Genomic DNA, 121,896 nt, shown 5'->3' with positions numbered 1-121,896 from the left:
GAGGAGAAGTGGAAGACCAAACTGGAGGTGGAAGGATGGAGTGAAAAAGATTTTGAGTTATATAGGAGGGTGAAACGCATGCAAGGAATAGAGTGAATTGGAACGATGTGGTATACTGGGGTCGATGTGCTGTCAATGAACTGAACCAGGGCATGTGAAGCGTCTGGGATAAACCATGGAAAGTTTTGTGGGGCCTAGATGTGGAAAGGGAGCTGTGGTTTCAGTGCATTACACATGACAGGTAAAGACTGAGTGTGAATGAATGTGGCCCTTTTTGTCTTTTCCTAGCATCACCTTACATGGGGGGGGGGAGCTATTTCATGTGTGGCGGGGTGGCAACGGGAATAGATGAAGGCAGCAAGTATGAATGTGTACATGTGTATATATGTACATGTCTCTGTATATGTATGTATACATTGAAATGTATAGGCATGTATATATGCATGTGTGGGCGTTTATGTGCATACATGTGTACGTGTATGGGTTGGGCCATTCTTTCGTATGTTTTATTGCGCTACCTCGCTAATGTGGGAGACGGTGATTAAGTATAATGAAAAAAAATATATATATATATATACACATGACTGCTAGAGACTGAGAGTGAACAAATGTGGCCTTTTTTGTCTTCTCCCAGAGCTACCTTGGGTGTGTGTGCTGTTTCGTGTGGTAGGGTGGCGACGGGAATGGAGAAGGCAGCAAGTATGAATACATACATGTGTATATATGTATTCGTTGAAATGGATAGGTATGTATATGTTCGTGTGTGGGCGTTTATGTATATACATGTGTATATGGGTGGGTTGGGCCATTCTTTCGTGTTTCCTTACGCTACCTCGCTAACGCGGGAGACAGCGATTAAGCATAATATAATAATATTGTATACCTAAATCCTACACATTTGTATTTTTTTGTATCACACAATAGAAATCTTGAAACCATTTGTGCTTTTTAAGGGTTTAAGAAACTTTTATTCAGAAAATCATTTTACTTACATGGGATATGCAATACAATGTGTTCAATAAATTTCACAAATGAAAAATGGTGATCACACAAAACATACCAACCTCTACTGTCGTGTACTTTTTAAATTTCCTTATCAACTGCATCCAGGGGGGCTTGTAGCACCACATTCTAAATCCAGAAGTTAGAATTACAAAGAACACTGCTTGTGGACTGCACTGTTTCTTAAACAATTGAGAGTATTTTTTGGAATTCCAATAGCCTATAATTCATAATGAAGTCTGTTTGCTTTTCGAGAACAGTAATTTTACATGCATGGTTTCACAACACTGAAATGAACTTTGTTTTCTAGTTACCAGATGCATTGTTATATTTGAGAATACCTTTCATATTATTGAAAAAATAAAATAACTGCAAATCCTGTTTGGATACAGACAGTCCTACAGTTAGCTTTTAAACAAAACTCACAGGCCAAATTTTGCAAATGAGAGGGTATAAACCTGGTGTACAATACTAATCTAATTTCAGGAAATTATCAGTTCTGCAAATTAGCTTATAAATTTTGATGAGAAAATAGCAATAAGAAAAGCTAAAGCAATCATATTTTCTATCAATCATCACTGGATTTTACTGTACATAATTTTGGATGAATCAAATAACTCATTATTACGTGCATAGATATACATTTAAAAATATGAAAATATCGCCAATATCTTCATGTTTTTAAGTAACTCAGAGCAGAGGTAAATGAGAAACATCTACATAATAGTATTTAGATTCATAACACTGAAAAAGAAAAGGCAAGTAAGATTTGAAACTGCAGTGAAATAATATGACTAATTTCCAGTACCTGAGAACAGTACTACATTTAACAAAACAAAAACTTTTATTAGAAAAAAAAAAAAGCGAAAACTTTGTTTGTTAGTATTTACATGGTTCACTAAATACATGTATAAGCTGGCTTATCACAGGTTATGCATGAATTTTCACCTCCAGTATAACATCTGAACCATTGATTTCACAAACTGTGTGATAATGATGTACAACTGAAGCCTACAGAAATAGGCTATGATCATTTTATAAAAAAGATGCAAACTGCAAAAAACTAACTTGCTACAAACACATACTTGCAAAAATCCACGCTTTTATATATAATAGTCACTGCATGTGTTTTACTCTTAAAAAATCCAGTTTTAGTTTACATTATTAATGGATATTTATGCAGACTATATCTTCTGAAACGTGAATTAATCAAGTTAACACTATAAAAAGTATGTCTTCCAAAAAGTATAAATAAATTAATTCTATTTTGACCATTACAGGACTATAGCTTCTTCATGAACAGTGAACAAAACACTATACCTGAGGTACATGAAGATCCTGCCTTACAGTTGGATATCACAAAACCTTTAACTAGTTTAGAAAATGTAATACAATTCCTTATCTTGATGATCCCACTTTGCATTTTACTTTTAAGTTCGCATAGATTTTATTCCATGTTCCTGCGAGAACCCAAAAATGGATAGACAGAGGCCATTTAGCATTATATCTTAAATTAATATCTAAGACTGTATCATCAAGGAAGATGACATATGAAATTAGCAAAGTTAAGAAAAAAGATTTTTCAACCAAGCGTGTGTCCCTGCCCCCGAAAGATGCCCCTTCCACCAGTCCCACCATCGTCATTACTTCTTCGAGCAGTGGGGGCTTGGCCAAAGCCGTAAACATTTTCACGATAGTTAGGAAAGTAGTCATACCTGTAAAAAAAGAAAAAGTTGTAATAAAATTTTTCGTATATTTTGACAGTAATAGGCTCCAAGAGAAGCAAAAGGAGATAATGCAAAACTTTTAAGGCAGTACAATGGGTAGCCTTGGTCATTTAAGAAAGCACTCTCTGGAAGCATTAATGGTCTGCCTCTCCCAAAAAAAATGGTTATTCTCTTTGGCCCTATATATGATGCAGCTCAAATAACAGCTTACTACACATTCCATAACATCATGCAGTATCTTACCTCAACCACTGGTGATTCTCAGTTTCTAAATACCATTCCTCATTCTGTCTCTCTTTTATGCCTCCCAACTTGAGCTTTCCTCATGGCAAATTTGCTAAGGCAACTCTTACTCTTTTCAAACTTCAAGTTAAACATGCTTATTTGTGTCATGGCCAAATTAGCATGCAGATTCCGTTTTCAGAAAAAAAATATAGAAGACTTCTTTGGATCACTGACATTTACAATTGAACATATGGGAAACATCAACACTGAAAAGTTTGGGGAGGCATCTGAGAGAGAGAGTACGTACCTATGATGATATGATTGGTCACTCAGGCTGAATATCATAAACCCACACCATAACCACTCTTCCTTTCCAACCCATATCATCACCACTCGCTTCCTCCTATCCATAACATTACCATGTCTTCATTGCTCTCTCTCGCCCCCATCCACACTCGCATCATTCTCTTCACTGATCATTCACAGCATAACTTCTCCCTCTGTCATCCACACTACCACAGCTCCATCCCTCTCCCAGCCTAACCACCACTGCTACTGTTATCCTCCCACACTTTCACTATCTCCCACACCCATACCACCACAGCTTCCTACCTAACACTTCCTCTATCACCTCCACTGTGACTGCTCCCTCCCTTACTCTCGTCACCACTGCTTCAATACTCACTTATAATGGCCATTCAGGAACATTTACAATATATTATTACACCAGTTATACTTTATACTTTAGTATAGCATGAATGAAAATAAAGTACCAAATTTTTGCCAAAAGCAGGGCTCTAGCACTAGCAAGGAATGGAACTCCCTTCTTAATACATAAATGCATTGTTTATACCACCCTTTTCTAGGAATATGATACTCAGCATAAGTGGGATCAGTGTCCGAAAAACATGTTTTTTACTTCTATCTGAGAGACAGTCTCAATCAGCTGGTAGGCAGCCAACGACTAGGGAGGTGTACTACCCGCCTGAGTACCAGGAGGGTTATTGATGGCTACGTAGTGAGCCAGCACTTCACTAGTTGTCAAGTTGTACTTCTCTGGCCCAGGTAGCTAACCTTTCATTTTGCATCACTCACACATACAATCTTTCCTTGTCTCACATAACTGACAGCACTTAACTCACACAACTCCTTTTCTGAAACTAGATTCACCTGAATTGAGCACTATATGATAGCATTGCATTTTGGCAAAAAGGTAGGAGCAATATATAGAAGTAGCAGGTAGGAATATTTAGACTGGAACATTAGGTTGAAGCGATAGGTAGGAATATTAAGCAGGGGCATTTAGTTGACACAGCAAATAGGATAAGGTAAGAGCCTCTGCAAACACTGAGCTAGAGTTGCCCTCTGCCAGTGGCCTGTTAAGGGTGAGGCACTAAATGCTCAGAAGTGTCACTGGAATTCACAATTTATGGAGACTCTATTGTCGTGGCTACCCCCTTGAGGGAGTTCCAGGTGGGAACAGGTATCAGAGAAACAGATAGATACATAGCAGTCTTGACACAAAAGTTTCCAGATCAACAATGTACAACTGAAATTGACGATGTATATCTTGTATCTCCATTATGTAACCTCACACTTAAGAAACTTACAAGATCTGTGGAGTCCGGAGTAGAGTTGCTCCACCGAAGTCTTGAGGATACTTGAACATTAGGAAGAAGTAGAGGTGTCCAACAAGAATTCCAATAAAAACCAACATACCCCTATTGTGGAAGAAAAACATCATGATATACTTTGTCTCTTATGTGGGATGAATAAACAGTATGGCACATAAAAATGGTAAAGCTTAAAATGTATATCACATGTGTAGGCTAAATTTTTTATTGAAAAATTATAAAATAATGCATAAAGCAGAGTAAAGCCAACATTCACATTACTAAACCAAATATTTCATTAAGATACCATCTGAACATTATTAATGTAAAGAGGGCAAATCAGAGGTCATTCCCAAAACATAGGTAATCTCCAAACCTATGCAAAATAAAGGTTAGAGCAACATACTTATGATGGGATGCCAGAGCACTCTTAAATATTTGCTTTGCTTTGTTGCATGTACATAATCATACATGTACATAATCATACTGTCTGCCTTTATTCATTCCCATCACCACCTCGCCACAAATGAAATAACAACCCCCTCCCCCTCATGTGTGCGAGGTAGTGCTAGGAAAAGACAACAAAGGCCACATTCGTTCACACTCAGTCTCTAGCTGTCATGTAATAATGCACTGAAACCACAGCTCCCTTTCCACATCCAGGCCCCACAGAACTTTCCATGGTTTACCCCAGATGCTTCACATGCCATGGTTCAATCCATTGACAGCACGTCGACCCCGGTATACCACATCGTTCCAATTCACTCTATTCCTTGCACTCCTTTCCCCCTCCTGCATATTCAGGCCCCGATCACTCAAAATCTTTTTCACTTCATCTTTCCACCTCCAATTTGGTCTCCCACTTCTCCTCGTTCCCTCCACCTCTGATAAATATATCCTCTTGGTCAATCTCTCCTCACTCATTCTCTATGTGACCAAACTATTTCAAAACACCCTCTTCTGCTCTCTCAACCACACTCTTTTTATTTCCACACATCTCTTGTACCCTATTATTACTTACTCGATCAAACCACCTCACACCCCATATTGTCCTCAAACATCTCATTTCCAGCACATCCACCCTCCTCCGCACAACTCTATCCACAGCCCACAACCATATAACATTGTTGGAACCACTATTCCTTCAAACATACCCATTTTTGCTTTCCGAGATAATTTCCTCGACTTTCACACATTCTTCAACGCTCCCAGAATTTTTGCCCCCTCCCCCACTTGATCCACTTCCGCTTCCATGGTTCCATCCGCTGCCAAATCCACTCCCAGATATCTAAAACACTTCACTTCCTCCAGTTTTTCTCCATTCAAACTTACCTCCTAACTGACTTGACCCTCAACCCTACTGTACCAAATAACCTAGCTCTTATTCACATTTACTCTCAACTTTCTTCTTTCACACACTTTACCAAACTCAGTCACCAGATTCTGCAGTTTCTCACATGAATCAGCCACCAGCGCTGTATCATCAGCGAACAACAGCTGACTCACCTCCCAAGCTCTCTCATTCACAACAGACTTCATACTTGCCCCTCTTTCCAAAACTCTTGCATTCACCTCCCTAACAACCCCATCCATAAACAAATTAAACAACCATGGAGACGTCACACACCCCTGCGCAAACCTACATTCACTGGGAACCAATCACTTTCCTCTCTTCCTACACGTACACATGCCTTACATCCTCGATAAAAACTTTTCACTGCTTCTAAACTTGCCTCCCACACTATATATTCTTAGTACCTTCCACAGAGCATCTCTATCAACTCTATCATATGCCTTCTCCAGATCCATAAATGCTACATACGAATCCATTTTCTTTTCTAAGTATTTCTCACATACATTCTTCAAAGCAAACACCTGATCCACACATCCTCTACCACTTCTGAAACGACACTGCTCTTCCCCAATCTGATGCTCTGTACATGCCTTCACCCTGTCAATCAATTCCCTCCCATATAATTTCCCAGGAATACTCAACAAACTTATACCTCTGTAATTTGAGCACTTACTCTTGTCCCCTTTGCCTTTGTACAATGGCACTATGCAACCATTCTGCCAATCCTCAGGCACCTCACCATGAATCATACATACATTAAATAACCTTACCAACCAGTCAACAATACAGTCTCCCCCTTTTTTATTAAATTCCACTGCAATACCATCCAAACCCGCTGCCTTGCTGGCTTTCATCTTCCACAAAGTTTTTACTACCTCTTCTCTGTTTACCAAATCATTTTCCCTAACCCTCTCACTTTGCACACCACCTCGACCAAAACACCCTATATCTGCCACTCTATCATCAAACATATTCAACAAACCTTCAAAATACTCACTCCATCTCCTTCTCCCATCACCACTACTGAAGTTCCCATTTGTTCCCTTGTCTTATGCACTTTATTTACCTCCTTCCAAAACATCTTTTAAATATACATCTGCATAAATAGGTAGATGAGAAATGAAATCAGGTGAAAAGCTTAACCAAGGTGGGGATGCACACATTTACACAGACATGGAATGGACCCTTATGGTAAAAAAAAATAGTTCTACCTCTACTTCTTAGAATGAAACTACAAATGAAATAAAAAAGTTGGCATGGAAGGAACATAATGATAAATCAAGTTCTGATGAATGAAAAACTGTTTCTCTTCAAGACAGTGTCCCATGGGCTTAGAGAGAATCTAACAATCCTTATGGGTTAGAAACCCTTTACCTCTTGCCTTCTGGTAAGGTGAATGTGTATCACTCCTCACTCACCACCTACTGAGTAGTTGCAGAACACAGTTTGGTCGGGGCCTGCCCTTCTTCCACTCAACTGCCTTCATTCAATGATGCCATCATCATCCTACAGGCTGTCACACTGGTTACCTCAAAATTCTCAAAACATGGACATCACCCTGATGGTGGTTACTATCAGTTACTGGAAAAGTTTTTCAAAAGAGAGGAAAAAGTAAGTTAAGAGACAAACACACAGATTTGTTCAAGGAACACCCCCTCCAAACTGAGAATTTTTTCGTTCTTCAAACTCACCTTTCTCTCTAGGGTCAGTTTGTTCTGTGAGTTTTGAAAGTATAGTAACATAGAAGAGAAGCATTAGAGAAAAGCTTTTCAGCTGAGGGAACAATACAGTAATATTTTCCTTAAAAGGTTATCTTGCAGCACATCAGTGATTCTCTGCCTCAAAGATGAGAAGCCTAATGACACTTGAAGGCTGATCCTCAATATCTAAAATGAAGTACCGTTTAACAAAAGTCTGAGGAATGCCAATGCTCTCTTTGGTTACTCTCCTTAGAAGACTAGAAAGGAAGCTTCCTTTCAGGCATCAAGGGCTCTAATTTATGGGCCAGATTGGGCCAAGAAAAAATATCTTTAATCCAAGATGTGATGTTTCTTGTAGAGAGAAGTTTCAAGCTTCTTGGAGAAAAAAATGTTACCCTTGATAATTTCACATGATCTCAATGAATTCTCCAAAGATTAAAACTGGCATGAGGCATGATGTTTTCCAGCAGAAGTCCTACAACAAGCAACTGAACTACAAGTATTTTGAAACCTGCCTGCTTCTTTCTTTGCCAAAAGTGAGGATTTTCTTACTATGGCTCAATCCTCTGTTCTTGATGCTACCTCACTAATGTGGGATATGGTGAACGTGTATGAAAAAAAAATATATATATTAGGAACATGCAGGAGGGTGAAAGGCGGGCAAGGAATAGAGTGAATTGGATCGATGTGATATACTGGGGTCGACGTGCTGTCAATGGATTGAATCAGGGCATGTGAAGCGTCTGGGGTAAAAGTTCTGTGGGGCCTGGATGTGGAAAGGGAGCTGTGGTTTCGGGCATTATTACATGACAGCTAGAGAGTGAGTGTGAACGAATGGGGCCTTTGTTGTCTTTTCCTAGCACTACCTTGCACACATGAGGGGGAGGGGGATGTTATTCCATGTGTGGCAAGGTGGCGATGGGAATGAATGAAGGCAGACTATGAATTATGTTTTTTTTTGCTTTGTCGCTGTCTCCCGCGTTTGCGAGGTAGCGCAAGGAAACAGACGAAAGAAATGGCCCAACCCACCCCCATACACATGTATATACATACGTCCACACACGCAAATATACATACCTACACAGCTTTCCATGGTTGTGTAGGTATGTATATTTGCGTGTGTGGACGTATGTACATGTGTATATATATGTCCATGTGTGTATATATATGCGTACATTGAGATGTATAGGTATATATATTTGCATGTGTGGACGTGTGTGTATATACGTGTGTATGGGGGTGGGTGGGGCCATTTCTTTCATCTGTTTCCTTGCGCTACCTCGCAGACGCGGGAGACAGCGACAAAGCAAAATAAATAATTTTTTTTTTTTGCTTTGTCGCTGTCTCCCTGGGGATAGGGGAGAAAGAATACTTCCCACGTATTCCCTGCGTGTTGTAGAAGGCAACTAAAAGGGGAGGGAGCAGGTGGCTGGAAATCCTCCCCTCTCTTTTTTTTTTAATTTTCCAAAAGAAGGAATAGAGAAGGGGGCCACATGAGGATATTCCCTCAAAGGCCCAGTCCACTGTTCTTAACGCTACCTCGCTGATGTGGGAAATGGCGAATAGTATGAAAGAAAAAAGAAAGATATATATATATATATATATATATATATATATATATATATATATATATATATTTTCTTTCTTTCATACAATACGCCATTTCCCGCGTTAGCAAGGTAGCGTTAAGAACAGAGGACTGGGCCTTTGAGGGAATATCCTCATCTGGCCCTCTTCTCTGTTCCTTCTTTGGGAAAATTAAAAAAAAAAAAAAGAGGGGAGGATTTCCAGCCCCCCGCTCCCTTCCCTTTTAGTCGCCTTCTACGACACGCAGGGAATACGTGGGAAGTATTCTTTCTCCCCTATCCCCAGGAATATATATATATTTACTTATTTTATATTTTATTTTGCTTTGTCGCTGTCTCCCGTGTTTGCGAGGTAGCGCAAGGAAACAGACGAAAGAAATGGCCCAACCCACCCCCATACACATGTACATACATATACGTCCCCACACGCAAATATGCATACCCATACATCTCAAGGTACACATATATATACACACACAGACATATACATATATACACATGCACACAATTCACACTGTCTGCCTTTATTCATTCCCATTGCCACCTCATCACACATGGAATAACATCCCCCTCCCCCCTCGTGTGTGAGGTAGCGCCAGGAAAAGACAACAAAGGCCCCATTCATTCACACTCAGTCTCTAGCTGTCATGCAATAATGCCCAAAACCACAGCTCCCTTTCCACATCCAGGCTCCACACAACTTTCCATGGTTTACCCCAGACACTTCACATGCCCTGATTCAATCCAGTGACAGCATGTCGACCCCAGTATACCACATCGATCCAATTCACTCTATTCCTTGCCCGCCTTTCACCCTCCTGCATGTTCAGGCCCCGATCACTCAAAATCTTTTTCACTCCATCTTTCCAACTCCAATTTGGTCTCCAACTTCTCCTCGTTCCCTCCACCTCCGACACATATATCCTCTTGGTCAATCTTTCCTCACTCATTCTCTCCATGTGCCCAAACCATTTCAAAACACCCTCTTCTGCTCTCTCAACCACGCTCTTCTTATTTCCACATCTCTCTTACCCTTACATTACTTACTTGATCAAACCACCTCACACCACATATTGTCCTCAAACATCTCATTTCCAGCACATCCACCCTCCTGCGCACAACTCTATCCATAGTCCACGCCTCGCAACCATACAACATTGTTGGAACCACTATTCCTTCAAATATACCCATTTTTGCTTTCCGAGATAATGTTCTCGACTTCCACACATTCTTCAAGGCTCCCAGGATTTTCGCCCCCTCCCCCACCCTATGATTCACTTCCGCTTCCATGGTTCCATCTGCTGCCAGATCCACTCCCAGATATCTAAAACACTTTACTTCCTCCAGTTTTTCTCCATTCAAACTTACCTCCCAACTGACTTTATCCTCAACCCTACTGTACCTAATAACCTTGCTCTTATTCACATTTACTCTTAACTTTCTTCTTTCACACACTTTACCAAACTCAGTCACCAGCTTCTGCAGTTTCTCACATGAATCAGCCACCAGCGCTGTATCATCAGCAAACAACAACTGACTCACTTCCCAAGCTCTCTCATCCCCAACAGACTGCATACTTGCCCCTCTTTCCAAAACTCTTGCATTCACCTCCCTAACAACCCCATCCATAAACAAATTAAACAACCATGGAGACATCACACACCCCTGCCGCAAACCTACATTCACTGAGAACCAATCACTTTCCTCTCTTCCTACACGTACACATGCCTTACATCCTCGATAAAAACTTTTCACTGCTTTTAACAACTTGCCTCCCACACCATATATTCTTAGTACCTTCCAGAGAGCATCTCTATCAACTCTCTCATATGCCTTCTCCAGATCCATAAATGCTACATATATATACATATATATATATATATATATATATATATATATATATATATATATATATATCATAAAGATATTAATCTTTTACTCTTGAAACATCAAAGCAGCACATAAGAAAGAACATATCTGTCACATAACCCACTTTCTAATATCAAAATGTTTAATGTCCAAGCATAAAAATTCCTTTTCCTTACTGTAGCAGCATAACAACATCCAGCATATATGAAATATGAATTATCACACCTAGCTTAACACCGCAAAATGATTCTATCTAAACTTCACATAAACTTAATACGTCAAGATATATGAAATTATAATAGCCATTGTACAAAGGCAAAGGGGATAAGAGTGAGTGCTCAAATTACAGAGGTATAAGTTTGTTGAGTATTCCTGGTAAATTATATGGGAGGGTATTGATTGAGAAGGTGAAGGCATGTACAGAGCATCAGATTGGGGAAGAGCAGTGTGGTTTCAGAAGTGGTAGAGGATGTGTGGATCAGGTGTTTGCTTTGAAGAATGTATGTGAGAAATACTTAGAAAAGCAAATGGATTTGTATGTAGCATTTATGGATCTGGAGAAGGCATATGATAGAGTTGATAGAGATGCTCTGTGGAAGGTATTAAGAATATATGGTGTGGGAGGCAAGTTGTTAGAAGTAGTGAAAAGTTTTTATCAAGGATGTAAGGCATGTGTACGTGTAGGAAGAGAGGAAAGTGATTGGTTCTCATTGAATGTAGGTTTGCGGCAGGGGTGTGTGATGTCTCCATGGTTATTTAATTTGTTTATGGATGGGGTTGTTAGGGAGGTGAATGCAAGAGTTTTGGAAAGAGGGGCAAGAATGAAGTCTGTTGTGGATGAGAGAGCTTGGGAAGTGAGTCAGTTGTTGTTCGCTAATGATACAGCGCTTGTGGCTGATTCATGTGAGAAACTGCAGAAGCTGGTGACTGAGTTTGGTAAAGTGTGTGAAAGAAGAAAGTTAAGAGTAAATGTGAATAAGAGCAAGGTTATTAGGTACAGTAGGGTTGAGGATCAAGTCAATTGGGAGGTAAGTTTGAATGGAGAAAAACTGGAGGAAGTAAAGTGTTTTAGATATCTGGGAGTGGATCTGGCAGAGGATGGAACCATGGAAGTGGAAGTGTATCATAGGGTGGCGGAGGGGGCGAAAATCCTGGGAGCCTTGAAGAATGTGTGGAAGTCGAGAACATTATCTCAGAAAGCAAAAATGGGTATGTTTGAAGGAATAGTGGTTCCAACAATGTTGTATGGTTGCGAGGCGTGGGCTATGGATAGAGTTGTGCGCAGGAGGGTGGATGTGCTGGAAATGAGATGTTTGAGGACAATGTGTGGTGTGAGGTGGTTTGATTGAGTAAGTAATGTAAGGGTAAGAGAGATGTGTGGAAATAAAAAGAGCGTGGTTGAGGGAGCGGAAGAGGGTGTTTTGAAATGGTTTGGGCACATGGAGAGAATGAGTGAGGAAAGATTGACCAGAGGATATATGTGTCAGAGGTTGAGGGAACGAGAAGTGGGAGACCAAATTGGAGGTGGAAAGATGGAGTGAAAAAGATTTTGAGTGATCGGGGCCTGAACATGCAAGAGGGTGAAAGACGGGCAAGGAATAGAGTGAACTGGATCGATGTGGTATACTGGGGTTGACGTGCTGTCAGTGGATTGAATCAGGGCATGTGAAGCGTCTGGGGTAAACCATGGAAAGCTGTGTGGGTCCTGGATGTGGAAGGGGAGCTGTGGTTTCGGGCATTATTGCATGACAGCTAGAGACAGAGTGTATACGAATGAGGCCTTTGTTGTCTTTTCCTAGCGCTACCCCGCACACATGAGGGGGGAGGGGGATGGTATTCCATGTGTGGCGAGGTGGCGATGGGAATGAATAAAGGCAGACAGTGTGAATTGTGTGCATGGGTATATATGTATGTGTCTGTGTGTGTATATATATATGTGTACACTGAGATGTATAGGTATGTATATTTGCGTGTGTGGACGTGTGTGTATATACATGTGTATAGGGGTGGGTTGGGCCATTTCTTTCGTCTGTTTCCTTGCGCTACCTCGCAAACGCGGGAGACAGCGACAAAGCAAAATAAATAAATAAATAAATAGCTGTATTCTACATATTCATAAAACCACACAATAGGCTGTAGGAACTCATTTACGTATCATCAAGCAGTGTCACCCCTGCAACTTGCTGCTGGTCCTGCCGTAAATTAATATTGACCATCTCCAAGGGTGTGACTATGAAGTGGTTAATCCAAAGGTCATTGTGGTTAATTGTGATGATTCCATTAGAGTGTCCTGAGGCGTGTCAAGTGTGTTTTAAATGTAATTGGAGAAGTTGGAGAAAGCTGAGGAGTGACCGAGGAATATTTCAAGTCTGTTAAGGCTAGAATTAGTACAATATTAGTGGAAAGATATGTAAAAAGATTATATGATTGAGCAATGAATTTATTTAGTAGACTATCGCTATCAGTACGAGGTACGGGAATCAGAGCGAAAATGGGCCTACCTAACCCTGTATGATTAAATCCGCATAACGCACATATAATACCTAACATGTATGGTCCTGATATGATAAGTCTGTGGTTTTTGTCATTTTGTCGCTGAGCGATTGTAGAATGAGCTTTGATAGACAAAGAATGCCCCACCACCCCCCAACACAGTATAGGGTAGCGTACTACCGCAAATTCATACTACACGCTTTCCATGGTTTCGATGGATGCAATCCTCTGATCAATCCCTGACAGCACGTAACGGTATAGTTCATGCTGTCATTATCATTTTTCCTCATTATATCATGCATTTCAGTGTGAATACTGATAATTATACATCTTTACTCAATTGGTTGGCCTTCTCTCGTTTTCCTTGCCTACCCGCAAACGCGGAACAGCGACAATGCTTAAATAATCATAATCATCAAATCATCTCCATTCCCAAATCATTCAAAACCACCCATTGCTGTCAGGAACCCTTCTTTTATCATCAAGCATCTTCCCCTAACTTACTGCAGTCTCAAACCACTAATACTGACCATTCGCGTCAATGACATCCAATTAACCTGGCACATCCCATCAGGCATCAAGCTTCTCTTTTATTATCATTCCTCCATGTAATCATCTGTACCCTACAAGTTGCCTTCAAATCTACATTATTGTTACGAGTATGTCTAACTTCACATGCTTCAAGGCCCAGATTTTCCCTACCCCTGCTAATGACCTTGCATTCATGTTCCACCCTTTCATATCCACTCATGATATCTATAAAATAACTTCATTCTCTTTTTTTTTTTTTCAATACTACGCCTTTGCCTGCCCTACGAGTGTGCCCTATAACTTAGCGATCTTATAATGCCACCCTCACATCTCTCTTCACAATTAAAAGCTCAGCACACTTCTGCATTTCATAACCTACATCAACATATACATCAGAATATACATATTTTTCATCTTCCCAAGTCTTCTTCCCACGACGTTCTGCCCTTTTCGCAAAACATAATATAGAAATGCCATATATATAATATATAATAAATGTATATACATATTTTTCTTTAACACCAATTATACATATCCTACACGTTCAGGTTTTACGCCAGTCGCATGAAACCTGATTCAAAATCCACCCCCCCCATACCAGTTAACAGTATCCACACGCTCATACCTCATCCTTCCATTTTCCCCACCTCACTTGCTTGTTCAACCACTGACAGCAGTCAACCGGTATACAAAATCGTCATTATCTATCTCCCTCCTTTCACCCTCTCAAATCCCGCACAAAATCTTTTTCACTCCATCTTTCCACCTCCAATTTGGTCTCCCTCTTCTCCTCGTTCCCTCCACCTCCGACACATATATCCTCTTGGTCAATCTTTCCTCACTCATTCTCTCCATGTGCCCAAACCACTTCAAAACACCCTCTTCTGCTCTCTCAACCACGCTCTTTTTATTTCCACACATCTCTCTTACCCTTATGTTACTCACTCGATCAAACCACCTCACACCACACATTGTCCTCAAACATCTCATTTCCAGCACATCCATCCTCCTGCGCACAACTCTATCCATAGCCCACGCCTCGCAACCATACAACATTGTTGGAACCACTATTCCTTTAAACATACCCATTTTTGCTTTCCGAGATAATGTTCTCGACTTCCACACATTCTTCAGGGCCCCCAGAATTTTCGCCCCCTCCCCCACCCTATGATCCACTTCCGCTTCCATGGTTCCATCCGCTGCCAGATCCACTCCCAGATATCTAAAACACTTCACTTCCTCCAGTTTTTCTCCATTCAAACTCACCTCCCAATTGACTTGACCCTCAACCCTACTGTACCTAATAACCTTGCTCTTATTCACATTTACTCTTAACTTTCTTCTTCCACACACTTTACCAAACTCACTCACCAGCTTCTGCAGTTTCTCACATGAATCAGCCACCAGCGCTGTATCATCAGCGAACAACAACTGACTCACTTCCCAAGCTCTCTCATCCCCAACAGACTTCATACTTGCCCCTCTTTCCAAAACTCTTGCATTTACCTCCCTAACAACCCCATCCATAAACAAATTAAACAAACATGGAGACATCACACACCCCTGCCGCAAACCTACATTCACTGAGAACCAATCACTTTCCTCTCTTCCTACACGTACACATGCCTTACATCCTCGATAAAAACTTTTCACTGCTTCTAACAACTTTCCTCCCACACCATATATTCTTAATACCTTCCACAGAGCATCTCTATCAACTCTATCATATGCCTTCTCCAGATCCATAAATGCTACATACAAATCCATTTGCTTTTCTAAGTATTTCTCACATACATTCTTCAAAGCAAACACCTGATCCACACATCCTCTACCACTTCTGAAACCACACTGCTCTTCCCCAATCTGATGCTCTGTACATGCCTTCACCCTCTCAATCAATACCCTCCCATATAATTTACCAGGAATACTCAACAAACTTATACCTCTGTAATTTGAGCATTCACTCTTATCCCCTTTGCCTTTGTACAATGGCACTATGCACGCATTCCGCCAATCCTCAGGCACCTCACCATGAGTCATACATACATTAAATAACCTTACCAACCAGTCAACAATACAGTCACCCCCTTTTTTAATAAATTCCACTGCAATACCATCCAAACCTGCTGCCTTGCCGGCTTTCATCTTCCGCAAAGCTTTCACTACCTCTTCTCTGTTTACCAAATCATTTTCCCTAACCCTCTCACTTTGCACACCACCTCGACCAAAACACCCTATATCTGCCACTCTATCATCAAACACATTCAACAAACCTTCAAAATACTCACTCCATCTCCTTCTCACATCACCACTACTTGTTATCACCTCCCCATTTGCGCCCTTCACTGAAGTTCCCATTTGCTCCCTGGGAACTTCAGTGAAGGGCGCAAATTTAATGATACTCTCTCACCCCAACTCTCATTTGCCCTTTTTTTCACCTCTTGCACCTTTCTCTTGACCTCCTGTCTCTTTCTTTTATACATCTCCCACTCAATTGCATTTTTTCCCTGCAAAAATCATCCAAATGCCTCTCTCTTATCTTTCACTAATACTCTTACGTCTTCATCCCACCACTCACTACCCTTTCTAATCAACCCACTTCCCACTCTTCTCATGCCACAAGCATCTTTTGCACAATCCATCACTGATTCCCTAAATACATCCCATTCCTCCCCCATATATATATATATATATATATATATATATATATATATATATATATATGATGGATTGCGCAAAAGATGCTTGTGGCATGAGAAGAGTGGGAGGTGGGTTGATTAGAAAGGGTAGTGAGTGGTGGGATGAAGACGTAAGAGTATTAGTGAAAGATAAGAGAGAGGCATTTGGACGATTTTTGCAGGGAAAAAATGCAATTGAGTGGGAGATGTATAAAAGAAAGAGACAGGAGGTCAAGAGAAAGGTGCAAGAGGTGAAAAAAAGGGCAAATGAGAGTTGGGGTGAGAGAGTATCATTAAATTTTAGGGAGAATAAAAAGATGTTCTGGAAGGAGGTAAATAAAGTGCGTAAGACAAGGGAGCAAATGGGAACTGCAGTGAAGGGCGCAAATGGGGAGGTGATAACAAGTAGTGGTGATGTGAGAAGGAGATGGAGTGAGTATTTTGAAGGTTTGTTGAATGTGTTTGATGATAGAGTGGCAGATATAGGGTGTTTTGGTCGAGGTGGTGTGCAAAGTGAGAGGGTTAGGGAAAATGATTTGGTAAACAGAGAAGAGGTAGAGAAAGCTTTGCGGAAGATGAAAGCCGGCAAGGCAGCAGGTTTGGATGGTATTGCAGTGGAATTTATTAAAAAAAGGGGGTGACTGTATTGTTGACTGGTTGGTAAGGCTATTTAATGTATGTATGACTCATGGTGAGGTGCCTGAGGATTGGCGGAATGCGTGCATAGTGCCATTGTACAAAGGCAAAGGGGATAAGAGTGCTCAAATTACAGAGGTATAAGTTTGTTGAGTATTCCTGGTAAATTATATGGGAGGGTATTGATTGAGAGGGTGAAGGCATGTACAGAGCATCAGATTGGGGAAGATCAGTGTGGTTTCAGAAGTGGTAGAGGATGTGTGGATCAGGTGTTTGCTTTGAAGAATGTATGTGAGAAATACTTAGAAAAGCAAATGGATTTGTATGTAGCATTTATGGATCTGGAGAAGGCATATGATAGAGTTGATAGAGATGCTCTGTGGAAAGTATTAAGAATATATGGTGTGGGAGGAAAGTTGTTAGAAGCAGTGAAAAGTTTTTATCGAGGATGTAAGGCATGTGTACGTGTAGGAAGAGAGGAAAGTGATTGGTTCTCAGTGAATGTAGGTTTGCGGCAGGGGTGTGTGATGTCTCCATGGTTGTTTAATTTGTTTATGGATGGGGTTGTTAGGGAGGTAAATGCAAGAGTTTTGGAAAGAGGGGCAAGTATGAAGTCTGTTGGGGATGAGAGAGCTTGGGAAGTGAGTCAGTTGTTGTTCGCTGATGATACAGCGCTGGTGGCTGATTCATGTGAGAAACTGCAGAAGCTGGTGACTGAGTTTGGTAAAGTGTGTGGAAGAAGAAAGTTAAGAGTAAATGTGAATAAGAGCAAGGTTATTAGGTACGGTAGGGTTGAGGGTCAAGTCAATTGGGAGGTGAGTTTGAATGGAGAAAAACTGGAGGAAGTGAAGTGTTTTAGATATCTGGGAGTGGATCTGGCAGCGGATGGAACCATGGAAGCGGAAGTGGATCATAGGGTGGGGGAGGGGGCGAAAATTCTGGGGGCCTTGAAGAATGTGTGGAAGTCGAGAACATTATCTCGGAAAGCAAAAATGGGTATGTTTGAAGGAATAGTGGTTCCAACAATGTTGTATGGTTGCGAGGCGTGGGCTATGGATGGAGTTGTGCGCAGGAGGATGGATGTGCTGGAAATGAGATGTTTGAGGACAATGTGTGGTGTGAGGTGGTTTGATCGAGTGAGTAACGTAAGGGTAAGAGACATGTGTGGAAATAAAAAGAGCGTGGTTGAGAGAGTAGAAGAGGGTGTTTTGAAGTGGTTTGGGCACATGGAGAGGATGAGTGAGGAAAGATTGACCAAGAGGATATATGTGTCAGAGGTGGAGGGAGCAAGGAGAAGAGGGAGACCAAATTGGAGGTGGAAAGATGGAGTGAAAAAGATTTTGTGTGATCGGGGCCTGAACATGCAGGAGGGTGAAAGGAGGGCAAGGAATAGAGTGAATTGGAGCGATGTGGTATACCGGGGTTGACGTGCTGTCAGTGGATTGAATCAAGGCATGTGAAGCGTCTGGGGTAAACCATGGAAAGCTGTGTAGGTATGTATATTTGCGTGTGTGGACGTATGTATATACATGTGTATGGGGGGGTTGGGCCATTTCTTTCGTCTGTTTCCTTGCGCTACCTCGCAAACGCGGGAGACAGCGACAAAGTATAAAAAAAATATATATATATATATATATATATATATATATATATATATATATATATATATATATATATATATATATATGATATTATTATCATTATTATTATACTTAATTGCTGTTTCCTGTGTCAGCAAGGTTAAACCAGGAAACAGATGAAGAATGGCCCATCCACTCATATGCACATGTGCATACATAAACCCCCACACACACACATATACATATAGATATCAACATATTCACATATACACATATATATGTTTATACTTGTTTGCCTTCATCCATTCCTGGTGCTACCCCGCCCCTAAGGAAACAGCATCACTACCCCCTGGAGCCTAAATGGTTAATGACAGAAATGATAGTAAGGTATCTTGCTAATGTATGTATGAATATATGACTGAACATGCAGGAGGGTGAGAGGCATGCAAGAAATAGAGTGAATTGGAATGATGTGGTATACCGGGATCGACATGCTATCAGTGGACTGAACTATGGCACGTGAAATATTTGGAGTAAACTATAGAAAGGTCTGTGGGGCCTGGATGTGGACAGGAAGCTGTTCAGTGCATTACAAATAACAGCTAGAGACACAGTGTGAACAAATGTGGCTTTATTTGTCTGTGTCCTGGTGCAACCTCGCTGAAGCAGGGGGAAGCGATGCTGTTTCCTGTGGGGCAGGTTAGCACCAGGAATGGATGAAGGCAAGCAAGAATAAATATGTGCGTGTGTATGTATGTAAATGTCTGTGTATGTGTATGTTTTTTTTTTCCAAAGGAAGAAACAGAGAAGGGGGCCAGGTGAGGATATTCTCTCAAAGGCCCAGTCCTCTGTTCTTAATGCTACCTCGCTAATGCAGGAAATAGCGACTACCATGAAAGAAAAGAAAATATATATATTTTGTTTATTTATTTTGCTTTGTCGCTATCTCCCGGGTTTACGAGGTAGCGCAAGGAAACAGACGAAAGAAATGGCCCAACCCATCCCCATACACATGTATATACATACAAGTCCACACACGCAAATATACATACCTATACATCTCAATGTACACATATATATACACACACAGACATACATATATACCCATGCACACAATTCACACTGTCTGCCTTTATTCATTCCCATCGCCACCTCGCCACACATGGAATACCATCCCCCTCCCCCTCATGTGTGCGAGGTAGCGCTAGTAAAAGACAACAAAGGCCCCATTCGTTCACACTCAGTCTCTAGCTGTCATGCAATAATGCCCGAAACCACAGCTCCCTTTCCACATCCAGGCCCCACACAACTTTCCATGGTTTACTCCAGACGCTTAAAATGCCCTGATTCAATCCATTGACAGCACGTCAACCCCGGTATACCACATCGATCCAATTCACTCTATTCCTTGCCCGCCTTTCACCCTCCTGCATGTTCAGGCCCCGATCACTCAAAATCTTTTTCACTCCATCTTTCCACCTCCAATTTGGTCTCCCACTTCTCCTCGTTCCCTCCACCTCCGACACATATATCCTCTTGGTCAATCTTTCCTCACTCATTCTCTCCATGTGCCCAAACCATTTCAAAACACCCTCTTCTGCTCTCTCAACCACGCTCTTTTTATTTCCACACATCTCTCTTACCCTTACATTACTTACTCGATCAAACCACCTCACACCACACATTGTCCTCAAACATCTCATTTCCAGCACATCCACCCTCCTGCGCACAACTCTATCCATAGCCCACGCCTCGCAACCATACAACATTGTTGGAACCACTATTCCTTCAAACATACCCATTTTTGCTTTCCAAGATAATGTTCTCGACTTCCACACATTCTTCAAGGCTCCCAGGATTTTCGCCCCCTCCCCCACCCTATGATTCACTTCCGCTTCCATGGTTCCATCCACTGCCAGATCCACTCCCAGATATCTAAAACACTTTACTTCCTCCAGTTTTTCTCCATTCAAACTTACCTCCCAATTGACTTGACCCTCAACCCTACCTACTGTACCTAATAACCTTGCTCTTATTCACATTTACTCTTAACTTTCTTCTTTCACACATTTTACCAAACTCAGTCACCAGCTTCTGCAGTTTCTCACATGAATCAGCCACCAGCGCTGTATCATCAGCGAACAACAACTGACTCACTTCCCAAGCTCTCTCATCCACAACAGACTTCATACTTGCCCATCTTTCCAAAGCTCTTGCATTCACCTCCCTAACAACCCCATCCATAAACAAATTAACCATGGAGACATCACAAACCCCTTCCGCAAACCTACATTCACTGAGAACCAATCACTTTCCTCTCTTCCTACACGTACACATGCCTTACATCCTCGATAAAAACTTTTCACTGCTTCTAACAACTTGCCTCCCACACCATATATTCTTAATACCTTCCACAGAGCATCTCTATCAACTCTATCATATGCCTTCTCCAGTTCCATAAATGCTACTTACAAATCCACTTGCTTTTCTAAGTATTTCTCACATACATTCTTCAAAGCAAACACCTGATCCACACATCCTCTACCACTTCTGAAACCACACTGCTCTTCCCCAATCTGATGCTCTGTACATGCCTTCACCCTCTCAATCAATACCCTCCCATATAATATATATATATATATATATATATATATATATATATATATATATATATATATATATACAAAGAGCATCAGATTGGGGAAGAGCAGTGTGGTTTCAGAAGTGGTAGAGGATGTGTGGATCAGGTGTTTGCTTTGAAGAATGTATGTGAGAAATACTTAGAAAAGCAAGTGGATTTGTATGTAGCATTTATGGATCTGGAGAAGGCATATGATAGAGTTGATAGAGATGCTCTGTGGAAGGTATTAAGAATATATGGTGTGGGAGGCAAGATGTTAGAAGCAGTGAAAAGTTTTTATCGAGGATGTAAGGCATGTGTACGTGTAGGAAGAGAGGAAAGTGATTGGTTCTCAGTGAATGTAGGTTTGCGGCAGGGGTGTGTGATGTCTCCATGGTTGTTTAATTTGTTTATGGATGGGGTTGTTAAGGAGGTGAATGCAAGAGTTTTGGAAAGAGGGGCAAGTTGGGGAAGAGAGAGCTTGGGAAGTTCGCTGATGATACAGCGCTGGTGGCTGATTCATGTGAGAAACTGCAGAAGCTGGTGACTGAGTTTGGTAAAGTGTGTGAAAGAAGAAAGTTAAGAGTAAATGTGAATAAGAGCAAGGTTATTAGGTACAGTAGGGTTGAGGGTTAAGTCAATTGGGAGGTAAGTTTGAATGGAGAAAAACTGGAGGAAGTAAAGTGTTTTAGATATCTGGGAGTGGATCTGGCAGCAGATGGAACCATGGAAGCGGAAGTGGATCATAGGGTGGGGGAGGGGGCGAAAATTCTGGGAGCCTTGAAGAATGTGTGGAAGTCGAGAACATTATCTCGGAAAGCAAAAATGGGTATGTTTGAAGGAATAGTGGTTCCAACAATGTTGTATGGTTGCGAGGCGTGGGCTATGGATAGAGTTGTGCGCAGGAGGATGGATGTGCTGGAAATGAGATGTTTGAGGACAATGTGTGGTGTGAGGTGGTTTGATCGAGTAAGTAACGTAAGGGTAAGAGAGATGTGTGGAAATAAAAAGAGCGTGGTTGAGAGAGCAGAAGAGGGTGTTTTGAAATGGTTTGGGCACGTGGAGAGAATGAGTGAGGAAAGATTGACCAAGAGGATATATGTGTCGGAGGTGGAGGGAACGAGGAGAAGTGAGAGACCAAAATGGAGGTGGAAAGATGGAGTGAAAAAGATTTTGAGTGATCGGGGCCTGAACATGCAGGAGGGTGAAAGGAGGGCAAGGAATAAAGTGAATTGGATCGATGTGGTGTACCGGGGTTGACGTGCTGTTAGTGGATTGAATCAGGGCATGTGAAGCGTCTGGGGTAAGCCATGTAAAGCTGTGTAGGTATGTATATTTGCGTGTGTGGACGTATATACATACATGTGTATGGGGGTGGGTTGGGCCATTTCTTTCGTCTGTTTCCTTGCGCTACCTCGCAAACGCGGGAGACAGCTACAAAGCAGAAAAAAAAAAATATATATATATATTTATATTTATATATTTATTTTGCTTTGTCGCTGTCTCCTGCGTTAGCAAGGTAGCGCAAGGAAACAGACGAAAGAATGGCCCAACCTGCCCACATATACATGTATATACATACATGTCCACCCATGCACAATATACATACCTATACATCTAAATGTACACATATATATACACACACAGACATATACATATATACACATGTACATAATTCATAGTCTGCCTTTATTTGTTCCAATCGCAACCTCATCACACATGGAATAACAACCCCCTCCCCCCTCATGTGTGCGAGGTAGCGCTAGGAAAAACACCAAAGGCCCCATTCGTTCACACTCAGTCTCTAGCTGTCATCTAATAATGCACCGAAACCACAGCTCCCTTTCCACATCCAGGCCCCACACACTTTGCATGGTTTACCCCAGACGCTTCACATGCCCTGGTTCAATCCATTGACAGCACGTCGACCCTGGTATACCACATCGTTCCAATTCACTCTATTCCTTGCACGCCTTTCACCCTCCTGCATGTTTAGGCCCCGATCACTCAAAATCTTTTTCACTCCATCTTTCCACCTCCACCTCCAATATATATATATATATATATATATATATATATATATATATATATATATATTTCTAAGTATTTCTCACATACATTCTTCAAAGCAAACACTTGATCCACACATCCTCTACCACTTCTGAAACCACACTGCTCTTCCCCAATCTGATGCTCTGTACATGCCTTCACCCTCTCAATCAATACCCTCCCATATAATTTACCAGGAATACTCAACAAACTTATACCTCTGTAATTTGAGCACTCACTCTTATCCCCTTTGCCTTTGTACAATGGCACTATGCACGCATTCCGCCAATCCTCAGGCACCTCACCATGAGTCATACATACATTAAATAACCTTACCAACCAGTCAACAATACAGTCACCCCCTTTTTTAATAAATTCCACTGCAACATCCATCCTCCTGCGCACAACTCTATCCATAGCCCACGCCTCGCAACCATACAACATTGTTGGAACTACTATTCCTTCAAACATACCCATTTTTGCTTTCCGAGATAATGTTCTCGACTTCCACACATTCTTCAAGGCTCCCAGAATTTTTGCCCCCTCCCCCACCCTATGATCCACCTCCGCTTCCATGGTTCCATCCGCTGCCAGATCCACTCCCAGATATCTAAAACACTTCACTTCCTCCAGTTTTTCTCCATTCAAACTCTCCTCCCAATTGACTTGACCCTTAACCCTACTGTACCTAATAACCTTGCTCTTATTCACATTTACTCTTAACTTTCTTCTTTCACACACTTTACTAAACTCAGTCACCAGCTTCTGCAGTTTCTCACATGAATCAGCCACCAGCGCTGTATCATCAGCGAACAACAACTGACTCACTTCCCAAGCTCTCTCATCCCCAACAGACTTCATACTTGCCCCTCTTTCCAAAACTCTTGCATTCACCTCCCTAACAACCCCATCCATAAACAAATTAAACAACCATGGAGACATCACACACCCCCGCCGCAAACCTACATTCACTGAGAACCAATCACTTTCCTCTCTTCCTACACGTACACATGCCTTACATCCTCGATAAAAACTTTTCACTGCTTCAAACAACTTGCCTCCCACACCATATATTCTTAATACCTTCCACAGAGCATCTCTATCAACTCTATCATATGCCTTCTCCAGATCCATAAATGCTACATACAAATCCATTTGCTTTTCTAAGTATTTCTCACATACATTCTTCAAAGCAAACACCTGATCCACACATCCTCTACCACTTCTGAAACCACACTGCTCTTCCCCAATCTGATGCTCTGTACATGCCTTCACCCTCTCAATCAATATCCTCCCATATAATTTCCCAGGAATACTCAACAAACTTATACCTCTGTAATTTGAGCACTCACTCTTATCCCCTTTGCCTTTGTACAATGGCACTATGCACGCATTCCGCCAATCCTCAGGTACCTCACCATGAGTCATACATACATTAAATAACCTTACCAACCAGTCAACAATACAGTCACCCCCTTTTTTAATAAAATCCACTGCAATACCATCCAAACCTGCTGCCTTGCCGGCTTTCATCTTCCGCAAAGCTTTTACTACCTCTTCTCTGTTTACCAAATCATTTTCCCTAACCCTCTCACTTTGCACACCACCTCGACCAAAACACCCTATATCTGCCACTCTATCATCAAACACATTCAACAAACCTTCAAAATACTCACTCCATCTCCTTCTCACATCACCACTACTTGTTATCACCTCCCCATTTGCGCCCTTCACCGAAGTTCCCATTTGCTCCCTTGTCTTACGCACTTTATTTACCTCCTTCCAGAACATCTTTTTATTCTCCCTAAAATTTAATGATACTCTCTCACCCCAACTCTCATTTGCCCTCTTTTTCACCTCTTGCACCTTTCTCTTGACCTCCTGTCTCTTTCTTTTATACATCTCCCACTCAATATATATATATATATATTTTTTTTTTTTTTTTTATACTTTGTCGCTGTCTCCCGCGTTTGCGAGGTAGCGCAAGGAAACAGACGAAAGAAATGGCCCAACCCCCCCCATACACACGCATATACATACGTCCACACACGCAAACACACACACCTACACAGCCTTCCATGGTTCACCCCAGACGCTTCACATGCCCTGATTCAATCCACCGACAGCACGTCAACCCCGGCACACCACATCGCTCCAATTCACTCTATTCCCCGCCCTCCCTTCACCCTCCTGCATGTTCAGGCCCCGATCACACAAAATCTCCTTCAGTCCATCCCTCCACCTCCAATTTGGTCTCCCTCCTCTCCTCGTTCCCTCCACCTCCGACACACACATCCTCTTGGTCAATCTTTCCTCACTCATTCTCTCCATGTGCCCAAACCACTTCAAAACACCCTCCCCCGCTCCCCCAACCACGCTCCCTTTACTTCCACACATCTCTCCCACCCCCACGTTACTCACTCGACCAAACCACCTCACACCACACATTGTCCTCAAACATCTCATTTCCAGCACATCCATCCTCCTGCGCACAACTCTATCCATAGCCCACGCCTCGCAACCATACAACATTGTTGGAACCACTATTCCTTCAAACATACCCATTTTTGCTTTCCGAGATAATGTTCTCGACTTCCACACATTCTTCAAGGCCCCCAGAATTTTCGCCCCCTCCCCCACCCTATGATCCACTTCCGCTTCCATGGTTCCATCCGCTGCCAGATCCACTCCCAGATATCTAAAACACTTCACTTCCTCCAGTTTTTCTCCATTCAAACTCACCTCCCAATTGACTTGACCCTCAACCCTACTGTACCTAATAACCTTGCTCTTATTCACATTTACTCTTAACTTTCTTCTTCCACACACTTTACCAAACTCACTCACCAGCTTCTGCAGTTTCTCACATGAATCAGCCACCAGCGCTGTATCATCAGCGAACAACAACTGACTCACTTCCCAAGCTCTCTCATCCCCAACAGACTTCATACTTGTCCCTCTTTCCAAAACTCTTGCATTTACCTCCTTAACAACCCCATCCATAAACAAATTAAACAACCATGGAGACATCACACACCCCTGCCGCAAACCTACATTCACTGAGAACCAATCACTTTCCTCTCTTCCTACACGTACACATGCCTCACATCCTCGATAAAAACTTTTCACTGCTTCTAACAACTTTCCTCCCACACCATATATTCTTAATACCTTCCACAGAGCATCTCTATCAACTCTATCATATGCCTTCTCCAGATCCATAAATGCTACATACAAATCCATTTGCTTTTCTAAGTATTTCTCACATACATTCTTCAAAGCAAACACCTGATCCACACATCTTCTACCACTTCTGAAACCACACTGCTCTTCCCCTATATATATATTTAATATATTTAATGTATGTATGACTCACGGTGAGGTGCCTGAGGATTGGCGGAATGCGTGCATAGTGCCATTGTACAAAGGCAAAGGGGATAAGAGTGAGTGCTCAAATTACAGAGGTATAATTTTGTTGAGTATTCCTGGTAAATTATATGGGAGGGTATTGATTGAGAGGGTGAAGGAATGTACAGAGCATCAGATTGGGGAAGAGCAGTGTGGTTTCAGAAGTGGTAGAGGATGTGTGGATCAGGTGTTTGCTTTGAAGAATGTATGTGAGAAATACTTAGAAAAGCAAATGGATTTGTATGTAGCATTTATGGATCTGGAGAAGGCATATGATAGAGTTGATAGAGATGCTCTGTGGAAAGTATTAAGAATATATGGTGTGGGAGGCAAGTTGTTAGAAGCAGTGAAAAGTTTTTATCAAGGATGTAAGGCATGTGTACGTGTAGGAAGAGAGGAAAGTGATTGGTTCTCAGTGAATGTAGGTTTGCGGCAGGGGTGTGTGATGTCTCCATGGTTGTTTAATTTGTTTATGGATGGGGTTGTTAAGGAGGTGAATGCAAGAGTTTTGGAAAGAGGGGCAAGTATGAAGTCTGTTGGGGATGAGAGAGCTTGGGAAGTGAGTCAGTTGTTCGCTGATGATACAGAGCTGGTGGCTGATTCATGTGAGAAACTGCAGAAGCTGGTGACTGAGTTTGGTAAAATGTGTGAAAGAAGAAAGTTAAGAGTAAATGTGTATAAGAGCAAGGTTATTAGGTACAGTAGGGTTGAGGGTCAAGTCAGTTGGGAGGTAAGTTTGAATGGAGAAAAACTGGAGGAAGTAAAGTGTTTTATATATCTGGGAGTGGATCTGGCAGCGGATGGAACCATGGAAGCGGAAGTGGATCATAGGGTGGGGGAGGGGGCGAAAATTCTAGGAGCCTTGAAGAATGTGTGGAAGTCGAGAACATTATCTCGGAAAGCAAAAATGGGTATGTTTGAAGGAATAGTGGTTCCAACAATGTTGTGTGGTTGCGAGGCGTGGGCTATGGATAGAGTTGTGCGCAGGAGGATGGATGTGCTGGAAATGAGATGTTTGAGGACAATGTGTGGTGTGAGGTGGTTTGATCGAGTAAGTAACGTAAGGGTAAGAGAGATGTGTGGAAATAAAAAGAGCGTGGTTGAGAGAGCAGAAGAGGGTGTTTTGAAGTGGTTTGGGCACATGGAGAGAATGAGTGAGGAAAGATTGACCAAGAGGATATATGTGTCGGAGGTGGAGGGAACGAGGAGAAGAGGGAGACCAAATTGGAGGTGGAAAGATGAAGTGAAAAAGATTTTGTGTGATCGGGGCCTGAACATGCAGGAGGGTGAAAGGAGGGCAAGGAATAGAGTGAATTGGAGAGATGTGGTATACCGGGGTTGATGTGCTGTCAGTGGATTGAATCAAGGCATGTGAAGCGTCTGGGGTAAACCATGGAAAGCTGTGTAGGTATGTATATTTGCGTGTGTGGACGTATGTATATACATGTGTATGGGGGGGGGGTTGGGCCATTTCTTTATTTATTTATTTATTTATTTATTTTGCTTTGTCGCTGTCTCCTGAGTTTGCGAGGTAGTGCAAGGAAACAGACGAAAGAAATGGCCCAACCCACCCCCATACACAATGTATATACATACACGTCCACACACGCAAATATACATATCTATACATCTCAATGTACACATATATATATACACACACAGACACATACATATATACCCATGCACACAATTCACACTGTCTGCCATTATTCGTTCCCATCCCCACCTCGCCACACATGGAACACCATCCCCCTCCCCCCTTATGTGTGCGAGGTAGCACTAGGAAAAGACAACAAAGGCCCCACTCGTTCACACTCAGTCTCTAGCTGTCATGCAATAATGCCCGAAACCACAGCTCCCTTTCCACATCCAGGCCCCACATAACTTTCCATGGTTTACCCCAGACGCTTCACATGCCCTGATTCAATCCACTGACAGCACATCAACCCCGGTATACCACATCGATCCAATTTACTCTATTCCTTCCCGGCCTGATTGGTTCTCAGTAAATGTAGGTTTGCGGCAGGGGTGTGTGATGTCTCCATGGTTGTTTAATTTGTTTATGGATGGGGTTGTTAGGGAGGTGAATGCAATAGTTTTGGAAAGAGGGGCAAGTATGAAGTCTGTTGTGGATGAGAGAGCTTGGGAAGTGAGTCAGTTGTTGTTCGCTGATGATACAGCGCTGGTGGCTGATTCATGTGAGAAACTGCAGAAGCTGGTGACTGAGTTTGGTAAAGTGTGAGAAAGAAGAAAGTTAAGAGTAAATGTGAATAAGAGCAAGGTTATTAGGTACAGTAGGGTTGAGGGTCAAGTCAATTTGGAGGTAAGTTTGAATGGAGAAAAACTGGAGGAAGTAAAGTTTTTTAGATATCTGGGAGTGGATCTGGCAGCAGATGGAACCATGGAAGCGCAAGTGGGTCATAGGGTGGGGGAGGGGGCGAAAATCCTGGGAGCCTTGAAGAATGTGTGGAAGTCGAGAACATTATCTCGGAAACTAAAAATGGGTATGTTTGAAGGAATAGTGGTTCCAACAATGTTGTATGGTTGCGAGGCGTGGGCTATGGATAGAGTTGTGCGCAGGAGGGTGGATGTGCTGGAAATGAGATGTTTGAGGACAATGTGTGGTGTGAGGTGGTTTGATCGAGTAAGTAACGTAAGGGTAAGAGAGATGTGTGGAAATAAAAGGAGCATGGTTGAGAGAGCTGAAGAGGGTGTTTTGAAATGGTTTGGGCACATGGAGAGAATGAGTGAGGAAAGATTGACCAAGAGGATATATGTGTCGGAGGTGGAGGGAACGAGGAGAAGTGGGAGACCAAATTGGAGGTGGAAAGATGGAGTAAAAATGATTTTGAGTGATCAGGGCCTGAACATGCAGGAGGGTGAAAGGCATGCAAGGAATAGAGTGAATTGGAACGATGTGGTATACCGGGGTCGCCGTGCCGTCAATGGATTGAACCAGGGCATGTGAAGCATCTGGGGTAAACCATGGAAAGTTCTGTGAGGCCTGGATGTGGAAAGGGTGCTGTGGTTTCGGTGCATTATTACATGACAGCTAGAGACTGAGTGTGAATGAATGGGGCCTTTGGTGTCTTTTCCTAGCGCTACCTCGCACACATGAGGGGGGAGGGGGTTGTTATTCCATGTGTGGCGGGGTGGCAATGGGAACAAATAAAGGCAGACAGTATGAATTATGTACATGTGCATATATGTATATGTCTGTGTGTGTATATATATGTGTACATTGAGATGTATATTTATGTATATTTGCGTGTGTGGACGTGTATGTATATACATGTGTATGTGGGCGGGTTGGGCCATTCTTTCGTCTGTTTCCTTGCGCTACCTCGCTAACGCGGGAAACAGCGACAAAGCAAAATAATGAAAAGATAATATTATTATTTTTTTTATTTTGCTTTGTTGCTGTCTCCCGCGTCAACGACGTAGCGCAGGGAGACAGACGAAAGAAATGGCCCAACCCACCCACATACACATGTATATAAATACATGTCCACCCATGCAAATACACATACCTGTACATCTCAATGTACACATATATATACACACACAGACCTACATATATATACACATGTACGTAATTCATAGTCTGCCTTTATTCATTCCCATCGCCACCCTGCCACACATGGAATAACAACCCCCCTCCCCCCTCATGTGTGCGAGGTAGCGCTAGGAAAGGACAACAAATGCCCCATTTGTTCACACTCAGTCTCTAGCTGTCATGTAATAATGCACCGAAACCACAGCACCCTTTCCACATCCAGGCCTCACAGAACTTTCCATGGTTTACCCCAGATGCTTCACATGCCCTGGTTCAATCCATTGACGGCACGGCGACCCCGGTATACCACATCGTTCCAATTCACTCTATTCCTTGCATGCCTTTCACCCTCCTGCATGTTCAGGCCCTGATCACTCAAAATCATTTTTACTCCATCTTTCCACCTCCAATTTGGTCTCCCACTTCTCCTCGTTCCCTCCACCTCTGACATATATATCCTCTTGGTCAATCTTTCCTCACTCATTCTCTCCATGTGACCAAACCATTTCAAAACACCCTCTTCTGCTCTCTCAACCATACTCTTTTTATTTCACACATCTCTCTTACCCTTACAGTACTTACTATATCAAACCACCTCACACCACATATTGTCCTCAAACATCTCATTTCCAGCACATCCACCCTCCTGCGCACAACTCTATCCATAGCCCACGCCTTGCAACCATACAACATTGTTGGAACCACTATTCCTTCAAACATACCTATTTTTGCTTTCCGAGATAATGTTATCGAGTTCCAAACATTCTTCAAGGCTCCCAGGATTTTCGCCCCCTCCCCCACCCTATGATTCACTTCCACTTCCATGGTTCCATCCGCTGCCAGATCCACTCCCAGATATCTAAAACACTTTACTTCCTCCAGTTTTTCTCCATTCAAACTTACCTCCCAATTGATTTAACCCTCAACCCTACTGTACCTAATAACCTTGCTCTTATTCACATTTACTCTTAACTTTCTTCTTTCACACACTTTGCCAAACTCAGTCACCAACTTCTGCAGTTTCTCACATGAATCAGCCACCAGCGCTGTATCATCAGCGAACAACAACTAACTCACTTCCCAAGCTCTCACATCCACAACAGACTATATACTTGCCCCTCTTTCCAAAACTCTTGCATTCACCTCCCTAACAACCCCATCCATAAACAAATTAAACAACCATGGAGACATCACACACCACTGCCGCAAACCTACATTCACTGAGAACCAATCACTTTCCTCTCTTCCTACACGTACACATGCCTTACATCCTCGATAAAAACTTTTCACTGCTTCTAACGACTTGCCTCCCACACCATATATTCTTAATACCTTCCACAGAGCATCTCTATCAACTCTGTCATATGCCTTCTCCAGATCCATAAATGCTACATACAAATCCATTTTCTTTTCTAAGTATTTCTCACATACATTCTTCAAAGCAAACACCTGATCCACACATCCTCTACCACTTCTGAAACCACACTGCTCTTCCCCAATCTGATGCTCTGTACATGCCTTCACCCTCTCAATCAATACCCTCCCATATAATTTACCAGGAATACTCAACAAACTTATACCTCTGTAATTTGAGCACTCACTCTTATCCCCTTTGCCTTTGAACAATGGCACTATGCAAGCATTCCGTCAATCCTCAGGCACCTCACCATGAATCATACATACATTGAATAACCTCACCAACCAGTCAACAATACAGTCACCCCGTTTTTTAATAAATTCCACTACAATACCATCCAAACCTGCTGCCTTGCCGGCTTTCATCTTCCGCAAAGCTTTTACTACCTCTTCTCTGTTTACCAAATCATTTTCCCTAATCCTCTCACTTTGCACACCACCTCGACCAAAACACCCTATATCTGCCACTCTATCATCAAACACATTCAACAAACCTTCAAAATACTCACTCCATCTTCTTACATCACCACTATTTGTTATTACCTCCCCATTAGCCCTCTTCACTGAAATTCCCATTTGCTCCCTTGTCTTATGCACTTTATTTACCTCCTTCCAAAACATCTTTTTATTCTCCCTAAAATTTAATGATACTCTCTCACCCCAACTCTCCTTTGCCCTCTTTTTCACCTCTTGCACCTTTGTCTTGACCTCTTGCCTCTTTCTTTAATACATCTACCGCTCATTTGCATTTTTTCCCTGCAAAAATCATCCAAATGCCTCTCTCTTCTCTTTCACTAATAATCTTACTTCTTCATCCCACCACTCACTACCCTTTCTAATCAACCTACCTCCCACGCTTCTCATGCCACAAGCATCTTTTGTGGAAGCCATCACTGCTTCCCTAAATACATCCCAATCCTCCCCCACTCCCCTTACCTCCTTTGTTCTCACCTTTTTCCATTCTGTACTCAATCTCTCCTGGTACTTCCTCACACAAGACTCCTTCCCAAGCTCACTTATTCTCACCACTCTCTTCATCCCAACATTCTCTCTTCTTTTCTGAAAACCCCTACAAATCTTCACCTTTGCCTCCACAAGATAATGATCAGACATCCCTCCAGTTGCACCTTTCAGCACATTAACATCCGAAAGTCTCTCTTTTGCGCGCCTATCAATTAACAAGCAATCCAATAACGTTCTCTGGCCATCTCTCCTACTAACATACGTATACTTATGTATATCTCGCTTTTTAAACCAGGTTTTGCCAATCACCAGTCCTTTCTCAGCACACAAATCCACAAGCTCTTCACCATTTCCATTTACAACACTGAACACCCCATGTATACCAATTATTCCCTCAACTGCCACATTACTCACCTTTGCATTCATATCACCCATCACTATAACCCGGTCTTGTGCATCAAAACCACTAACACATTCAGCTGTTCCCAAAACACTTGCCTCTCATGATCTTTATTCTCACGCCCAAGTGCATATAAACCAATAATCATCCATCTCTCTCCATCAACTTTCAGTTTTACCCATATCAATCTAGAATTTACTTTCTTACACTCTATCACATACTCCCACAACTCCTGTTTCAGGAGTAGTGCTACTTCTTCCCTTGCTCTTGTCTTCTCACTAACCCCTGACTTTACTCCCAAGACATTCCCAAACCACTCTTCCCCTTTACCCTTGAGCTTCGTTTCACTCAGAGCCAAAACATCCAGGTTCCTTTCCTCATACATACTACCTATCTCTCCTTTTTTCTCATCTTGGTTACATCCACACACATAACGTAACGTAAGGGTAAGAGAGATGTGTGGAAATAAAAAGAGCGTGGTTGAGAGAGCAGAAGAGGGTGTTTTGAAATGGTTTGGGCACATGGAGAGAATGAGTGAGGACAGATTGACCAAGAGGATATATGTGTCGGAGGTGGAGGGAACGAGGAGAAGTGGGAGACCAAATTGGAGGTGGAAAGATGGAGTGAAAAAGATTTTGTGTGATTGGGGCCTGAACATGCAGGAGGGTGAAAGGAGGGCAAGGAATAGAGTGAATTGGATCGACGTGGTATACCAGGGTTGACGTGCTGTCAGTGGATTGAATCAGGGCATGTGAAGCGTCTGGGATAAACCATGGAAAGCTGTGTAGGTATGTATATTTGCGTGTGTGGACGTGTATGCATATACATGTGTATGGGGGTGGGTTGGGCCATTTCTTTCGTCTGTTTCCTTGCGCTACCTCGCAAACGTGGGAGACAGCGAGAAAGCAAAAATATATATATATATATATATATATATATATATATATATATTATTATACTTTGTCGCTGTCTCCCGCGTTTGCGAGGTAGCACAAGGAAACAGACGAAAGAAATGGCCCAACCCCCCCCCCCATACACATGTATATACATACGTCCACACACGCAAATATACATACCTACACAGCTTTCCATGGTTTACCCCAGACGCTTCACATGCCTTGCTTCAATCCACTGACAGCACGTCAACCCCGGTATACCACATCGCTCCAATTCACTCTATTCCTTGCCCTCCTTTCACCCTCCTCCATGTTCAGGCCCCGATCACACAAAATCTTTTTCACTCCATCTATCCACCTCCAATTTGGTCTCCCTCTTCTCCTTGTTCCCTCCACCTCCGACACATATATCCTCTTGGTCAATCTTTCCTCACTCATCCTCTCCATGTGCCCAAACCACTTCAAAACACCCTCTTCTGCTCTCTCAACCACGCTCTTTTTATTTCCACACATCTCTCTTACCCTTACGTTACTCACTCGATCAAACCACCTCACACCACACATTGTCCTCAAACATCTCATTTCCAGCACATCCATCCTCCTGCGCACAACTCTATCCATAGCCCACGCCTCGCAACCATACAACATTGCTGGAACCACTATTCGAATACTTCAAACATACCCATTTTTGCTTTCCGAGATAATGTTCTCGACTTCCACACATTCTTCAAGGCCCCCAGGATTTTCGCCCCCTCCCCCACCTTATGATCCACTTCCGCTTCCATGGTTCCATCCGCTGCCAGATCCACTCCCAGATATCTAAAACACTTCACTTCCTCCAGTTTTTCTCCATTCAAACTCCCCTCCCAATTGACTTGACCCTCAACCCTACTGTACCTAATAACCTTGCTTTTATTCACATTTACTCTTAACTTTCTTCTTCCACACACTTTTCCAAACTCAGTCACCAGCTTCTGCAGTTTCGACATGAATCAGCCACCAGCGCTGTATCATCAGCGAACAACAACTGACTCACTTCCCAAGCTCTCTCATCCCCAACAGACTTCATACTTGCCCCTCTTTCCAAAACTCTTGCATTTACCTCCCTAACAACCCCATCCATAAACAAATTAAACAACCATGGAGACATCACACACCCCTGCCGCAAACCTACATTCACTGAGAACCAATCACTTTCCTCTCTTCCTACACGTACACATGCCTTACATCCTCGATAAAAACTTTTCACTGCTTCTAACAACTTTCCTCCCACACCATATATTCTTAATACCTTCCACAGAGCATCTCTATCAACTCTATCATATGCCTTCTCCAGATCCATAAATGCTACATACAAATCCATTTGCTTTTCTAAGTATTTCTCACATACATTCTTCAAAGCAAACACCTGATCCATATATATATATATATATATATATATATATTTTTTTTTTTTTTATACTTTGTCGCTGTCTCCCGCGTTTGCGAGGTAGCGCAAGGAAACAGACGAAAGAAATGGCCCAACCCCCCCCCCATACACATGTACATACACACGTCCACACACGCAAATATACATACCTACACAGCTTTCCATGGTTTACCCCAGACGCTTCACATGCCTTGATTCAATCCACTGACAGCACGTCAACCCCTGTATACCACATCGCTCCAATTCACTCTATTCCTTGCCCTCCTTTCACCCTCCTCCATGTTCAGGCCCCGATCACACAAAATCTTTTTCACTCCATCTATCCACCTCCAATTTGGTCTCCCTCTTCTCCTTGTTCCCTCCACCTCCGACACATATATCCTCTTGGTCAATCTTTCCTCACTCATCCTCTCCATGTGCCCAAACCACTTCAAAACACCCTCTTCTGCTCTCTCAACCACGCTCTTTTTATTTCCACACATCTCTCTTACCCTTACGTTACTCACTCGATCAAACCACCTCACACCACACATTGTCCTCAAACATCTCATTTCCAGCACATCCATCCTCCTGCGCACAACTCTATCCATAGCCCACGCCTCGCAACCATACAACATTGCTGGAACCACTATTCCTTCAAACATACCCATTTTTGCTTTCCGAGATAATGTTCTCGACTTCCACACATTCTTCAAGGCCCCCAGGATTTTCGCCCCCTCCCCCACCTTATGATCCACTTCCGCTTCCATGGTTCCATCCGCTGCCAGATCCACTCCCAGATATCTAAAACACTTCACTTCCTCCAGTTTTTCTCCATTCAAACTCCCCTCCCAATTGACTTGACCCTCAACCCTACTGTACCTAATAACCTTGCTTTTATTCACATTTACTCTTAACTTTCTTCTTCCACACACTTTTCCAAACTCAGTCACCAGCTTCTGCAGTTTCCACATGAATCAGCCACCAGCGCTGTATCATCAGCGAACAACAACTGACTCACTTCCCAAGCTCTCTCATCCCCAACAGACTTCATACTTGCCCCTCTTTCCAAAACTCTTGCATTTACCTCCCTAACAACCCCATCCATAAACAAATTAAACAACCATGGAGACATCACACACCCCTGCCGCAAACCTACATTCACTGAGAACCAATCACTTTCCTCTCTTCCTACACGTACACATGCCTTACATCCTCGATAAAAACTTTTCACTGCTTCTAACAACTTTCCTCCCACACCATATATTCTTAATACCTTCCACAGAGCATCTCTATCAACTCTATCATATGCCTTCTCCAGATCCATAAATGCTACATACAAATCCATTTGCTTTTCTAAGTATTTCTCACATACATTCTTCAAAGCAAACACCTGATCCATATATATATATATATATATATATTTTTTTTTTTTTATACTTTGTCGCTGTCTCCCGCGTTTGCGAGGTAGCGCAAGGAAACAGACGAAAGAAATGGCCCAACCCCCCCCCCCATACACATGTACATACACACGTCCACACACGCAAATATACATACCTACACAGCTTTCCATGGTTTACCCCAGACGCTTCACATGCCTTGATTCAATCCACTGACAGCACGTCAACCCCTGTATACCACATCGCTCCAATTCACTCTATTCCTTGCCCTCCTTTCACCCTCCTGCATGTTCAGGCCCCGATCACACAAAATCTTTTTCACTCCATCTTTCCACCTCCAATTTGGTCTCCCTCTTCTCCTCGTTCCCTCCACCTCCGACACATATATCCTCTTGGTCAATCTTTCCTCACTCATTCTCTCCATGTGCCCAAACCATTTCAAAACACCCTCTTCTGCTCTCTCAACCACGCTCTTTTTATTTCCACACATCTCTCTTACCCTTACGTTACTTACTCGATCAAACCACCTCACACCACACATTTTCCTCAAACATCTCATTTCCAGCACGTCCATCCTCCTGCGCACAACTCTATCCACAGCCCACGCCTCGCAACCATACAACATTGTTGGAACCACTATTCCTTCAAACATACCCATTTTTGCTTTCCGAGATAATGTTCTCGACTTCCACACATTTTTCAAGGCTCCCAAAATTTTCGCCCCCTCCCCCACCCTATGATCCACTTCCGCTTCCATGGTTCCATCCGCTGACAGATCCACTCCCAGATCTCTAAAACACTTCACTTCCTCCAGTTTTTCTCCATTCAAACTCACCTCCCAATTGACTTGACCCTCAACCCTACTGTACCTAATAACCTTGCTCTTATTCACATTTACTCTTAACTTTCTTCTTCCACACACTTTACCAAACTCAGTCACCAGCTTCTGCAGTTTCTCACATGAATCAGCCACCAGCGCTGTATCATCAGCGAACAACAACTGACTCACTTCCCAAGCTCTCTCATCCCCAACAGACTTCATACTTGCCCCTCTTTCCAGGACTCTTGCATTTACCTCCCTAACAACCCCATCCATAAACAAATTAAACAACCATGGAGACATCACACACCCCTGCCGCAAACCTACATTCACTGAGAACCAATCACTTTCCTCTCTTCCTACACGCACACATGCCTTACATCCTCGATAAAAACTTTTCACTGCTTCTAACAACTTGCCTCCCACACCATATATTCTTAATACCTTCCACAGAGCATCTCTATCAACTCTATCATATGCCTTCTCCAGATCCATAAATGCTACATACAAATCCATTTGCTTTTCTAAGTATTTCTCACATACATTCTTCAAAGCAAACACCTGATCCACACATCCTCTACCACTTCTGAAACCGCACTGCTCTTCCCCAATCTGATGCTCTGTACATTCCTTCACCCTCTCAATCAATACCCTCCCATATAATTTACCAGGAATACTCAACAAACTTATACCTCTGTAATTTGAGCACTCACTCTTATCCCCTTTGCCTTTGTACAATGGCACTATGCACGCATTCCGCCAATCCTCAGGCACCTCACCATGAGTCATACATACATTAAATAACCTTACCAACCAGTCAACAATACAGTCACCCCCTTTTTTAATAAATTCCACTGCAATACCATCCAAACCTGCTGCCTTGCCGGCTTTCATCTTCCGCAAAGCTTTTACTACCTCTTCTCTGTTTACCAAATCATTTTCCCTAACCCTCTCACTTTGCACACCACCTCGACCAAAACACCCTATATCTGCCACTCTGTCATCAGACACATTCAACAAACCTTCAAAATACTCATTCCATCTCCTTCTCACATCACCACTACTTGTTATCACCTCCCCATTTACGCCCTTCACTGAAGTTCCCATTTGCTCCCTTGTCTTACGCACCCTATTTACCTCCTTCCAGAACATCTTTTTATTCTCCCTATATATATATATATATATAATGTGGCCATTGATGGCATAATTGCAAGAGTGAGTAATGTGGCCATTGATGTCATAATTGCAAGAGTAAGTAATGTGGCCATTGATGGCAGAATTAGGAGACATTGGGTATTACGGAGGTGAAATATGAATAGTCAACAGCTTGTGGAGTTGTGTGCAGAAAATGGTATGGTGATTAGGAATACCTTTTTTTTTTTTTTTTTTTTTTTTTAAAGGGACATGCATAAATATACATCAGTGAGTAGGGAACCTGGTCAGAGAGAAGTGTTGGACTCTGTACAAATTTATAGGTGTGCAAAAGATAGACTCCTAGATGTTAATGTGTTGGGAGGGGAAACTAATATGAATGAGAAGAGGGTGAGAAAGAAATGAGCTTGGAAAAAAGAGGTGTGTGTGTGTGTGTGTGAAATACTAGAAGAGATTGGGTATAGAATAGCTAAAGTTGTAAGCAAATGAAGCAAGGGGAATGGGAGATATTTAGTGAAGCAGTGATAGCATGTGCAAGAGATATGGGATATGGGCAGTTGAGAAATTGGTATTAATTGGCGGGGTGATTGTTCCCTCCACTTCTGATGCATATATCCTCTTTGTCCTCTATCCTCATGTTCTTAACACTACCTCACTAATATGGGAAATGACAAATATATATGAAATAAAATATATGTGGTTTGATTGACTAAGTAATGAAAGGGTAAAAGATATGTGTGGTAATAAAAAGAGTGGTTGAGAGAGCAGAAGTGGCTTTGTTGAAATAATTTGGACTCGTGAGGATGAGTAAGGAGGATTAACAAAGAGGATGTACGTGTCAAAGATGGAGGGAACGAGGAGAAGTGGGAGACCAGATTGGAGGGGGAAAGATGGAGTGAAAAAGATTTTGAGTTATCGGGGCCTGAACATGCAGGAGGGTGAAAGGCGTGCAAGGAATAGAGTGAATTGGAGCGATGTGGTATACTGGGGTCGACATGGTGTCAATGGATTGAACCAGGGCATGTGAAGCGTTTGGGGTGGGCCATGGAAAGTTCTGTGGGGCCTGGATGTGGAAAGGGAGCTGTGGTTTCGGTGCATTATTACATGACAGCTGGAGACTGAGTGTGAACGAATAGGGCCTTTGTTGTCTTTTCCTAGCACTACCTCGCACACATGGGGGGGAAGGATGTTGTTATTCCATGTGTGGCGGGGTGGCGATGGGAATGAATAAAGGCAGACAGTATGAATTGTGTACATGGGTATATATGTGTATGTCTGTGTGTGTATATATATGTGTGCGTTGAGATGTATAGGTGTGTATATGTGGTGTGTGTGGACGTGTATGTGTATGCATGTGTGTGTGGGTGGGTTGGGCCATTCTTTCGCCTGTTTCCTTGCACTACCTCGCTGGCGCGGGGGACGGCGACGGAGCAAAGTGAATAAATAGATAAATATATATAGGGGAGAAAGAATACTTCTCACGTATTCCCTGCATGTCGTAGAAGGCGACTAAAAGGGAAGGGAGCGGGGGGGGCTGGAAATCCTCCCCTCTCATTTTTTTTTAAATTTTCCAAAAGAAGGAACAGAGAAGGGGGCCATATGAGGATATTCCCTCAAAGGCCCAGTCCTCTGTTCTTAACGCTACCTCGCTAATGCGGGAAATGGCGAATAGTATGAAATATATATATATATATATATATATATATATATATATATATATATATATATATATATATACGTATGTATATACATGTGTATGGGGGGGTTGGGCCATTTCTTTCGTCTGTTTCCTTGCGCTACCTCGCAAACGCGGGAGACAGCGACAAAGTATAATAAAAAAATAAAATATATATATATATATATATATATATATATATATATATATATATTGATTGAGTGGGTGAAGGCATGTACAGAGCATCAGATTGGGGAAGAGCAGTGTGGTTTCAGAAGTGGTAGAGGATGTGTGGATCAGGTGTTTGCTTTGAAGAATTTTTTTTTTTTTTTTTTTTTTTTTTATACTTTGTCGCTGTCTCCCGCGTTTGCGAGGTAGCGCAAGGAAACAGACGAAAGAAATGGCCCAACCCCCCCCCCCATACACATGTACATACACACGTCCACACACGCAAATATACATACCTACACAGCTTTCCATGGTTTACCCCAGACGCTTCACATGCCTTGATTCAATCCACTGACAGCACGTCAACCCCTGTATACCACATCGCTCCAATTCACTCTATTCCTTGCCCTCCTTTCACCCTCCTGCATGTTCAGGCCCCGATCACACAAAATCTTTTTCACTCCATCTTTCCACCTCCAATTTGGTCTCCCTCTTCTCCTCGTTCCCTCCACCTCCGACACATATATCCTCTTGGTCAATCTTTCCTCACTCATTCTCTCCATGTGCCCAAACCATTTCAAAACACCCTCTTCTGCTCTCTCAACCACGCTCTTTTTATTTCCACACATCTCTCTTACCCTTACGTTACTTACTCGATCAAACCACCTCACACCACACATTGTCCTCAAACATCTCATTTCCAGCACATCCATCCTCCTGCGCACAACTCTATCCATAGCCCACGCCTCGCAACCATACAACATTGTTGGAACCACTATTCCTTCAAACATACCCATTTTTGCTTTCCGAGATAATGTTCTCGACTTCCACACATTTTTCAAGGCTCCCAAAATTTTCGCCCCCTCCCCCACCCTATGATCCACTTCCGCTTCCATGGTTCCATCCGCTGACAGATCCACTCCCAGATATCTAAAACACTTCACTTCCTCCAGTTTTTCTCCATTCAAACTCACCTCCCAATTGACTTGACCCTCAACCCTACTGTACCTAATAACCTTGCTCTTATTCACATTTACTCTTAACTTTCTTCTTCCACACACTTTACCAAACTCAGTCACCAGCTTCTGCAGTTTCTCACATGAATCAGCCACCAGCGCTGTATCATCAGCGAACAACAACTGACTCACTTCCCAAGCTCTCTCATCCCCAACAGACTTCATACTTGCCCCTCTTTCCAGGACTCTTGCATTTACCTCCCTAACAACCCCATCCATAAACAAATTAAACAACCATGGAGACATCACACACCCCTGCCGCAAACCTACATTCACTGAGAACCAATCACTTTCCTCTCTTCCTACACGTACACATGCCTTACATCCTCGATAAAAACTTTTCACTGCTTCTAACAACTTGCCTCCCACACCATATATTCTTAATACCTTCCACAGAGCATCTCTATCAACTCTATCATATGCCTTCTCCAGATCCATAAATGCTACATACAAATGCTTTGAAGAATGTATGTGAGAAATACTTAGAAAAGAAAATGGATTTGTATGTAGTATTTATGGATCTGGAGAAGGCATATGATAGAGTTGATAGAGATGCCCTGTGGAAGGTATTAAGAATATATGGTGTGGGAGGCAAGTTGTTAGAAGCAGTGAAAAGTTTTTATCGAGGATGTAAGGCATGTGTACGTGTAGGAAGAGAGGAAAGTGATCGGTTCTCAGTGAATGTAGGTTTGCAGCAGGGGTGTGTGATGTCTCCATGGTTGTTTAATTTGTTTATGGATGGGGTTGTTAGGGAGGTGAATGCAAGAGCTTTAGAAAGAGGGGCAAGTATGAAGTCTGTTGGGATGAGAGAGCTTGGGAAGCGAGTCAATTGTTGTTCGCTGATGATACAGCGCTGGTGGCTGATTCATGTGAGAAACTGCAGAAGCTGGTGACTGAGTTTGGTAAAGTGTGTGAAAGAAGAAAGTTAAGAGTAAATGTGAATAAGAGCAAGGTTATTAGGTACAGTAGGGTTGAGGGTCAAGTCAATTGGGAGGTAAGTTTGAAGGGAGAAAAACTGGAGGAAGTAAAGTGTTTTAGATATCTGGGAGTGGATCTGACAGTGGATGGAACCATGAAAGAGGGAGTGAATCATAGGGTGGGGGAGGGGGCAAAAATTCTGGGAGCCTTGAAGAATGTGTGGAAGTCGAGAACATTGTCTCGGAAAGCAAAAATGGGTATGTTTGAAGGAATAGTGGTTCCAACAATGTTGTATGGTTGTGAGGCGTGGGCTATGGATAGAGTTGTGCGCAGGAGGGTAGATGTGCTGGAAATGAGATGTTTGAGGACAATATGTGGTGTGAGGTGGTTTGATCGAGTAAGTAATAATAGGGTAAGAGAGATGTGTGGAAATAAAGAGTGTGGTTGAGAGAGGAGAAGAGGGTGTTTTAAAATGGTTTGGTCACATGGAGAGAATGAGTGAGGAAAGATTGACCAAGAGGATATATGTGTCACAGGTGGAGGGAACGAGGAGAAGTGGGAGACCAATTTGGAGGTGGAAAGATGGAGTGAAAAAGATTTTGAGTGATTGAGGCCTGAACATGCAGGAGGGTGAAAGGCGTGCAAGGAATAGAGTGAATTGGAACGATGTGGTATACCAGGGTCGACGTGCTGTCAATGGATTGAACCAGGGCATGTGAAGCGTCTGGGGTAAACCATGAAAAGTTCTGTGGGGCCTGGATGTGGAAAGGGAGCTGTGGTTTCGGAGCATTATCACATGACAGCTAGAGACTGAATGTGAACGAATGGGGTCTTTGTTGTCTTTTCCTAGCGCTACCCCGTACACATGAGAGGGGAGGGGGTTGTTATTCCATGTGTGGTGGGGTGGCGATGGGAATAAATAAAGGCAGACAGTATGAATTATGTACATGTGTATATATGTATATGTCTGTGTGTGTATATATATATGTGTACATTTAGATGTATAGGTATGTATATTTGCGTGTGTGGACATGTATGTATATAAATGTGTATGTGGTTGGGTTAGGCCATTCTTTCGTCTGTTTCCTTGTGCTACCTCGCTAACACGGGAGACAGCAACAAAGCAAAATAAAAAAAAAAAATAAATATTATGAACATGTATTTATTTTATCTATTTTGCTTTGTCGCTGTCTCCCGCGTTAGCGAGGTAGCGCAAGGAAACAGACGAAAGAATGGCCCAACCCACCCACATACACATGTATATACATACACGTCCACACACGCAAATATACATACCTATACATCTCAACGTATACATATATATACACACACACAGACATATACATATATACACATGTACATAATTCATACTGTCTGCCCTTATTAATTCCCATCGCCACCCCGCCACACATGAAATAACAACCCCCTCCCCCCTCATGTGTGCGAGGTAGCACTAGGAAAAGACAATAAAGGCCACATTCGTTCACACTCAGTCTCTAGCTGTCATGTAATAATGCATCGAAACCACAGCTCCCTTTCCACATCCGGGCCCCATAGAACTTTCCATGCTTTACCTCAGACGCTTCACATGCCCTGATTCAATCCTTTGACAGCAAGTCGACCCTGGTATACCACATCGTTCCAACTCACTCTATTTCTTGCAAGCCTTTTACCCTCCTGCATGTTCAGGCCCCAATCACTCAAAATCTTTTTCACTCCATCCTTCCACCTCCAATATGGTCTCCCACTTCTCCTCGTTCCCTCCACCTCTAACACATATATCCTTTTTGTCAATCTCTTCTGACTCATTCTCTCCATGTGACCAAACCATCTCAAAACACCCTCTTTTGCTCTCTCAACCACACTCTTTTTATTACTGCACATCTCTCTTACCCTATTATTACTTACTCGATCAAACCACCTCACACCACATATTGTTCTCAAACATCTCATTTCCAGCACATCCACCCTCCTGCGCACAACTCTATCGATAGCCCATGCCTCGCAACCATACAACATTGTTGGAACCACTATTCCTTCAAACGAACCCATTTTTGCTTTCTGAGATAATGTTCTGGACTTCCACAAATTCTTGAACACTCCCAGAATTTTTGCCCCCTCCCCCACCCTATGACTCACTTCTGCTTCCATGGTTCCATCTGCTGCCAAATCCACTCCCAGATATCTATAACACTTCACTTCCTCCATTTTTTCTCCATTCAAACTTACCTCCCAATTGACTTAACCCTCAACCCTACAGTACCTAATAACCTTGCTCTTATTCACTTTTACTCTCATCTTTCTTCTTTCACACACTTTACCAAACTCAGTCACCAGCTTCTGCAGTTTCTCACATGAATCAGCCACCAGCGCTGTATCATCAGCGAACAACATCTGACTCACTTCCCAAGCTCTCTCATCCATAACAGACTGCATACTTGCCCCCCTTTCCAAAACTCTTGCATTCACCTCCCTAAGAACCCCATCCATAAACAAATTAAACAACCATGGAGACATCACACACCACTGCCGCAAACCTACATTCACTGAGAACCAATCACTTTCCTCTCTTACTACACGTACACATGCCTTACATCCTCGATAAAAACTTTTCACTGCTTCTAACAACTTGCCTCCCACACCATATATTCTTAATACCTTCCACAGAGCATCTCTATCAACTCTATCATATGCCTTCTCCAGATCCATAAATGCTACATACGAATCCATTTGCTTTTCTAAGTATTTCTCACATACATTCTTCAAAGCAAACACCTGATCCACACATCCTCTACCACACTTTAAACCACACTGCTCTTCCCCAATCTGATGCTCTGTACATGCCTTCACCCTCTCAATCAATACCCTCCCATATAATTTACCAGGAATACTCAACAAACTTATACCTCTGTAATTTGAGCACTCACTTTTATCCCCTTTGCCTTTGTACAATGGCACTATGCAAGCATTCTGCCAATCCTTAGGCACCTCACCATGAATCACACATACATTAAATAACCTTACCATCCAGTCAACAATACAGTCACCCCCTTTTTTAATAAATTCCACTGCAATACCATCCAAACCCGTTGCCTTGCCGGCTTTCATCTTCCGCAAATTTTTACTATCTCTTCTCTGTTTACCAAATCATTTTCCCTAACCCTCTCACTTTGTACACCACCTCGACCAAAACACCCTATATCTGCCACTCTATCATCAAACACATTCAACAAACCTTCAAAATACTCACTCCATCTTCTCACATCACTACTACTTATTATCACCTCCCCATTAGCCCCCTTCACTGAAGTTCCCATTTGTTCCCTTTTATATATTACATGTAATTTATGAAAAATATGTTCCATATATATGGGGATAGGGGAGAAAGAATACTTCCCATGTACTCCCTGCATGTCATAACAGGCGACTAAAAGGGGTGGGAGCAGGGGGCTGGAAATCCTCCCCTCCTGTTTTAACTTTTCCAAGAGAAGGACCAGAAAAGGGGCCAAAAGAGGATTTTTATCTCTAAGGCTCAGTAATGAGGTAAACGTTTTTCATATAATTTTTCTTCACAATTTTCTTCAATATGTTGCTAATTATTGCATAAAATACTCGTCTACATATCCAGAGATAAAAAGTGAAAATAATGGATATTTTACCTAGTATTATCATTTAGTAAATCCACCTGACTAGCACATTTTCGCAAAATAATAGGGGTAATTTAGGTAAGCATGAAATAGTAACTTAATAAAAAATATGCAAAAAACACATCAGCAGAGTATGTTATGCTTACTTTATATGCTACTTGTGTGAGCAGGTAAACTGGGTACAAGTTTGCCCTTTATCAACACCACAAATGAAGGATAAAAATGGGTCTAGTGGTGGGTGGCCCTTCATTCAGGAAAGTTTTCCCATCTCTTGCATTTCACAAAGCAGAGTTTATTACTTGATCGCCATTTCCCGCGTCAGTGAGGTAGCGACAAAGCAGAATTACATACATAGTATACTTCAGTACAATATTATGGGCTTTTTCCTCTGTTTAGATACCTGGATTAATAATGAACTGAATTGTGTGTTTCCTGACATATTCCCATTTGTGTGAAAATTAGATTAAGGAATCTCCCCAGGTATGTAACCCCATTTTATCTCACGGACTCCTTTGGTTAGATAAGATCCACAAAAAAATGATTCTGCTGTCTTTTCTAAGAACAGTTTCCAACACAAAGTGGTGAATATGGACAGAGTAGGGGGCTAGCGAGTAGTGAGAGGCATCCATCCCATCCAAAGGCAAAGATTTTGAAGTTTCTAACTCCTTGCGATCTTGGTGATTCTCTCAGAGCTCATGAGTAAAACCAAATCTGGAGAGAAGGTAAGATTTAAAGAGAAAGATGAAACAAGAAAATGTGTCAGTACAACACATGATCCCAGCATACAGTTTTGTAATCCCAGTGAATTTCACCCTCTGGCCTTATCTTTGACCCCAATCTCAAAATCCTGCAATAAGTAGAACTCTGTACATAGTGTCTGCAGATAGAGTTTGGTCCTCATCCAATCAGCAAGTCATGAGATGTGTAAACAGAATTTTAGTAAACATATCTTGTGATTTGAGGTTAGTCCTCAGACCTCGAACGCTTATATAAAACTTTGTATGCAGTATGTGTGGTCATGAAATGTCACATACACAAAGTTGAGACATGCATATATGCACCAAAATAGGTAAAACAATAAGCCCCTCTCCTTTGCTGCACAAGGGCATAGGAAGGAGATATAAAATACAGAAAGCATGTAAATGTCCACTAACAGAGTGACTTACCTTCCAGAAGTGATCATGGTAAATCCTAAGAAAACCCATGGCAGGTACATGGCTTTGAATGTTGTACCAAACCAGAAAGTGACAATTAAATCCTTATTGAGCTGGCACCACACATACAGAACGACCGCCACCATGGAGTCCATTAGAAACATTATCCCTCCTAGTAGGGATGCAATAACACAGTTCACCCAGCAGAACAGCAACATAAAGAGGTAGTCAGCTGGTCTTTGTACAAAAAAGCCTGTCGTGGGGAAACCAAAATGCATTAACTGTTATATGAAAGAAAATGTTACTGAATAAAAACTGGAAATCTACATAAGTCTGAAAGTATACTGTAATATACTACAATGACAGAAATAAATATATCATAAATATGGGAGGAAGCAAGTGCATGCCAATTACCCTGGCACCTACTGAAGGTGTAATACATTATGTTCTCCAAAGACAAGTATACTCAGCTGAAGGCAGAGCAGACTCACAAAATACAAAATATACCTGTGATGTTTCCACCAAACTTACCTGTTTCTAATCTGAGAGAGTAACTGTACAGGAAGTAAAGGAGAATGAGGAAGTGAAAACCCGTACTTGGGTTTATGGGGTAGCAAAACAATGATGTCACAGGTCGCCACAACTGTAAAAAGAAAATCATAGAGCATAAATTTTTATTTAAAAATGACCAACATGGCATGGGCAAAATATGCCCCAGTCAGTGTCTATCAATGGTGAAAGCAAGTAGAGTATGGAAAAGACAGTGAAGAAATGATCTAGAGTTCCTCAGGTGTTTGTAGGCCTGGCTTTCAAAGTAGGTGACAAAGGTTACAGGAAGGGAAAAATGGAAAAAGGAATGCATAGAATAAGAAAGCATAAAGTGTATTTGTCTTCCCTGCATAGAATAAGAAAGCATAAAGTGTATTTGTCTTCCCAAGTTTTTCTTGGGAAGCGGGGGGCTGGAAATCCTCCCCTCTCGTTTTTAATTTTCCAAAAGAAGGAACAAAGAAGGGGGCCAAGTGAGGATTTCCCTCAAAGGCTCAGTCCTCTGTTCTTAATGCTACCTTGCTAATAGTATGAATAGTATGAAAAAATAGCAAAATGAAACTATATCTACATTAAACTAACTTCATTCTCTCTACTATCAGGAATTAGTTCAAATTTATCACTCTTCATACGTAAGCCTTGGTTCACTCAATTTCTTTTTGTTTAACAAGATGCCTTCTTGTTTAGTGGGGAAAAGGCAAACCAATAACAGCACATCTTTGCTGTGAGCAAAATTTTTTAGTGAACTTGGATGGTGACTTTACAAGCTAATCTTGTAAAATCAGTTAAAGGATCCTATGACAACCGTAAATCTTGATTATCAGTGTTGGCATTAAGGATTCAACTCCTTCAGTGCCACTAGCAATGACTAATGCCTATATATCTAATAAGGGATTGGCCTGAATGACAGGGCTACTGTGAAGTGCTCACTACATTTTGCACATTGAGATTCATTCACTGTGAAGTGCTCACTACATTTTGCACATTGAGGTTCATTCTCTCTGCTATAACACCCATCAAGTGATTATGATTGAGGCTTGCTGGGTTTTGCCTTAAGCCATGAGTTTAGCCTTCTGTATGCCTCTGTAGTCAATCCATGTATGTCTCTAACATCTCCTGGTGTAGCATTAAACAGACACTCATATCTATTTGTAGGACATTCATAGCTCTTCATCTGATATCACTTGGGTATGTTTCTAAGTGTAGTTCCAGATGTGAAAATTCTGTATCTCCCTTGATATGTTAATATTTAGGTTGTTGTTCTGTAAGCCTTCAATTATGATTGTTCTCTCATATCTATTCTAATCTGGCTGATTTATCTCTGCATCTCTTGAAGGATCAACCCTTTCCCTATCTACAGAGGCATCCCTTTGGGTTTTTCTCTCTCAATCTATCTTTTCTTTCTTGGAAGCTCCAGTCATGGACAAAAGTCCATGTCAAGGCCGGGTCTTAATTGACGACCCAGGTCCATTCCATCCTCTCATGCTTGATCTGTTTCATTGCATCAAAACTTCCTCTATTAACTTATACTGGATCTCCAAGGGGCCATATACAACATGGTTACTTTTAATGCTTCTAAAACCCAATCTGCCCACCTCCCTCTCTAAAATCTTATACAACTTTCCCATCTCTTTTGATGGATCTCTGATTCCATCAATCAACACAATAAACATATATATCTTACCTACCTGGAAGCAACACATTATACAAACTTGGAGCTCTGTTCAGATCCTGTTAATTCTTCTCTTTTGAAATGTTGCCCCACTTATACTTGGGATTGACCCATCATTGTATGGATTAATGCTCTCTCACCTGAGGAGGTTACAGCTCTACATACTTATCAGACCAACATATGGGGAGGCTTCAGCTTTACATACTTCTTATCAGAGAACATCTGGGAATGTTTCAGCTCTACATACCCATTAGACAACATCTACGGAGGTTTCAGCTCAACAACTCCCCCAAGGCTGTCCATGAAACTTCACCCACTTGCCCTGCATTACTGTGTTGGTTCACTTTCCATCTTCTGTACATATTACTTTGCTTTGTCACCCAAAGAGCTGGCCACTTGTGTGCCCCTGCTATTAGCTACACTACATACTACTTGGCTAGCCATTGTGTCATATGACTGCTGTGTGGCTGTTAACCCATGCAGTAATTAAGAGCTCTATTACATCCATTTGTGTCTTCCGTAACAGCTTCTAAGTTTTAAAATTCTTTTTTTTAATAGGTACATTTTCTTTCTCAAAAACTCAAAATATTACAATAATTTTCTTTTCTTATTTCTCCCTACCTTCACCCTAGCCTTAGTGTGGATTTTTTGTCTGTGGTCGGAATTATTATTTACAGCTATGTAAACAAGTTGTACAGAGAACACTTTGATAATGCAGTTAAAAAATATGGAAGATGAAGCCTGAAACCATTAAAAAATTAAGCAACTCACTTGAAAACTGCGAAAGAGAGGTTCATGATGTAAGGCCAATGAATATGGACTTATAAGTCCTAACCATGAAATCAGTGATAAGCCAACTGTGCTCCCAAACCAGACCCTGGTCATTGTTGGCAAGTTTCTAAACCAATGGCCCACATCATCCATTTTGTTGCTAAAAATCAGCAAAAATCTGTAAATAAAAGTTAATTAAGTTTCTGAAGTTTAATAACAATGTCTCAGTTATCATACCACAAGATAATATACAAACCCAGGCTAGAATCATAATCATCACAGAAACAAGATGTTTAATATATTTGAAACACTAAAAATGAGCTTCCACCTACCAAATAATATTTTCTAATTCATATTCACAAGAACTATACATTACGACAGTACAGACTCATTATCCAAAATAATTTGGGGGAAAACATACCTATATTCTTATAACAGAAAAACCATACTTTTTTCTCATAAAGGTACACACCATTGCCATAAATAACAATACTATGAAAGTATGCAAAAAAGCATACAATTTGCATAGCATATTTTGGATATAGCATTGCAATGTGATATCTGCATGTGAATTAACATCATTTTGCAGTCTTTCTTATTAAATAAAATATCCAGCAACTGTTCCTTTCAAAACAATACCTTGATAAGTTCATTTTCAGTTATGCTGAATATCTTGCACAAACATCCTATACGTGTTCAATGTATTCTGTTTTATCATTTACAGAAGGACGGAGCTGCAATTAGTTATGGAATGAGAACATTATTAGAGAGGGCAAAAACGTGTGTATGTTTGAAGGAATAGTAGTCCTAACAATATTATACAGTTGCAAGATATGGGCTATTGATAGCTTGTGCAGAGGAGGGTGGATATGTTGGAAATGAAATTTTTGAGGACAATTTGTGGTGTGAAGTGGTTTGATTAAGTAAGGAAAGATTAAGAAAGCAGTGTGGAAGTAAAAAGAATGTGGTTGAAAGGGTAAAAGAGGGTGTGCTGAAATGAGTGAGGAAAGGTTGACATAGAGGATATATAAATCAGAAGTGAAGGGAACAAGGAGACTTAATTAGAGATGGAAGGATGGAGTGAAAAAGATATTGAGCAACTGGGGCCTGAACATGCAGACGGATGAATGGTGTGCATGTAATAGAGTGAATTGGAATGATGTAGTATACTGGGGTCAATATATTGTCAGTGGACTGAACCACGGAAATGGAAACCTTCAGGATAAACCATGGAAAGATCTGTGGGGCCAGGATGTGGAAAGGAAGCTGTGGTTCCACATAACACAAGACAGCTTGTGTATGGATATGAGTGGATGTAGCCTTTCTACCTCCCTGATGCAGGGGGCGGCAAACAGGTGTCCAGAAGAGGAAAATGTATGTCATCATAATTTTTCTTTTTTTCATGCATTTATGCTGTCTCCTGTGGAGCTGGGTGGCATTAGGAATGGATGAAGGTGAACAAGTATGAATATACACATGCATACACATGATTGCACATGTGTGTGTATGGGTATGAATAAATGTATGCATTTGCTGATAACCATGAGGAATATGAAACATACGTTGCCAATGATCACATGGTTTGGGGAGATACAAGAAAGAGATAGGAGACGTAGAACAGTCAGCTGATATAATAGTAAGAGACGTAGCAAAGACGCTATTGGTAAACAAGAGTTACTGGAAGGTGGTACTTGGGTCTGGCATCATGCCTGTCATAAAATATTACCATGTGAACAGGAAAGGGAACTGTTTACAAATTTTGCCCATGACAAAGCTATCCAGTTTGTTGAGTACTCAGTTATAAAAGATTCAATGTTATTTCTCATGGTAAAGGAGTTACAGCTACACCTCCAATGATTAAACAAAGCATTTGATTCTTGACCTGTTTTTATATATTTATGTTCTTTAAGTCTAACATAAAGATCCTTACCAGTCTACCCAACATAAAACATACTACAGCTTTTGCAAGGGATTCTTACTGTAAACACAGCTCCCAGAATTTTCTGCTTTTTCCAAAAGATGGAACAGAGAAGGGGGCCAAGTGAGGATGTTGTCATCTAAGGCTTAGTCATCTGTTCTTGATGCTACCTCGCTAACGTGGGAAATGGCGAATATGTATAAAAATGTGTGTTTATATATGCATGAAACAACTAAGAATAGGAAACACGAGTTCCCAAGTGCACGTTCGTGTAATGATCACATCGTCAGGGGAGATACAAGAATGGGATAGAAGACCTAGAACAGTCACTTGATATTCAAGGAAGAGATGTAGCTAAGACACCATTGGTAAACAAGCTTTATTGAGTAAGTAATGTACGGGTATGAGAGTTGTGTGGCAATAAAAAGTGTGTGTTTGAGAGAGAACAGGGTGTATTGAAATGGTTGGGACATATGGAGAGAATGAGTGAGGAAAGGTTGATAAAGAGGGTATATATGTCAGAGGTGGAGGGAACAAGGACAAGTGGGAGACCAAACTGGAGATGGAAGGATGGAGTGAAAATGAGTTTGAGCAAGCGGGGCCTGAATATGCAGGAGAGTTAAAGGCATGTGCAGAATAGAGTGAACTGGAATGATATAATATACTGGGGTTGATGTGCTGTCACTGGACTGAACTAGGGCATGTGAAACTTCTGGGTTAAGTCATGGGAAGGTCTGTGGGGTCTGGATAGGGATCTGTGATTTCGGTGCTTTACATATCCTTCCAATAACCTCTATCCCATGCATGCCTTTGATCCTCCTTCATATTCAGGCTCCAACTGCTCAAAAGGCTGGAGTCAGCTCTTTGTTTCTATTTGGGAATGGGTGGTGAGGCTGAGCGGGATTGCTATTGCATAAAATTAAGTACCAACTATGTTAAACTGAGACTGTCTTGGGTAGATCTTCATTTCATTGTGAAGGTGTTGCATTTTTATGGTATGTTTTATTGCCATTTTGGATAGGTATTTCAGCAGCAACCAGCATGTGTCACAACTGTAGACATCATACCATTATAACTCGCAAGATATCTTTTTGGCCAGAAAAGCAATCATAGAGCTACTGAACTGTGCAATTAGGCATGGTCTTGATATAAAGCCGCAAATTCTGATTTTTCTTAACTGAACTAGAAAGTATGATGTCATCATCAGAATGAAGACTGCAAAACAAAATCATAATAATGCACAAAAATATCTAAACTGCTAATATAAAAAAAAAAAATTCATTAGTCAACTAAGTTTCTTGTAGTATTACAAGTGTACTTCACCAACTGTTCAGCTGTCCTTCTGTAGCTTTAGCAATGTATTATTGGAAGTAAACAGTAAAACAAGTATCATAAAAATACAAAGATAAACAACTAATACAGACTTTAAAATTCAATAGCTGACAGGGTCTCCTACTGTATTACAATAGTCTTTTGCTGGGTCTATTGACCTTTGGTTGGATTTGGATCCTTTGTAGACCTAAAGGTCTGGTTATTTTTTTAATGGTGCATGCGAAATGTTGTATATCTTAAAATTTGAACACTGTGTTATTTTATTTATTTTGCTTTGTCGCTGTCTCCCGTGTTAGCGAGGTAGCGGAAGGAAACAGATGAAAGAAATGGCCCAACCCACCCACATACACATGTATATACATATACGTTTTTTTTTTTTTGCTTTGTTGCTGTCTCCCGCGTTTGCGAGGTAGCGCAAGGAAACAGACGAAAGAAATGGCCCAACCCACCCCCATACACATGTATATACATACGTCCACACACGCAAATATACATACCTACAGAGCTTTCCATGGTTTACCCCAGACGCTTCACATGCCCTGATTTAATCCACTGACAGCACGTGAACCCCGGTATACCACATCGATCCAATTCACTCTATTCCTTGCCCTCCTTTCACCCTCCTGCATGTTCAGGCCCCGATCACACAAAATCTTTTTCACTCCATCTTTCCACCTCCAATTTGGTCTCCCACTTCTCCTCGTTCCCTCCACCTCTGACACATATATCATCTTGGTCAATCTTTCCTCAACCATTCTCTCCATGTGACCAAACCATTTCAAAACACTCTCTTCTGCTCTCTCAACCACATTCTTTTCATTACCACACATTTCTCTTACCCTATTATTACTTACTTGATCAAACCATCTCACACCACATATTGTCCTCAAACATCTCATTTCCAGCACATCCACCCTCCTCCGCACAACTCTATCCATAGCACAAGCCTCGCAAGCATCTAACATTGTTGGAACCACTATACCTTCAAACATACCCATTTTTGCTTTCCGAGATAATGTTCTTGGCTTCCACACATTTTTCAATGCTTCCCACCCTATGATTCACTTCCGCTTCCATGGTTCCATCCGTTGCCAAATCCACTCCCAGATATCTAAAACACTTCACTTCCTCCAGTTATTCTCCATGCAAACTTACCTCCCAACTGACTTGTCCCTCAACCCGACTGTACCTAATAACCTTGCTCTTATTCACATTTACTCTCAGCTTTCTTCTTTCACACACTACCAAACTCAGTCACCAGCTTCTGCAGTTTCTTACATGAATCAGCCAGTGCTGTATCATCAGCGAACAACAACTGACTCACTTCCCAAGCTCTCTCATCCACAACAGACTGCATACTTGCCCCTCTTTCTAAAACTCTTGAATTCACCTCCCTAACAACCCCATCCATAAACTAATTAAACAACCATGGAGACATCACACACCCCTGCCACAAACCTAAATTCACTGAGAACCAATCACTTTCCTCTCTTCCTACACGTACACATGCCTTACATCCTCGATAAAAACCTTTCTCTGTTTCTAACAACTTACCTCCCACACCATATATTCTTAATACCTTCCACAGAGCATCTCTATCAACTCTTATCATATGCCTTCTCCAGATCCATAAATGCCATATACAAATTCGCTTGCTTTTCTAAGTATTTCTCACATACATTTTTCAAAGCAAACACCTGATCCACACATCCTCTACCACTTCTGAAACCACACTGCTCTTCCCCAATCTGATGCTCTGTACATGCCTTCACCCTCTCAATCAATACCCTCCCATATAATTTCCCAGGAATACTCAACAAACTTATACCTCTGTAATTTGAGCACTCATTTTCATCCCCTTTGCCTTTGTACAATGGCACTATGCAAGCATTCTGCCAATCCTCAGGCACCTCACCATGAATCGTACATACATCAAATAACCTGACCAACCAGTCAACAATACAGTCACCCCCTTTTTTTAATAAATTCTACTGCACTATCATCCAAACCCGCTGCCTTGCAGGCTTTCATCTTCCGCAAAGCATTTACTACCTCTTCTCTGTTTACCAAATCATTTTCCCTAACCCTCTCACTTTGCACACCACCTCAACCAAAACACCCTATATCTGCCACTCTATCATCAAACACATTCAACAAACCTTCAAAATACTCACTCCATCTCCTTCTCACATCACCACTACTTTATCACCTCCCCTTCACTGAAGTTCCCATTTGCTCCCTTGTCTTACGCACTTTGTTTACCTCCTTCCAAAACACCTTTTTATTCTCCCTAAAATTTAATGATACTCTCTCACCCCAACTCTCATTTGCCTTCTTTTTCTACTCTTGCACCTTTCTCCTGACCTCCTGCCTCTTTCTTTTATAAATCTCCCACTCATTTGCATTATTTCCCTGCAAAAATCATCCAAATGCCTCTCTTCTCTTTCACTAATAATCTTACTTCTTCATCCCACCACTCACTACCCTTTCTAATCTGCCCACCTCCCACACTTCTCATGCCACAAGCATCTTTTGCGCAAGCCATCACTGCTTCCCTAAATACATCCCATTCCTCCCCCACTCCTCTTACGTCCTTAGTTCTCACCTTTTTCCATTCTGTACTCAGTCTCTCCTGGTACTTCCTCACACAAGTGTCCTTCCCAAGCTCACTTACTCTCACCACTATTTTCACCCCAACATTCTCTCCTCTCTTCTGAAAACCCTACAAATCTTCACCTTCACCTCCACAAGATAATGATCAGACATCCCTCCAGTTGCACCTCTCTGCACATTAACATCCAAAAGTCTCTCTTTCGCGTGCCTATCAATTAACACATAATCCAATAACGCTCTCTGGCCATCTCTCCTACTTACAAACGTATACGTATGTATATCTCTCTTCTTAAACCAGGTATTCCCAATCAACAGTCCTTTTTCAGCACATAAATCTACAAGCTCTTCACCATTTCCATTTACAGCAATGAACACCCCTATGTACACCAATTATTCCCTCAACTGCCACATTACTCACCTTTGCATTCAAATCACCCATCACTATAACCTGGTCTCTTGCATCAAAACTACTAACACACTCACTCAGCTGCTCCCAAAACACTTGCCTCTCGTGATCTTTCTTCCCATGCCCAGGTGCATATGCACCAATAATCACCCATCTCTCTCTATCAACTTTCAGTTTTACCCATATCAATCTAGAGTTTACTTTCTTACACTCTTATCACATACTCCCACCACTCCTGTTTCAGGAGTAGTGCTACTTCTTCCCTTACTCTTGTCCTCTCACTAACCCCTGACTTTACTCCCAAGACATTTCCAAACCACTCTTCCTCTTTACCCTTGAGGTTCGTTTCACTCAAAGCCAAAACATCCAGGTCCTTTCCTCAAACGTACTACCTATCTCTCCTTTTATCTCATCTTGGTTACACCCACACACATTTAGACACCCTAATCTGAGCCTTCGAGGAGGATGAGCATTCCCTACGTGACTCCTCCTTCTGTTTCCCCTTTTAGAAAGTTAAAATATTGTGTATTGTATATAATTTGATACGCCTCCCCATTACAATATAACAGCTTAAATGCTGCACTACAAAGAAATGTAAGCAGAATGCAGTAGAGGAAATACATCAATAATGGTACTGCATGGTTTACACAATAAACTAATGGAAATAATATTTGTGTTAACTAATCATGGCAGCATTACACTTTTCTATGGGTATTTTAAGAATTTAGTGATTGTTCCGAATGCGTGTCACGCAGCCATATTGTATAGCTGATTTAGCAGCAACAACCATGTGTTGTAATGATAGTCAGTGTACCATTATAATTCTTCTAATGTCTTAAAGTGATCATAAAGCTTAACTGAACCGTGCATATTAAGCATGGTGTCAAATATAGAGCTGCAAATTTTAGTACTTCTGAAATAAACTAAAAAGCCTGACATCATCTTTGAAAGGGAGACCGCAAAACAGTAATAATAATAAAGAAAAGATATAAATGGCTGATATAAATAGAAACTTCATGTTACTTAAGTTTCTAATAGTATTACAAGTGTATTTCAATGACTGTATAACTGTCCTCTTGCATCTTTGGTGTTGCATTATAAGAAAGGAAATAGCAATACAAATATCATAAAAATAGAGAAAAGGGATTAACTATTTCTATGAACATAAAACTCACAAGTCGACTGTGTCTGCTACTGTATTACAAGTGTATTTTGCTAACCCCACTGCAATTCTCATATATTTTGCTGTAATTCAATATTTCACCATTTAAGGATATTATAGGGATATTTCATTCATCGTCACTACACATCATACTAAGGTGTATTAAAGAGTTAAAACAGTAACTGCAGTGAGAAGCAGTAAAAGCGTGTTCCATTTATACGAAACACAATCTAAAACTTCACTGCGCTGAAACAATTAAGATGAAAAGGTCATAAAGTTTGCCGTTTGCTAGCAAGATGCTTCTTCCATTTATGGTTATAGAGAACAATATTTGGTCAACTGTCATGCAAAAAAAAAGCCAGTTCAGGAGGCAATCTGCTAAAGATTTTGACGGATTGCATCATTTTCTAATTCTGGCAGTTTCACAGTCTTTCAGCTATAGCTAATGCAAAGTAGTTACATTTCTCTATCTTAAGGTTTAAGTGGGGTTAGCTTTTGTAAGCATATGTGGATCTAATGTGATTTTATAATTCTTTTTTCCCCACATTTTAACACATGCTTCTAAGCCCTGCCCACTTTGTGTGTCCTTAATGAATGAAAAACGTTTTACGCCATCTTCTCCCTTATCAAAACCTGTAGCATTATAATGTCGTTCATATAATTACTTTACTCATTCCTAATACTTCCCAACAATGTGATACAAGAAAACTATGTATTTGCCTTAATCACAACAGCAGCCATAACTTTTCCTCTACAGGAAAAGTCTATACATTCAGGCACAAGTGAAAAATAAGCTTTATCGGCAGTATAGCCTCAGTCCCACTAATGTCGATCTATCGGCAAAATAACCTATGCTCTCTTCAAAAGGTCGAACCAAATTTAACTAAGAAATGTACTGATGTGATTTTCATCGATATAATGACATAATATCATCCAGTCCCAGAACTAGTTATTTACCCCATTAACGTTCCACCTCCAGAAGGCGTAATATTCTCAATTTCCTGAACATAACATTTCCCTTTCATATATCCCTAAGGTTAGCCAGGATGCACCATTTACTCACTTTAAGACACTACAGTTTCTTAATGATCTCCTCGCTGAGGGTGTTTACCAGTGTCACCCTGTTGAAATGAAGAACCAGTGACCAGTAGTCGCCCAATGCTGAAAAAAAAAAACTCTGTTATCTGGAGTTGTCAACGTGTAGTCTGACGTGCCTCTACCTCACTGCTCCTCCTGGCTGGTGGTGGTGGGAGCATTTGCTACATAAATATATATTTACGTTGCTCTCTCGTTGTAACTCATTTCTGCTTATTTCACTTACGGAAAAATATGAATTTTAAAAATATATAATGTTAACTTAAATATATGAATAAGTGTATTTGGACAATATATGTACTGGTTATCATAGACATAGTTTTGTTTGCTTTGGTGTTTCGGAGTCCAGATGTGAAGCACAGCGACTCGGCGCCGATTTCAAAATTATATTTGGCCATTTCAATGTCATGGGATGATTTTGATGCTATATATATATATATGTTTTGCCCTTGGAGTACACATACACACAAACACACACATGTATGGATCTCCGTGGTGTAGTGGCCTGGGTCGCCGGACATGACTCATTCCCAGGGCCGTTCGGGCTTGAATCCTGGGCGTGGCAGTCGACCCATAGTCAACACAGCTGTTCATCCCTCCACTCGGAGGATGGAAATGCAGCAGAAATATGACCAGTAGAAAGAAGGAGCATTTACTGAAGAAAAAGAAAATAAAGAAATGGTCTTAACTGGGTGTCACAGAGACTGCCTAATCAAAGGAAATGCTGATATCACAGAGCAGAGTTATGATAGACATTTGTGGGAAAGGAATGGTAGCAGGAACAGTTTTTATTTTTGAGACAGTGGAACTGATCCTGAAGATAGAGAAAGGGAGAATGGTGTAGCGAAAATGGGGCCTGGCACACTAAAGCAGAGAGACGCAGGGAATCAAGTGAAGTCGCAGAGATTGTAGTATGTTAGTTCAGAGATAGAACAAATAGGGATACTCTTGGTCCAATGGATGCAAGGATTGATAAAATACAGAATATACAGGATGGAAACTTGTTGGCAAAAAAGGTTTTCAAGATGAAAAGGAGCTTGATGAATGGGTTTAGAAAAAGTGAATGGATCGAATCTGGGTTGATAGACGGTAAATCACTGATGATTTTTGGGCTAAAAGAAAACCATATTCCAGATCAAGAGAATAAGGTTGATAAAAGAAGAAATGTTGACCACCGAAAAAAAGCTGCAGAGTTAAAAATAAACTAGAGACGATATGCAAAGCTTTTAAGCACAAAACTGAATGATAATTTTTTTTGGGGAGGATAGAGATAAGGAAAACGAAGTCCACAGTCAGATAATGGAACACTGTTATGACAGATTCTGTGTAGTCTATAATGAGGGAGTCTATGGACGAGTTCCTTTACTGATATCAGAAGATATTGAGCTGTGGTTCTATAGAAACAGAAATAAATTATGTAGATATAAAACAATGATTAGGCAAATTTTGAGAAGTATAACTTAGTAAGAAATTAGTGAAAGGGAATGCTGAGAAAGGAATGAAGATTAGTTTGAAAAGGATATTTTTGAAATAGACCAAACCCGTTCCATGACATTAGTAGAATCATACTTTATTACTGAAAGAGATACCCGAATGAGGAACTTTAAGGGAAAGTAACAAAATCAGGAGAGGAAATATGTAAGAAACTAAATGTAAAACTTCAAAGTTCCCTGATGGTAGATAACACAGTGTTCCCCAAAACGCAGAGAACGTAAAGGCGATTAACTATAGAAAATTAAAACTATTTTAGGGAAAACTTAAGCAGAATATTAAAAGCTCTTGACCTATATAAAGTACATAACCCTAACAAAATTAGTCTTTATTTACTTAAATAAGAATATGTTCAGAATATTAGTGGAAGAAATTTCATCCATAAAAGACAGAAGAGAGCAAAGCTTGACCCATTTCTAGTAAAGTTTACTGAAGTTGCATTAAACTGCAAGCTGGTATCTTTGACGATAATAAAAAAAAAATATGAAAAAGACGAGAGGGTCCATGTACAGCGCAGCATTTAGCAGGGAAGCAGTAACCTTATAAAATTCAATAGTGCTAAGATGTAATATTTTCCCCATATCTCTATGTAAGAATGATTCGTTTTCCTCACTTCGTTTTCAGAGCACAATGATCAGCCTTGTAATACCACAAACATGTTGGACATAACCACAGCCTCCACTCCGTCCTGGAGACACCACGTTAACAATGGCTCAAAATCTGTTTTATCAAAACCTGATAGTTTGTTTTATAGATGCCATAAACATGTAATTTGTAGTTCATATCTTTAGGGGTCTGATTCAAGCAAAAATGGATTACTGCTCACCCGTGTATCAGGGTGTCTTATCCTCCAAGTCTTTATTAACTACAGTGGAATCAAAGGCTTTACGTCTCATTAATTCTAACATTATCTCTTTTCAGCCTTCCCTGTTTCTTTTCTCTCTACTCTTTAGGCATAATTTTGGCCAATGTTTTCATTAGGTGTCTGCTTGTGTCTTCATCCACAAGGCTGGACCCGCTACACGTATTTGGCTGCTACTTTCCACAGCTTCTGTGTGGTGACCAGCCACTCGAGCATTGGTTATTATGATGCCTCCTCCTTCCCTCAGACAGCTAAGCTGTGACATTTTCTTCCTACTGTTGCCTTTCTTTCTCTCCGTATGACTTTTCTTTCTTGAAGGTTAAGGTTTACAAAGATCTGCGGAGCTCTGATTACACTTATCTTTTCTCTCCTTTCTTTCTACCAAAATGGCCTTGACTGGGGGCATGTTTTGTCTGTGCCATGTCGGTTACTATATATGTTTATACAATAGAAAGCATATGGACCCGAGTGCTCAACTATTTCGTCTCTGTCTGAAAACTTTAAAAAAAATCTCCCTCCTCAACTATTACGTCTCTGTCTGAAAACTTAAAAAAAAAAAATTTCCCCTTCTTGGAAGCTTCTTTTGGCTCAGACCAACCATACGAAGGGACACTGCTCCAGCTCCTCTACCCTCACGCTCTACATTGGACCTTAACGTGATGGTGGGGTTTGTGTGGAGTATTGATGGCTTGAGCTGTGGCAGAGGGGATTTTCCTTTCCCTGGTAGGTTTAACCAGGCTGCAAAGGTCAAGCTTGAGTTCTCTTACCAACACATGTAGGCTATTTTCTCCTCCTGTACTTTTCATTCTTCATTTCTTTTTCTATCACAACTGAAATTGGCCATTTTTTTTCTTGAGTTAAGATGAATTTCTAAGATAGAATATTCTAAACTGTATTAACAGCGCTGAATAGCCTGAGATGTTCCAGTGCTCGGCTTATATGCCTAAATTTCATGATCCATTTCAGCTCCTGTGACTTAGTGTTCCATCACTCTCACTTCTTCTACATTCAAGGCTTTCGCAAACTTCCCTTAACCTTCGCTTTCTTGATCACCATTACGGTTTTGGAGTTACGAGGTCGTCTGCTGGCGATTTCTCGTATTTGCGTGCCCACTTTTGGTCTTCATGATAAAGGAACTTCTATTGTTCTTTTGGTCGTGAACCTCGACTTCTCCAAAGCATTTGACAGGTTGCAGCGTCAGTCTTTGCTTCAGTAAACTCCAAAAGTTTGGCTTTTCTGATTCTCTCTCACGTAAAGTTCACTTCTTTAGTGTTTCATTGTGGTCAGCGTTATGGAGCAACAGTGTGTCTTTCCCTATTTGACAAGTAATTCCCCTGAGCATGCTTTCTTATCTCCTGCTGACTTTCCTTTTTCTTTATAGATGATGTTTCTTCAGTGTCACACCCATTTTACTCCTGTGACTCCACTCGACATATTTTAAACCGACTTTTCTTCCCCTTATTTTGGGGGTTGTTGTTTTAACCTGCACTCTAAACATATTTCTTCTCGTAATTCGAAGCTGTGTAACATCACAAGATGGGGGAAGCTGTAACCTGGTTAGATATAAGATTTCCAAAACTCGTTATCTTCCCACATATCACTTTCGAAATCTCATTCGCCACCGTCTGTCTATTCAGTTTCAAAGTAGTTCAACTTACCCTCCATGTTGAGCATAACTTTATATAATGATCATTGCAAAATCTGCTTCCCAAATGCTTGGTTTTTTTTTTGTATTGATGTCGTAATTATGATTCTTACAAGCAGGTATTGGACCGTCTTCAGGGGTGTCTGCAAGGGGGCCTCACTATGGAGAACCACTCCTCAAGTCTTGGGTGTGGCTAGACACATATATTTTTTCCGCAAAAAGCAGTCAGTTACATACTCTGTCCACCCTGTGGGCGGTGGGGCAAAAAAGAAGTTGTTTAGAGCAGTACAGGCTCGGAAACTGGGCCACATTGAATTATATAACAATATAGCCCGATTAATGAACAATTTGCAGTGACTAGGTGCGTTGATATACAAGGATGCCAAATAAAAATGTTATGGTTAATAAAGTTACGCACACCTTGTTATGAATGGTGGGAAATTGTCAGTGTAATTATAGAACTGTCATCTGATTAGATGGTGTTGTGGGCGTGAGATTATATAAGGTAACAGAAGTTTCATTTTCCCTGTTCAGAATCAACGAGCAAAGTGCCATGAGTATACAAATCATAGCTTGAGAAATTGCCATAGGTACACTTATCCTAGCTCGAGACTGCCATGAGTTTACTTATCCTAGCTCGAGAAACTGCCATGAGTTTACTTATCCTAGCTCGAGAAACTGCCATGAGTTTACTTATCCTAGCTCGAGAAACTGCCATGAGTTTACTTATCCTAGCTCGAGAAACTGCCTTGAGTTTACTTATCCTAGCTCGAGAAACTGCCATGAGTTTACTTATCCTAGCTCGAGAAAAACTGCCACAGGTATACATAACCTAGCTCGAGAAATTGCTATGGGTATAGAGAGCCTTGTTCGAGAAAACTACCATGGGTTTACTTATCCTAGCTCGAGAAACTGCCATGAGTTTACTTATCCTAGCTCGAGAAACTGCCATGAGTTTACTTACTCTAGCTCGAGAAAAACTGCCATAGGTATACTTAACCTAGCTCGAGAAACTGCTATGAGTATAGAAAGCTTAGTTCGAGAAAACTGTCATGGGTTTACAAAAAAAAAAAAAAAACCCCTAGCACAAAAGCAATGGCTTGGTTAAACATTGACTATCATAACATACGTTGAGCTGTGCCAATGCCAAGTCTGCTGATCCTTGTGAGTGGATATCTTTTCCATGTTTTATTAAATCATTCAGGCGAGGCTGAACTGAAATGAACCTAAGGTATATCCTCCAAGTGGCCAAATGTTTATATTTATCATTCACTGAGCCCACACGAAGATGTGGTGATGATGTTTTTCATAGTCTTATAGGGAGACGTTTCAGGTATTCACATGAATTTTGTTATCTTTTTACTTCGTTATATTTGTTCCATGTATTTACAAACCTAGTTGTATCCCGCTGCGTAGAATATCATCGATTTTTTCTTTACTGGATTGATGAATTATGATTAATAAGATCGCTCGTCCTGTCTAGCTATCTGAAGCCATTTTTCTCCCTGGGTGGAAGGCTATTCCAGCCTGCATGGCAGCAGGGCGTGGTCTTGGTCCTGGGCGGGTTGGTCCACTTACCCAAACTGGGATACGAGTTTTATTCTCGGCGTTAATATGGAGTGGCTGGTATGGGTGGTATGGGGAGCGGCCTTGGGCGAGGCACCACCACCCTCTTCTAGGGGTATATATGAGGCTGTGTCTTCGACACCAGCAGTGTAGTGACTCTCCTCCCTGCATCATGAAGACTCTGGTAAGTGACTCCAGGTTTCCTTCGTCGGTAGAGTCAACCCAAGGCACTACCTCAGTCTAGAACGAGTTAACTTTTGTGTCAACTTGAATCAGTTTGATGTTACGGTGAATAAAGGAATATTCCATTATCATTATCACTTTAACTCTGAAGTACACAGGCTTATGATGATATGGTAAATAAAGGAATATTCCATTATCATTATCACTGTGACTCTGAAGTACACAGGCTTATGATGTTACGGTGAATAAAGGAATATTCCATTATCATTATCACTGTGACTCTGAAGTACACAGGCTTATGATGTTACGGTGAATAAAGGAATATTCCATTATCATTATCACTGTGACTCTGAAGTACACAGGCTTATGATGATATGGTAAATAAAGGAATATTCCATTATCATTATCACTGTAACTCTGAAGTACACAGGCTTATGCAGATTTTGATCTCCAATATATCAGCTAGTGAGTGGCTGTGCAGGAGTTTATATGCGCTGCACAACGATGTTGAAACATTGTGTTTGTCAGGAAATGTTGACTTATGGCTCAGCAACAAACATGTCCACATACCAGTTTCTTGATTTCCAAAGTCGCAGTAGCAGGAGACCATCACAGAATTCCCCACGTAACAAGTGTTGCTCTGTTAAGTTCAAGAAATGGATAGCTCTCGTCACTTACATTCCCATCGGATTTTACCTTATATTGTACTTTACTACTCAATGGCGAAATAACTTTGAAGATCTCTTAACCGTGTTTCGTGGACGGGTCTGCATTGTTTGCTAGTGTATGGATGGCAGTCAAGTTTATTCGACTTAAGGAAAACGAATTAAGTAAGACTAATATGTGCCTTATATTTGATATATTCAAGTAAGTTCGGGTTCTGTAGTAAGATTATACTGTCGGGTGAACCTATGATAATCAAGAATGATGAACAATGAATTTCTGTCCTCAGGTATTCCTTGGCGTGATTGCCGCGTCCCTGGCTGCTCCAGTCCCTGATGACTGTGAAACCGTCCAGGTGCTCCCCGGAGCTCTGCCATATGCTGGCTTTGGTGTGGCTGGCCACGGTATAGCTGGTCTGGCTGGCCACGGTATAGCTGGTCTGGCTGGCCATGGTATAGCTCCCTTGGCTGCTGCTGCCCCTCTTGCTCATGTGGCTGCTGCTCCCGCTATTGCTCCCTTGGCTGCTGCTGCTCCCGCTATTGCTCCCTTCGCTGCTGCTGCTCCCGCTATGGCTCCCTTGGCTGCTGCTGCTCCCGCTATTGCTCCCTTGCCTGCTGCCCCAATTGCTCCTCTTGCCCACCCTGTGGCCTACGCTGCCCCACAACCTGTTGCTCTGCCCCCAGCTGAAGTGAAGATCCCCATCACCCGTACCCATGTGGAAGTGCCCATTCACAAGCAGGTCCACTACGGCACTCAGGCTTACGTAGCCGGTGCCACCACCCATATCCACAAGCCAGCCTTGGCCGCCCCAGCCATCGCACCACCCACCACCCTCCTCTCTAAGGTCACCCACAACCCTGCAGAGGTCACCATCAAGCACCAGGAGATTCCCGTCGAGCGCCACACCCCCAACTTTGTGGAGACCCCCTACCACGCAGGCACCATCATCGAATACACCGAGCCTGAGGTCAGGGAGGTCAAGGTGCCAACACCATATGCCAAGCCCGTCCCCGTGCCCCAGCCCGTCCCCGTGGCTCAGCCAGTACCCGTACCTACTCCCGTGCACTCCGTGGCCCTACACCAAGCTGCCCCAGTCGCTGCCCCCGTCGTTGCCCCAGTCGCTGCCCCCGTCGCATATAGCGCCGTTGTTGCTGCTGATGACTGTTAGTACTGGACGCCAGGACGACCTGAGGATATTCACGCCAGCCATGAGCCTCTTCTGATGTACATCTGACTCATATTATCCTAATTAAAGACAAGAATCAAAGAAATATCTGTTCTACTTACCCAAGCATGTTTCATGTTTCGAATATGTAAATATATGGAAGTACATTGGAAGGACAGATGCCAGGAGACCTTGACAGTTTATGACTAGGATTTCTGCTGACTCAATCTAAATTGTAGTAGATACAGGATGTTAAAGCAGTTTCCACCTCCCTATCCACCTCTCCATCCGGCTCAACTTCCAGCAGGGAATGAGAATATGAAGATACACCATGAAACACGGAAGAAATAGAATGCCACGGCAATTTCACTGAAAAGTGTGGATGGCAAAATGTCCTACCAATTTTTGAGATGGTTACTTTACAGCTGGACTGAGAAAAGTAAGACAAGTAGAATCTATTCATTCGAAACTGTTATTTACTGATAACTGATACTCTTAAAGGATATTTTTAACCTTAATTTTGAAGTACTGATAATCTTTATATATTCCACTTTTGATGGTGTTTTAGCGATTTTTTTTTTCTTTTTGCTCCCTTTCTTATTACGTCTTTCTTTTTATACTGTTATTCGTATCCACGAATCACCTTAAATTCACATGTTATGTTGTCAGAAACAATAGTACTTTGGAAACTTTCATTGCAGACTTTGCGTATTTGGTTCATTTTAAGCCATTCTTCGAAGAGACCGTATTAATTAGTTTCGTTGCTTCTCTTTGGATATGTTCTAGTTTCTCCTCATCTTTGATCTGGTTGTGTGAGCAGAGGTGAATATCCTATTCCAAATAAGGTTCTGACTAAGACATTACTATATAGGATGAGTATTGTATCCTTTGTAATGTGGTTTAAATTTCTAGCTATGGAAGCTATCATGCAGTTGCCTTCATTGTGTGTTGCCAAGATATGTGTGGCTATGTATTTTCCGTATCATTAGCCATGATTGATAATTATAATCACTCCTGAAGGTTTTATCATCTTTTACTTATAATGATGGTGATCGAGCAATTTTATATTCATTTTTCTTAGCGACAGATTACATTACATATGTCTTTGATGAAATACTTTTGTAATGTTTGATCATTCCATCAGTTTAGACAAGTCCCTTTTGTATCTTGGAAAAGTTCGGCTCTGGCTAGGCTATATTTCGTGAGTTAGAAATACTGGCGTCAGTAACTTTCTTAATTACCAGTGAGTTCTTAAGAATGATCCATATGGTACCCCGCTTGGCACGCGATGCCAGTTGAATGCTTCCCCATTCAATAACATTGACTGTTTCCTAACTGTGAGCCAGTCTGCGATCTGCAAGCAGATTCGACTTCCAGTGCCATGAGCTTTTAATATTACGTTGCAGTCTTTTAAGTGGGACTCTATAGGAGGCTTCACGAAAGTTTAAGTACGTAACATCACAGGATATTTCTAAGTCTGTCTCTATACACTAGCAGATACTGGCCCTCTAGGCCCTCATCTACTCGCTCTCGAGGAGGGCTTCCACACCCTGTCATACCACCACCACCACGTCCTTCCACCTCCAGCCACCACACCTTCTCTCACCACCACCACCATCACTCCCTCCCTCCCTAGCAACAACAACCTCCCTCACAACCACCATACCCTCCTTCCCTGGCTGCTGCACCCTCACCGCCACCGCTGCTCTCTCCCTCCCCGGCTATACCACATCACTCACGACCATCACACACTTCCCTGGCCACAACACCTTGAACGGTGGATGTACATTGCTCAGTGGTATAATCAATTACCTCTGCCATGTCTCCTTTCCGTACCTCCCATATTGCCAACACAACCTTCCAGCTCAATAATGAAAGTTTCTTTTTTTCTGAAAATATATCGACAGAGCAGCCAGTAATTCCTTTCCAGCAGCTGGCATACAGGTAACTTCCCCAGCATTTCTACAGACAGGGGACAGACATAGTGTAGATGAATAACGAATGGTCAGATTCGTGGGAAATCATCTTTATTCCGATATCAAAGTTTAATGGCCGTTTCTCAGTCTGTTGACTTCAGAGAATTCAACGCTTTTGTTTCAAATTGAAGTTGTTGATTGCTATTGGTATTGCGTAGTGCAATATTTTCTTTCTCCTATTATGAAAATTGGTATCGTATTTGCAGGTTTCCGGTCGCGTTACATTTCCTTTTCCCTTAGTGATTTGTCGAAGATTATGACGACCGGAAAAGCCATATGCCAAACAAAATCTTAAAAGTAACATCTTTTGGAGAGAGACATCATCTGAACCAGGAGACTTATTTGGATTTCGTTCATCTGGATTTTTTTTGTACAAACGCATAATTATGAAACACCGAAGCAAAAAAGAAATAGGGTTGAAGAGATGGATTTCTTAAAAAGATATAATCCACTATAGGGAAAATTTATTGGATTCTTTAATGACAATTTACAAATAGGACCTGATTCTTAGTTCCTTTTTTTTTTTCGTCTCTTTAAAAACGTAAACGCTGCTTCTCCAAGGAATGAAACTTATTCTGATCCTCCCACATATCGCCTCATTCTCATTTTTGCTGCTGTCTCGAGAGATTTTGAAACCCTACTTAGCTCCTAGCTTCTTCAGCGCCTCGAGTCTCATTCCCTTCCTTCTTATCTTCCATTTGACGTGCGCGTTCCAGGGTCTATTACTCAAGGCCTTCTCTCCTATGTGGGACCCGCCTCTGGTACTTCTTCGGAAAATTTGTCGAATCTGTTTTGTTGTCGACACCTCCAAGGCATTTGGCAGCGTGTGACATCAGGCTTTGCTTTCGAGACTATTCTCATTTGCCTCTCCTACTTCTGACTGTTCCCTGATGCATAGATTTCTTTCTCCTCGCTGTGTGGTGACTGCAGTTAAAGGAGCAGCTCCTGCCTCCCTTAGCAGTGGCGTCCCTCAGGGTTCTCTCCTGTGGCCTTCCCTCTTTTTTCTTCTCTCTCTCTCTCTCTCTCTCTCTCTCTCTCTCTCTCTCTCTCTCTCTCTCTCCATAGATCACATTTTCGTTCTTCTTCAGCTTCAATCCTGTTCACACGTACACCGCTGATCCCACTTTATTCACTTCACCACATCTTGTCTTCCGCAATTTGCTATTCCTCTCTCTCTCTCTCTCTCTCTTTCAGGGCATAATTCCTCTTTCCGTCATGACCTGTGCAGCGCATCGTAATGGGAGGCAGCTGTCTGGTTGAATTCAGAGGTGTGGAAAAAAAAACAAAACAGCAATTTCATATTTTCAGTCGTGCGCAAAATATTTCCGGGCACCAGAGTGTTTTGCACTCCACTTAAAAGCCATAAATATTGAACATATCAGTCATATATGTGTAGCCACGCAAAAATGCGAAGTCCCATTGTAATGATGGGGTCCATGAAGATTACTATCCCCTACGACATTCATTGGTTTTAAGATGAATCCTTACATGATGGCTAACGGTGATGAGTGCAACCATCTGTATAGATCCCATTTGCAATCACCATTTCATATTTTATGCAATATATTTTTTACAGGATAATTTTGTCTTTGCTTTGGTGCCTTTAGATCTATCTATATATAATTCATTCTTAACCACCAGGTAATGAAGAATGTTAGTGTGAGGCAAACAAATTTCGTTTCGGTTTTCCTGTATTTATATAAAGTAAATCTACATCAGAAGAGGCTCATGGCTGGCGTGAATATCCTCAGGTCGTCCTGGCGTCCAGTACTAACAGTCATCAGCAGCAACAACGGCGCTATATGCGACGGGGGCAGCGACTGGGGCAACGACGGGGGCAGCGACTGGGGCAGCTTGGTGTAGGGCCACGGAGTGCACGGGGGTAGGTACGGGTACTGGCTGAGCCACGGGGACGGGCTGGGGCACGGGGACGGGCTTGGCATATGGTGTTGGCACCTTGACCTCCCTGACCTCAGGCTCGGTGTATTCGATGATGGTGCCTGCGTGGTAGGGGGTCTCCACAAAGTTGGGGGTGTGGCGCTCGACGGGAATCTCCTGGTGCTTGATGGTGACCTCTGCAGGGTTGTGGGTGACCTTAGAGAGGAGGGTGGTGGGTGGTGCGATGGCTGGGGCGGCCAAGGCTGGCTTGTGGATATGGGTGGTGGCACCGGCTACGTAAGCCTGAGTGCCGTAGTGGACCTGCTGGTGAATGGGCACTTCCACATGAGTACGGGTGATGGGGATCTTCACTTCAGCTGGGGGCAGAGCAACAGGTTGTGGGGCAGCGTAGGCCACAGGGTGGGCAAGAGGAGCAATTGGGGCAGCAGGCAAGGGAGCAATAGCGGGAGCAGCAGCAGCCAAGGGAGCCATAGCGGGAGCAGCAGCAGCGAAGGGAGCAATAGCGGGAGCAGCAGCAGCCAAGGGAGCAATAGCGGGAGCAGCAGCCACATGAGCAAGAGGAGCAGCAGCACCAGCCAAGGGAGCAATAGCGGGAGCAGCAGCAGCCAAGGGAGCAATAGCGGGACCAGCAGCCACATGAGCAAGAGGGGCAGCAGCAGCCAAGGGAGCTAGACCATGGCCAGCCAAACCAGCGATACCGTGGCCAGCCAGACCAGCTATACCGTGGCCAGCCAGACCAGCTATACCGTGGCCAGCCAAACCAAAGCCAGCATATGGCAGAGCTCCGGGGAGCACCTGGACGGTTTCACAGTCATCAGGGACTGGAGCAGCCAGAGACGCGGCAATCACGCCAAGGAATACCTGAGGACAGAAATTCATTGTTCATTATCCTTGGGGATTAGCAATTCAGTTAGCATTCTGTGTTATCATAAAGCTGAACTTAGGTATTACAAATAAGTCCTATAGATCCATTTTTGTTTACCTAACGTTCAGTTGGCTGAACAGTGAAGCAGTGTCCAGACTGAAACACCCGTGACCACGTTAATATGATGAATAATTCCACAGTGGTTTAAATATTAATGACATTTATCAGCTTCTGCGTGCAATATGTCATAAACAACAATGAGGTTGAGAAATGTTAAGATGGTACGATGAATGTGGCAGTGCAACGAGTCCGAATGTGGAATAGGGCATTGAGTCTACATTAAGGATGTATCACAGTGTAAGGTAAAACCTATTGGGGATGAGAACGAAGAGATCTGCCCATATCTTGAACACATATTAGCAGCAGCTGAACTGTTCCTAGTAACATATAGACTGGAAGGTTGATGGACAGTCACAAATAATTTCTTTGTAAACGCGTAACTTGATGCGTGTGGACTCTTGGGGGTTTGTGTTCAAACTAGTATGCACTAGGCTTTGTCCTTCAGGACTGTGCTGATAATGGTGATGTAATATTGTTTTGGTTACTGCATCATGAGAATGTTTCGTCTGGCACTAAAAGCTACATGTTCTGGACCGATTGTTGACTTGGGTAGACACTAAGAAGTCTTGGTGATGCAACAGACGAAGGAAACCTGGAGTCACTCACCAGAGCCTTCATGATGCAGGGAGGAGAGTCGCTACACTGCTGGTGTGTGGGGCGCGGCTGTATATATACCCCGGGAAGAGGGTGGTGGGAACTAGTCCAAGGCCGCTCCCCATACCAGTCCATAGTGTCCACTCCATATTGACGCTGAGTGGTGTCCCAGATGGGTAAAGTTGACCGTCCTGCCCAGGAGGTGGGCCACACCCACCTCCCCATTCATCGTGCAACCCAACCCTCAGCCAGGATATCTAGTTCCAGATATCAAGGCGTTGTAAGAAGTGTCATTTCGGTATGAGAAATATCACTTCGGTATAGGAAATATCATTCCGGTTTGCGGTGGTGTATTAAGCATCGGGAAAAATATCATGTTTACTAAATTTGTTTTAAGGTAAATTGACGACAGGAATTGAAATAGAAAAGTATCTGGTTTGAAAACGTTGATACCTTGCCACACCTGGGCTGTTGGTGTCCCATCCACTGCTCTGATCCTCTTACGTAACTTACGCATTCGTCTACTCTCCAGTATAGCTATTCATTCCCTTGGCTTAAAGAATCCGGTCAAGGAGGGCTGGATGTTTCCCAGAATCCTCTTGACAGACATGAAGCGACTTCGACCCCCCCAAGCTCTTGGACCAGACTCTTTTATCTATTCATCTCTGATACATCCGCAGTCTCAAGTCTATCCTTTCCTTTGTTGAATACCATGAGTCCACTGCGTCTCCAGATCTCTCTGAAATCTATCTGTCATAGTCTGATTCTCGTGTGCACTATTAGGTCTATCGTCATTTCCAATGTCATATAAACGTTCTCATCACTCACTTCGTGGATTGTGATTCTCCAAACTTTCATTCTATTGAGCTTAGAATATCTCTGCCTGATATAACTTTGCTCTTATGTTCCTTACAGTTACCTCTTTTGTCTTCTATTTGCTCCAGCTCTGTACGACTCCTCGAGTGTTTGACTTCCTGCCACGAAGCATTCCTCGCCTCACATCCGTCCACAGTCATCTTCTGTGCTGTCAGTGTCCACCATAAGGGGAGAGGTTATGAGGATTTGACCGGCACGAATCCGGCGAAACCGATCTGAAACAGATACTCACACAACAACACATGTTCCAGACGGTTGTGACAACAACAGAAGTTCCAGACGGTTGTGACAACAACACAAGTTCCAGGCAGTTGTGACAACAACAGAAGTTCCAGACGGTTGTGACAACAACACATGTTCCAGACGGTTGTGACAACAACACAAGTTCCAGACGGTTGTGACAACAACACATGTTCCAGACGGTTGTGACAACAACACAAGTTCCAGGCAGTTGTGACAACAACAGAAGTTCCAGACGGTTGTGACAACAACACGAATTCCAGACGGTTGTGACAACAACACGAGTTCCAGACAGCAGCACAAGTTACAGACGGTTGTTGACAACAGCGTAAGTTCCAGACGGTTGTGACAACAATACGAGTTCCAGACGGTTGACAACAACATAAGTTCCAGATGGTTTTGACAACTCATCCGGCACACACTACCTTTGCTTCCTTCGGACCGTCCGAGACTACATGCATTTTGGTGTCTCCATAGCGTCCTTGGACCACATTCGCATTTCTGTTACTTCGAGTTAAACAAACCTTTTTGGGTCCGAGGAAGAGCTCAAGGGAACAAACATGCGAAGCCTCTACACTTACATTTCCCCGGGACAGGTGGTGCCGATAGTGGCTGGGATGCCTCAAGCTGTGCTGAACATAAAGCAGAGGTTTTATTGGCTGGGCTGGAGTCCTCCTAATTGGTCTTTATCCCTCTGTACAGTGTCGGATCGCACTTGTTCTCATGCCTGTGACATCAGGGACAGTATGTATCGGACTTCGAACCTCCTCTCCTTCCCTTGAATGTCACTCTGGTTTCATTTCTGCTGAGATTCATAATATCCTGTTCTTCGTAATGTCAGGCACACCTTCATATGAAAGTGTGCTCATTTGATTCCTACTGATGAATCTCTCTGGTCCTTAATATCAAGCATCTGCAGTGAATTACGTATATCAGCCTATTTCCCCCCCTTCCCCTTCGTTCGACCCCATCAGTCTATAGCCAACTTGTAAGGTCATCCAGAGCAACCAGGATCCTAGCCTCTTCACCACTCTGTGGCGTACTTCAGCTTTCATGGTTCCATCCGATGCAATGTTCACCTTCAGGTATATAAAACACTCCACATCTTCTAGCTTTTCCCCATTCAAACTCACAGTCAGACTAACCTCTCTCTCTCCCTTCTGGTAAACTTAATAACTTTACCTTTATTAACATTGAATCACAACCCTTTAACCTGACACTCAGTCTCTCAAACTCAGACTCCAACAGATTGTAGACTTATTACTTCATTACATTTACATTTACGTAGGCCATCCATAAACAGATTAGGTAGCCATGTAGACATTACACACACCCCTGCCGCAAGACGTATCCTTACCTAGAATCACTCTCCATCGTCTTCTCCTACTCTTTACTGCTTCCAGTAACTCTCTACTTCTATACTAGTTACAGCTAACAAAGCATCTTTGTAGGCTTTCCACAGGTCCATAAATGCAATATACAAATCCTCCTGTTTCTCTATTCCATACACAAACACATTCTGCAAAGCAAAGAACCTGGACCATACATCCTTCTAACACTCCTGAAGTCACGTATCTTCACCCGAGTCTGAGGCTCTCTGCATCTCACCATCCACTGGATCGCCGGTACAACTTAGTCGTTGTGCTGAACAGGATTATACCACTGTGATTCTGATCATTCACTATTGTCATTCATTGCCTCTATACAGTGGCACCTCACACTGTGAGATAAACATACACTGAAAATCCCATCTAACGAGTCGACTGCAGCAGTGATGCCGGTATGTTTGAGAACGTTAACTTCAATCCCATCCACTAATGCCGCTTTACCACACTTCGCTTAAACTATCTATGGGAAAAGAAAAAAAAAATAGGGGGAAAGAATTCTACCCTCATCTTCTGTCATGAAAAGCGACCCAGAGGGGAGGGAGTGAGACGGGGAAACCGTCCACCTTCCTTTTTCTTCAATTTTCAAAAGATGGAATATGAGAAGGAACCAAGCGAGGAGTGCTTATTGTCTTTGAAGGCTTAGGCTGGTCATCATCATGTCTATGTTGCACCTGGAACAATAGCGGTCCACTTTACTCATCTAAGACACCACTCTTATCCTCACCGTCAATATGGAGTGGATTCTGTAGCTCTTGTGGTGAGCGACCTTGGATGAATCCCCACCACCCTCTTCCTGGGGTATATATGCGGCCACGCCCCACACACCAGCAGTGTAGCGACTCTCCTCCCTGCATCATGAAGGCTCTGGTAAGTGACTCCAGGTTTCCTTCGTCTATTGCATCACCAAGACTTCCTAGTGTCTACCCAAGTCAACAATCGCTTCAGAACATGTAGCTTTTAGTGCCAGACGAAACATGTTCATGATACAGTAACTACAGGAATATTACATCACCTGTTCTCCATCACTCTTGTTATCGTAATTATGAGTTACAAAGTTTTGTGCAGATACTGTCCTCGACCATATCAGAACCTGGAAGTAAAGCTGGTTATCGGCAGTGCTGGAGTGTGTGGGGCTGCACAGCTATGTTGGAACATTGTTGTCCAACTATTGCTCAATACTTATTGCACTATCAAAGATGTTAAAAGAAAACATGAACTGTTCGTTTCGTGATTCCTAAAGTCACATTAGCATAAGACCATCACCAGAATTCTCCACGTATCATGTCACAGCTCGAGAGAACAAAATGACTTGTGATCGTCTATAACTTTCGTTCTTGCATTTGTTCTCGTGAACGAGTCTAGTGTTTGTGTAAACGTTCAAGAAATGGCCAGGTCTCGTCGCTCACATCCCACGTCTCATATCCTAGTCACTGTACTGCTACAGTCGTCCACATTACTAACGTCTCCTTAATGTCTCACATCTGAGGCCCGCTTGCACCTCTCAATATTGCCTGTCAACATCAGTTGTCAGGTGTTACTCCATTTCATACCTATTAACTTCATGAGGTCAGGACCGACATATACACTCAGACATACGGGACAAAGACAACTGTATATTCCTCTTTTCATAACATATCTTTGCAGTAGCCTTTTATAGTGCACCCGGAAGGTGAATACCACTACTTCCTCATAGCAACATCACTTTGAATATCTCTTAATTATGTTACATGAACGTCTCTACCATTCTGCCAATGTGTGTGTCTGTGTGTGTGTGTGTGTGTGTGTGTGTGTGTGTAAGGTTTATAGTAATATGACACCAAATGTCAAGTAAACTGATAATCATAAGGAAAATGTTACAAAGAATTTCTGTCCTCAGGTATTCCTTGACGTGATTGCCGCGTCCCTGGCTGCTCCAGTCCCTGATGACTGTGAAACACCTTACCTTTATTTTCCTACTTCCTCACGCGGACATCTTCATAAAAGCATTTAAGGGCAACGTATTCTTCAAGTCTTAATGTATTTAAGGAACACCAAGAATCGAACACATTCATGGAAATACGACAATTTTCATAAACGTAAACTTCTTGAAATCTTCAATGATATACCATCAATTACGGTTATCAGAATCATCATTATTTTTACTCTTTTGACACCTAATTAGAAACCTATACTGCAATAACTTTAAAGCTAATCATTATAATCCAGTATTTCTGTGTTTCACAATATGTTCATTGATGATGAAGTTCCTCCTGGAAAAAGCTAACAAATGAATATGGAACTTCTGAAGAAGTTATCTCCATTAGCTTTGCCCATGATATTTACAATGAGATTCCACTCTGGAAGAGACTCAATAGTCCGAGATACATTTGCAAATAATGTATACACATTTAATTAGATCAGATAGACAGAAGATAGAAAGATATCTTCAACCTGAAAGCTTGCCAACAAAGTACCAATCGTAAAACTGTCCAAACCAGCCGACTCCCCTCCTCTCACCAACTACATAACTTCTGTCTTCCACAGCCAAACTCTTTAAAAACCTAAATCACAACAGATTAAAGCAGATTTACTCCCATTCATTTGAAAAACAAGGCTTTAATCCATCTTCTCACAACAAAGAAAAACGAATACTAAAACAAAACATCCTAAACAGATTCAATCAATCAGAGTCCCCATCCCGCACAGTATTTTACGTCAGCAAATCACACCTCTGCTAGAGGTCGCTTTCCAATGAGATACGCTTTGCCGCTTCACGCCACCAGTTGCTGTGCTTCCTTCGCGCCGTCCAAACGGTTTACTGTAGCTGCGAGCTTGGCAGCCTTCTTCCCGTGATCCCTATGGAGCGGAAAGGCTTTGCTACAGCCTGTGACCCAGTTTGGGGCTGGCTGCAACACCACCCGTGATCCGTTTAGGAGCGGGGAGGGAAGTGCGTTGTTGAGGCACTTGTGGAGTTGACGACTCTCACACTGACCTGCACCTCCGCCTTGCTATCGCCGCCGCCATGTCGGATGTCCCAGGCATACGGAGGTCGAGTAAGGAGGGCGATTCTGAACATGCCAGGCATGTGAGGAAAGGCTCCTCGCATAGGACTAGCTCCGGGAGCAGCCCTTCTCAGCGGGAGGCTCTTCAGGGCCGGTAACAATAGGCCCCATGGTCACGTCACTGGTGATGGCGGTGACTCTGCTTCCCAGCACACACGTTCCTTGCCTTCTACCTCACGGGATGAGGCATCTGCGCCGCCCTGGAACATGGTGATGGACGCTCTGGCTGCTTTACGTGGTGATATGGAGAAATTGAAGGAGGAAAGGAACTTAGGCCCCAGTCGGGGGCTGATGACGCCGCGTCCGCCGCCGATGTAAACATTGGCTTTTCTAGCCAGGTGGTGCCTCCCTCGGGCTCGCCCACGGGTTTTTCGGGCTTTCCTCCAGCTGAGCATTACCTTTCCAGTGAGGATTGTGTCTCTCAGAATGACGGGCGGCCTGACAGTGTTCTCCTGCAGTGCGCCAGGGCTTACGGTCCTGTGGCTGAGGTGTGTGATGGCATTGACCAGCATGTTGCCGATATGGTTAACCATGTATTTGCTCACGGCTTGCGAGAGGAGGAGTATAAGGAGATTTTGGAGGATGCTGCAGCCATGAGGCCAGATAACTGTCATGCCTTAGCGCCCGTGGATTGCAACTTGCAAGTTTTAGATGCACTCAAGACTGATGCCAAGAAGGCAGACTTCCGTTTGAAGAATGTTGGGAAAGACATTATTACGGCTGCCACAATTTTGACTAAGTCATTCACAGTGCTTGACAAGATCGCCCAGACTAGCCAACCAGATGTTGCCCAGGAAGTGGGCATGCTTCATGGTGCCCTGGCACTCCTGGGTCATGCTCATCACAAGAATAATCTGGCTCGCCGGTTCATCATCAAGCGCGACATTAACCACAACTATGCTCACCTCTGTTCAGACAAGGTGCCCATGACTCGTCTTCTGTTTGGGGATGATGATGTCTCACTCTCAGCCAAGCACACTGAGGAGTCTGAAAAGTTAAGGAGTAAGACTGCTCCAAGGAAACCGCTCTCTACCTCGAAGTTTGGCAAGTTTAGGGGCTCTTCTGGGAGACTGCCATACAGGGGTTGTATGGCCAGGTTTCATCCATATGGCCAACGCACGCATGGTCCCCGGAGTGAGCACCGGCAATCCTTCTCACGGCAGAGTCCTGAGATAATAAACTACCGAGGCTGGGGTCACAATCCCCGGCAGTAACTGAGGTGAGTCATCCTTTTCAAGCTGGCAGACTTCACTATTTTGTACATGAGTGGCATGCTATTACCAGTGATCCAAATATTTTAGATACTGTTCAGCATTGCCATTTAGATATTGATGTTGCTCACATTGGTCCTTTACTTGCTGAAGAAGTTGAGTATGTGTTTACTGTCGAGGAAAAGGAAATTGTTTGCCAGGAAATTGTACAGCTTTTGAGTCTGGGGGTTATCAAGGAGACCCAGAGACAGGAGGGGCAGATTCTTTCCCCTATTTTCTTAAGACGGAAGAAGAATGGTGGGTTTAGGATGATCCTTAACCTGCTAAGATTTAATAAATTTTTAGAGTACAAACACTTCAAGATGGAAAATTTTGAGCAGGCGGTTCGTCTTGTTATCAGCGTTGTCTTCATGGCCTCTGTCGATTTGCGGCACGCCTATTGTTCTGTTAAGATCGCTGAGGAGCAACAACGCTTTCTGTGTTTCAAGTGGCATGGAAAAATTTATCAATTTACGTGTCTCCCTAATGGGGTTGCGGATTCTTTTCCACTCCATCTTTCCACCTCCAATTTGGTCTCCCACTTCTCCTCGTTCCCTCCACCTCCGACACATATATCCTCTTGGTCAATCTTTCCTCACTCATTCTCTCCATGTGACCAAACCATTCCAAAACACCCTCTTCTGCTCTCCCAACCACACTTTTTATTACCGCACATCTCTCTTACCCTATTATTACTTACTCGATCAAACCCGTCTGTTCACTAAATTAATGAAACCTGTTTTTGCTGTACTTAGAGAGAAGGGACATATCATCACGAGTTTCATTGATGATACTCTTATTTGTCACTGCACTTTTGATGGATGTTGTGAGAGTGTGCGTGCCACTGTTGACTTGCTCAAGAAGTTAGGTTTCTGCATTAACGAAAGCAAATCTGTCTTGGTCCCCACTAAGCGCTTGGAGTATTTGGGGAACATTATAGATTCTGAGACTATGACAGTAACAATACCTGATCGTAGGATACACAAGATACTACAATGCTGTGAGGAATTGTTACATAGTGACAGAGCCAAAATTTGGAATGTGACCAAAGTTGTTGGGCTATTACTTGCAGCCGTTCCAGCAGCAGAGATGGGGAAACTGCATTACAGGCGGTTAGAATGTGCTAAGATTGCTGCGTTAAGAGTCGCAAAAGGTAACTGACAAGTGGATGGTGGTCACTCATGAGATGAGATTGGACTTGCTTTAGTGGGTATCTCACATTGCATTGCAAACCAGACAGATTTTTCGGAAGGGTACAGAATTGGATCTGTATACTGATGCATCAAATTTAGGTTAGGGTGGCCACCTCAATCAACAAAAAGTTAATGGGAGATAGTCATTATCAGAATCTGTCTTGCACATTAATGCAAGGGAACTCAAAGCCATCTCCCTGATAGTGCGCTCATTTGCATCTCTTCTCAAAGGACGACATGTTCAGGTGTTCTGTGATAACACGACGGCGGTGACCTATGTCAATGAAATGGGCGGCACACGGTCCTCACTGTGTAATGACAGTGACCTTTGGGAGTGGTGTGAGGTGAATGATATCTGGCTTACCTGCTCTCATGTACCGGGTGAAGTCAATCTTATGGCAGACGCTGCATCTCGGACATTCAATGACAGGCATGAGTGGAAATTGAACTCTTTAGGGCCCTCTCTGAAGTATTTGGGGTTCCGAGTATTGATCTCTTTGCTTCTAGACTGAATGCTGAAGTGACTCGTTTCTGCTCCTGGAAACCTGACCCAGATGCAGAACATTTTGATGCCTTTTCTATCTGCTGGTAGCAGTATGAACTACTCTACCTTTTCCCACCCCTTTGCTCTGATTGCCAGGTGCCTACAGAAAATTCGAGCAGAGTCAGCGAAGGGGTGGATGGTATTGCCTCTCTGGCCGTTCCAGCCCTGGATGGGGACTCTACTTACTTTGCTGGTCAAGGAACCACGGCTGATCCCGAGGGAGGCACACGTCTTGCGTCACCCATCGACGGAGGAGGAACACCCTCCGAGGGGGGCACACGTCTTGCGTCACCCATCGACGGAGGAAGAACACCCCATTCTCCGACACATCCGACTGATGGCTTGCCTCTTATCCGGCAACATCTGCGAGACAGGGGCATTTCTCAGGCAGGTACGGACATCATCCTTGCCTCCTGGAGACCTGCGACTGCGAGGCAGTACCAGCCACATATTAACAGGTGGTTACAGTTTTGTGATAGCCGGAACATCGATCCCTTTGCTCCCACTGTAATTAATATTGTGACTTTTCTGTCTGTCACTTTCCACATAGGTGTTAGTTATACTTCAATCAACACTGCCAGGGGTGCACTCTCCTCCCTGGGGATTACTGTGGATGGTTGCAGTGCAGGCAGCCATCCTCTTGTCACCAGGTTCTTAAAGGGAGTTTTTAACTTGCGGCCATCTGTCCCTAGGTATACAAGAACTTGGGATGTTCAGCAGCTGCTACAGCATCTGCGTGCCATGGATCCTTTGTCCTCCCTCTCTTTAAAGGATTTAACACTGAAGTTTGTGATGTTGATGGCACTTACGCAGGCTGCCTGAATACAAACTTTGCATTGTTTGTTTGCTGAAGAATATTAGTTTTGGGCAGGCTTCTGTTTGTGTTTGGTTAGGGGAAACTATTAAACAGTGCAGGCCAAAGTTCAATGTGCGGTTTGTGACCTTGGAAGCATATTCTACTGACATTAGATTGTGTCTGTGTGTGAAACTCTGACAATGTATATTGCTAGGACAGAGGAGTTCAGAAATTCTGCACATCAGGAGAATGGGAAGTTACTCCTAAGTTTTATTAAGCCCCACAAGCATGTGACGAGGGACACTGTTGCAAGGTGGATTCGAACAGTGCTTTCTCTGTCGAGCATAGACTCCAGCCAGTATTCAGCGGGCAGTGTTCGGCCTGCAGCTGCATCGAAAGCCAAAGCCATGGCTCTACCGATTGGACACATCATGGCAAGGGCTGGGTGGTCCAGGGCTGCCACTTTTGCCAAGTTTTATGACAAGGAGATTGTCCCGAGTCGCGATCCTTCCAAGATGCTGTCCTTCAATAGTCTGTTCATTTTGTTTGCATAGGAGATGTCTCTTGTCACCTGGCCCATGGCTATAGGATGCTATAGACTTAATATAAACCTTATACCACGAAACATATGAAAAACGTACACGTGAGTGAAATCCACTGGTCTAAAAGATGATGATAAACTCAGCCTATGTAACGAAGCACAGGAGGAAACATTACTAAAGAGTGAACTGTAAGAAATATACAATCAAATCTTCCTAACATTTCTGTGCTGACGTCAAAACCATTTTGAAGTCGACGTCATCAGGCCGACCTAATCATGGAACAGTGACGTCACAACATCAGGTGACGTCACCAACATATGTAAATACAACGTGTAAAAAAGTTGAGGTGAAAACTTGGGCTGGAATCCAGAGGCGTGTTAACACTCTCAGGTCTGAGGCAGGCGACTCCCACCCTCCCACCCGCTCACGGTCTCGGGTCTCCATGTACTTCACCCTACCAGCCAAACATGTTGACGTCTTTTCTGATAATAGACGATCTATCTTGGATAAAATTATCAATTCCTTCATCAAAATGATCATACAAAGCTCATTTAGAGTTTCTTTTAAATAGACGTATATGAAAAAATATCTCGATACGTAACCACGTAATCAAAGTATATTCTTTATGATCATATGTAAAAATGTACAGCTTCTACGTAATGTATAGATAACATAACTATCTACTCATATCGTCTATAAATTTCACCAGAAGTAAAGCATAATAAGGATTTGACGATGAATCATACGGCAACAGCTCCACCCACTTACTTCCTGGGTTTCGTTCAGTGATTCACCGCCAGCGTCAAACATGTCTTATGATTTCAACGAAAACTTGCTTACCTCGTCCAGGTCATGCAGCGTCCTCAGTATGACTTCTCTATCCAAATGTATAGCAGTATAATACTTTGACCTCCATTTGGTTGCCTCTTGTAACGAACGCTTGTGTGTGTGTGTGAGTGTGTGATCTTCATGGCATCGACAACTGAATGTTTACACTCTCTGAATGTCTGTACACCAGATGAAGACGCTTTAGGATCATTAGTCATTGTTCTTATATCCACTGGTATGTCAACAGTTCTCACACCGTAACACTGTCCAGAAAAATGGGTTTAAAACCTTTGTACAAACACAGAGACACACTTGATACATCCTTAAGCCACCAGTGCTCCGGGTTAACTGGCATACACATCTGACGTCACATATTTGAACGACGGAGAATGTATTTGAGAAGGGTAACTACCCTAGATTACTAAATGTTTTATGAAGACGTCAAATATTGCCCCCACTAACGCAGTCTTATGGATAAGCTCTAACTTTTAAAGGAGAACGTGTAGAGAATGGTTAGGGTAAAAAAAAAACTTTCTCGTAGGTAACACATTAAGTAAAATGTGCTTAATAGTAAAGCGATCTTATACTGATAATCAAGTGCTTTGATTTTGATCATTTTGGAATCTTTCAGATTTCGGTGGAACTTATCATCTCTTCTTTGCCGAAACTAGCAAAACAAAATGTCATCTGAGGATATGTCAGACGCAGAGCAGGTGATTATTGTGACGCTATCAGATCGCGGAGGTCAGTACTAAATATCACTTTCGTGCTAGACTGGCACCACACTAGTCAGGGAGAGTAATATTTCCCGAACATATCTTCCTCGATTAAACAGATATGCCAGCCGTATGGTCAGAGATCTATCCTCTACAGACGCAGATAACACGTATGAAAACCAGTGATAGAAAATAATTCCAGAATTCAACTTAACACATGACACTTCATACCTCAGTTCACATGTGAAACCCCTGTGAGAGTTGAGCTACCTTGGGGCGCCAGGCACTATATTAAAACCATTAATTCCTCACACTTAAAGCATGAAATTATAACACTGTACACAAATCTTATATAAGCTGATCACGGAGTCGATAGCATGCTGGGTTAACATATAGTAACGCTCATGTGGAATGTATGTTTCTAGATATTCTAATAGCTCGATCCCCTCCAGCATTTGGCACCATAATAGTCACATGAATAATCAAAGCAACTCATATGTTGGGCAAAAGCATATCCAGTTGTGAAGTTTCTAGTCCACGAAGTGCATATAAAGGGTCTTGTCATCACATGTGACTTGCCCTTTGTGCACTGAACATAATGAAGGATTCATCAGGACAGCAGCCCTCCAGGTCCTCTGGATATGCCCGTCGCAACCTTGCAGCCATTTGACGTATTTCAGTCGTATCATTTCCCTCAACAATGCTTACGCTAGTCAGTACACCGACATTGGTATTGACAACTTAATATATAGCCTTTTCCTGGTTCAGTTCTACAGTCAGATGAGAAACGATGGTGTAAAATACATCGATGTGAAATTGGCTTCTTGCTAATTGTGGCTGAGTTGTGCTTATATGTTCCTTAATACACCTTATCCTCCGCTAACAACTCGCCTTCTGGTTCGTAGCTGCAACAGTGAGAACGAATCTCTCTTATGCAGGCAATATCATACACTTTGGTACAGGTCATAAGTGTACAGTCCTTTGCTTGCGGCAGCTTTCTGGCATCAGTGGTGTATTAAAGACTATAGGACCCTGAGGCCAGAATATTCTTGCTCACCTTCCACTCACCTTCCTTGGGTTCTTTTAAGGATATAATTTGGCTATGTCTAATATACACGGTATTTATTTCTAATTGTAACTACCCAAGCTTGGAACATTTCCAAATACCTGGTTGTTTAACAATCATGAAATCATAAAGGAATAATAATCAAAGGAAAGTCGGATCATCTCATTTTCAGAGCCGTCCAGGGCCCTTGGATAATCTAAAGAAAATCAAATTTTCTTACAGAGAAGAGTACATCCTAACTTACTAATTTACATGTTTATTTACCTAGAAATGACTGCTGATATTCATCTAGAGTATAATCACCACAGTTTATTACGACAATATTTCTCCCAACAGTAGAATGATGTGCTTTATATTAAACTAAAGTTTATTGAACAAAGTGGCCTTCACTTAGCGTGACAGTCGGAGTGGTCAAGGGGAGTCACTGTCTGTGTTTTGGTTAATCCATTCATGCCTGTGTACTGACCAGCCCATCCTCACCTGTGTAGAGGATGACCCACTACTCTTAGTGTACTGACCAGCCCACCTTAACCAGTGTAGAGGATGACCCACTACTCTTAGTGTACTGACCAGCCCACCTTAACCAGTGTAGAGGATGACCCACCACTCTTAAGTATACTGACCAGCCCACCCTTACCTGTGCAGAGGATGACCCACTAATCTGTGTACTGACCAGCCCACCCTCACCTATGTAGAGGGTGACCCACTACTCTTAGTGTACTGACCAGCCCACCCTCACCCATGTAGAGGATGACCTACTACTCTTAGTGTACTGACCAGCCCACCTTAACCAGTGTAGAGGATGACCTACTACTCTTAGTGTACTGACCAGCCCACCTTAACCAGTGTAGAGGATGACCTACTACTCTTAGTGTACTGACCAGCCCACCTTAACCAGTGTAGAGGATGACCTACTACTCTTAGTGTACTGACCAGCCCACCTTAACCAGTGTAGAGGATGACCTACTACTCTTAGTGTACTGACCAGCCCACCCTCACCTGTGCAGAGGATGACCCACTAATCTGTGTACTGACCAGCCCACCCTCACCCATGTAGAGGGTGACCCACTACTCTTTGTGTACTAACCAGCCCACCTTAACCAGTGTAGAGGATGACCCACTACTCTTAGTGTACTGACCAGCCCACCCTCACCTGTGTATAGGGAAACAAACCCATGCTAGTGTACTAGCCAAGTTCCTCATCTCTGTGGCTTGATCTGCCTACCCACCATTCATTACAGCTTCTTAATATTACAGTGGTACTCCAGTGCCTGTCTGTGTCTGCCATTATGATGTCCTACACACCAACCTTAGTTAAATTTTCATGGTCATACTGATTCTATTAAGACCTTCTGAAGCATATACATAGTTGACTTAAACAGTGAAATATAGAACACTTATCAAGTATAACTACTGTAATCCTAATTGTATAAGATTAGATTGCAAAATGTGCTGTAGTTGATCCACATATATTTTCTCAAGTTGTATATTATGCTGACTGCTGAGAGTTGTAACTCGTGCTGGAATGTAACAGTATGGAAATCCTGACCTAAAAAAAAAAAAGGAAAACCAGGACTTTGTAACATACGTGTGGACCGACATACGAGTGTTTTGTGCTGATTATTTGATTATTACTAAGTCCGGGATATGTGACCTACCACCAGAGTCCTATATTTCCCGGTGGTCTGTGTAGGAACAAGGTTTGACACGCCAAGCATAAAAGCAGTGGTGTGTGAGCAGTGAATAGTGCTTGGTATATGAGGGGTAATAGTGTCTTAGATATCAGAGAAATGCGAATGTCTCAACGGGATAATTCTTGAGTTAGCTGGGGTACTGGGAGGGGCTAATACACTACCACCTGAGCTCTCCCTGTCACTGGTGGCAGAGTCACATAGTGAAATATAGTCAGACTTCTGACGTCAGTCAATTTCAAAACAATGTTTTAATTGTTTGTCTTTCTATTGTAAACCACGACTGACACAAAATGTGACCTTAAAAACACATTTTCTTCTTCACAATGAAAATACAACGACATTTCTATCACGATTACAGACAGAACATCTCCCAGGAAGGCCGTAGCCAGGACTACCAACCTACATCACCATTTACCCCCTCACCATAGAAAATGGAATTTCGCCAATGGTTTTGAATGACTCCATATGTTATAGTACTTCCCTGATGTGTAATGATAAGTGGACACAATCAAGCCAAGAGTGTAAACAGACCAGAATAAAACATGAGCAATATGCTCGTTCTGCTTTTAATGTAATATTTCCTAAAACAACCTTTGTCGACGAGCATTTCCATGACATGTATGCCAACTGTCCTGATCGATTTATTTTTTGTACGGTGTCCGAGGCAGAAGGTGAACCAGAATGCCCTGATTAAGGTATCTTGTTAACGAGTATATATACATACGTACTGATGTACGACAATGCACTACGACGGTTTGTTCTCTGAGAAACGTAAGTTTCTGCACTTCCTGCAGTGGCTCTCTCCCTGGGAGACTACGGCAACGCGATTCCAAACACACAACCTCCTGCCTAATACCTTAAGCTCATATCACTCCCTAAAAGCTAAATATAATCGCCAGTCATCGACCAAAAATATATAATTGAAAAATTGAAGCAAATTCTGATGACCCTTGGAGCTCGATAGAGCTGCAAAATGTCGTTTGGCATTGGTCAGCATAAACTCACAGTAAAGCTCTACTTTGATTACCTGTGGTGCCCTCAATAGATTACTTCACCACACATTACTTCGACGAACTCAAAAACTCTGCTCACTCTCCAACAGTCATCGATGAGCTTCGCCTCTAACACACGTGTGTCGGTAGCTCACTTCATGGCAAACCAAATTCGATTCTCTCTCTCTGACACACAACGGTATGGCTTCTTACCTGACATACTAAAAACACTGCTCACTCCCTGACAGACGTCGGTGGCTTCGTGTCTGATACACATCGGTAGCTCACTCCCAGATGTACTACATTGCCTAACTCCGTTACGATGGCTTCCTGCCTGACACACACGCTTCAGAGGCAAAAACACGTCGGTGGCTTCGTCTGTAACATACGTGGGTAGTTCACACCATGACACAATACATGACTAACTCCCTGATGCACAAGGCTGGCTTCCAGCCTCACACTGCTACAGTGGCGACAACACAAAACCGCTGCTCACTTCCTAACACACTACCGTGGCAAAGAATGGCTGCTCACACTGACAGATTCTCTGGCTTTGTGTCTAGCACACGTCGGGCCACCTCATTCTAGGACACACTATTCCCACTAACTCCCTGCCATACGAGGGCGGCCTCCTGTCTGATGGCGGAGGAACGCAACTCACTTCCTGACAGACGTCAGTGGCTTCGATTGAACCACACGTCGTGGGCTTATGCCCCAATGTTGTTTGTTTGTGAGGTTTTACGGCCATCGACCTATGAGGAAGGTCATTAGGCCTGCAACCCTATTTAGTGTATGACTGATGTCATCTTTCCTAAATACCTACATTGAAAAAAAAGTGTAATTCTGATGTAAAAATAATAAATATAAGTAGTGGAAATAAAAGATTTGTGGGTATTGGGCGAACGTGGTGGCAAACACCACCCAGTCGACACAGTATCCACGGTTGCATTTGACCCAAGACTGCGAGTAGATAGGACAGGTTAGGGACAGGCTTCCACCATGACATGAACACAGAGTAGATAGTTAGTCGGAGGTCCGCCGACTCAACACCATGGCGCAGCCGACCCGGAGGATGACCACCTCCCTCGGAGGCCGACCGCCTAATGAATGGACATGTCCACCCACCATGCGACCAGCCCAGGTAGAAGGAGCCGCGCACCAAGCCGACTCCACCACAGAGAACAACCCACGAACCACCTTACATCATCTTGATTAATTCTGTTTCTCTGAGGAAGTCCATCAATTTGTCAACAGTACTCGGGTTATCCCCGAGTACATTAATGATGTTAAAGGAAATGTTTTGGTTGGCGTGGTAGGTAAAAAATTTCCTTCTATGTTGTTCGTATTTCTTGCATCTTAGCAGTTGGTGTTCTATTGTGGAGGTTTGTGTACACTGTTGGCATACGGGTAGAAGACTTGTGGTTGTGTATGGCTGCAGGTGGATGGTGTAGGTACAGTTCACATTCTGAGGCGGGCCAACACGACCTCTTCTCTTCTGTTCTTGCGGTACGAGGTCGGCCAGTCCGCCACTTCTTGCTTGTACTTCCTGTTGCTGGTCAGGTTGGTTCACTGACTCTGCCACAGAAGATGGATTGATCTTTTCCCCAAGGAAAAGGCAGGAGCCCCAGCGGCTCCCGAGGGATCGGAACCACCTCCTCGAGTTCTGAGGTCGACTGAGCCAAGCTGTCTGCCTGCTCATTGCCGTATATATTGCAATGACCAGCCAAGCACCCAGATCAAGATGATATCTTTCTCACATGAATTTAGTTTATCAATAATATTGCCCTGTAATTCACAGGACTCTGTATATTCAGAGTCTAATGCTTTAAGAGCGGAAAGAGTATCTGAAAAAAATTACGGCTTTACTATGATTTGAATTAATTATATAGTTTATGGCTCGATCAATGGCAAACAATTCAGCGCCAAAATACAGATGTATGGTTCGGCATGCGGTATCTGAGTGCACACTCCATCGACCACACACCTGCACCCACACATTCATCCGTCTTGGAGCCATCAGTGTAGAAGTGAACATACGATAAGTGATTAATGATAACCTGACGAAAACGCTGGTGTACCTCGCCCTCCGATGTGTTTACTTTTTTGGCTGGTAGCCAGCTCGTCTTGATGTTAATTTTGGAACCCACCCAAGGGGGTAGGGAATTCTTAACCAGCGAGTCCACTTCATTCACTTTACTACCGGAGTTCTCACTGAGGAAGTGTATTCTGACGGCCAGGGGTCTGACGCCTCTGTTGACGAGCTGTGACCATTCCAGAATGAGGCGACAGGCAGTTGTATTGTTCCTTCTGGTCATCAGAAGACCGCTTTGCCACGACACGATCTCACGTCTTAGTGGGAGAGGAGGTACATGAGCCTCACCTTCCAATCGTGGAACTCTGGTACAGGTCACGCCTCCAAGACACATTGGCAAACATTTATTCTGTATCACATCCGAGCTCCTCAGTGTATACTCGCTCGCCCAAGCATACACCTGAGAGCCATAGTCTAATTTAGATCTAATTAGGAACTTGAAAATCATTGATAAAGATCTACTGTCGGCTCCCCAGAAGGAACCCAAAAGGCACTTAAGAACATTTAGTCTTTTACTGCAATTTGTTACTAAATAGTCGACATGACTTTTGCAATTTAGTCTTTTATCAAAATTTAAACAAAAGAATTGAACTGTATTTCGAAACGGGATCGGGTTGTTGTCTAACGCTGAATGAAAATTCGGGATATTAATTTTTCGGGTGAAGACAAACGCGATACTTTTGTTGGGTGAGAACTTAAAACCCTCAGTGTAGCGGCCAACGATGAACGGGCTCAAGCGCAGCTTGGACCCGCTCAGCCGAGCACTGTGCACCAGGCGAAGATGTGCCATATCGCACAATCACCAGCATAAAGCGAGTAGCGAGTATTCAAGATCTCGCGGGACAGAAGTTGGAGACAGATCATTCATCATAATATTGAATAATGTTGGGTTAAGAACGCTGCCTTGCGGCACCTCATTCTCTTGGACAAATGTGTCCGAAGCGACACCGAGTGCTGCAAGTTTCACAGCAAAAGTTCTATTGTTTAAAAAAGTTTTTAATAGATATTGGTAAATAACCTCTTAAACCAAAAGCATCAAGTTTGCTTAAAATCCCGTTTCGCCATGTCATGTCGAAGGCTTTTTCTAGATCTAAAAATACGGCAACCAAAAAGCGTACTTTACTGATTGACTTTAGGATAGAATGGTCTAGGTGTATTTAATGATCCAATGTGCCTCTGTTACGACGGAAAGCACACTGTTGATCATTTACTAAACCCTTTGATTCTAACAGAAAAAAAAGTAGTCTTGTTAACTATTCTCTCCATGAGCTTACAAATGCAGCTCGTGAGCGCAATAGGTCGAAACGAATTTGTATTCGTAAGGCGTCCGGAGCGTTTTGAGATGGGTTTGGAAACGTTCGAGACGTCCGAATCTCATTGTACAGTGCCAACCACTTCGTCGGGTTGGCTTGACGAAGGTGCTGGATCATCCCGTAAGTGATCCCGCTGGGTCCCGGACTCGAACCTGTACAGGATTTCAGGGCAAGAAGGAGTTCTGTCATGGTGAACATTTGGTTGTAATCAAAAATATCTTCTGTAGCAAAGTCTGGTAACTGTAGCTCGGCGTGTCGCTTGTGGTGTAGGAAGCGCGGGTCGTAACTGGCCGAGCTGCTGGTTTCTGAGAACCTCCTGGCGAGTGTGTTGGCCATGTCCACCGGGTCGTCGATGATTTGATCTTGGTTGAGGATTTGAGGAGGAAGTGGCGGCTTGTATTTTCTCTTTATCTTATTAACTATGGACCACACCTGACTTACTGGTGTGTCCTTGTTCACGGTGGAGAGGAAGCCGCGCCAGGAGCCTCGTTTGGCATGTTTGATAGTTCTTCTTGCCTGAGCCTCGCACGTTTGTATGCAACAAAGTTATTATCTGAAGACTCGTTGTCGACCATCCTGTATCTCCTCCTATTGCGCTCACGCAGTGCATTTCGGCAATCTGGTGTCCACCAAGGAACTCTATGCTTTGTGGACATTGTAGAAACCTTAGATATAGAGTTGTCAGCATCCCTCAGTATGGTGGAGGTGGTAACCTGGAGGACTTTTGCATCAATGTCACCACTGGATATATCCAGGATGGCTTGTCGTGTGCATGACACCCAGTCTGCTTTCTTGTAGTTAAATTTAGGTTGAGACGAGACGGGTTGGTAATAATGTCGCATGAATAAGAAAGACAGATCGGGAAAATGGTCACTTCCCAGTGCGTCGTCTTAAATAACCCCAAGTGATGTCGTTAAGTTTATCTGGCGATGACGAGGATAAATCAATTGCAGAGATATTGCCAGTTCGGTTATCAACACGAGTTCCACTACCATCGTTCAGAAGAGTGAGGTTGGCGTGGATCATCAAATCAACCATTTGTTCTCCCCTGGCGTCTGCCCGGATACTTCCCCACTGATAATGATGAACATTGAAGTCTCCTAAAACTACTTTACGGTGGGGCAACTGATTAACAAGCAAGTTTAACTCATCATTGTCAAGTGCATTGGAACCGGAGCAATATATTGAGCAAATGGCCAGGTATGTGTTATTTAATTTCACTCTACATGCGACAGCATCTAGAGTAGAATTTAAAGTCACTCCTGTTTGAAGTAAATTTTGGTGTACATAGATAGCTACCCCACGATTCTCGTCTCTTCTATACGAGTGATAGCTATCTAAAGCGGAACAGTCTTCGAGTGTGTCGTTTAGAAGGATCTCCTGTAGACATATTACGGCTGGCCTATACGGTGCAAGCAACAGTTGTAGTTGTACTTGCTTATGCCTAAGGCCTCTACAGTTCCACCGGATGATGTTGAACGTGTTAGTTTGAAGAGTTATTTAACCGACCAGTTTTCTTAGCCCGTTTATGTCGGGACTTGGGCGAGTCCCCAGGAGAACATGATCGGTCCCTGGAAGTGGAGGTTCTGGCTTCCATCACTTCTGTGTCCTCCAACGAAGTGGACCAACGAAGTGGACCTGTGAGTCACACATCTCTTTGGTGGAGGTACTGGTACGATGACGTGCGACGTAGGGTTTTCTAGTTTAGTTAAGTTTAGGGATACATTAGTTTTGTTCTCTTTCTTATCTTTATGGTTGGATGAGGATTGTGTAGTTAGCATAGGATTTTTTGTGGCCTTTGGATGGGAGAAATTGGTACAGGATTAGGTGGAGCTGGGTTCTTGGCAGCTGGCGGTCGGCGCGTCACAAGGAGTTTGCGTACAGATCGTACGCATAAACGCCTTACATTTCAGAGCCGACGCGTAGGATTCATTAGGTTTAGGAGTCTCATGAGACTCCTTCACCTTCCTCCTAGCCTCGCCATATGAGATGTTGTTCTGAGTCAACTGTGCACACTTCTTTCTCAAATTCGAACCGGGGACAGGCCCGGTCCCAGCTTGGGTGGTTGCCATCACAGTTGACACACAACATCTTGTTACTCGTACAATCTTCCGTAGTATGACCCTCCTTTGCACACTCCCCGAACCTTGCAGAAAGAGTGCAAGACTTTGAAGGGTGACCCCAATTTTTGGCATTTATAGCAACGTCGGGGATTTGCAATATATGGACGAACTTTGACAACGCATGTAACCAATAGAGATATTTTCAGGTCAACGAGATTTTCCGAAAGTTAAGGTTATCGAGGGAGTTCTACCTCGTTCGCCATTGATGAATTTAGTGATGAACCAGGCAGCGATAACGTCCTCGTTTGGTAGTTCCTTCACAATGTCGTCCTCTGACATATCCATGACATCAGTGCAGTAGATGACTCCCCTGCATGAAGACATGGCAACGGGTATAGAGACCACAACATCATGAATATGGAACTTCGTCAACTTAAGCAGTTCCGCCACCCGATTCGTTGATTTCACTTTTAACCCATAAATCACCACTAACCAGTTTCCTGACCGTTTCAACATGCCCAAACTAACCATTAATGACCTTCCTGATTAGGAAGGGATTGTGAGGGAGGCAAGGGTCGTTGCTCCGGTCACATGAGCCAAAAATAAAATCAACATTTTTATTTTTGATCCAAGGTCCGTCACTACTACCCTCTACGGGGGGGCAGTGGATGGCTTACCCGGGTCCATCCTATAGGGGCCTAACCCCAAAGTCTGGGGTGGCAAACCACCCCCAGACAGTGGAAAAAAGAAACTAGCTACCCGCCCCCCCAAAAAAAAAAAAAATCAGGCAATTGTTCTATGCAGAATAATGTTCGGGGCTGAGCCGGTCGCACAAGGCCAGGCGAAGTTTGGCGAACACTCGTCAATAAAACATCAATTTTGCACAAAACAACTTTATAAAGATACTGATGAACAATAACTTTAGAAAAATTACCTTCAAACCAAAGTTAGGGTAGCGACAACGCAGGGGGAGGGGGACTAGCTACATACAACCTAGCTCTGAGAGACAACAGCAGCTCCGTACACGTCAGTAGCTGGTGCGCGACGACCCAGGAAATGAACGTATGAACCAGAAACACAGTAATTTTCGGTACCGGAATGAACGCGCTCGTCGGCCAACTCGAAGTAGAAATGGGGCTTCATTGTTTCGCAAGGCGTTGTCTCAATCCAGTGAAATGACTTGCATGACCTTTTATCGTCTTGTAACGTTCGTTTTTGTATTATATGATTACTAATGTTCCATGTATTTGTGCTACATGCGTATCTACGCAGGACAATGGCTATAGTTATATAATAAAGATATATTCTGAACATGAGTCCGTCCAAGTCACAGCCAATGTAACAATTCGGATTGTATTCAGACTCTTCTGACGTCAGTCAATTTGTAAACAATGTTTTACTTGATTGTCTTTCTAAGGTAAACCAGGGACACTTCGCGGACGTGACAGTGTAATAACGTCACGGGCAGTGCCTGGGACATTTCGCGGACGTGACACTGTCATGACGTCACGGGTAGTGCCAGGGTGACACTTCGCGGACGTGACAGTGTCATAACGTCACGGGTAGTGCCAGGGTGACACTTCGCGGACGTGACAGTGTCATGACGTCACGGGTAGTGCCAGGGTGACACTTCGCGGACGTGACAGTGTCATAACGTCACGGGTAGTCCCAGGGACTTTTCGCGGACGTGACAGTGTCATAACGTCACGGGTAGTGCCAGGGTGACACTTCGCGGACGTGACAGTGTCATAACGTCACGGGTAGTGCCAAGGTGACACTTCGCGGACGTGACAGTGTCATAACGTCACGGGCAGTTCCAGGGTGACACTTCGCGGACGTGACAGTGTCATAGCGTCACGGGTAGTGCCAGGGTGACACTTCGCGGACGTGACAGTGTCATGACGTCACGGGTAGTGCCAGGGTGTGTGTGTGTGTGGGTGGGGGGGTTGTGTGAGTCGAGGTTTCAGCTGGTGAGAGAAAAGTGAGGCAGCCAGTCACCCGCTGCAGGAAACACCCTAATGATATGTCAACATCCACACAAAAAGTTCCTTCTCCTCCCTCCCCAACCCCTTTCCCAGGACACTTCTCCAGCCTTACAATACCTGACGCCTCCTTGATGGGAGGGGGGGGGGGTGACGTGATGGGACATGATGGGGGGAGGGGACGTGATGGGACTGGGACGTGATGGGAAGGCCGGACATGTTGGCTGCTGACAACGTCCCCCCAAAAAATGACAGGGTTGAGAGAGGCCAAGACTGAAATAGTTCCTTAGCCAGTTGGGGTTCTCGGAGTGTTGTAAGTGAGAGAGGGGCACGGAAAACATGTTAAACAACAACAACAACAACCATAACAACAACAACAACAAGAACCATAACCAGAAAGCTATATTGGATGGGATATACAAGTAGAGGTCAGGTCTGTGAGGGGCAGCTAGTCGCAAAGGGGATTACGAGACGTGGAAGTCAAATGTCTCAAGCTTTTGGCCCCTCTCTAAGCTGTTGCCCTTGAGGTCAAGTAAAAGGTTCAGGTCATGTTCATCATTACAGCGTCAGCTGTTGATCTGTAACGACCGACCATTGAGTGCTGGTGTCAACCATTGAGTGCTGGTGTCAGCCATTGAGTGCTGGTGTCAGCCATTGAGTGCTGGTGTCAACCATTGAGTGCTGGTGTCAACCATTGAGTGCTGGTGTCAGGGGAACTAACCACACATTTTTTTTTTCCCCTACGAGGATTATTAGGTCAGGTGTGGCCACACGCTGTCACCTGCCACCCAGTTAAGGCGTCGTCGCTTGTGGGGCGACGGTGGGAACACTGGCGGGCAGTGGAGTGGAGTGGGAGGTCACGTAATGAGCCTCCACCACCTCTCTCCTCCTCCTCTGTCGTACTCTGGCGTCGCTACAGTTCCAACTCATAATACTGAGGGGAGGCTGGAGCCACACGCTGCCACAGTTCCAATACCCAACATCACCACAGAGTCTCAAATCACCTGTCATGTCTCTCATTCCAACTGTTTACCCGCCAATATGAGGAAATAAAGCCAAGTTATTCTGCGTCAGTTGTCTTGAGATGGATGTTTTTGACTATGTGTTCGCTACTTTAGAATCTCGTAGGTGTTTACATGCAAACTACGTTAGGCATTGTGGTTCTAACTGTCTCTTCTGGACTCCGTGCCAGTCACTTAACTGCTCTGAACTGTGCAGTCTTCGCCACACTCTCCTGTGTGTGATGGGTATGTCAGAAGGTCTAACGATTCTCGGGTCAACCTGTGGTTTGCTTTATGGATCTCTTCTCAGAAACGTCAGACACACGTATGCCAGAGTTTCATCACACAAACACACACACACACACACACACACACACACCTCCAGTGTAGTGAAGGTGGACACAGTCAGGTTGACCCTCATACGTGGCCAGGAGCGAACCGTGCCAACGACTGATTGAGTTTGCTGTACAATGTCGCCAGTTTATCATTAACTCGTACACTGCTGCTACAACGACGAGTGATTCGTGCAATACATTATCATCATCATCATGTACTCCTTCGCCTTCATGTTGGATGAAACCCGACCGTCCCAGACGGTGGGTGTGAGAGCAATATTCATACCAGTTATAGGCGTCTGTCACACACACACACACACACACACACGTCTGGGGAGGGGGTTCACATGGGGCGAGTGTGACAGGATTATAGTACATTATTACTTTCCCCTCAGCAATTACATCGACAGATCCCGTGCATAAGCAGGTTCACTGTGAACACAATTGCGTACGTGCGTGTGTGTGGGTGTGTGTGTGTGTGTGTGTGGGTGGGTGTGTGTGTTTCCCGAGTTGATATCTATGAGTCAATGTATTTTATCATCGAATCTCTGTCCACTGCTCTCAATCTCAGGTTGATCATGGTCTCCTCATGACGACACTTGTGTGTAGTTTCACAACCGCATCTGTAATACTCAAAGTTCCTGGTTGTCTTTCCAACCTTATCTGATGAGCCTCATGTTTCGCACGTCACATCTTTGTGGGGGTCTGCTGAAGAAGGCCACTGCTCTCACCTCGGGTTATGAAGCAACCACAACACTTACACATTTCTCTCTATTAAAATGATTCAGTATAACATCATCTTCAACGATGTTGCGTGGAAATTGGACTCGGGTTATGAAGCAACCACAACACTTAAACATTTCTCTCTATTAACATGATTCAGTAAAACATCATCTTCAACGATGTTGCGTGGAAATTGGACTCGGGTTATGAAGCAACCACAACACTTTACATTTCTCTCTATTAACATGATTCAGTAAAACATCATCTTCAATGATGTTGCGTGAAAATTGGACTCGGGTTATGAAGCAACCACAACACTATACATTTCTCTCTATTAACATGATTCAGTAAAACATCATCTTCAATGATGTTGCGTGGAAATTGGACTCGGGTTATGAAGCAACCACAACACTTAAACATTTCTCTCTATTAAAATGATTCAGTAAAACATCATCTTCAACGATGGTGCGTGAGGATTGGACCCTGGCAAATAGGTGTGACTATGTAAGAAAGCTGCACTCAATCCTCGTCCAATTACCCCTCTCCTCCGGAATCATGAAGAAGATAAGATGAAAAAAAAAGGATATATTTAAAATAGCGTCGCTTGGTATAACAGATTCATTCTTACCCACGTCCAGGACTTTGTCCACACAATATCTCAAAACTGAAAGGCAATGACGTAGCAACTGATAACATCAGGTGTAAACAGCTATCCAAAATGCTTTTGATCCAGTTTTCTATATACAACGAAGGAATGATATATAAAAAACGCACGTTGGTTTCCTCCACTTCCCTATCTTCTTAAAGTCTCCCGTCTTGTATATCATTTTCTTACCCTTAGAATATCTTGCTTCCATCTTTTTTTCTCTCAGACGTCTTTCCTCGACTCTCGCTTTATTCTCCTTATTTCTTTTTTAGACGTTCAACTTTCCCTCTGTCCCAGGACATACTCTAGTCTGGCCTGAGGCGTTCTGTTCTTCCTCAGCTATTTTTTTTTTCTTTTTTTTCCTCCCGAAGACTCGTTCTCTGCTTCCGCTGGAGCCATCGACCTCAGCAACCTCTCGTATCTTCCTCTCCCTCTCTCACGAAGGGGTGTGTCCAGGCTACCATTTCCACACACAAAGAATTTCCTCTACAATTTCTACACCTTCCTTCGTAAACATCTTCCCCCCCCGCCCCCCCAAACCCCAGTTTCTTTCACGTTTTTCAGTCTCGGGAATTTTTCGACAGAAGACAAAAAAAAATCTTCTTTAAAAAGAAAATGTAAAGTTCTTTCCACATCCAGGCCCCACACAACTTTCCATGATTTATCCCAGACGCTTCACATGCCCTGATTCAATCCACTGACAGCACGTCAACCCCGGTATACCACATCGATCCAATTCACTCTATTCCTTGCCCTCCTTTCACCCTCCTGCATGTTCAGGCCCCGATCACACAAAATCTTTTTCACTCCATCTTTCCACCTCCAATTCGGTCCCCCACTTCTCCTCGTTCCCTCCACCTCCGACACATATATCCTCTTGGTCAATCTTTCCTCACTCATTCTCTCCATGTGCCCAAACCATTTCAAAACACCCTCTTCTGCTCTCTCAACCACGCTCTTTTTATTTCCACACATCTCTCTTACCCTTACATTACTTACTCGATCAAACCACCTCACACCACATATTGTCCTCAGACATCTCATTTCCAGCACATCCACCCTCCTGCGAACAACTCTATCCATAGCCCACGCCTCGCAACCATACAACATTGTTGGAACCACTATTCCTTCAAACATACCCATATATATATATAATATATATTCCTAAGAGTCCACGGGGAAAATGAAACACGATAAGTTCCCAAATGCACTTTCGTGTAATAATCACATCATCAGGGGAGACATATATATGCAAATATATATATATATATATATATATATATATATATATATATATATATATATATATATATATATATATATATATATTAAGAATATATAGTGTGGGAGGCAAGTTGTTAGAAGCAGTAAAAAGTTTTTATCAAGGATGTAAGGCATGTGTAAGTGTAGGAAGAGAGGAAAGTGATTGGTTCTCAGTGAATGTAGGTTTGCGACAGGGGTGTGTGATGTCTCCATGGTTGTTTAATTTGTTTATGGATGGGGTTGTTGGGGAGGTGAATGCAAGAGTTTTGGAAAGAGGGGCAAGTATGTAGTCTGTTGTGGATGAGAGAGCTTGGGAAGTGAGTCAGTTGTTGTTCGCTGATGATACAGCGCTGATGGCTGATTCATGTGAGAAACTGCAGAAGCTGGTGACTGAGTTTGGTAAAGTGTGCGAAAGAAGAATGTTGAGAGTATATGTGAATAAGAGCAAGGTTATTAGGTACAGTAGGGTTGTGGGTCAAGTCAATTGGGAGGTCAATTTGAATGGAGAAAAACTGGAGGAAGTAAAGTGTTTTAGATATCTGGGAGTGGATTTGGCAGCGGATGGAACCATGGAAGCGGAAATGAATCATAGGGTGGGGGAGGGGGCGAAAATTCTGGGAGCCTTGAAGAATGTGAAGTCGAGAACATTATCTCGGAAAGCAAAAATGGCTATGTTTGAAGGAATAGTGGTTCCAACAATGTTGTATGGTTGCGAGGCGTGGGCTACGGATAGAGTTGTGCGCAGGAGAGTGGATGTGCTGGAAATGAGATGTTTGAGGACAATATGTTCTGTGAGGTGGGTTGATCGAGTAAGTAATAATAGGGTAAGAAAGATGTGTGGAAATAAAAAGAGTGTGGCTGAGAGAGCAGAAGAGGATGTTTTGAAATGGTTACATACAAATGGTATGGAAGCTGTCCCTTACACGCCGATCGACGAATCTCTCACTTCTCATTCACCTTTTCCACTCACAGGTTGACTAAAGGGACAAGGGTCTATTCTCAGACATTTCTTTTGTTCCTACTACCGCTTCTTCTGTACCCCTCTCCCATCTTGCTGCTCGGTCATGTTGAGGAGCAGACGCGTTGAGTACATGCACTGCGCGTTGTACATGCACTGCGCGTTGCGTACATGCACTGCGGGTTGAGAACATGTACCGCTTCTCTGAATGAGTGGATGGTGATCACTATGATCCTCCCATGTAATCGTTTCACGGCTTTAATGCCAACTGTGAACTGTGGTGTAAGTAAGACTGCAACACCACACTAGTTCCTACTTCACCCTACCCTTACCTCCTCCCCCAAGCTCAATATCAGCGCGTTGTCACTTCTGAAAATGTCTGCCAGCCTCAGCAAATAACAAGAGCACCTACACTTTCGCTCTTTCCTATCTTCTGGAATGGATAGAATAGGATGATAGAATTTTTGGACAAAAAACATAGAATGAAAAGCGAGAGTCCTGAGGTGGAGAGTGATAAGTATAAAGCGAAAATAGACCCCCTAATGGCGTGGCTATGTATCACCTCTCATTCTCTGTCAAACACATTGGGTCCACAATATAGATGAAACATCAGAAACACAGGAGGACAGACTCATCATATCTCAACACCAGCTGAGGCAAAGTTGACGAACCGGTTGAGATAACCAGCAAAATGAACAACAGATTTCTAACACGTTAAGATGTTTGGGCAACTACGACCTCCACTTTCTCCTTGCACGAACGCCACGCCAGATACATTTCAAATACCTTTTGCTATAGACGAAACACACCCCCCCCCCCCCAGCTTTAAGCAGTACTTTTCCCTTAAAGGAATTCGATCCTTGTTGGTCCAACGGCATAACACCACCAAAATCCGCCAACATGTGACACATTTCTAACATAGATCTATTTAATGTGGTGAAAATAGCTTTTAAAACATATCCTTCAACCATGGATATACATGTTACTTCAATATTCATCTGCGAATCCTTTACCCAACTTAACAATGCTCCTGCTATGGTGTTCTGGTCGCCTCCATGAGTAGATTCCCGTAGCTTGTTATCTACTGGATTCCATTCCCTCCCGAGACCCTCCTTCACTATGTTCCATCATCATTAATATCCCCCTCAGGATGGAGTTCGCCAGCTGTATATCAGCCCAGCTCTGGAGCTTGTACAAATGTGAGCGGTGTCGCAATCTTGATAATAATCTTTTCCCCTCCCTCTGGCCCCTCATCATCACCATCAAACATATGCAAGAATCCACGGGGCCACAAGCACAAGCCCTTCGGAACACCACAGATCATCTCAATCGAGCGCTTAAAAGGCTTCTCGAACATGCGTCTTCTGTTCCCTTCTACAGGTACGATTTTCTACACATCAAAGGAGGAGTCTCTGTCCCCCTCATGCCTGTCTGATAATCCACCTTGACCGGTCTCGTGTGTGTGTGTGTGCGTGTCTGCCACGGTGTCAAATGCTTTCTGGCAGTCCAGGAACATAATCCATCCATTGTGTCTCTGTTGCTTAAAACAGAAGCTAGTCTTCGGTAAACGTTGGGTGACCTCTCACGTTCGACCTCCTTTCCCTGAACGGATGCATTTACGCTCCTGTTATCTAGTGCCTCACCGAGGTCTATAGTTCAGTACAGCCACCATGGACCCCTTGTCACTGCTAAGAACTTAGCTTCGACCAGCTCCTATGTACTGCAGGTATGCTGTATCCGCCGAGGAAACATTACGGTCTAAGAACAAGAGTTAAAAGTTTTTTCCTCATTTCATTTCTGTCTTTGCTCTGTGTATTATGTTCTCAAGTGTAACGCGAGAAGGAAAAGAAGGGAAAAATGATCTTGAAAATTATCCAAGCACATTTAAGGATGATTTTATATAGAAAAGATCGTATAAGATTGAAATGACTTTTCAAAGAGATTTCGAAAGAAGGAATTTCGTGCCTTGAATCGACATGAATATTGGTACAATATACTGCATGAAGTACATGACGTCTTATGAATTTTCTGACACCACAACACTGGCTGAATGTCCAAAGCCACGAAGCATGCTCACTGCTGGGTGTAACAGTAGATTAAGCCACATAACTGCAAGGTATTACATGATACCTCGCCCTTACCCACCTACCCCAAGTAACCCAGGACCTACACACGTCTCCCACAGACACCATGACCCACCCACACCTTCTCTCCACGAGTTCGACCCCAGACAGACCTGGTGGAGGCGACGAGGGGAGGAGGGGCGCTACAACGCACGGTGGAGCGAGCCAGCCAGACCATTGTAGACGGAGTACCTCACACCGTCCCGAGCGCTGCGGTACTTCACGCCGTCCCGAGCGCTGCGGTACTTCACACCGTCCCGAGCGCTGCGGTACTTCACACCGTCCCGAGCGCTGCGGTACTTCACACCGTCCCAAGCGCTGCGGTACTTCACGCCGTCCCGAGCGCTGCGGTACTTCACACCGTCCCGAGCGCTGCGGAACTTCACGCCGTCCCGAGCGCTGCGGTACTTCACACCGTCCCGAGCGCTGCTGACGAAACCCTTCCCTCCCTTCCTCTCCCCAGCAACACTGTCCTCACACTCAGTCTTCGCCCTCTCAGACTCGCTATGGAAGCCACAGCGTATCCACATCTTCATTGTCAATCACTTCGAGTCTATGTATCTGATTACCACAGGTATCTATATAACAGACGAATTCGTTGTACAAGATATTACTGGGTTAACGAAGAATCTGTAGCCGTACAATGTGTCGCCTATTCTTAAGGACGGCCAAGCTATACCTGTTCGTTGCTGTCAAATGTTCGTCAGTTACCCACATGGTGACCAGGTCAAAGCAACCCTTGTACCCCCCGGCAGCCTTCCTCTAACATGCCTTAAAGGATTAGCCGATGACTGTCAATGAACTCATCTAAAATTTCAGCCACAGCGTTTCTACAAGCTATCTATTCTGTTTAAACAACGGTAAGTTTTATTGTCCCTGTCAAATGCTCTTATTTTGACTATGACTGTATAATAAGTATGAGGTCTAGCCTCTGTAATATTATCACCATCTACGTATTGCATTTTGTAGATGATAGTCCTTTAAGCTTAGTTACTCCAAGACACACTCGTTTTCTATGTCAACTTTCATTTAAGAAAACTATTTCTTTGGGGTATCTCTTATATAATTAAATAATCAGCATTTGCTGAAATGAAACATTAAATTGCTTTTTACTGAAAGATCTTACCACATTATTCTTAGATAGATCTTGTGATGATAAAGAAAATTTTGAAAGATCATTCTCCCTTCAAGCCAGATTCAAGATTGATATTCTGAGACTATTCATTGCATTATTTTTTTTTACACAGAAAAATATTTGAACCTAGCGTAGTTTTAGCCAAAGGCAGCACAGCTTAGTAATATAACCTGCATTATTGTATCTATCAATTCAATGTAAATTCACAAGCAGCTCAAATAATATGACTGCATTATTGCGTTTACCAATTCAATGTAAATTCACAAGAAGCTCAATATCTAAGACTACATTTCACCTTTCTTATAATTATAATTTTCTGTTACGCAACTTACCGCTGGTACAGAAAAGGAAGGTTTTAAGGAATCTTCAATATATTTTCGTCGTTGAAAGCTAATGGGTTCGTGTAGACCCAAACAAATATAGACCTATGCCCATCAGAAGCTCACCCAGTCGGTCTTTAATTCATTTTTTGGGTCGTGTTATCTATGACATAGTCCGACTAACTATTCCACTCACATGCAATTCTTTGGCTGAAGAAATTCTCTGTCATTTGTGGGGGCGGGGGTACCTCTAGACCTCCCATTGTATGAATTCTGAGACCAGGTTTTCAAAATTCTCTGTACCACTTGATAATTTGCAGGTCTCTCAGATTCATTTTTTTTTTTCTTTTATCCCCGTCTTCTTCGTTCAGTGCAACCTCACACCTTTCGCTTTCACACCCAGCAACAAGGTCGACAATGGGCATCTTACGAAATGGGTAACATCTACCAAGCTGTACGATGGCCAGACTTGCGCCCACGCCACAAGGTGTGGACGTTTGAATGCTGTATAGAATCCTGAAACCTCTTCTATCAATCCAGCTGAATGCCTTCCCGGGCAGACATCCTCAACACTGGTAGTTTCTGAAGCATTTTGGATACACATTTCTCTCTGTTGGTTTCAGCTAACTCGTTACTTATACCAACACCTCAATGAGCCATTATCTTCAACGTCATCCAGCTCTCTGACCTCATATCTTTGACTAAGACGTTCAAGACCTTAAGCAAAGAGCAGATAAAAAGATTCTGATAACAAGAGTGATCGGCTGGAGAGAACTTCACACGAGCAACATTATCAAGTGCATCATCTACATATACCAGGAACAAAATGGGTCCCAAAACATACCCCTGTGGCACACCTCGCTGTCGCCCGAAACTCCTTTCTCTTTGTTAGAACTTCTCATCTTGAATGGCATATGCTTTCAGTCATGGAGTATCTCGGGAAGAGTATCAAATGCCTTTGTATAATCTAGAAATACAGTATCAACACTCCTTTCTCTAATGCAGGTATCCAGTTTCCAGTGGTTTGCAGCAGGCTAGCAGGGTTTCTCCAATTGGACACCAATTCACGTTCATGGGTTGTCGTAAGCAAAGTGTTCAACACCTAATGGAATACAAAGTTGTTTTAATGTCGTAATAATAGATTTGTTAATGTAGTCTAATGATTTTCAGTGCCTTTTCAAACAAAGTTATGGTACTCTAAATTAGGTTCTGGGTCAATTTTCCAACCTTTGGAAAGGCTGGATCTGGTCTGGGAACTTTCCCCTAGGCCACACTTTCCTATAGATTCACTATGGGAGTATCTTACTCCTTTATGGCATGGGGTTACTTTCCATGCTTTTTCATGCCGGAAGTTGAGCTGTGAGTGAGCTGGTTAGTTGAGGATTTAGGCCCATCAACAACCAGGGTCGTTACGTCCTTTTGTTCAAAGTGATAAACACACAGAGAGAATGTGAAGTCTTTTCCCAAGTGTTGAATCCATAAGACAGGAGACATTCCCTCAGTGCTTCTCGACCAGGTTCCGAGCTGTCGCGAAAGAGGTGCATCGCAATCCAAAAGTTCCTGGTAGCCCAGAGGGTCACAGGATATCACAGAACAAAGGTGTGTCCAAAGCTTTTCTTGTCGTCTCCATGACCAATAATCACTTTACAAAGCGATAGGATTACGACCATCAAGACTCCGATCACCAGCAGCTTATCATCCTTTTGTGCCTTGGAAAACGTAAAATGGTTTGGATACATTTGGGAGTGTCCGTTATCGTAATGAGTAGAACGAAGGTCGTATCTTGATCAATGATTTCGCTTTATCTCAAATGAGGGTCCTATTGTCATCCTATTCGTCAGTTTATACTTGAATAAATACATGTTTTACCTTCTGATTCATTTGGAGAAAAAAAATATATATAATGAAGCTATTCTAATGTAATCTTCCTGACCGTATCCACTTCCTACATGTACGTCAACAACCGTCATCCACTTCCTCCATGCATGACCAACCAACTCGTCGTCCTTAGTCCATCACCAACTCCACATCCCCCTCAGCCCACAGTCGCCGTTTCCCCGTTGCTGGGGGAAGGGATATTTTTGGGTCGACCGCCACAGAAGTTTTTATCCTTACCGGTTTAAAGGCAAAACTTTGTATGGCATGACGTGCTGGAGAGATGTCTTACCTTCTCAAAAGATCTCTCAGTATCTGGTACATTATCTCTCTTTCCACATCTCGCCTTCCTTCGACCATCCTCATCTGGCCTTCTCAGTCGTGCTGCAATTTCCTTAATTTCATGTACATTTAACTCTCTCCCTCCCCCCACTTCTCACCCTCTCTCTCTCTCTCTCTCTCTCTCTCTCTCTCTCTCTCTCTCTCTCTCTCTCTCTCTCTCTCTTTCTCTCTTGGTTGACAGCCATCGAGCAGAGAGCTGCATTACTTGGTATTGAGAGGGGTCAATGACGACCCGGCAGTGCGCAAGCACTTCAGTGGATTTCAAGTTACCACTCCTTAGACCCAGGTAGCTGTCTGTTCTCTCCGCGTCACCTACAAGATGGCTGCTGGCTTTCAGTTCACAACCATACCACAGTCCACAACCATACCACATCTTCGTCTCACATCTACAACACCTGACAACTCGTAAAATCACACACGACACATTGTCGTAACTCTCTATTTCTCTGTGCTGGGCGGCGCTGCGCGCTAGTTCGCCTGCAAGATCTCTCTCTCGTATGTAAAGTAAGTACTCTCCCTCACCCTCACGCGTGCCCAGCTCCCTCCATGTCCTTTGTCAGTGCTACAATCCTCTTCATTAAACATTAATCATGTTTCTTCTCTCTTCTTTTGTTATTCCGACCACCCCACACCATCTTGCTCTCTTTCCCTTTTCTTTTGCATCCTTTGTAGCGCACATTTTCCTCCTCTCTATTCACTTTACACATTAACATCTTCCTCTTATTTTTTTCTTCCTCTTTTTCTCTGTGTCTTAAAACAGTTTTATCTTTACTTTATCACGCTCCTAAGATCATGTAACATTTCATGTCCATTTTAACCTTCACGATCAGCTGCCACTGACTTGATCTTCACTGCATGGTGGATTTCGTGTGGGTTTACAATGCACGTCCTGTTTAGTTTGTGGTTAAGTTTGTCGTCGTATTTCACGAGCGAGTGTGTGTGTGTGTGTGTGTGTGTGTGTGTGTGTGTGTGTGTGTGTGTGTGCTCAGGGTAATGAACTGTTGGATTCGTTCCTGAGTACCAACACCTCCAGCAGGGTACAAGAAGAGACATATCTATTTTTTTTTTCCTCCTCACCTTCTTATAGACTAGCGATATAGGTTCAGACTAGATAAAGGTTCAGATTAGATATAGGTTTAAGATATAGGTTCAAATTAGATATAGGTTTAAGATACAGGTTCAGATTAGATATAGGTTTTAAGATAAAGGTTCAGATCAGATACAGGTTTAAGATATAGGTTCAAATTAGATATATGTTTAAGATACAGGTTCAGATTAGATATAGGTTTAAGATAAAGGTTCAGATTAGATATAGGTTTAAGATAAAGGTTCAGATTAGATATAGGTTTAAGATATAGGTTCAGATTAGATATAGGTTCAGATTAGATATAGGTTTAAGATATAGGTTCAGATTAGATATAGGTTTAAGATATAGGTTCAGACTAGATATAGGTTTAAGATAAAGGTTCAGATCAGATATAGGTTTAAGATATAGGTTCAGACTAGATATAGGTTTAAGATAAAGGTTCAGATTAGATATAGGTTTAAGATATAGGTTCAGATTAGATATAGGTTCAGATTAGATATAGGTTTAAGATATAGGTTCAGATTAGATATAGGGTTAAGATATAGGTTCAGATTAGATATAGGTTTAAGATATAGGTTCAGACTAGATATAGGTTTAAGATAAAGGTTCAGATTAGATATAGGTTTAAGATATAGGTTCAGATTAGATATAGGTTTAAGATATAGGTTCAGATTAGATATAGGTTTAAGATATAGGTTTAGATTAGATATAGGTTTAAGATAAAGGTTCAGATTAGATATAGGTTTAAGATATAGGTTCAGATTAGATATAGGTTTAAGATAAAGGTTCAGATTAGATATAGGTTTAAGATATAGGTTCAGATTAGATATAGGTTTAAGATAAAGGTTCAGATTACACATCGTTAAGTTCCCTTCTTTTAGCTAAAGGAGAGGATGCGAATCAGTCATGGAGACAGTGTTTCTCTTGTCGGAGGCGCGGAGGCAAAAATGGACCTAATAAGCAGGAAGACAAGGTATCTGGGAGGATGAAGAACAATCTAACTTCATCTACAGCGACGTACTCTCTGTGAAACGACAGGTACTCAAGGCCAACCCTTATGCGTGGATGAACACTTGGGTGTTGACAGTGGACCGGCTGTCGCAAACCAGCAGTCGAACCTGGGAGGGTAAGTGCTACACCACACACGACCACATATGATGCCTCTGCAACTCCCTTCACTTTACTGTACGTTTGACTATGTCTGAGTCTCTGCACACCTATGTATCAGCCAAGGTAGAGGCACACTTCTTCTTGTCCCACACGAGTTAACGTGCCTCTCTTCTCGCTGTATGAGATCACCCGCGCCGAGGCGCTTGCCACAACCCTCCGGCCGAGAGATACGAGGGGCGGTTGAGCGAAGAAAGAACTCCCATTATCACAAATCCTTGCGCCAGATGCGACGGACGTATCGGTAGCCACCTCTTTGTCGTACACCAACACTTGATACTCCAGCGGAGCCCCGTCAGCACTTGAGGTACAAAAACAAAAAGAAATATTCAGGTCTATTTTCTTTTTCCTTTTTTTTCGGAAGCTGGGAAAAGATGGACTCCATCAGAGCGAGTTACACGTCGATGAGAGACGAGACACTGTGTGTGTACGCCCCTGCGTTGACCATGACACTGGCGCAGGCCCCTCCGCCGTTGCTTTGTGAGTGATCAACGCAACAGAGAAGAACCAAACCACCAGTTTGTTACACAGGAGTTGACCAGATCCTTAGCCTATCACGGGCCCCTCTGGAAATCCAGTCCGGCAGCTAATAGACACTTGAAGCACCACCCCAGTACACTTATAATTACCAAACACTTCACGACCACACTAATACTTGGACACTTTAGTCTTCGAGGACAACTAAAGGACCCAGACTAACGTACAGAATCCACACAAAAAGGCTCAAGGTTCAGCCCATCTCTTCATGGGGTAAACACCTAAAACTTGAGCACCACTTGAGTGTCAGACCTAAAACTCGAGCACCGCTTGAGTGTCAGACCTAAAACTTGAGCACCACTTGAGTGTCAGACCAAAACTTGAGCACCACTTGAGTGTCAGACCAAAACTCGAGCACCACTTGTGTGTCAGACCAAAACTTGAGCACCACTTGAGTGTCAGACCAAAACTCGAGCACCACTTGAGTGTCAGACCAAAAACTCGAGCACCACTTGAGTGTCAGACCAAAAACTCGAGCACCACTTGAGTGTCAGACCAAAAACTTGAGCACCAGACCGACAACCGTGGGTCAGACCAATATGTAAGTGCAATATGGCCACAATTACGGTCGTAATACTTACACGCTTGACGAACGACAGAGATGCTAACTTTCATCTGAATCTCACACGAGCACTCTGCTCTCCACACTATAACCTTGGGTCCACAACAACACTTATGGTCTACACCAGCACTACAGAGTCTCATAACTCACAACTTATGAGTTCAGAGCAGTTCTTGTGGGTCACATCCATAATATTCCAATGTCAGAATCGTTGGGGAGGTCTTCGAACTGGCAGACCAAACCACTTGATCCTAACTCTCCATATGCACTGGAAGTGACCCTGTGGGATATGCGCTTCGCTAGCAGTCCACGGGATCAGGCACAGCGCACGCTGGGTCATGCACAGCGCACACAGGATCGTGCACAGCGCACACAGGATCATGCACAGCGCACACAGGATCATGCACAGCGCACACAGGATCATGCACAGCGCACGCTGGGTCATGCACAGCGCACATAGGATCGTGCACAGCGCACACAGGATCATGCACAGCGCACACAGGATCATGCACAGCGCACACAGGATCGTACACAGCGCACATAGGATCGTGCACAGCGCACACAGGATTCATGCACAGCGCACACATATCATGCACAGCGCACACAGGATCGTGCACAGCGCACGCTGGATCATGCACAGCGCACATAGGATCATGCACACCGCACACAGGATCATGCACAGCGCACATAGGATCATGCACGCCGCACACAGGATCATGCACAGCGCACATAGGATCATGCACAGCGCACACAGGATCATGCACAGCGCACACAGGATCATGCACAGCGCACACAGGATCATGCACCAGCGCACGCTGGGTCATGCACAGCGCACACAGGATCATGCACAGCGCACATAGGATCATGCACAGCGCACACAGGATCATGCACAGCGCACACAGGATCATGCACAGCGCACACAGGATCATGCACCAGCGCACGCTGGGTTATAAAGATATGGCGGGAGCGAAGGGAGAAAATCACTGAACAAATACCATGATGGCGAAAACGAAACGAAAACATATGACCACGTCAGGTAACCAAACAACTTCCGCTTTGATTCTGCCAAGGTGGATGCTTGCGCATCCCACAAACACAAGACGTACTGAAGGTGACTGAATATGATATCAACTGGTAAATGCCATCTCTGTCCCCGTCAATATAAATCACTAAGTCAATGTATGTGAAGGGGAGCAAGAGTGGCGGGACGATTGGAAATGAGATAGTAATTAGAATATATATATATGGAAAAAAAAGAGATGATGATAAATGAATTTCAAATGACCGTGTCGTCTCTCTTACTTTGGTTTTCGTTCAGTGTCAGATATAAAATCACTTTATGAAAAAAGAAAAATACGTAGGCATGAAATTTGACAGAATTTCTCATACTACCATATAAATTCGACAATAAATAAATTCTTTCCACATGAGATATACACATTCAAGTCCAGGAAAGAACGCTGTGGTTATCATAAATGGAAGGGAAACATGATGCAAAGGTGGACACCCCCTAAAATACAAAGTTTCCTTCAGCTGTGATGTTGTTGAACCCTGGCATAGATTACCAACAGATGCTGTCCACTTGGAAGACCTTCTGTGTCACAGCGACACAGATACTTGTTTATCAGTTATCAGTCAACGACCCTGCTCACGTCTATGCAACCCTAGTTATCTTTCCATATCTGAGTGTCTTGTTAATATTTCCAAACAGACTTTCCGCCATAACATCCAAGGTAGTATATCGTCTGTGTACGACATGTCTTAGTTACGTGAGGGAGTGTAGGGTGGGTTGGTGAGGTGCCACCTCCTCCGTTGTCGTGTTGCTGTGCCCCAGCAGGAGACCTGGTCCTCAGCCATCAGGTCCCCGTGTTGTCCGTCCCTCATACATCCGCCTCTTCCAGCCTCCTCTTCCATCTTCTCACTTCCCTCCATCAGTCCTCCAGTCTTCCCCTCCCTCCCCCACACCATCCCTCCCTCCCTCCACTTTTTCCCATCTCATATCTTGCCCTCCCACCCCCCCCACCTCACCTCGCCCAGCCAACCCACCCTCGCCTGCTCTCCTCCTCCAGCTATCATATACTCCCTCCCTCGCTTTCCTCTCCCACCTCAGGGTACGTGGGGGAGGGCCACATCACCGTGGGTGAGTGACTTGGGTTCAATCATTATCCGGACACAACACAGGGTACTCCCAGGACAACCAACCTCCCCCTACACAAGAGAAGAGGTGCCCCATCCAGGACAACTCTCCTCCCCCCTACACAAGAGAAGAGGTGCAAGACAACCAACCTCCCCCTACACAAGAGAAGAGGTGACCTACCCAGGACAACTCTCCTCCCCCCTACACAAGAGAAGAGGTGACCTACCCAGGACAACTCTCCTCCCCCTACACAAGAGAAGAGGTGCCCTACTCAAAACAACCCTCCTCCCCCTACACAAGAGAAGAGGTGCCCCACCCAGGACAACTCTCCTCCCCCTACACAAGACAACAGGTGCCCTACCCAGGACAACTCTCCTCCCCCTACACAAGACAACAGTTGCCCCACCCACGACAACCCTCTTGAAGGCCACTGCAGCTAAACCCCAGGACAAACCCACCTTAACAACCCCCATACCACCCCATCCACAAGGCCACGACATCTTAACCCACTAACCCCTTCGATTAAACCCCTAAACAAGAGACGTATGAAATACCATTTAGCTACCCGGGCATTGCGACAACAGAACGCTCTTCCTGCCTCTCAGTCGACCTCAAGCTCGACCGCTTTGTGGTCAGTAGAGAGAACTAGACGTATAGATCCCCACCAGGCAGACGGTACAGTAAGGTAATGACTTATCGCCCCACCATCTCAGCGTTGTGGCCTCCATGGGAAATGGAGAGTGAAGCATGAGGTTTTCGGACGTCGGGGTTGGGCAATAAATGGCCCGGCTGAATTTTTATGGCGAGATTCCATTTTATCTTGGCCCTCATCTGTCTCTCTATCTGTCTGTGTGTCTGTCTGTCGGTTTATGTCTGTTTATCGACGTCTGTCTGTCTCTGTGATGACCAGCCAACACACACACACAAGGCCTTCTCCACGCTACCTTAGCCATCGCCTGTAGCGATTCCCGTAGTTCGGTACGAGGCTACTGCAACACCAGCACCACCTCGCCACCGCCATCTGCAAGCACCCCTGATCCCCCTGTCCCGAGTTGCAGGTCGGCACTGGATCATTGCTATGCAGTGTTACACTGGTATGTAGAACACTGAGACATTGCTTTATGATGTATACTGACGTCATTTGACAGTGCCAGTTTGACGTCATTCACCTAGGCATGACTTCATTCACCTCATGACAGTGCCAGTTTGACGTCATTCACCCTAAGACAGTGCCAGTATGACGTCATTCACCTCATGACAAGTGTCACCCTAATATGACAGTGTCACTATGACATCATCGACCCACATGGGAGAGGGGGGTTGGGGTGCCAGAGAACACCCCCCTGTAATCTCACTTGAACTTCATCCCAAGTTTAAAACTAAACAGATTAAGTTGCAATCGAGTTTTGCAAGACTCTCTCTCTCTCTCTCTCTCTCTCTCTCTCTCTCTCTCTCTCTCTCTCTCTCCCTTCCTCTCTGGCCCCATGTCTTCAAAATGTTAATCCTGGTGTGTGTGTGTGTGTGTGTGTATGTGTGGGTGTGTGTGTGTGTGTGTGTGTGTGTGTCATCGGGTACGCACCCAGTGAGACTGAGGAGTAACTTGAGTCTAACTCTATCATCCAGGCCAATTTGAACGCCGCCCTTGCCAATTCCGAATATCCGAACGCCGTTTTCACTCTTCCTGGTAAGTTGAACGCCTCTCTCTCACTATCCCTGGAAAGCTGAACGCCTCTCTCTCACCATCCCTGGAAAGTTGAACGCCTCTCTCACTCTTCATGGAAAGTCGAACGCCTCTCTCACCATCCCTGGAAAGTTGAACGCCTCTCTCACTATCCCTGGAAAGTTGAACGCCTCTCTCACTATCCCTGGAAAGTTGAACGCCTCACTCTTCATGGAAAGTTGAACGCCTCTCTCACCATCACTGGAAAGTTGAACGCCTCTCTCACTCTTCATGGAAAGTCGAACGCCTCTCTCACCATCCCTGGAAAGTCAAACGCCTCTCTCACCATCCCTGGAAAGTTGAACGCCTCTCTCACTCTTCATGGAAAGTCGAACGCCTCTCTCACCATCCCTGGAAAGTTGAACGCCTCTCTCTCACCATCCCTGGAAAGTTGAACGCCTCTCTCACCATCACTGGAAAGTTGAACGCCTCTCTCACTCTTCATGGAAAGTCGAACGCCTCTCTCACCATCCCTGGAAAGTTGAACGCCTCTCTCACTATCCCTGGAAAGTTGAACGCCTCTCTCACCATCCCTGGAAAGTTGAACGCCTCTCTCACTATCCCTGGAAAGTTGAACGCCTCTCTCACTATCCCTGGAAAGTTGAACGCCTCTCTCACTATCCCTGGAAAGTTGAACGCCTCTCTCACTATCCCTGGAAAGTTGAACGCCTCTCTCACTATCCCTGGAAAGTTGAACGCCTCTCTCACTCTTCATGGAAAGTTGAATGCCTCTCTCACCATCCCTGGAAAGTTGAACGCCTCTCTCACTATCCCTGGAAAGTTGAACGCCTCTCTCATTATCCCTGGAAAGTTGAACGCCTCTCTCACTATCCCTGGAAAGTTGAACGCCTCACTCTTCATGGAAAGTCGAACGCCTCTCTCACCATCCCTGGAAAGTTGAACGCCTCTCTCTCACCATCCCTGGAAAGTCGAACGCCTCTCTCACCATCCCTGGAAAGTCGAACGCCTCTCTCTCACCATCAAGGTGAGTTTGCGCTTTCGTGAAAGGGACGTGACAGTGCAGCGGGGGTTGACGTGCTGTCAGTGGATTGAATCAAGGCATGTGTATGGGGGTGGGTTGGGCCATTTCTTTCGTCTGTTTCCTTGCGCTACCTCGCAAACGCGGGAGACAGCGACAAAGCAAAAAAAAAAAAAAAAAAAAAAAAATATATATATATATATATATATATATATATATATATATATATATATATATATATTGGAAAGGATCACAATTTTGCGCGCGATCAAGTATATTCCTATGAGTCCACGGGGAAAATGAAACACGATAAGTTTCCGAGTGCACTTTCGTGTAATAATCACATCATCAGGGGAGACACAAGAGAGAAATATAACAGTCAGTTGATATACAACGAAGAGACGTAGCTAGGACGTCACACAAATGATCCTGTTTCCACATGTGTGCCTCTGTAGTGTATATCATAACGCCTCCATATAAACCACAACAGCTATGAGGGTCAACTGATTGGCTCGGGGAAACAGTGGATAATTCTCGTGTGGGTTACGATGGCAGAGACATCTTGCGTCTCCATGACTTAACCAAGTTTATCAGAGCGTGTCAGAGGGAGCGGGGCTACACAGTCCATCGTGACACACACACACACACACACACACACACACATGAAAGGAAAATTTTTTTTTCCTTTTTAGGGTAATGCAAGAGAGAGAGAGAGAGAGAGAGAGAGAGAGAGAGAGAGAGAGAGAGAGAGAGAGAGAGAGAGTTACGATCGCACATTAGTACAAACGGAGAGGCAAAATCATTTCTAATTGTGGAGGGGACAATCTTTCTCTTTAAGATTTGGCTGTTTCGTAATGTCCCGTGGTTTCGTATGATTCAGTGGTTCGATACCTCTTCACGACCCCTTCGAGGCGAAACGTAACAGTAGAGAACTATGTGGCCACTGAGTGGTTCGCCAAGTTAACGAGGCAAGTTACGTCTAATGGCCACGTCTTTAGTTAGCATATTAGTACGTATATGGCCTGCTAATATGTACTCACAGCTGCGGGGATAAAACGTCTGGCTTATCGTCAGTTCTTAGCCACATGAATGGAGAACAGACAGCTGTGTCTCTCTCACTGTTCTCAGGCCTTGTGAGGAACCACATGTGTTATTCTACCGTCTGTAGTCGCTGTGTGGCTGCGTCGTCTTCCAATTTCCGTGGGGGCCAAGGAGTGGAACTTGAAGGCCAGTGAGGTCCTGCATGCCAACTACCTCTCACGATATCAAAGATGAAGAATATCGGGTTATCTACCAGCCCTGGTCGGAGGCTGTCTACCGCCTGCTATCTATCTACCTGCCCTGGTCGGAAGATGTCTACCGCCTGCTATCTATCTACCTGCCCTGGTTGGTGGCTGTCTATCGCCTGCTATCTATATACCTGCCCTGGTTGGTGGCTGTCTATCGCCTGCTATCTATCTACCTGCCCTGGTTGGTGGCTGTCTATCGCCTGCTTCCAGTCATAATGTGAGCCAGGGCGAGGCATGTGTGTGCCGTCGGTGTAAACGCGACCTCTTGGAGGGGAGACGATAGCAGAGATAAGAGATCAGATAGCGGAGAGGGGAGACACAGCCCTGGAGATCTGGGTATAAGAGAGATAAAGATGAAGGAACTTTCTGAGACAAGAAGTGTGGTGCAGAAGCGAATAGAGGAAAGCGGGCCAGTGCGGAAGCTGTGTGCTCGAGGCAATGGAGGTGGCTCAGTTCACGGCCCCCTCCGAAGCAAGAGAAAAAGTTGAGATTAGTTCAGCGTAGCTACGCACCGCTACGCCAACCTTTGATGTCAACAAGTTCAGGGATCACACACACACACACACACACACACACACACACAGTTTTCTGAAAATTGGGTTTTTTCTTTCCTAGGAATTTGATGAGGTAAATGGAGGGTTGTGAGGTAAAAACGGGGTGAGGAACATGGAGGGTTGTAAGGTAGAAATGGGATGAGGAATATGGGATTGTGAGGCAGAAATGAGGTGAGAAACATGAAGGGTTGTGAGGAAGAAATGGTAAGAGGGACATGGGGGGTTTGTGATGTAGGAATGGGATGAGGAACATGAAGGGTTGTGAGGAAGAAATGGTAAGAGGGACATGGGGGGTTTGTGATGTAGGAATGGGATGAGGAACATGAAGGGTTGTGAGGAAGAAATGGTATGAGTGACATGAGGGGTTTGTGATGTAGGAATGGGATGAGGAACATGAAGGGTTGTGAGGAAGAAATGGTATGAGGGACATGGGGGGTTTGTGATGTAGGAATGGGATGAGGAACATGGAGGGTTGTGAGGTAGGGAAAGTTACGAGGGACGAGAGCAGGAGAGGCGTTGTTCAGTGGGACAATGAGAACTGATACATCAAGAACGTAAGACAGAACAGAGAGAATGCAGTCGTAACTCATCTTTACGTTCCTCTCGCTGATATATACCATGGCATATCGTTCCATTTCTCCTACTTTATGAATCTGTTAAGTTTCTTAACGGGACACAAGAATGGAACAGATCCGATATTCCTGGACAAATGAACTGTCTTTTTTTTTTTTTTACCGCCCTGTTCGTTCACACTAGTTGTATAACAACAGGGAAGACAGAGGAACACATCTTCGCAAATCAATTTATCCTATTTACATGTAGTTTAATAAGCTGAGCTGACAGAGGGAGGGGAAAAAAAGTTACTTGAATTTTACGACTTTGGAATTAATTTGAAACCTTCTAAAAGAATGTTTACTCTAGACTTCCTGGCCTAAATTAGAATCGAAACCTTCCTTACAATTTCCCTCAACCCTAAGATTACGTCCGGAGACGATCCTCTTCTGTCAGGGTTAGTTGATCCAGACCGATATGAACACCTGATGATTTTGTGTTGATCTAATTCTATAAGTCTATCAAAGTGAGATGAAAATTGCAGGTCCCTCGTGAATGAGCCCCAGACACATGATCCCCAAGAGGGAGAGGCCAATACTCAGGTGACCCTGTGATCGGAGTACCTCCCGATGAGGGAGTCATAGGTCATGCAGGCCTTCATGACGCTTGCTCGGGACTGCATGATGTGTGCTGTGGGATATGTTCTGTGTGCTGTGGGATGTGTGAGGGATGTGTGCTGTGGGATATGTTCTGTGTGCTGTGGGATGTGTGCTGTGGGATATGTTCTGTGTGCTGTGGGATGTGTGAGGGATGTGTGCTGTGGGATATGTTCTGTGTGCTGTGGGATGTGTGAGGGATGTGTGCTGTGGGATATGTTCTGTGTGCTGTGGGATGTGTGAGGAATGTGTGCTGTGGGATATGTTCTGTGTGCAGTGGGATGTGTGCTGTGGGATATGTTCTGTGTGCTGTGGGATGTGTGAGGGATGTGTGCTGTGGGATATGTTCTGTGTGCTGTGGGATGTGTGAGGGATGTGTGCTGTGGGATATGTTCTGTGTGCTGTGGGATGTGTGAGGGATGTGTGCTGTGGGATATGTTCTGTGTGCTGTGGGATGTGTGAGGAATGTGTGCTGTGGGATATGTTCTGTGTGCAGTGGGATGTGTGCTGTGGGATATGTTCTGTGTGCTGTGGGATGTGTGAGGAATGTGTGCTGTGGGATGTGTGAGGAATGTGTGCTGTGGGATATGTTCTGTGTGCTGTGGGATGTGTGAGGAATGTGTGCTGTGGGATATGTTCTGTGTGCTGTGGGATGTGTGAGGGATGTGTGCTGTGGGATATGTTCTGTGTGCTGTGGGATGTGTGAGGGATGTGTGCTGTGGGATATGTTCTGTGTGCTGTGGGATGTGTGAGGGATGTGTGCTGTGGGATATGTTCTGTGTGCTGTGGGATGTGTGAGGAATGTGTGCTGTGGGATGTGTGAGGAATGTGTGCTGTGGGATATGTTCTGTGTGCTGTGGGATGTGTGAGGGATGTGTGCTGTGGGATATGTTCTGTGTGCTGTGGGATGTGTGAGGGATGTGTGCTGTGGGATATGTTCTGTGTGCTGTGGGATGTGTGAGGAATGTGTGCTGTGGGATATGTTCTGTGTGATGTGGGATGTGTGAGGGATGTGTGCTGTGGGATGTGTGAGGGATGTGTGCTGTGGGATATGTTCTGTGTGCTGTGGGATGTGTAAGGGATGTGTGCTGTGGGATATGTCCTGTGTGCTGTGGGATGTGTGAGGGATGTGTGCTGTGGGATATGTTCTGTGTGCTGTGGGACGTGTGAGGGATGTGTGCTGTGGGATATGTCCTGTGTGCTGTGGGATGTGTGAGGGATGTGTGCTGTGGGATATGTTCTGTGTGATGTGGGATGTGTGAGGGATGTATGCTGTGGGATGTGTGAGGGATGTGTGCCGTGGGATGTGTGAGGGATGTGTGCTGTGGGATATGTTCTGTGTGCTGTAAGATGTGTGAGGGATATGTGCTGTGGGATATGTCCTCTGTGCAGTGGGATGTGTGAGAGATGTGTGCTGTGGGATATGTTCTGTGCGCTGTGGGATGTGTGAGGGATATGTGCTGTGGGATATGTTCTGTGCGCTGTGGGATGTGTGAGGGATATGTGCTGTGGGATATGTCCTTTTTGCTATGGGATGTGTGAGGGATGTATGCTGTGGGATATGTTGTGTGTGCTGTGGGACGTGTGAGTGACGCACGCTGTGGGCTGTGTTATCTGTGACGTATTCACAGCTCTGTTGGCTGTGGTATGCACACTGTATTACCTCTGCCCACTGCACGTCATCCTTCAACACGGCACGTCATCCTTCAACACGGCAGTTTTCTTCCTCCAACACTGCACGTCATCCTCCAACACAGCTCGTCATCCTCCAACATAGCACGTCATCCTCCAACACTGCACGTCCACCTTCAACACAGCAACTTTCTTCCTCCACTATAGCATGTCACCCTCCAACACTGCACGTCATCCTCCAACACTGCACGTCATCCTCCAACACTCTCCGTCATCCTCCAACACAGCACGTCATCCTCCAACACTCTCCGTCATCCTCCAACACTGCCCATCATCCTCAGGCACTGAGCCATAACTTACACCAACTCTCTCTCTCTCTCTCTCTCTCTCTCTCTCTCTCTCTCTCTCTCTCTCTCTCTCTCTCTCTCGTCTGTAAAAGTGTAAGACTCACCAAGACTTATTAACATTATGTTGCGAAATAACTTCAGGCACTCATATTAATACCTCACCCTCCCCCACCTTCTTCCTCCTTCCCCCACCTCTTCCTCCTCCCTCACCTCTTCCTCCTCCCTCCCCTCTTCCTCCTCCTGCTACCTTACATTGCTTCTTTCTCTTCTCTCTTCCCTTAACCCACTTCCCGTTCACTATTCTCTGTACCTTTTATAATTGTCTGTCTCGTGTTATCACGTCGCTCGCTATCTGGACCTGCTTTCAACTCTTGTCCCCCTCCTCCTCTTCTCTTCTTCTGCCTCCTCCTCCTCCTCCTCTTCTTCTTCTTTTTCTTCCTCCTCCTCCTCTTCCTCTTCTTCTTCCTCCTCCTCTTCTTCTTCCTCCTCCTCCCCTTCTTCCTCCACCTCCTCCTCTTCTTCCTCCTCCTCCTCCTCCTCCTCCTCTTCCTCCTCCTCCTCCTCCTCTTCTTCTTCTTCCTCCCCCTCCTCCTCTTCTTCCTCCTCCTCCTCCTCTTCTTCCTCCTCCTCCTCCTCTTCTTCTTCCTCCTCCTCCTCCTCCACTTCTTCCTCCTCCTCCTCCTCTTCTTCTTCTTCCTCCTCCTCCTCTTCTTCTTCCTCCTCCTCCTCCTCTTCTTCCTCCTCCTCCTCCTCCTCCTCCTCCTCCTCCTTCATCCATGCCCCCCTTGTACCACACCTTCTCGCTTGTCCTGTCCTGTGGCATTGTTCTCCACTGCCGTGGCCGCTCCACCAATCACCAGGGTTCGGATCCAGGATCAAATTGGAACATTTCATGACGGGAGAGGCACATGACCCTAGGATTTACTCCCCCCCCAAAAAAAAAAGAAAATTCAATTGGATCGGCTTACGTCGAAAATGAACAATACATGGATGATATGTGATCTTGTTGAAAAAATACCAGGATACAAAAACAGAACATCCTATTGTATATATATATATATATATATATATATATATATATATATATATATATGTTGGAAAGGATCACAATTTTGCGCGTGATCAGGATATTCCTATGAGTCCACGGAGAAAATGAAACACGAAAAGTTCCGAAGTGCACTTTCGTGTAATAATCACATCATCAGGGGAGACACAAGAGAGAAATATGATGTGATTATTACACGAAAGTGCACTTGGGAACTTTTCGTGTTTCATTTTCCCCGTGGATTCATAGGAATATATATATATATATATATATATATATATATATATATATATATATATATATATATATATATATATATATATATATATAAAGAGGTGTGTTTGTGTGTGTGTTTGTGTGCTGCGAGTAAAAAGTCGCCTTTGCCCAGGATGTGTCACTGGGAGTCCAGCTTCGTCAGAGAACTTCTCACTCCACAGGAGTGTACGATACCCTGCTACTGAAAGAAGCGCAGCTTTGGACTGCAGTAGCTACTGGGAAATAGGTCGTAGGCAACACCAGGACTTTTCGCTAACACCTGGGTCCCAGGGTAATCATAAATCAATATAGAAACAAATATAAGGTATATATCTATATAAGTGTTACCGGACTCTACCTGCCTGAGGCTTGCACAGAGGTATGAACTCACGAGATGGCAGATCTGGCAACCACTGTGTCATCAACTGTCGAAAATCATAGTTGATTTCACACACGATGTATGAACCCACTCACAAAGGAGGCTGCCTCGAACAGCGAGGGAGGGGTTCTAACGACCAGTTCTGGCACTCTGACGAGGCCAGGGAGGTGGTGACACCGCCCAGGGTCATCCACATTCCTCCCTGTGCTTTGGTGCAAGCAGAAGGCGGGCTCGTGCCGTGGACGTGTTCTGGGAGGCGCCTGTTGTCAGAGGACATTGCTTTCATCCCGTCCAGCTCCAATGGTCAAATGCTCTCACTCCGGCTGAGGACGTGTCAAATGCTCTCACTCCGGCTGAGGACGTGTTAAATGCTCTCACTCCGGCTGAGGACGTGTCAAATGCTCTCACTCCGGCTGAGGACGTGTCAAATGCTCTCACTCCGGCTGAGGACGTGTCAAATGCTTTCACTCCGGCTGAGGACGTGTCAAATGCTCTCACTCCGGCTGAGGACGTGTCAAGTGCTCTCACTCCGGCTGAGGACGTGGCCTCTCCTCCTCTCACCCCCCGACGCTCTGCAGCAACCTGGATGGGCTGCTCAAAGCCGGCCGGCTCCAGGGCGGGAGATCGAGAGGCGATCAGCCTTCCTTTTACCAGGAGAGGGGTCTGGAAAGCAGGAGCTTTCCAGACCACTGGACTGCCAAAGAAGAGACTCCAAGCTGGAATTGCACTTCTAAGGTTCTCAATTTTCTCCAGGCATTTCATTCTCTCTTTCGCCGTGTTAAAAGGATCGATTTAATGTCCACGTTGGCGACGACGCTAACACAGGTCACATCTAGGACTCCAGTCATGTTCTCCCACTGTCTTATTCCTCAGTGTTGAACTGGATACTGATGGATGTCTCGTGTCTCCAGCTCCTCGTGTCTCCAGCTCCTCCCTCGTCTGTACCATTACGTCCACGACCTTTCCCAATGTCGCTCAAGGATGTTGCTCAGGTCACCTACTCACCACACACTCATGGTACATTTATCTCATTATCATAAGGCCTTATAAGTTGGTTATTCCTCTCCGTCGCTCTTGGCTTCCTCTTGCAAGAGCGTGGTTCGCAGCGCCCGTGAGGACCAAGAGGTCTCTTCTCCTTCCGCGACTGACTGCAGGAAAGTCCCGGACGTCCTCAGGGATCTCTGTCCAAGTGGTCTTCGATGTTTTCCAAGAGTTCATCCCGTCGGTCAGCTGAATGTGCCCAAATACTTGGCACTGCTTGAATTGCTCAGCCTGAGTTTCCTTTACATATCAGGAGACTTTATTAGCATTATATATATATATATATATATATATATATATATATATATATATATATATATATATATATATATATATATATATATATATATATATATGTATATATATATATATATATATATATATATATATATATATATATATATATATATACATTC

The 121,896-nt window shown here is 43.4% G+C and overlaps 3 protein-coding genes across 3 annotated transcripts; 1 reads left to right on the top strand and 2 right to left on the bottom strand.

Moving 5' to 3' along the window:
* Positions 1-965: 965 nt before the first annotated feature.
* Der-1 (derlin 1) lies at positions 966-59,325 on the bottom strand. The gene is made up of 6 exons (XM_071656668.1): positions 59,144-59,325; positions 50,650-50,827; positions 48,192-48,303; positions 47,673-47,913; positions 4,565-4,675; positions 966-2,717 (listed from the first exon to the last, which is right to left on the bottom strand). Exons 2-6 carry the CDS (start codon positions 50,800-50,802, stop codon positions 2,585-2,587), a joined length of 750 nt encoding a protein of 249 aa, XP_071512769.1. The 5' UTR covers positions 50,803-50,827; positions 59,144-59,325; the 3' UTR covers positions 966-2,584.
* A 5,463-nt stretch (positions 59,326-64,788) lies between these two features.
* LOC139745869 (uncharacterized) lies at positions 64,789-66,856 on the top strand. Its single transcript, XM_071656504.1, has 2 exons — positions 64,789-64,923; positions 65,875-66,856. Exons 1-2 carry the CDS (start codon positions 64,861-64,863, stop codon positions 66,751-66,753), a joined length of 942 nt encoding a protein of 313 aa, XP_071512605.1. The 5' UTR covers positions 64,789-64,860; the 3' UTR covers positions 66,754-66,856.
* A 2,896-nt stretch (positions 66,857-69,752) lies between these two features.
* LOC139745862 (uncharacterized) lies at positions 69,753-72,253 on the bottom strand. The gene is made up of 2 exons (XM_071656497.1): positions 72,217-72,253; positions 69,753-71,486 (listed from the first exon to the last, which is right to left on the bottom strand). Exons 1-2 carry the CDS (start codon positions 72,226-72,228, stop codon positions 70,497-70,499), a joined length of 1,002 nt encoding a protein of 333 aa, XP_071512598.1. The 5' UTR covers positions 72,229-72,253; the 3' UTR covers positions 69,753-70,496.
* Positions 72,254-121,896: the final 49,643 nt, after the last annotated feature.

This window comes from Panulirus ornatus, chromosome 63 (assembly GCF_036320965.1).
Source record: "Panulirus ornatus isolate Po-2019 chromosome 63, ASM3632096v1, whole genome shotgun sequence".
NCBI lineage: Eukaryota > Metazoa > Arthropoda > Malacostraca > Decapoda > Palinuridae > Panulirus > Panulirus ornatus.
The sequence above is the reverse complement of the archived record's forward strand: the minus strand, read 5'-3'. Positions and strand labels throughout refer to the sequence as shown.

Bases quoted from the DNA above. Each gene is read 5' to 3' on its own strand.
- Der-1 (XM_071656668.1), bottom strand. From the start codon at position 50,802: ATGGATGATGTGGGCCATTGGTTTAGAAACTTGCCAACAATGACCAGG. The intron at 47,914-48,191 runs GTAAGTTTGGTG...TCCCCACGACAG, and splicing joins CTCTCTCAGATTAGAAACAG to GCTTTTTTGTACAAAGACCA. The intron at 2,718-4,564 runs GTAAGTTTCTTA...CTTTTTTTACAG, and splicing joins CTCCGGACTCCACAGATCTT to GTATGACTACTTTCCTAACT.
- LOC139745869 (XM_071656504.1), top strand. From the start codon at position 64,861: ATGAGGCTGTGTCTTCGACACCAGCAGTGTAGTGACTCTCCTCCCTGC. The intron at 64,924-65,874 runs GTAAGTGACTCC...TTCTGTCCTCAG, and splicing joins CCTGCATCATGAAGACTCTG to GTATTCCTTGGCGTGATTGC.